The 121,896-nt window shown below is 42.5% G+C and overlaps 2 protein-coding genes across 3 annotated transcripts; both read left to right on the plus strand.

The window, feature by feature from the left end:
* Positions 1-51,510: 51,510 nt before the first annotated feature.
* NAMPT (nicotinamide phosphoribosyltransferase) lies at positions 51,511-82,069 on the plus strand. 2 transcript variants are annotated; one of them, XM_071423924.1, is made up of 12 exons: positions 51,511-51,705; positions 63,463-63,619; positions 64,910-65,013; positions 67,795-67,923; positions 68,384-68,542; positions 68,893-69,029; positions 70,854-71,079; positions 72,262-72,381; positions 74,897-74,914; positions 77,614-77,754; positions 77,901-78,035; positions 79,756-82,069. In XM_071423924.1, exons 1-12 carry the CDS (start codon positions 51,646-51,648, stop codon positions 79,867-79,869), a joined length of 1,500 nt encoding a protein of 499 aa, XP_071280025.1. In that variant the 5' UTR covers positions 51,511-51,645; the 3' UTR covers positions 79,870-82,069. The 2 variants fall into 2 exon arrangements, with proteins under 2 accessions (XP_071280025.1, XP_071280026.1); XM_071423925.1 differs by lacking the exon at positions 74,897-74,914 and having other exon boundaries at positions 51,514-51,705.
* Positions 82,070-110,368: 28,299 nt separating this feature from the next.
* Positions 110,369-115,666, plus strand: SYPL1 (synaptophysin like 1). The gene is made up of 5 exons (XM_071424330.1): positions 110,369-110,437; positions 111,124-111,242; positions 112,420-112,624; positions 113,459-113,647; positions 114,542-115,666. The coding sequence occupies exons 1-5, from the start codon at positions 110,369-110,371 to the stop codon at positions 114,656-114,658; spliced, it is 699 nt and encodes a 232-aa protein (XP_071280431.1). The 3' UTR covers positions 114,659-115,666.
* Positions 115,667-121,896: the final 6,230 nt, after the last annotated feature.

Genomic DNA, 121,896 nt, shown 5'->3' on the forward strand with positions numbered 1-121,896 from the left:
ATATGGTGACAACCTGTTATAAACATGAACAGCACAATGAGTAGTATGTCCTAGTTAGAGGGTCAGGAACAAAGCTCCTTAACTCACAGAGAGAAGTGCCTTTTTGAATTCATTTACACCATTTCAGTGCAATGACAATTCTCAAGGGGCCATTTCAGTTTTTTATTTTAGCATTATTATTATTATTTTCTTATTTCTTGCATTCTAGCAGCTGAAGTTGATAGCAAAGGTAGAACCATAGAACGTGATTATTACAGTTGCTGCTCTGATTTTGGTTTAAGATCCTTGAAGCCAAAGCTTTTATGTGCTGCAAATCAAGGGCACTCTGCTGAGTGCTTTCCTGGCTCCCAGAGACTGATCACCAGTGACAGCTAAAGATCTCATCTATTATTTATCAGCTTTATCATATTTTGAGTTTTGTAGGCAGTGGAGTAATAAAACACCTCTGCATGGAAATGATTCAACATCACAGGGATTGATCCAGCAATAACCTGGCCAGCATTTAGGTAGAGAACACGGACACTGGAAGCTTTATGGAAGAGGTGGTTTGCCAAATGCTGGAGTTTCTTTATTGATCACCTCTCATAACATCTTTCCCTTTTTAAAAACCTGGAACAGTCATCCATACTGAAAATCAGAAAAGGCACTTTCATTGCCCATTTCTGCAGAACATGGTGCTCAAGCATATGCCAGACACTACTGTTATTAACAGAAGTGCTACACCAGCTTGGAAAAATGACTGATGCTAGGTTAAATTTCCATGGAAAAGCCTGTCTGCTCCCCTGCCACTCCAGGAAACCCCATTTGTGGAAGCAGATGCCTCCCTACCAACCTGACACCCAGTGCCTGATGTCCTGCTCCAGGAGGGGCTGGTCCATGGCACACCCCATAAGAAGGGCATTCAGACTCTGTAAAGTATCATTCAAAATCCTGTTTATTAGAGTGTCTTGGTTTCAACTGCAATAGAGTTTTCCTCCTAGTTTATGGTACAGTGTTGTGTTTCAGATTTAGTATGAGAATGATGTTGATAACACTGATGTTTTATGTTGCTCAGTAGTGCCAGCCCTAAGGCATGGACTTTTTAGCATCTCATAGTCTGCCAATGAGCAGGTGCACAAGAGGCTGGGAGGGAGTGTGGCCAGGACAGGGGACCTGAACTGGCCAAAGGGATATTCCATATCATAGAACATCATTTCAAGTTAATAAACTGGTGGGAGCTGGTCAGGAGCCTCTGATGGCTTCTTGGGGTGGTGAACAATTATATTGGGCATCACTTCTTTTTCTGGGGTTTTATTCCTCTCTTTTCTTCTCTTTGTTCTCTCCCTTTTTATTACTATTATTATTATTATAATTATGTTTTATTTTAATTACTAAACTATTGTTATCTCATAGTTTTATGTTTTTCTGATTCTCCTGCCATTCCTCCAGAGTGAAGGGGGGATGAAGGGGGAAGTGGAGCAAGCAGCTGTGTTGTACCTTAGTTGCCATTTGGGGTTAAATCCTAACATGGAGAAAACACTATAAAAATCTTACATCTTTTCAGACAGCAGGAGCCCTGAGCTGTGCATCCACATGCAGCACATCATGCAAACCCCTCCACACAGAGGATTGCACTAGTTGGGTGACTTGAACTGTTACAGGATTTTCTTCCAAGATAGCAACTCTGCTCCTCATTTCTACTGTGTCAGACAGTGGGGGTGTTCACATCCCAACTTCGTGGTGCACTTTTGGACAAAGGCAAGGCCGTGCTGGTGATGTAATTGCTGGTGCCAAATGAGAGATGCCCTCAGACTCCTGCATTACACCTGATGGTGAAATTTGCCCTGAGGCTGCAGTCTACCCCAGTGCACACACAGGCTAAGTGCTTCACGGGCCACAAGGTCTTCTGAGCTCAGTGCTTCCCCAGTCAGGATCTCTGCAAGGATGTTTCCCTGCACCCTGACCACTTATAGAAGCTGTCCTGGCTGGCAGTGCTGCACATGGGTCAGCCATGCACATTTGGACTGCTTCTGCTTAAAGTAGAAACTCCTAGGGGCACCTGCAGCAGCTCCGTGGGCTGCAGTCCTGCTCCATGCCCTGAAGTTATGTGCCAGTTATCCTGCAGGCACACACCAGGCTGCCAGTGGTGGGAATTATGGCTCAGGCATATGGGCTAATCCACTGCCCCTTGTTGTGAGATCACACTTTTCTCAGCACATCTTTCTGCAAACATTGCTAGGGAGGTTTGAGACGCCTGTAAAAGCCCTTTAGCAGGCAAAAACTGAACCTCAATTCAGTGTTGTCAAACTCCTACACGTTGTCACTAGGCAGATGTTCTTTAAACAGTGTAGAGTTACACTTCATTGACACAAATGACCTGAGTGTCTTTGTGCACCAGCTGATTCATGCTGGCATTTTTATTATTCTGCAGCTATTGTAGGAAAATAGGGTCCAGATCCCCTGTCACACCACCCAACTCTGTCATTGCTCAGGCCTCTGCCGAGGAAGTGGAAGAGGCTACCAAACCAGAAGAGCAACCCCCATGCTCCTCAGCACTTGGGATGCACTGGTGCAATCAGGCACAGGGTGTGCACAGGCTGAGCCTTCCTGCTGATGACAAATATTTCAGCACTGACAACAGACCGTGGTACACATGGCAGGGCTAAGGCTGTGACCTCCCAGAGCACCTGATGGATGCTGCAGTTTTTCCTTTCCTTGCAGGGCAAGCTGGGTAGAAGATGGCAATGTGGAAGGAGACATTGAGAAGTTCATGGGGACAAACCCATAGTGGGGGTGGAGGGTGGTGGCTGGCAGGGGCCCCCAGGAGCACCCTGGGGCACTGTGTTTGATGGGCTGGCACTTGCAAAACACAGATGCCTCAGCTCAGTGCTCCACAATGTCTCTACTTGCAGAAAGCAGCATTGCCCCTCCTTGATCAGTGCTCTCATGTCTTTTTGACCAGGGCAATTTTACTTTTCTCGCTCTGAAAGAAATACCTTTGAACAAAGTTGCCTTAACCTCTACAGAGGGTTATTACAAGTTACTCAGGCGTGCCTGGAGTGTGCAGTGGGGCTGCTCAGGCTTCAAAAATCAGATTATAAATCTGGAGGAATGTGTTCTTGAGGCGTGAGTCACCTTAACTGTGACATATTCATTTGGACTGCTTCTGCTTAAAATAGAAACTCTGAGCATCATACAGCAGCAGGAGGTGACAAGGGACAAATGAAAGCCTCCAAGCACTTCATCCCAAAGGAAACACAGCAGAGGATGTGCCCAGCCCCAGCAGCAAGGAGCTGTGTCCATGTATCTTGCAGGTGCAGCTGGGTGGGCTCCTGCCCTAGGTACATGGCACAGCATAGAGTGCCTCAGGAGTCACAGAAACCTGTGCTGACATGACCTAAAAGAAAATACTGTTTTGAACTGTCCTTCATAGCTGCCAGGTGAAACCTTTAGCTGTGGTGCTTGCAGCCTGAGTGGGGCTCTGGTTTGGGAGCAGGGAGCTTCTCAAGTGCTCCCACTACTGTGCCCAGAGCTTCTGCCTCCAGCCCTGACATTTGCCCAGAGCATGTCTGGCATGGGCTGACCTGTCCCTGTGCCCTGCAGCAGGGCTCAGTGTCACAGCCCAGCCCTGGTGTGCAGGGAGGTGGTGAGGGTGCACTGGTGTGCAGGCTGTCCCCCAGATGGGATCCCAGAGCCTGACACAGCCAAGAGCAGGGAGCACTGCCTTGGGGGGCCTGAGGAGGAGCAGCCTCTCCTGGGGTTAGGCAAGCCTGACCTGACAGTGCCTCCAGGAAGAGTTTGTGGCAGTGGTGAAGGATTATGTTGGATGTGATTCAATGGCACTTCCTTGAGGAGCCATGGCTGCATGCTGCCCTGTCCCACACCCAGCCACTGCCCTCAGCAAACAGTGGAACAAAACAACCTGGAACCCTGTCCTTGTCTTTGTATCACAACTGAATCAGGGCCTGAGATGAGGGGAAGAGCAAAGCACCAGTTTGGCAACCCTTTTTGGTCAATGAGTAAGCAAGGTCTGACAACAACCTGTTGACCATCCCATCATTGCTAGTGGTGTCTCCTGATTTACAAGTCCCCAGCTTGACTTCAGCAGAGGATTGGGCACTTGTGTAATGCACCTCTGCTGTTATACAACTAACTCCAGCCACACATTTTCTGGTTTCACTTGTGATTCATATCATGCAGGAGCTGAAAGGTTCTCAGTGGCTCCTCCCAAACAAACTCACACTGCATTATTCAGGTAAAGATTCGCAGTACTCAGACCCTTAAGCAGCAACAGGCACATCAAAAAAATTGACAGCAGGTAATATTTACAGGACCAAAGCTCACAGAAAATTAGTAAAGTCTGTGAGATGATCTGAGCAACAAAACCAAAACCAGAAGTAAAACCTTCCAGATTAAAAGGACAGCAAAAGAATTGTCAGTGCCTGACAATGAAGTTTCTTTCTTCTTTCCCTTGTACATCCTCTTGCACAATGCTGCATGTACAGCTTAGACTGAAAGCTTCTGACCCTAAAATCAGGCTTTATATCACATGCCTCAATGAAAGGACTTGTAACAGGCTAATCCCAAAGGTATCTAGTTCATGGAATGCTTTCCTGGAATTTTTGCAACAACCAAATATTGCAGCCTGGTGCTTCCTAAGTGGGTCGATGGGCAATTTTTTTTTCAGATACAATTTCCACTTGCAGACTGATAACTTTGTGCAGTCCCAAATTTTTGTGGCATGCTATATAGGACTCTGAGAACTATACCACATAAGAAAAAGTTGCAGAAACAGGAACACAGAGAGAAGAACAGACAAACTCTATGGAGTCCCCTTAACCTGTAATATGTGTTTTTGACCTGCAGTCCAGGGAAGGTCTCCCCTGAAGCTGCTCCCATGCTGCACCCTGGTGTGAAAGCCCATGAGCTATCACTGGACATTCATGCTGCACCTCCTGCTTGGGAACCCCAGCATAAATCCAGCTGGTCCCACTTTTTGGGACAAGGATGCCACTTGCTTTAGCTCATTTCTGGAAACCATCCTCACATACAGGGCATGCCCCTGGACAGGCATCTAACCTGGTACTTGCCCTAAAGTTACAGCCAAGACCAAGAATCTACAAATCACGAGGGGTGGTATGGGGGAGTGGTGTTCAATACATCATATTTGTCATCCCAGATGATGTTTAACTGCAGGCTTGTTTGTGGAGCCACAGTTAAGCTGGGACTGGAGGCAGATTAGGCTGAGTCTCCTCACATTCTGACATGGGAAAAGTGCCAGAACAAGAGGCAGGGAGAGGGCAACTGAGGAGGACACACCACAGGAGAGGTGCAGAGGTGTCCAGTCATGGCCAGAATGATGCTGGTCTATAGGGAACATGGAAATTCTTCCTGTGGCCACTGAGCTCAGGTGTAATCCCTGGACAGAGGAAGGCTAATGCAGGGTGATTGTTGTGGGGCTGGGGCTACCTGGTGCAGTCCTTTATACTCTTGGGGTTTTGTGACCCTTCAGCCTTGCATCCCAGAAGGTCTGTGAAACAAGAAATCCTGCTAACAAGCCTCCCATAACCACACCATAACTACAAAAGTTAATCCTTCACTCCCCTCCTCCCTGCATCTGCAAGGGCTGAGCTCTTTCTCTCACAATATGACAAATCCTTCTGCAGAATTAATTTGATTGATATTTAAATCGGCAGCTTTCAACCTGCAGCCCATTAAGTCCCACTGGTACAAGGTAAGTAGCCAAAAAAGGTGAAGCCTATTATCAGAAGGCTTATGTTTGTCGCTTGGGGATCCCACATCTGTTGGGGAAAATATCTGGGCCCATAAATATAAAATAGTCCACAGCCTCCCAGATGTGTGTTTGCCTGTGAAACATCCAATATGTTGGTGAAACAGCCTTCCTAGGGAGTTAGAGTATAGCCATGAGATAAAAATAGCCATGGCTAACATTTGGAAAAATCATCTATGTTTGCAAATTTATAAAAAGCTATTATGCAAACCCAGTTGTGTCATGGCTGTGTCATTTAATATCACATTTAAAATGTGGCCAACCCAACTGGCTAGACCACTTCTTTTATAATTTTGAAGAAAAAAATGCAGTGAAATGTGGATTCTGTGTGGGGCTCTCTTTGGTTTCTTGCAGGTTTCTAGCTCTTTCTCCATTGCTTAACTGCTTGAATAATACATTACAATTATAATTCAAGGAGAAAAGCCTTTTGTGGCTGTCAGCAGTGATAGAAAATGTTTTACCAGTAAAGTCAGGCAGGTATTTTTGTTGGTGACTGAGGAAGAGCAGGAGGTGAAGCCATGTGAAGCTGTTTCTATGTTCCAACTTTCATTAACAAGACAAGGCAGGGACAGTATTTGCTCCCTAAGGGATTGGTGGTCGATACTGAACCACAGTTTCATGCTGCACAAGGAAAGCTCAGATTACTCCCTCGGAAGGTTGAGGGCGAGTTAAGCAGATGCTGCTGTTTCACCATTATATAGGGCCATTCAGCATATAAAAAATGTTTTTTGGCTGTGAGCTTATCTTGCCACATCCATAGATATTGAGGATAACACAGAATCAGACAACATTAATGATACGGAATTACTCTTAGCTGTTTGCAGTATGATGGCAAATGTCCAAGTTGAAGTAGGCAGATGCTGTTTGCCTTGGTTTGGAGATGTGGAAACTGAAGCACAGAGGTGAGCTGCTCAAAATTACAGGAAAGAACTGGCAGGACTGCAACTAGGACCCAGTCTTTTTCTAGAATGCCCTTGTGTGACATGTTGCCTGACTTTGTATTATGCTGCCTCCCCAGCTTGCCTCTGCACTGCTGAACTTCTGACGTGTCACGTGTTGCTGTGGGTCAGTGACTGGGGCATCCCTGGGGGCTGAAATGGTTGATCTCCCCTTCACCTTGGGCATGAGTTAGCCACACTCCTGATCCCTTTCTCCCTGCAACACTTTAAACACCTTGACCACACTGAGCTTCCTACAAAAGCACCTTCATCCCTGGAAGTTATTTAAGAAAATGTTCTGTAGCTTTTCCTCAGAAGTGCTGTAAGGGCAACTGGGCAGGAGGTTGGATCAGCTGATTTCCTGGCATCTGCTCCAGTCCAATCTGATTTTATCTGAATGAATAAAAAAATGCTGACATCCTATTTTCTGGCTGTGATTGTGCTGAGGAGCCTCAGCTGTTTGTCACCTGTCATCTCATGAGTTGTAGTGGCCCCAGTCCTTCTCTTCCAGAGCCATCACTGCTGGAACCCTCTGGAGGCAACCAGTGACTTGGGATACCAGGGTTGCTGTCTAACCAAGGGCTGATGGTTTGGCTCTTGTAGCTGCTGGACATGTCAGCAGCAGGAGCCTCTCAGATTAACTCACAGCTGTCCAGAGTACTCTTGGTTTTCATGGCACTAGCCTTCCCAGCAGCTTAGCCAAGGTGGAAACACCAAGGAGTGAGGATAGGCAGCTGCTCAGTGCCCAGAACTGCTCAGTGCCCAGGTGAGGAACACCTGACTCCTGCCTGTGCCTCACTGCAATTCTGGTGGGAGTTAGGTCAGAAAAGGCTTTTTGGGTTCTGCAGCTTAAGTGCTTGTCTGGACAAAGGAAGACTCTGCACAGAGGACAGCTATGAAGAATTGAACCTAGATTTCATACTAGCACCTTTTGCACCGGACCACCCCCTTCCTCCCTGCCCCCATTGAGGCAGAATGATAATGTTCACATGAGACAAAAAGTTGTTGTCCCTGGCAAGTACTGATATTCTTGACTGAATGGTTTCTCTGGTGTCATAATTTAATTGAAATCTAAATATGAATCCAATTATTCTCAGCATCTTAGGAATGTGATTTTACTACTACTGTGAGTTTTGAGTTGTCACTGCTTTGAAATTTTTCAAGTTAGAATTCTTAGACATTACACACATTTATGCCTGTCACATTGCATTCTCCTGCTTCCTTTTGAAAAGAAGGAATCATTAATGTGTTTGGGTTTTTTTTCTCATAGGAAAATAAATTTTCTCTTTCTACAATTACATTGAAATAGAGAATAAAAATTGAGCCTTCATGCTTTTTTTCAGTAAATTGAACTATTGTACACTGTTTTTCTCTCCTACTTTGCGCTGACTTATATTTAATGCATGCCATTGTCATTTCTTTTTGCAGGAAATTTAGATGGTCCTTTGAATGTAACACATCATATTTCCATAGACCTTGCTTTGCTTTCTCTGTTCTTTGGAAGTGTCCTTTCCTGTGCTTGAAAATATTTCTCATTACTCCATGGATCCCAGCATAAAAATATGTTCCTTTCCATTATGGAAAACAAAAGCAAAAGCAAGAAAACTTGTGGATTGAAATCAAGGCAATTTAATAAGTGAAGGAACAAGATAAAAACCCCCACAGGTAATGCAAAGTAAATCACTCACCATCTCCCACAAACAGGCCAATGTCAAGCCACTCACTGAGCAACAGCATCTTTAGAAATATCCCCTTCTTCCTCCCCCAGTTTTGTTGTTGGCATGATGTTACATAGTATGGAATATCCTTTTGACCAGTTCAGACCAGCTGTCCTAGCAGTGTTCCCTCCCAGCTCCTTGCCCACTGCCAGCCCACTCACTGGGGGAAAGCAGAGTGCAGAAATGAGAAAGCCTTGATGCTGTGCAAGCATTTTCAGCAACAGCTGAAACCCTGGTGTGCTGTCAACACTGGCTTAGCTGCAGATCAAAACACAGCACCATACAGGCTGCTCTGGGGAAAGCTGAGTCTATCCTGGCCAAATGCCTGCCCAGGGGGGAGAAGGGGGTTGAGACTTTCTCCCCATTCTTACTCCTTTATCCCAAGGCTTGGTGGGCTACCATGGAGGGACAGCCTGGGCAATTCAGAAAAGAAATTGGGACCCTTCTGCCTGGGAGCACAATGACTACCAGACCAGTGCCTGCTACTTGTGTTCTTATTTCTCTGACATCCTTGTGATGTCTGATACCCATTTTTATGCTATCAGACAGCTTCAGCACAAGGGTACATCCATGAGTTGCCAGCACATGGCTCCTGGAAGATATGCTTTCAAATCCTCTTTTAGGACATGAGGGAATTCAATTTACCATGTTTGCCTTAGGTAAAAGAGGTTGGTGTTCAGCATTTCTGCATTTAATGAGACACGATGCCTTTGGTACATGCTAGATGTGTTGTGTGAATACTGGATAGAGCAAGCCCAGGCTGGAGCCATGTCTGCATCTTTTCTGTGACATGGGCACTGAGAAGCTCCTTCTGACAGCCTGGGCCAGCCCCAGCCCTGCCTGAGGGTACAGCTAGAAGCCTCAAAAAATTTAAACCCCAATATTTGTGTGCCTCAGCCTAGTATTGAGCAGAGGTACTCCTCCAGCTGACTTGGTCTGTGATACCATTTCTCTACTCTCCCATCCATGCTTACAAGCACTTCCTCAGAAAATGTCTGAAAAAATAGTGATCCATGTCTTTCTGTTCTTTCTTTAAATATCCATCATGATCTCTAGGCTTTAAGCAGCCAGTGGCCTAAAACCATAACAGGTTCATTTGTGTGCTCTGTTGAAGACAATAAGCAAGACATAGGGAAGATTTCAACTTGCAATGTACATTCTTTTATGGATCTCTTAATGCTTCAGAATGAATCTGGGCATCTTATATCCACAAGGATAACAAAGGCAATTCAGAAGCATGTTAACTGTTGCCAAGAGTAGTATGATCTGCCTCTTGTGGAATCAAGATTAAAATAAAAATCCTAGTGTCAGGCAATAGCTCTGTTTATAATATTATCTACAAGACCTATAATGAGGGAGAGGAGTGAGGAGGGGGCCTGAAGCTGTAGGAATTTCATAGACTGTCAAATTTCAAGGTGGAGCAAGATCCATCCACATAAATATTTATATTAGAGAGACAAAGCTGCAGCAAATTCTCAGCTGATGGGAAGTGTCTTCAGCTGATGTGAATTTTCATGGCTTGTGCTTTCCAGCAGGGCTGTGACAATTCACATCAGCAGAGGAGCTGCTCCTCTATAATTAGCCAAATCCTTGCAACAGGGACTACAGTCACCTTCCCCTCAACCCTGCTTTCCAATACAGTTGCTGTTTAACCACTCACAAAAGTGCTGATATCAGAGATCTCAACAGCACACCAAACAGAATATCTGGAACTTGGGCTCCCTGTGAGACAACAGCAGCATTAATTCAGGATCTTTAGTTATATTAGATGATCAAAGATCAGCAGATCAAAGGAGACAGTCTCTTCCACAAAACTCTGGATGCAGGAGTTGGGCTGGGTTATGGCAGGGGAGGCAGCACAGGGGGGAGGCAGCTGAGCTCCCCCATGGGAAGAGGGGGGAGCACAACGGGCTCCTTCTGCTTGTGGCCCAGGTCACTCCCATGCATGGCAGGGTTGGGGGAATTGTGTTTTACCCTGAGCATTATATCCAGCAAAGCCACCTGTTAGTACAGACAAAACAGCAGAAGGGTTATTGGGGTGAGGAGGTCTTGGCCAAATGCCCTCCATCACATTTTCCTGGGGGCAGCAGAGTAAAGGACAAGCTTTCCCAGCCTGGCTGCAATGTGTAGGAGCTTGGGTTGATCTGTGTGGCACTGAGCAGGCAGTGGTGGAAGGATCCCTGGTGGGCTGGCAGCCCTGTCTCATCCACTGCAACCTGTTGGAAAAATTGGCCAGAAGGGGCTTTCCTGGGGCTGCACAGCCCCATCAAATGCCCAGGCAACATCAGAGCTTATCTGGAGAAAGATGCCTAGAGTATTAGAGAAAGGCACGGACAAGGCAAGTATCTAGAAACTGGGAACAAAAAAGAGCACAACATTTCATTATGTAAAGTGAACATAAAGCCCATTTTGGATGCACATGCAACCCTCACTGTTCTCACCATAGACCAAGGAGTGGCCTTCATTAGGAATGCCCCCGTAGCTCACCTCCAACATCACAAACCTTTCACAAGAGCTTCCCTGCTCCAGGGATGCCCATGCCAAGACCATGCCTGGCACTGTGGAGAGCCTCTACATGACATCCCTTAGCTTGACTTCTGGCATGAGCCAGCTGAGGCTCTGGTCTGTCATCACCAGTGGCCTGATTAGACCTTTCAGGCAAGGACCATGGCACCCTGTCCCAGCATTTCCATGATCATCTGCGCTGTGCAGGTGAAGGGTATAGCTGGTCACCTCATCCTCCTTGCCAGGCCCCAGGGAAGGCAGTTTCTTCAGGAAATGAGCTCTATTTCAAAGAGACATTACCCCAGAAAAATCACAAGCAAATTACTTTTCCTGAGACTTTTGCAACACCACTGCCTGCTTGGGCTCCCACACCAGCCTGCTCATTGGAACAGCCCAGGCTGATGATTTTTTTGGCAGCTTATACAGAATTTGACTGCTTTTGCTCTGGACTTGACTATATTTCTATTTCAGGTCTGGAGGAGTTGCAGGGTCAGAGAAGACCCAAGGACACACAGTCCTAAGGTAATAGAATTAGTGTTGTGCAACCTAGGTTTATTAAATAGATTACATTTTAATTTTACAAGTAACTTTAGATTAGTTTGATTTAGAGCAATACACCTAGATTTGTGTAAGGAAGCTTGCTTAATCTTAACTTGTATTCAGACTGATAAAAGATAAGACAAATTTAACACTTGATCTTTGTCTTTTCAGGAGAGATCCAGAAGAAAACAGTTATTCTTGACAATGTTGAGGGAATTGGTTAAAAGTACTGGCACAAGCAAATAATACGTATTCCAGTTTGGTAAAATACAGTACAACATATCTGGGAATGAAAAACCCCAAGTCATGTTTGCCTAATGAGGTGCTCTGTCTGGCAGAGCAGTAATTCTGGAAGAGATTAGGACTTACTGATAGATAATCAGTTGTAATGAAATTGTAATATGATGTTGAGGTCAATGCTGTTCTTGAATGCAGTCCCCTGCTCGTCACTGAGCAGGACCTCTGTAAGGTTTCCTGCCTCTGCATTTGGCATGGGTGCAGCTGGAATGTGCTGTCCAGTCCTGAACTTCACATTCCAAGAGAGGTATAAAAAAAATCAGAGAAATTTCTGCATAGACCAATACTGTCTGAAGGCCTGAACAACCTCTTACAGGATATCTTCTTCTCTAAATGGTCTACAAGACCCTCTGTAAGGGTTTTGATGTTACAGGTAAAGATACAACAACTTTCTGCATTTAGAGTTGATAGATAGGTTTAAGAAAGAAATACCATTTTCACCAATAAAGCTGATGATTGTCATACATTTGCCATCCCTGGAGAAGGTTCCAGTCAATGTTTATCTGGAGGATATCCTCAAATTCGACTGTAGATCCTGGAACTGAATCAAGGACTAATTTGAGGGAATTAGGTAAAAACTCAAGCAAATTACATTCATTGTTCTTCCTGGCCTGATGGTTAGAGGCAATCATACAGCTCAGACCTATGCAAATCTGAAATTCAGAGTTTGAATTCTGTATATTTTCATACTGCTCAATGCTCAACATGTTGGTGAATGTTCTGCAGGAGCACAGTTTGTGCTAGTGACTGTAGGCAGCCAATGGACTCCTGGTCCCCCAGGGGAGATCCAGAGCTTGTGGTGCTGCTGTGTCACAGCTGCTGGCTCTGTGGCTCTTGGTGTGTACCTGAGCAAGAAAACAGACCTTTATGGTGCATTTAAAGCACATCAGCTATAAACTATAGAATCCTATTCCTTATTTGTCTTTGTGAACACTATTGTAACCTCCAAGCCTGTGCAGGGGAATTGCAGAGGGATAGTGACTGTTAAATATGCAGGAAGCCACCTGTGCTGTGGAGCTGGGATGAAGGGTTGGTTGGAGCCTCACTGCTGAGGGCCATAAACTGGCATGAGGGTCATCTCCACTCACTGGGAGGAACTCTGCCAACGGTGATTTTTTGATGGGAATCTCACCAGAGACCAGATGTAGCAGGCAGTGACAGCACCCAGGGCTGGCTGGCAAATGTGGCTGTGTGTGCTGAGCTGCTGCCCCAGCACACAGCACCAGCCATCAGTGCAGCCCCCACTGCCAGTAGCCAAGGAACTCCCACTCCTTTGCTTCATCCCTTGGCAGTGTGGGTTGCATCATGCTCCCATCTCATTTAGCTGGAAACAATGTGATGCTCTAATCTTTGGAGCATCTCACACGTCAGGAGCTGCTGTAAGACAAAGCTGTGTCATTATCACCTGCTTCAACCCAAGGTTGCCAAATCACTGTCTGTTGGTACTTGCAGCCTTGTACATAATAATTTACTTGACAAATTGTAAACAAGCATTTCTTGAGAAGATTGTGTGCACAGCATACACAAGGTTCTGCACAGCATAAACAAGGTCTGGCTGCATTACTATGTCCTTCCTGTGAGACCATGGAAACTCCAGTATGACTGGAAAATGAAATAATGCTGTGCTTGTGTGTGTGTGTGTGTGTGTGTGTGTACAGACACTCATGCTCACAGGGAGAGCTGTAGATAAAAGGCATATACCCTGCAGACTACATGTACTATATATTACATGTAAACAATGTAATTATGAAGAAATGCAGTATATTTATACAAACATATGTATGCATACACATATATATGTATGTGTGAGTATGAGGAGAGAGTCTACAAGAATGAGGGAACAGCCTCTGCACTCATGGCCATCACATTTCACCTTCAGCCTTGTGTGAATGCAGAGCTGCTAAAGGACACCCAGCTGATAGCCCAGACATGAAAGCTTCTCATTCTGCCCAGTGCAAAGCTGTCAGCAGTCCTGTGAGCTGCCTGATCCTGTCCTTTCTATGCACAGCACCTTAACCTGGATGGACCCATTTCTGGAGTGATGAGACCCCAAGGCTTCCTGGGACTAAAAAACTAACCTTGGGACTAGATTTGCACAAGCAGTCTAGACATAGGACCTTTCTCCTCTGCAAGGACTATCTCTGCCAGCACTTCAACCTCACTTTTTAATTATTCCTTTGAGAAGACCAAGGCTTTGAAGAATTTTAGACTGAAGGGCAAAAAACTAAAAATCTGCCAGTCTGTGTGACTGTGTTTAACTCTATTTTGACTTAGAATGCTAATTTAAAAGCAAGCAGCCAAGAGCACAAGGAATTTCTGATTATTCTGTGATGTTACAGGCAAGATGGCTCAGGAATGAGAACAAACCAGATGTCATCAGTATTGCTTGAAACTCTTCTTTCAAAGGGCACAGACATTAAGAGTCTGGTTCAGTGAAGAATGCAAGCTGCTTCTACAGGCTTCTTGCTTCTTTATTCTTTCATTACGGCTCTGTGTTCAAATACAGCAGTATTTCCTTTCCCAGCTCAGACTATTAAATCTTCATAAATATATATATTAATCCCATTCCTTGTTTTGGATTTCTTTAGCAGGGTGCAAGAGTCACTTCTGCAATGCAATTCTATGAAATCCAGGAGTTATTCTTCAAAGGCTTTTGTACTGTGTTTGAAAAAATCCCAACATCTATTACATGTGAACTGCCTCAGGACCCTGTCTTGATTTATTGACTACATGATGGCAATCAAGTTGGTAAAGTTTTACCTCACAAAATAAAAAAATCTCTACTCTTTCATCAGGACCCACCCTAGAAGCAGAATTAAAAATCATGGGTTTGGGGGCCATCTGATGCTTTGCTTTGTATCTTATAGCCACACTACAAATTATGTCCTCCAATCACTTCTTGACTTGTTTAAAGACAGAAAAACAAGGCATACACAGCTGAATGTTTTTAAAAGGCACCTGAGATGGTTTTGTACGTCCTCCTTGACTTGTTTTAAGAGGTTTGTGTAGTACAAGCTATTTATAACTGTCTCTTGCTGTGTGAGGATGAACACTGCAAGCACAGAGTCTTCTCTGCTAGACCTGTGCCTGCTGCGTAGGTGCACCTGCTGGAGATGTCCTTTTGTCAGGCAGGCATGAGGAGGCAGAGGTATTTTTAGTATTTCTACATATGTATTTTTCTCTTCTAATCCATGAAGGACAGCATTTTAGGACAAGGACTGTGTCATCTAAGGAGTCACAACAGTTGCCTGTAGGACAGTTTGTTGTTTCCAGCCAGCACATGGCTTGCCATCAGTTCTCAGCAGCTCAGACTTCAGCACTTAGTGAAGCCTTTGCCCCAGTATTTCACCAGAAATGGTGCTTGCACACACATCCTCCCACTGTCATTTCACAAGACTCAGTTCTAGAGCCAGGGACTCAGCCTTCCTGTTAAAGGTATCACCAAAGTGATATTTCTGTTCTGCTTTCCCTCTGTTTCTTCCAGCTTGGGGCAGGAGTCACCCCACAGCTGCAGCAGGTGATCACCACAATCCCCCTTATTTTAGCCCTTCCCAGGATGCAGACCAGGTTTGCTTATTTGCACTTTGGTGCTGTTCTCAAGGCTCTGTTCCCAGGCCAGCTCAGGCTGTGGAGAAGGGCACATCCCTCACAGCTATGCCATCATCCTGCCCTCTGCAGCCAGGTTGATGCTGGCTGGGCTGACAGTGCACACAAGGTCCACAGGAGGTTTCCTCTCTGGCCCCATGCCCAGTAACTGCCTTACACCAGCTATCCCTTCAGCCACATGTCTCCTACAGCTATTATCCCTCCAGTCCCTGTCTCCTCCACACATTTTGACTCAGCCCACAAGATCCTTCCAGGGGATGCTAAATCTCCTTGGGTTTTTTGGGTTTGGTTTTCTTTGTTGTTTTGGGTTTTTTGTTTGTTGGGGGGTTTTGTGTGTTTTGTTTGTTTTGTTTTGATTTTGTTTTGGTTTTGGTTTTGTTTCTCTACTTCTCAGCCTATGTTATTGTGGGTTGAAAATGATCTTTATGATCTTTTACCTCACCTTCTGCTCTGCCTGGTTGGATTTCTTTCCATTTGCTCTTTTGGTGGCCAGGTTGTAATTTGGGGCTTATAAATTCCCTCTCCTCTCCTCTCCTCTCCTCTCCTCTCCTCTCCTCTCCTCTCCTCTCCTCTCCTCTCCTCTCCTCTCCTCTCCTCTCCTCTCCTCTCCTCTCCTGTACCTGTCTTCAAAAATTCTTCATCTGATTTAACCCATTCTTGCAGACAAGGATTTTGTCTGCCAACAGGATTCTGACTATGGCACAGCTTATATCAGAATGTGATTTTTTAAATGACTGCCTTTCCTTGGCACCAGGTGATGTTTTGTGGGACTGAGCTTTCGAATGCAGAGCTTGGAAGGATGAAATATAGCACTAACCTTTAAGGCTTCTCCAGAAACTCAAAACATGGCACTGATCAAATGTCAAGAGCACTGCTCTGAGGTGTTTTATCTCAGTTATATTAATTGAAAACCCAAGCACTTTGCTACATGTGCTACAATCGATGATGGATCACTGGATTAAATCATTATGTAATGATTGTTACTTATGCATTATTCTCCAGTTTTGCCATATGCATACTTTTGAATGACATTTATTTGAAAATATAATGAGGGATATGTGCATGCCTGTAGTATATGGCTTTGGACTCAGCCATTTCAGTGCATGAACAGAAAAATAGCAAAATCTGATTTAAAAGCACTCTGAAACATTTCTCTTCTGAGAATTAGAAATCAGGGGCCACATTCAGGCCCCTGCTTCAAGAAGCCCTCAAGACCAGGGTGAGAAGCCAGACTCCTTTGGTACTGAGCTATACTGAGCTTTTTAAGGTCAGGGAAGAGATTGTATGACACACTTCTACTCCAGGAAAAATGACCTTGATCAGAAGGTATCTGATTTCCTGAATGTTTATATCAAGTATGAATACAAAATCAAGTTACCAGCCCCTGTATGGCCCTAGACTAGCAGATCATGTGTGTATATGGTGATCCTAGGCCTGTGCAATTCTTTGGCTTTGAGAGGCTACTTAGGTGCATGAAGTAAAACAATCCTGTGTTTGTAATCTTCATGGGAGTTTGGCAGGGCCTTTGTTCCAAAACTGGCTTAATGCAAGTGAGTCCTTGAGCCCTCATGGAAATTGGATCTTGAACTGCTTCTGCATGTGCACACTTTCATACAACTTTTGCTATTGCTGTAGGTAAAAGCTCTGTTCATGCTGGGGGAGAGATTCCACCTGGGGCAGTGGCAGGGATTGAAGAAAGTGTTCATAACCATCTTCAAAGTAACATCAGTTGAAAATGAAGCATTTTCTGAATGGGTTTGCTGTTGAAAACTGTGCAAAACTGTATGTTGTACAACTACAGCATCCAGTGGTCAACCCAGACTGCCATGAGCTGTCATGATGTAATTGCCACCCTCCTCTTTTGGGCCCCAATTGGATTTTGCAGGCTGAAACAGCTACATCCAGCAGCTCAAACTACAAGTAGCACTGACTGCACCCTTTCTGCAGCATTGAAGGTCTGGGTGATCTCCTTAGGACAAAAAGGCTGGAAAGGCTTTATCAGGAGTCAGTTGGGTTTACATTAATCATAAAAGATTTCTCAAGAGAGCTTACAAAATCAACTGAATTTCAGTGCATCTCCTTTTATAGCATCCTGATGGTCCTTCAAAGCTCATCTGTTCAATACTAGCAATTGTGTATAAATAACTTGATGGTAAAATTGCTACAGCACAGCTTTCAAGGATGGTATCTGAGGAAGGTATTATGCTTGCAATAGCTATCCAGCTGACAGGTCAGCAGAGGAAAGGAAATTTGGAAAAAGTTCCCTACTGCCTTGAAATCAACAAAAAATTCATGTATTCAACCTGTAGCAACACCAGCTCCTCTCAGATGGGTGGCTTCTCCCAGGAGCACAGAGGCAAAGAAAGTAAATATCCTTATCCCATAGAAGAACCACAGCAGGCAGCAGTGTGTGTGTGTCTTTAAATACACACGTGTGCATGTGAATACGTTGCAAAGACACAAAAGTGTATAATCCATATGTAAATGTAACGGACTTGGAAACACTGGAATCCAGCAAACACTCTAGTAGAGCCTTACCTCCTGCCATTCCTGCATCTGGTAATCTTTATGTATCACCTAGGCTGTTAGAATAAGTTATCCAGCCTGTTTGCTCAGTTCCTCAGAGTAGGAATGAAATCCTTCTCTACTCCTTGAGAGCAAGAGGTGCCTATGACTCTGCAGTTCCTGAAGCACAGCTGGATTTGACAGTAGCAAAAAGCAGTGCTCCTAAAATATTCATGGAAACATTTTGCTTAAAACATTTGAGGCTGGTCAGACTTCTAAAAATAAAAACAAAACAAAATTCCAAAAGAAAGTGTGGTTTTCTGTTGCCCTTAATGACTGTGTTTTTTCTTCCCCTTCTAACTAGGCAAGAAATACTGGGAGATATCTGTAAATCCCAAGATTAAAACTCTCCTGTAGTCCCCAAGGTTCTGCTTCCATTTGTATGAATTGATCTGATCACAATGTGTTGTTTGAAAAACCATTCTTGAGATTCATCTTGATCAGTTATGGCTGCTTCTGTGTTTTATGTTGGTCAAATCCTGCTCAGAATGCCATGTATACACCCCTTTCAAATTAATTTTACAGTAGGTTTGGGGAAAGTTTACCTGAGACAATCTTGCCCACAACTTTCTCTTTGCCCCATGAGCAGGGCACGTTCCTGATGCAGGTTAAACCAGCTGGTGCAGATGAGTTTGTAACACACAAACTGCTGCTCCTGCTCCAGGACAGGAGCTCCACAGTGCCAGAGCAGTAACTCTGAATCACTCCAGAACAGGCACTCAAGAGTACCTCAGAGCACTCTCTGAATTTGGACTGAAGCAAGGAGAATAGCTTAACACATTGATAGAATGAAAAAAAAATAAATCTTTATCCTTTTAGCCAAGCTCTCTTTCAGCTATTGAGATAAGATGGACTAAATCCAGAGGAACTGTGAGTTTTCTTTTATTAGTGATAAAATCTAAGCTGTTGTTAGAAACATCAGGGGTATTTAATAGGCTTAACAGTGGCTCCTAAATTCCTCAGGAGGCCTGTGAATTTGGAGTTCAGATCTGTGAGCTAGGAAGCACTTGGCACCTTATCAGCAGTGAGCTCAGCAGCCTTTGGAGAATGAAAATCACCTTTTTGTTCAACTTCTCCTGGTAGCTTGCCAACCTTCTTGTTACTTGCTAAGTCAACAGTCTCTAGAAAATATTGTCTCTGGTCTAAGCCACAGGATTCAAAACACAGCTTAATAAGTAAGTAGCAAGGCAAGGGGAATTATGTCATATCATAACATCTGCTCAGCAGGCAGAGGCAGCTCAGCTCCTTGGCTGCACAATATCCTAACTGCTCCCTGGGGCTTGCTCAGTGGAGCCATTCCCTTGCAGGCACAGTGTCTTTCTTCCCTCACCATGAAGTTGTTTGACTTCTGGAAAGCACTGGGCAGGCAGGGCCACAAAGTGGTAGTACAGAGGAATGGACCGTGGAGAGAAAAATAACATGAATAGGCAGATGAGCTGCTGGCAAACAATTCCAGAGCTGTGAAATTTCCTTGGCAGGCCTCTCTGAATGGTTGAAGTATTCCCCCAAAGACAGCCTCATCATGACCCTGATGGTTCTGCTCACATGGCTGAAGTTTGCTTAAGCTGCTTTTCTGATAAGGTCATTTTAATAAACACGAATAGTCCATGTGTACAGGTACTACATGGTACCTGTATTAAATGGTATTACTACCATTTAAAGAGACACAAAATACAATGGTTTTGCACCAGTTACTAGGAACACTGAATTATAATCACAGCTATCATTAGTTTCCCTCCTTCCCTTCAAAAGAACCCCAAATTTATATATATTCTGCTGGCATTCAAGCCCATAAGTGGAGAAGCTGAACAATCAGAGCTGCCAAAGCCATGGTCAATGCCCAGACAGAGACTCCCATGACGTACACCACAAGGGATGGGAGAAAAAACAAATACAAGGGCAAAGGAAGGGATGTTCCCAAACACTTTGATTGCAATAGAACATTAAATATTTTGCAGTCACCTTGACCAATTGTGGAGTGCTCTCCATTAAACATTCATCATTTGCTATCCCATTGATCACATCAAGTGAATCAGTAAATCACTGTGATGAAGGTAACATTTATATCTGAAAGCACTGATAATTTTTTTCAAACAAAACTCTGTCTAACTTTTTGGCTGAAATGCAGTTCATGTTCCCTTCAGCATGACAAATAACACACTTCATCTCCCTCTGGAGCCTGGAAACTCTGAGATGAGACTGGCACTGCAATATAAAGAGAGATACTCTGAAAAGAGAGGCAAAATCATTTGAACCAAGTGGAAATAATCACTGGCACTCCTAGCTACAGACAGTCCTTGGATTTCAAGCTGTATTTCAATGTAAAACGGCTTTCCCTCATCATATCCATACAGCACCTCCCACAATGGCATCCTAAACTCCACTGTGGGTTTCTGGCACTGCAATAAAACAAACTTTGAGCTTATAAAAAAATACACAATCAGTCACATGTGCTCTTGCATGAGCTATCCCTGCCCTCAGCATAATTTAAATACAGGTGTGGGTCTGTGTATGACTTCAGCTTCAGTCATTAAAAAAATAACACTCTACCCAGAAGAAAACTTTTCTCAACTAATCCTGCATTTCAAAGCCAGACAAGTTGGGGGTGCTTTTTAAAAGATAAAACACACAGGTGGTCTGCCATTTGCTGTGGGTACATAAAAGGAGTATTACACAGATAGCAAAGGAGAAATGGATGGCTCTGGCAGATGGCATCATGCTCAGGGTTAGCCAAATCCCCTCTCAGACACTGGAGCCCAGATGGCCAAGCAGAAACAATTTCTGCCACAAACCCTTTGCGTGCCTTTGAGACATCTCTGTGCTGGGAGGGGAAGTATGTCAATTCACAACCTTGCTGTGATAAACCAAAACTTGATGTTTGGGAAATATGTTCATTCATAGGCTCCCCTTGGCCCCAAGGCTTTCCTTCCCTCATCTGAGCCTCTGCCTGGCTGCAGTGCTAATCACAGCTCCTGCACACTCTGAAAGGTGGTTACAAATAATTTTGAAACTGGGTTTGCAAAATGAGGCAAAAAAACCTTCTTGGTGGGCTTCTGTCCATGTACCTCTAAAATCAGTAAGGTCTTTCTGAGAAGCTGGGAGAGCAAGGACTGGGTGCATGCAGCTGCTAAAGGAACTCAGCGAGGGTGATGGCACTGGTGGAAGTGCTTTGCAAAATGCTCAACACTTCCCATTTGTTTTGACATTGCTCTTTAGCTTATGTCATTTCAAAAAATCTAAAAAATCTGCTTTGCTCAAACCCAGTGGAGGTCTGAAGCACATGGTTATACAAGGGATTCCCACCACTTCTCTTACAAATGACACCACAGCACATCCAAAGTGTCAAGACCTTGCAACTGACTCCTGCCTGCTCCTTTTCACACTGAGCACAAGTTGCCAAACACTTGTGTCTCTGGGGAATCCCAGCTGGGCCATTGCTCAGGCACAGTGACCTCCCAGCTCTGTGAATCCTCTTGCAGGGCCCTGCTGCCATCCATGGCACACACACTGACCAACAGTGAAATAAGGCTTGGGTGGGTCCTAGTGAAGGCTACAGACCCCACTCTTGGCAATGTATCCTCACACACATTCAGTAACTGCTCAACACATACAGAGGCAGTGCTCAGGGACTGGGTGAGGGGAGGAGGAAGATGAGGAAGAGTCAAAAATGGCAGACAGCAGTGGGGCAGGACAGGGAGGGGAGAACTAGGTCTTGACTCAGAGATAAGGAGCAGAAGCATCATGCAGCTTTGTTGGGGGATGAAACAGTAATTACCCTTGATCTACCCTCTTCTTTTGCCTTTCCTGAAACCTGACACTGCCTCATAGCATCCTGTCCTGCTCCAGACTCATTTACAGATACCTTCAGTACCTTGCACAATCCAGTGCTTTGCACAGGCTTTCTCTTTCTCCTTCCTCCCTCCCAGCCACTGGAGTCTGTGGCTGCTCCCTTGTGCCTGCTCTGCCCAGCTGAAGGAGCTGGGATACTGCCACCATCATGCCCACATGTTCTCCTATGATTCCATAAATTCCTGTAAAAGTCCAGAAGTCCAGTTCAGGGCAATTCTGCCTTTATTGAGAAAGCTCTCAGCTCCAGCACATCCTTCCTCCCTGGAAAACCATTCCTAACATAAATAATTTTCCCTGTGCAAACATTTCTGCCAGGAAACCTCTGCCTCCCTGCTGTGCTTTAGGAGCAGTGATGGTGCTCCAGAGGCAGCTTCCCCTGCCTGTCAGGCCAGCTGGGCAGCAGGTGCCATGCTGCAGCCAGCACAGCAGGGCACAGAGGGGGCAGCCTACCCCAGAGCATCCCAACCCTCACCACCTCCTTTCAAACCAGAGCAGCCTTCTCCATGCAACACCTGGGGCTTTAGTCTAAAGCCCAGAGCAAAATGGAGCCAGAACTGAGGCCTGAGTGCCAGCTCCTGATCAGCAACTAAATCATCAGGAAGATGCCTGCATGGGTGAGGCCTGGGCAGGCTGTAAAGCATGGGCTGGCAGGAGCCTGGGTCCTTGCAGGCTGTTTGGATGCTGCCTGTGATTTGGCAAGTGGAGAGTTTGGCTGTATGGACAAGCTGAACCATGCCAGGAGGGATCCAGGCCAGAGAACAGGGGTTTTTCTACTTGCATAAATGTAGCCTCAGCATCAGGAAAGTGTTAAGTATTGTCTACAAACTCTCAGAAACAAGAAACACACAAGAGTATCTTCAGTAAAGTGCAGTGGATATGGTATGACTTTATTCTTTTAAACTTTATTGTGGGATTGAGTCAAGGTAGTCTGAATGCTTTCCCAAAAACTCAACAAGTAATGTTCCATACCCAGGTTTTACATTCAGGATTGCTTTGGGTCAAGCACCTTCATTCCCATGGAAGAGAATCCTGCATAGCTGCAAGGCAGTGATTTTCCTCACATCATCTGTCAAACCACTGCTGCTGCTCCTCCTTCTGCCATCTCTGCCTCTGCACCTTTCCCATCCATCACACAGCCCAGATCTGACTGGCAGACTCTGGCAGATTGTGACAGATTCTGAGTGTCAGACATGTCAAGGTTATATGTAACTTTAGGGTTCAGATCACTGAAACAGTAAAATGCTGAATGAGAAGTTCATCTTAGAGAAGGTGTGCTTTGAAAGGGCATCTCTTGGGATATGAAGTAAAACCCAACTGGATCCCTGCTGATGTGCTGAGCTCAGTATGGAGGGATTTATTGAATATCAGGAGGCACTCAGAAACTCCATGCAGCTAAACCCAGTGCCTGTGCTTGAAACTGATCCCTGACAAGGAACTGGGATTATATTAAGGTTAAATCAACTTTTTTTTTCCCATATCACATGGAGACAAATATTCATTCTCACTTAAAAGCTGTCTGCCTACAGTGCAGGAAAAAAAATCTAAAATTGGACTACTGGTGGGAAAATCCCTCTTTGCATTATATTTATTCTGCAATAACAAGCATGTCATACCCTCTTTGAACACAGCTTGCTGTGTCTGAGCAGGGTTGCACATTAAAGAACACTCTTTTATTTCCAGATTCCTCCTCCCTTCCCAGCTGGAACATGCATCATCCTCACCATTTCATCTTGGCTTGGTGAAGGATACCAGGAATGACAATGTGGGAAAGGCTGTGCTGGCTGGGAGATCTGTGGGCACATGGTCCACGCAGCCAGAGCAGGCTCTAGCCAGCCAGAAGCACATCTGGAGATGGCAGCTCACATCCCTGTGTTTCCTAGCTGGTGCCAGGAGCAGTGTCAGCCTGCAGACAGATGCTGGGAGAGTCAGGAACAAGCCTTGAGCTTGCCTTTGTACAAGGACATGTACTAAGAAGAGACACCACATTTTATGTTCAAACTACCTCAGTGAGCAGGTGAAGCACAAACCTCAACAGGGTGTTGAGAAACCATGAGTTGTTGAAAAGGAAAAATATGAAGTATCTCTATCTTGATAAATTAAAACAATATTTAATTTATTCCTATCTTTGGGACTCAAGGCCCAAAAACTTGCATGTGACCCTTATGGACTCTTAACCCTGACTGTGATTTCCCAGGGCTCCAGGAGAGGACACAGCTCATGGTCAGCCTAAGCAGCAGCCACAAAAGAGCACTGAGCTCCTGTGGTGCCCAGCTGCCTCCATGGTCCATGCTGAGCTGGCTGCCCACTCCCACTGAGCACGAGTCTCACCACAGCACTGCCACCACACTTTCTGTGTCCTGCAGCACGGGCTGCCTCCAGCTCCTGGTTACCCGTAAGGGAGAGGCTGTTACTACAAAAATAAGAAATTAGTTTCTTCCATGCCATTTCATTGTTCCTGCTCCTGATTCAGTTCCACAGGCTTGTCACCCCTCAGCAGGCATGGCTGTGTCACAGAAACAAAGTCTCTTTGTTTGCTGTGGGTCCCTGGGCCCTTTGGGGACCCATCTCCCACTGGACTGTCTCTAATGCTTTTTCCTGCTGTAAGCTGTGAGGTGGCTCCATTTCATCCTGCTTCCTCAGGGAGTTATCCTGCATAAAAATGCTGTAGCTCTTTTCCTGACTGGTCCTTAAGACATGTTATAACTATTTTTCATATAGATGCAAAGAGGCTGACAGCATTATATTCAGATGGAGCCATTTGTCACCAGAGGTTAGCAAGGCCGAACATAATTTAATAGCATGGCAAAATTCTTGTTCTGTTTTTGCTGGAACACCAAAGCTGTGGGTGAGAACATTTCAGGCCTGAGATCCAGACCTTGTCACTTCTGAGTAATGATGGGCACAGCTCTGGGGCATTGCTAAAAGGGAAGACTGACATATGGTGCTAGCCTGACAATTCTGGGGGGAGCTGTTATTTTCTGAAAACTTTAGCATTTATTTTATTTTATGCTGATTGGGAAAGCTCCGAGCTGAGAGCAGATGGTATTGATTTGCTCAGGGTTATTGCTGGTCGAAACTAAACAATGCAGCACTCCATTCTCCCAGCCAGCTATTAAACTGGATATCATTTATCCATCAGAATTTCACAGGAGTTCAGCTGGGAGTGAAGCCACACTCAGCTGGGCACTATTCACTCACACACAGAGGGCGTTACGGTTCTTCGTTCCTAGAAACCCAAACCAGAAGTGAAAACCCCAGATGCCCTGACCCCAGGCTATTACCAAACACTTCTCTTACTGTTTCAAACCTCTTTTCTCAGTAATATTGTTTCCTCTTTCTCCCTCCCTAGCTTGAGGAGACCAGATGTGGTATTGCAGCAGCTGCTGACCCACTGGCTAGCAGGACACCCCTTCAAGGCAGGACACCACCTCTGAGCTGCTGCAGCTCTGCTCTTGGGGTTGCTGGGAGTGGCTGTGCTTCTCTTTTCTGCATTAAAACATGCCCTGTCATGTTATCATCCAATTCAGCACTCCTGCATCTATTTGAGAGCTGTTTATTTGGTAAAACATAGGCTAAACTTGCTGTGGACACCATCATGGAGATGCATCCCTTGGGCAGTCTTTTCCTCCTTATCTCGGGAAAGGGAGATTGCACAAGGTACTGTGATAACAGAAACATTTCCCTGGAGCAACTATTGACAAATCCATTGTCTTTCTCAAAGTCTGTATTAAAACTACTGATTCTGAATACTGGGGTCTAGCAGAGTTTGGAGGACCTCAGCTGCTCAGTGTCCCATGTGGCAGGTCTGGGGCAGGCCTGCACAATTCTTGGGGCTGGGGCAAGACAGCACTTTGGAAAGACAAAGTGTCTCTAGGAACATGGAGAGCAGAAGAAACAGAGCCACGAGGCAATATCCACTTACCTCTGCAAAAGAAATTAACTGATTGTGATATCCAGAGGCTTTGTAAGGCCACTTTGCTTTCCCTTTCAGCTTTGGCTGATTTTGCTCCAGTGAATAAAAACATACAAACAGTGAACTCTACTAATACTTAGATGAAGAAAAGCTTAAAGTTAATGTAATGGTTGCCATAATAATTCACACCTAATTACAACTCATTACAAGGCTGTCTAGCTACAAATGTGACAGAGGCCAGTGATTCCCTTAAAATAGTAGAACTGATTCATAGGTTTGGGTAAATAAAAGCTTAACACTGATTTTTTACTTGGGAAAATATTACAATTTTTCAGGGGAAGTTGTATGATTCAGAATGAATTGGAAGTGTGTTCAATTTGAATAAATTCTTTAGATTAGTAATTCAAGAACAGAGATTTCCAAATCCTACAACCAGGACAAGTGGTTGAAGTGGCAGGAGCTGTCAGAGTAAGTTCTCAGTGTGAAACTCAGGTCTGTCCCATAGCTATAAGGGTGGCAAGGTGGGTATCAGGGCTGTGCCCCTCTGCACACCCTGTGCACTGAATCACTGAATTCCCTGGGTGGTCCAGGAGCATCCCAGCTTGTCATCAGCACAGATGAGAGAGCAAAGCTGCTTTGAGACAGGAGATTGCCTTGAAAACGGGTCTGAACTCCTCAACACATCCATGATTAAGTAATCAACACTCAAGACTTCTCCTGGTGGGAATTTTTGACAGTTCAAAATATTCCCATATTCCCCCAGGTAGCTCCTGCTGCAGCTCATCTCCTTTGTATATCTAAATGTGTTGGGGTACTTGTTGCTGATTCCCCAACTTCTGGGACTTAGGGTGGGCTTTTTTAGGGGGCTCCCCTATCAGGGGAGACCCTCTTGGAGCAGTTTTGTGTTAGGAAAGAGAGAAGCATTGGAATTTTTTTGGTCTTAAGCTTTTTGTTTATTATTATTTTATTTAAAGTTTTGTACATTGTTCACACTAGGCTCAGCACACTGGAAAAGCACCTCAAAAATGGCTAACAATTTATTGTTACAAGGTCTTTTAAAGCTAAACTATCCAATTAAGAAGTGACACCTAGATTATTTCCCCTTTTAACTTAATAACTGATCTCCAAAAGCCCACAATGGGGATTTTTTCACTCAATTACAAAATGCCACCCAAACTCATGAAGAAGGAGGAAGAAAAAGCATGAAGAAGAAACTCAGGATGACACCCTGTGCCCTCTATCTTGCTTCCACCCACAACATACCAAAAATCTCAAAACCTAAATTTCTTACCTAAGTGATACACCTGCACTACAATCTACAATCTACTTCACACTTTAGTGGATTCCAGTCTATCTTGAAGTCTAGGAAACTTTTTCCATGAATGAGGGTCAAAGTCAGTGCTCCCCTGGAGGTCAGGGCACCCCAGAGCAGACAGAGAAATATTTCTGGTGCCCTGGGTTTCCACATAAATGTTTATGTGATGATTCACATAAACATTCAATTCAAATGATGATGTGATCCATCGTGGGTGCATTGTCCCTGGCATTCTCATGAGATTCTGCTGCTTTAGTAGTTGCAGAAGGGTTCAAGTTGTGCATAGATATGACATTTGCAAGTAGTCAGTACAAACTGTTCCTGCAGATGCAAAAAGTACTCATGTAGGACAGTGTTTTGTACACAGTTAAGATATTTAAACCAGTTTTGTATGTAGTTGTCACAGACAAAACAGTTCAGAATTGGGATATTTCACTTAATTTAGTCCCAGACCACACAAGCTTCTGAGACCTGATTTGGATATTAAGATAAAAAGGAGCACAAACAGCTAGACACTTAAAATGAAACTCCAGCCTTCCTCCTTCCCAGTTTCAACTTCTTTATTTTTTCTGCAGTCACAATTGTTCCATCAGAACCCCCTGGGAATGGGATGGGTGGAAGCAGAGCATGTGACATTTCTGCAGCTGTTCCTGCTGTGCTGCCCTCTGTGCCACCCTGAGCAATGGCCTCAGCACACTGCACACCATGGCCTGTGTGGCTCTCCCCTCTGTCCCTGCCCTGGCACAGCTCACTCACGGGTCTGTTTATTCACCAGATGGTTTCCACTTACTTCAGGGCAGGCTGGAACAATTTTTGGCAGGCAGCAAGGCATGGGCTCACCCCAGAGGCCAGCCCTGCAAACCAGTGACACATGAAGCCTGGTGACACCTGCCCAGTGCTGCAATATGGTGACAAGGATGGATGGTCACCAGGACAGTGCCACGGCTTGCAGCCAAGCACTTGTACAGCCACTTCAGTGGGGGGACTCCTGTTGGCACGGGACAGCAAAATTTACTTTAAACAAATATTCTCTCAATGAGTATCTCTGCAACATTGGCCTGTGTGAGGAAAGGTTACTAAAATGCCTCTCTAGCCCTCCATGTGAAAGATGCACAGCTCAGCAAGCCCAGCACATCCCCAAAAGCATGGACATGAGGGTTACCTGCCTAGAAGCAGCAGGCTCACTTCAATTAGAGGTAGAGCCAAATATTATCAGAGATAATTTATTTGTTTATGCTGACAGATGAAGGGGATCTGAAAAGAGGCTGTGTGTCTGTCCATCTCTCAGAGAGCACTGCAAGGAGGAAACCTGCCAGCCTGATGCCTGTGGTGGAGCATTCTTACTTCAGGATGAGTTTCAGGGCTGGTGCTGCCGTGTGTGCGTGTGTTTGTATAGGAGGGAATCTGCCAAAATTGCAGAATGGATATCAAAGCCCTGCTCAGTCAGACTGATGTAGCTGCCACCCTCTTTAAAGAGAAATCTGGGACCACTGAAGCTTACATAAAGTGTCTCAAGCAACTTCTCTGTGTAGCTACACTCTGAGCTGGGCAAACAGTCTCCTTGTCTAATGTAAGAGCTGCTGGGGCCTGCTCCAGCTGTGTCCATTTTGGGTAAGGATTAAGAGAGGTTTAAGTGAGTAGGGGCAGCCTGCAAAGCTGGGACGTTTGAGGGGATTCCATCCTTCTTCCTTCTGCTGGCTGACTTGGGAGTTCTCACACCTGATCCTTTTTCATACCAATGCTGTTGTATATGAAGGTACAATGATTGCTATAATTAAATCACTTCATTGATCTAAATAATCTCTTACAGCTTTTTTTTTGTATTTATCTAAATTTATAAAGAAAGATGTCAACTCTGGTAGCAGTTATAAAGCCCTCAAATACCCTCAGATATTGCTGTCCAGAATAAGTGCACTGTGAAATCTAAACATTTTTTCCAGAATATGCTTTTAAATGAAGAAAACCATGCAGCTTCTCAGGGAATACTGTTTGCAGTAGCCAGGCACTTAGTTTTAATGCTGATCCCTAATCCTACTTTGAGTAAATCAAAAGTGGAAATAAAATTGTAGCATTACACAATTGCTAAGGCAGTCAGTTCTGCTGTCAGCAGATGTGATGGCCAAAGATCCCCTTAATCACACACACAGGATGTCTGAGTGATGCATCCCTGGACAAAAGAATAAATATCAATGTGAAAGTGAAACATTGGAAATGTTACATGTAAACTGAAGTTATGTACTGTTCCAGAGGGTTTGAGTCATAGATACATTTCACTGTAATATTAGATGCTGCAGACTGTGAAAATGTCATCATTAGCACAAGTTGTGCCCCCTCATCAGGCAGAAATAAAATACAGAGGTCAGTTAACCTGCCACATACTGCACTCTTTTTTACTATTATGGCAATAGTAGCTCCACTGAATTCCTATGTGTAAATTATTTCAGGTACAGATAGGTGAATCAATATATATTTATTTTTAAATGTCTGTATTTAAAATATATTTTATACATATGGTATATGGATCTCATTAGTCCAGATAGTTACAAACTTCTACAATCACACCACAAAGATTTCTCAGAGGGACTCACAGATTACTGATGTTTACCCCAGGGTAACTACTGTCACACCATGTGTGCCTTTTGTCTGTCAGATACATTAAATTGAGATACACTCTGCCAAGTGATGAGTGTCTGTTTTCCCAAATTCCTTTAAAGATGCTCAACTTTTAACTGTCCCTCTCAGACACCAGATGAAAGCAGCACTCAGACATTTAACAGCTAAGTTTTGCTGCACAACTTGTCCCAAGGCCAGGGTAATGGAGATTCCTTGAGAATGTATGAAGGTGATCTCTGAGAACACGTTCTTGGCTGGCAGGAATTTCAGCACATAATAAATACCTGGAATATATCCAACTATTTTGGGAGTAGTTGTATAAAATCTAATCTGATTCAGCATTCCTGTGCAAATGTTGATAGATAAAATGGCTCAAGATAATTTAAAATAGAGACTGTCTTCTTCCTTCCCTGTGCGCTCCCTTTTTTTCTTATTTTCCTTAAACCTTCTTTTGGCTTTAAAGTCCCTAATCACATTTTCATTGCACATCATTATTTGTGTAAAACCTGGAAACTGAAGGGTTGTTTGATTTCCGTGTATGCCTACAGATTAGGCTAAAGTCCATGTGAATTACTATATTCCTCTGGAAAGCCTTGGAAGCAGCAAAGGGCAATGTGTGAGTGCAACTTGTGAGGGGCTGCAGCTGTCTGTTCAATTAGTCTGAGACTGCATTTTTCCAGAGTGAGTCAAGAAGCTGTGAGCTGTGGGCTGCTAGCTGACAAGGCTGAGGTACCACAGCTTCAAGGGATCTGAACCCCTGCATTCACAGAGGAAACAAAGCATTTTCATGGCTGCATGCAAGAAATATCCTGCTATGGAAGAATAATTAACACTAGTGCAGATGGAGCCCTTATCTCCATCATCTCCAACAAATCTGTAAGAGATTGAGTGTCCAACTTTATGTCAATACTTCTCTGTTTAGTACCTGAGGAGTACAAGGAGTCCAGAATGATTGTGCTCCTGTTACAAGGCAGGTGCTGAAAAAGGGTCTGGTGCAGATTTTACTTTTTGTCTACTGAGGAGGAGGTTCAGGAGGATCAAGGAGCTGCTGCACATGGTCCATTTAGAGAGGCTGGGATTCTGTACCCTGGAGAAGAGAAGGGTCTAAATGATCCATGGCAGAAGAGCAAAAGATTATCAGCTCAAATTGAAATTTAAAAAGGTGTACCAGGTCTGGACATTGATAAAAGTTTCTTCACCACGAAGAAATTCCCAACAATCAAGCATTAGAACAGATTGTCCAGATAGTTCTGGAGCCTCCATCCTCCAAGGATTTCAAGACCCAACTGGATACAGCCCTGAGGGACACAGTCTGATCCCTTAGATGACTCTGAGGCCTCCTGAGCTCCCTTCTAACCTGAATTATTCTAAAATGATCAAAATTTTGTGGAGTTCTCATTGCTGTTGCAGTTTGTCTCTGTGCCCCATTCCCAGTGGGCCTGGTGCCACAGCACGGATTCTGTGTTTAGGTAGGGACAGGGAGGGTAAGTTCTAATGGCTTTTAGTGGAAGTTCTCTCCAGCATACACTGTTCTCATGCTGACTCACAATGTCTGTGCATGCCATAACTCATGCATGTGGAGAATTAAGAGGCTCCTGTCTTGCTTTGTTTTACCCATTTCTTCAGCCTTTCTCCCTTCTTTCAGCATAGCATTAGAAAGGTGCTGCTGCTGATTGCTTGGACTCTTGAGAACGCCAGTGTGGCCTGGCAAGGTTAGTGGAAGACAGAGAAGGGACACTAAATCCCAGAAGGTTCTGGAAAAGGAAAAAGAGGGCATGTGGAAGACAATGCCGTACTGTTTTTTCCCATGTACAGAGAATAAATGCAGTGGCAATAACACTGACAGTAACAACATGGTGCCAAGCACACCAGGGACAGGAAATGAAAGTGGATGCTGTTCAGAGCAAGCTCTTTTCACAATGTACACAATCAACACAATTATTGCAGCGTGGTCTTAACCAGAATGACTGATGTGATGTAGCTGGTTACTGTGAAGGGGTCTTCTCCAGCTGATATCAAACAAGGGAAACACCTCTTTAACAAATCTAGCCCACTCCACTGCCTGTAATTGCTCTACAGCAGGAGCAGTTGCTGGGACAGCTTTGGAAAATGCTTGCCTTCACAGTGTCTTGCACTCATGCCCCTTCTCCCTTCTCGTAGGCCTGAAGCAGCTATACAAGGCAAAATAGCCACCACTGTTAACTTCTGGGTAGCCAAGGAGCACAGCATGAGGACAGGGTGCTGGTGGCAGGAAGAAATATGTTCCCTGATTCCATTGGATGGACTTCACCTAGAGCACTGTTCTTGACCTTGGATGGGAGCACCAAGCCCAAGCCCAAGGTTCCCTCTACCATGACAGGCCTTACATGAAGGTCAAACTACCTGTGGCACTATGATGAACTCGGGATCAAGGCTTGTCACCATGATATTTTCTGAAAAAGCCTCTTTGCCCCGGGAGGGAAGAAGAGAAGCTCTGGGGAAGAAGAGAAGCTCTGCTCCTGGGAAGCTGAGAAGCCTCAGAGAGGAATGAAAACATGAATTATCTGATTGCTGCTCCTGTGTTTGCTGCTTTGGAATGTGGCTTGGACATTGCTTACCAACAGGTGAATGTTTGATTGTTTCCATGTGAATTGTTTTAAATTAATGACCAATCACCATCACCTGTGTCAGACTCTGAGGAGTCAGTCACGAGCTTTCTTTATCATTCTAAAGCCTTCTGATGTATCCTTTCTCTTTCTTCAGTATAGTTCTAGTATGGTATTATTTTAATATAATATCATAAAACAATAAATCAGCCTTCTGAGAACATGGAGTCAAATTCTCATCTCTCACCTCATCCTGGGAATCTCATAAGCACCACAAAAGCTTTTATCTAGATTATTTTAAGTGGGATAATTTTTTGACAAGTCCTTAGCCATAGACTTAGTATCCTAAATCTTGAACAAACATGCTGCTAACAAGCACCCCCTTTGAGCACTACTGCAGCAAAACCTGATCTCCCTCTTTCAGCACAGCCTCACACAAACCATGTCAATTCTAAATCCCACATTGTCCTTCTCTAGGAGGATGAAGTCTGGGATATCCGTCTTTGAGAATAAGGAAGAACAAAAACTAATCCCCTAAACTTAAAGTGGATAAAGAACAGGAATAAGGATAGCAAATAGAATGGCAAAAACACCCTGAAAGAATAATAGAAAATAGCAGCAAAATGCAGTGCCCATGTCAATGGGCCCTGGCAGCAAAGTGCTGAGTGGGGGCCTTGTCTGAGCTATGGCACAGGTCAGGGAGGAGGAACACCAATGGAGGGGTCACAGAATGAGGAACACACAGTGACAAAGGCTCCACAAAAATGGTAACTCTCCAGGATGACTACATGGACTTGCAGATTCAAGGGCTAAACAAAATTAAAGGCTTTAAACTGTTCTGAATTCAGAGCCTTGGACAAAGCTGTTGACTAAAAAAAAAAAACCCAGAGGACATTTTAAAAATGGTTACAAATTTGTATGCCTTGACTTCCCAATTTATTAAATGAAAATAATGTTACCTACTCAATATATTTTATAAGCTTCATTCCTTCAATGTTGAAAGGGCTCTAAGGAGGGTAGGCAGATACAGAAGTACAAAAGATATTCTTTTTGATTACCATCTTATTGATCAAAATTTCTCATATGCTTGGAAATTCTGCCTGAGCTGAAGTGACTTTTCAAAACCATTCAGTAGTGTTTGACTACATGTGGAAAATAATATGAAGACCTTTGTTCCAATTAAGATGAAGAGATGGGAAATTTATTCAGAATGCTGGATTAATATTCTTACTTAAAGAAAAACACAACAAAACTGTAAGGCTCTGTAAGATAGCAAAAACAATAAAAAACCTTACAGAGTAGAAATTCTTCTCATCTCAAATCTCTCTGGAATTCTGATCTGGCTACAATAGGAGATATTAAAATGTAAAATCTCAGTTCTAGGAATAATAGCCTATTTAAAAATCTGTGTGAAGTACACAAAAAGACATTTACCAAGGACTCTATGTAATCAACCTTCATTAAAGAGAAGTATGTTTTGAAAACCTAACTACACTGATGGCTTTAGCAAAATCTTGCAACAATTTTGTGATGTCCCACCCTTAGGAGGAAGGGAACACCCAAGATCCATAAATGCTTATGACTGACAGGAACAACAAAAGTAAAAGGGTCTGCAAAAACTCAAAAAGTTTTATTAGTAAATTACACATTTTGCATGGAAATTGCTATGTTAGCCCCTGGCCTCTTACATCAGTGGGTTTTGTATAAAGGGGTAAGATGAAAGGGAAGAAAGAGATGAATTAAAGAGGAAGACACAGAAAGAAAGAAAAGGAAGGAGGGAAGAAGAGAAAGGAAGGGAGGGAGGGAAGAGAGGAAGGGAGGGGAAGGAAGGAAGGAAGGAAGGAAGGAAGGAAGGAAGGAAGGAAGGAAGGAAGGAAGGAAGGAAGGAAGGAAGGAAGGAAGGAAGGAAGGAAGGAAGGAAGGAAGGAAGGAAGGAAGGAAGGAGAAAGAAGAAAGAAGGAAAAAAGGAAAGGAAGAAAGGGATCACTGCTCCTGGATCCAGTGCTGATGCAGCTGAGGGGTGTCAAGGGTCCTGGGAGAATTTCAGGCTTGGGGGGTACTTTTATAGATAATTTTCCCCACCCTGAAGACAGATTCTTGCTCTCTATGCAAATCAGTTGTTATGTACAGCCCGTTCTTTCAGACCCTTCTGGAAATGGGTCAGAGGATTTGGGGGTCTTGGGTGCTCTTGTTCCCCCCCACCAGTCCATGCCCACTGCTTGATCTTATTCCTGTGCTTGCACTGGACTGAGTTGTGCTTATCCCCAGGAATCAGAACAAGGATATTTGTCCCTCCAAAGTGCTGCCCTATCTTCTCATGGCTCCCTTCTCCAGCCACACTCTGTCCTTTCTCACAGCATGTTCTCATTACCAACAAGCCTTGGTAACCCACCTGCAACCCTGGGCTGGCTCCACAGCCATCCAGCTGTCAGTGTTTGAGATACCACATTAGTCCCTTATCTTCTGGCCTTCTACACATCTGTACATGACAATATAGTGATTTTCACACTCTTCATTTTGTAATGCAAGACCTTCTGATAATGGCATAAATAATCAGTGATTGATACTTGTAAAGTAAAAATACAGTCAACTGAATAACAGAATATACATTTCATCTTGTCCACTGTCTAGTCCATAGAAGATAAGATTATACTGCTCCTCCTGATAATGTTTTTAATACTGAGAGACCCAGTCCTGGTGAGCTTAATCAGATTAAACACGACAGGCTTGATATTGATTTGATATTCAGTCACAATAACATAACATACAGCAGTTTTATTCACTATTTGAAAATCTGATTTTATCCAATGTTTTAAAGTAATTTTATTAATGACACAGGTCTTTATTGATCTTTGAAGGATTTAATTGTTATGATTTAACTAAACTGGACACGGATCAGAAAAAAAAGGCATTTTGAAGTTGTGCTAATAAAGTCTCTTGCTTCTGTTGAATCAGAGTTCACACCCGATTATCTATTTTACTTAAAGCAGAAGAGAAGAAAATTTCAGCTTAAATTTACCTATTTCTGTAATCATTACACCTGTTTTACATTGATTTTGGTATGTTTATGTCCATTTGATATCAACATAACAGGGAATGAAACAAGGCCCACGTGATTTGATTCTTTTTAATTCACACAGCCAAGTTGTAAATAATCAACATGTATGAGGTGGGTAAAAGCTTATACTCTTGCATAAAAACTAGGGCATCTTTACTTACATCATTGCCACTGACTGCCAGCAGAGTCATGCAGACTGGAGCAGCAGAAGATTAAAGCACTTCAGTTGTGCTGCTTCTGTGTTAACTGATAGGTGTTGCTCAGAAAATGCTAAATGTAGTCCAGGTTTCCCCTAGGCACTCATAATTAAGCATATTAAATCTAAGCAGGAATTCACTGTGTTTTTCTAAATAACTCAGCTGAAGACCAGAAATTTCACCAAAGTCTTCTATACATTAATAAATCACAGCAGCATTTGCAGAAATATTCACAGGAGTATTGGTACCTCTTGCCTCCTTATGACAAACGTACAGACTCAAAAAGTACACAGGAATGTCTGTGTAGAGAGGGGGTTCAGCATGTGTTGCTTGTACAGATTTGTCCCACCATCAGGAGCTCACCTCCTGAGCCAGAACTGCTCTGAATTCCTTTCATCTGAACTCAACAATTAGAGGAAATAGTGACTGCAGAAATTGCTGAAAGGAATTTACATGGCCTGCAGTGCCCTTCAAGGGGGACACCTGCAGTTGCAATCTACATTTGCTCTTCTGATGGATCTTTCAATCAGCTCACTTGGAGAGTCATAAATAAGAGCCATGAAGAGGTTCTGCCTGTGCAGTGTAAAAGGGGAACAAGGGATTCATGTACCACACTCTAGATACCTTTCTTCACTGTTGGCATAGCCTGCAGGATCTTCCATAATCTCATTTGTGGTGGCAGGAACCACTGGTGCCTGGCTTCCCAACACCTGCATTATCTGAGCAAAAATGCTGCATCATCTGAGCAGGTGTTTGGGGAATTTTCTGACTTAACAAGTAGGAAAGAGTGAGTATCTAAAAATAACACATCTCATGAATACATAGAATACATATAGACTTTAAAGAGTTTCTTATTGGAAAGAGAAGCTAAAATAAAATCTCAACTTGTTTGTTTCCAACTCTTTTTTTTTTTTTTTTTTGGCTAGAGTATGCTCGGGATTCCAGATAACCCCAAAGGTATGGATGACCCAGCTTTATTTAGTGCTCTGGCACTAAAGCCCTAAAGCCCTGCAACCACTGTCTCCAAAGATTCCAGATTCCACCAGAATCAGGCATGATTTGCCCTGACTGAAGCCATGCTGGCTGTCTCAGATCACCTCCTTGTCTTGTGTGTGCCTGAACATTGCTTCCATGAGGATCTGGTCCAGGACCTTCCCAGGCACAAAGATGAGCTCACTGTAGCTCCTGGGTCTTGTTTTCTTCCCTTTTTAAAAATCAAGAGCAATGTTCCCCTTTTTGCAGTCACCAGGGAGTTTGCCTGACCACCATGGCTTTTCAAACACACTTCCTTGGCCTCATTCTTTACCAGCAAGGTGTCCTGGGCTGTTCTGCCTCAAGAGGAGCAAAGGAGAACTGTCTTCTCCTTGGAAGAGGATTGAGGCAAGTGCCTCCTGACAAACCTAGACTCATCCAGTATGATCAGATCACACATGCCCTACGTACCTGAAGAGTGTAGGGAGCACCTCATAGCTGCCTTCCAGTGCCTGAGAAGGCTGCAGCTGAATATAAGGGTGGGGAGCAATCACTAGGAGGATAATTAAGCACAGGAAAAAATTCTCTAGAGACACTGGAGAACCTGTGTTCTTGGAAATTTTCAAGACCTGACACAACAAAGTCCTGAAAAATACTGTCTGAAATCTTCACTGACCTGCTTTGAGCAGCAGGCCAGACTCAAGCTACAGCTCTTTCAAGGGCTGTTCCAACCTGGGCAGCTCTGTGAATTATCACATGGTTTAAGTAGCTTGAGATTCAACAGGAAATGGTTGAAAAAGAAATCAAATCAGGATTTGCCAAGACTTCAGCTCACCTTTTTCCCTTGGTGCATCTCTTCTCTTACCAGCTAAAAATAACATTATGTTTTTAGAGACTACGACTCTATTAAGGAATATCCTCTGACTCCCAGGTCTGAATCTGGAGCCATAGCACCTCCAGACTGAATCTGGAACTCTCAGAGTGATGTGGATATATGGAACTTCATAGCTGCCCTCCTTGCCCTAACCGTGCCTTGCATGTCACATTAAATAACCCCAGCTCTAGGGAAGCTGATGTGACAGAAGAGATGCTGAATGGGGTAACACAGCCAGAACACCACTGTGCTGTGGTGTGACTCAACACAAGAATTAGGACACAATTCCACTGTGGATTTCCTGATCTGGTGGAACCCCATAAAACCTGTCTGTAGCCATAACTCAGGAAGGGCACAGAAGATGACTCCAGCACCATTTGCACAAACAGAGATGATTCTGACTATTTCTTCTATATGTACATTCTCTGCTGTTGTCTTCAGCCTTTAATTTCACTCCCACTCTTCTCCATTGCTTCATGCTAGTTTGTGGTCACCAATTGTTGTGGTGTTGTGAGGATCCCCAGGACGAGGTGAGAGATGAGAATTGACTCCAAGTTCTCAGAAGGCTGATTTATTATTACATTACATTATATTATGTTATGTTATGTTATGTCATGGTTTAACACTGGCACAATGCCAGTGCCCCCATGAAGATACCTTCTCCCTGGTTTCTGCTGTGAGATGTGACCAGGAATAAGCAAAGCAGGCTCCTACTTAGGGAAAAAAAAAAAAGAACCAGAACTTTATTAACTACTCTACAACTACAGATAAAAAGGAACACACACACAGGGAAAATGAAAACCTCACAAATGCATTTCCTCCTCCCCCCACCAAATTTCCAACACAATACATTTGTTTCTCAAATCACCAACTCTCGGTCCAGCACCACCCTTCAAACAATCAATCCTCAGTTCATCAAGAGGAGAGGAGTCCTTCTTGTGCCATGGGCTTCCCCTGGAAACACAATCAAAGCCTCGTGTGTTTCCTGTCACTCGTGGCACTGCCCGGAGTACATCTGCCATCGTGACCTCTTCCTTTCATGTCCAGTGCTCTCACCACTGAACACGGACCAGAACTGCTTCTAGGGTTGTCTTTTAAGGATGCTCTGTCCCGATCCAAAAAGGCACAGTCTCTCCTTTGGGACACCTGTCCCCACAATCTCTCCTTTGGGACACCTGTCCCCCCCATATTTTTTCACCCCCTGGGGCCGAGGGGCATCAACACTGAACCCTCTTGGTTCTGAGGCCATTGCCTCCCCCTAGAATGCAGTCTCTGTATCACAAGGAACATGGCTCTGTCCATGGCTATACAAAAAGAGTCCAGCAAAAGCCACTCCATCATCTCTTCCCACTAGGATTCTTCTCTATTCTTCTACTATCTCTCACTTGCCCAGACCTCTCTCACACTTGCACATTCCTTCCTCATCTTCCACTCTATCTTCTAGGAAAGGTCAATGTTCTGTAAAGTTCTCATTTTCCAAAAAGGGGTTAAAAGCTCCTACAAGCGGCCGGCTGAACCCCCCCCCCTTCTCCGTCCCAGCCGTGCTGCCGGCACAGGCCCATGTTTATCAAGCTTCAAGGTTACAGTCCCAGGCAGCGGCTCTTTCTCTCTCTCTCTGTGTCTCTCAGGGGGGGCTGCCCGATGGCTCCCAGTCTCTCTCTCTTTCTCTCTTCCACCCTTCCACCCCCGGGCTCAGGCCTACCTCTCCCGGCCTCATGGCTTTTCCCCTCCCCCTGCCCAGCCAGCAACTGGGCCAGGGGAGAGACCCGAACTCTTTCCCGCCGGAAACCCAAGAGGCCCTCCCAGGGGAGAGCTCTGCTTTTAACCCCGTGTTCTCAGAGGCGTGTCCATGTCCCAATGGCCAGGTTAAATGCCAATATTAAAGCCTGAATATCCATTGGCCAAAAACACAGCATCCCAAAAAACACATTTCCTGTCAAACCACCACAGATATACTAAAATTATACTAAAGAAAGAGAAAGAATACATCAGGAGGTTAGACAAGAATGATAATAAAAAACCCGTGACAGATTCAGAGAGTCTGACACAGCTGGACTGGGATTGGTCATTAAGTAAAAACAATTCACATGGAACCAATCAAAGATGCACCTCTTGGTAAGCAACCTCCAAAGCACATTCCAAGCAATCAGATAATTATGGTTTACATTTCTTTTCTGAGGCTTCTCAGCTTCTCAGAAGGGATTTTTCATAAAATATAACAGTGACACTAGTTAGTTGACCCTCACTGTCCTCTGAATATTTCCCTTTGTGAGGAAAAGTTTTGGCTTTTTAGTATTTCAGCATCAAATAGAACACTGTTGCTTTAACTACACAATCAGATATTTCCCCCTCAAATTTCCAGTGTTGGATTTCCATTCTCTCTGTAAAAAAGACCTTTGGGATTAGTAAATATTGCACAACATTTATCAGTTAGTTGTTCTTTAAATCTCAAAACTCTTCTAAAGTTAAATCTTTTGATTGGAATAAAATAGCAGATCTTTGTCACAATATAGGTTAGGTGACTGGATAATACACAGACACTAATAAAGGGACACAGAAATAAATCCTCTTAACAGAAATATGCATTAATTTTCACTACTATGATCAGTTTATAGAGAGAGGGCACATTACTATGTAAAACATTGGAGGAGGTATCTGTACAGGAAAAATAAATCAGATAACTTCTGATTCCCTAGCAAGAAGAAACTCCTGCCAGCAGCAGTAAAATAGATGCATTAAACAGAAAGACAAAGTGAATGGAAAATGAAAACATAAGGAAGGCACTGGTTCAATATTGTAAAATTAACAAGGGCTATGGAAAAGTTCACATTTTATCTGACACCAAGGATTTGACACAACCTATTTATCTCAGTGAGTTCACTGGCCCACATATTTCCCCAAATATTTGTGGAATGATTATTAATTGCTATGTGATAAGATAAATGCCAGCTTTTTTTTTTTCCTTGAAGATTATCTCATAGTCCTGTTTAAGAAGTAATACTTAGATATGACTATTGTTTTATCCCAATTTCAGTACTGTTTTGACACAAAAATCATACCTCTAAAAATAAGCCATCTAAAATCTCACTTCTGTTTCCACTATCTTTGAGATCTCGGGATCAAATTTCAGAGAGAGAAATATAAAAAATACCTTGCTAAGATATCTTAGCAAGGTATGCTAAGTCTTAGTTACTAGGCTAAGCCCAGAGAAAGGACAAGCTAAAAACAACTGTGAATTTCAGGGGTGTGATCCAACACTTGGTTCATTTCTTGAGAAAACGGAGGAAGAAATTAGATTACAGTCAGGAACTGAAGTCAGAGAGCTTGGGAAATCTTGGGGGGAAAGAGGAAATGCTGTGTGCAGGGGCCATGCTGTAATTCAGTTCATTGCAACTTATCACATTGGCAAACACTCCAAATGTCACCACAGGGAAAGGGCAAAGCCAGAACCTACAGGTATCTGTTAGGTAGGTGCAATCCAAATCAAATAGTTCAAACTGGAGCCCATGTTGATTCCTGATGCAGCACAAGCTGTCACACAGAATGCCTGCCCTCTCCCTCCCCAATAGGCACACAGGCAGCTCTTCCTTCTACTCCTCAGCCTCATAATTTAAGATAATATGGGAGGTTTTTTAAAATTTATGCATCAGTCTGATCTGTACTGAAATTGAGGTATAAAGTTCATTCCTGTCTCGTCCTGCCACAGTAGGCTCCAATCTACAGTTTCCATTTCATGTTTAATTACAAAGCCCTAAATAAAAATTAGGACAACTGTGAGTAAAGTTGTAGAGTTTTTCATGGGCCTTGGGTCTTCAAAGAGACAAGAGCAGCTGTTGGTTGTAGTAAAGTAATTTATTGCATGAATACATCAGTCTTGAAGGCAAGGAGTTCAGTGTATTAAAGTCCATGCTAAAAGATTTCTGGCACAAAGTCCTGAGCAGAAGCAGCAGCAGCAGCTCCCACACTTTTTTCTTCTTCCTTTCTCTTCTTCTTTTCCCAAGATCTCTGTGGACTGATTTACAGGAATTGCAGTCTCTGGAGCACTGGACACTCTCCTAGAGCACTGCCCTAGAAAAAATACAGGGATTTTATTCATAAATCATCCAATCAGCTAAAAGCAAGATTCTAAAACATTCTTCCTAAACCTATCCTGGCTTGATTCTAATGTGTGAAAGTAATGTCAATTCTTACACAAAATCTTCACATATAATTTTATCTATTTACACAAATGGTTCTAGCTGCTCCATCTAGAAATGCAAACAATGTTCTGCTACGTTTTCATAATGCCTAATGAACTAATTTTGTGAAAGGTAACACTACTGTGAAAAACACGTTCACTTTCCTGTGAAAATGTAAAAAGTTTAATAAATGACAGTAGGAGACAAAGGAGCATAGAGCAAAGGTTATTACAGCTGGGTGCATCTGGGCACTCAGCCAAAAGCACACTGTTATCTTTGGGGATACCCCTGAAACACCTTTTCATTACATCAGCCTCTTGCATATTCATAGACCCTTATGCACAGTAAACTTCCTTCCCAAACGAGTTTACATGTTCCAAGAATTGTTTAGCATGGCTCCTCCTTGGATCCACCTTTTAGAGCATGTGTATTCCTTGGCTGTGGTTTTAGTCCATTCTTATCACCTCCAATTTTTGGGCCTTGGTCCACACTGTGTTCAGACAGTGAATGCTGATAGTTGACATATCAGCAAGTATCTTCATATGTTCATTGGATGTTATCCCATCCAAGCAGGCATTATCCCACACAAGCATACTTATATCAGCTATTTCACTACTATGTCTAAGCTTAATTAACAAGAGAAATAAAAACTATACCTTTACAATCAAGTTACTTTAACATTACACATATAAAATGCATTTTAATATTTGCAAAAAGCCAGTATTATAATCTGTATCTATAACACTACTGACCTTTAAACTAGGCTCTAGGGGACTTTTACTAGCTAACACAGTCTCTTAAGGCATTTAAGATATATTTCTACTAACTTAAAACTAAAACTTACACTTCTATTTCATATCTGTGTGGCTTAACAGATTTCAGCTTCTCTAGAGGTTCTAATTCAAACCCTGCACTCCTTTCTCTCTCTGAGGGACTTCTATTTCATGCATTCCAACATAGAGTAGAATTCAATAGAAAGAAAAAGAGCTAAATCCAAATGTACCACTCACAGAAAACTCTGTGCAGCATAGCAGGTGCCTTGTTTAGCCCAGGGAGCCCTTGATGCCTGTCGGTGCCTCTGTGCATGCTCGACTGCTCCAGCGCCTGCCTCTCCTCAGCCCCTTGCTCTGCTTACATCCACAGCACATTTCTAGGCCCTTCTCCTTGCACACTAATGGGATTGAGCTCTTCACAAAATGCTGATGAAATCTTTTCCCCTGCGGACAGCGGGAGCAGAAACTTGCCCAGGTGTTTAAGCAGCGGCCCCAGAGCAGAGGGCGGCGCAGGGGCTCCCGCTCTGTGCCCAGCCCCGGTGCCTGAGGCTGCTGCCAGCCAGGCTGTGCTCTGTGGGCAGCACTGAGGGTGCACTGGCTCTGCAAAAAGGCCAAGAAGGAACCTACACCTCATTTACATTGTAAGGATTGCAGGGCAGTGCTCTAGGAGAGTGTCCACTGCTCCAGTGACTCTGCATTTCCTGTAAATCGGTCCACTGAGAGCTTGGGAACCACAGTGACCTGTGCAGTGCAAATATTGTGTAAGACCACTTTACAAAAGTCCAGCAACTTTTTTTCAGAGATTATTTATGTTTGAGACATCAAAGAGAAAGACCTTCAGCTCTGAAAATTAGTTTACTTAGACACAACTTCATCATTTTTGCACTTACTCACCAAACACACCAATTTTAATCCTGCTCAATTCAACAGACTGCTAACATCTTAAATTTAAGCACCCAAGGCAGTTTTTGCCTGTTATCATCTTAGGCTGATATTCTAAAGACAAATCTTTTCCCTTCATTTTTACCTTAAGAAGCAACAAAATACAAACCTATAAATTTCCGTGAGGATGTCCCTGTTTTTAAAGGTATTTTCCTAGACATTGTATTTCAAGCTCTGCACAGAAGGAGCCCAAGGATTGGCTCAGTCCAGCAGCAATTTACATGCAGCAGCTCTGAAGGAGCAGAAGTGCTCCTGCATCTGTGTGCTGGGATTGCTCACCTGCAGCTGGGATGACTTAGCAGAACAGCACTGCATCCTTATGCAGCATCACAGCCCCAGCCACGTTACAAACACCCTTGCTGACTGAAATGGTCTTGATTTGCCTCCCAGTCAAACTGCAATCTGTGGTGCACTGTTATGAGAATGGACAATGCTTGGGGCTCTGTCCAATCCCTATCAATTTATATTCACTCTCCCCAGGAACAACAGGAGCAAGGTATTTCCCTGATAAACCTCACAGTTCCTTTTCAAAAAGGACACCAGGGGGGGAAAAAAATCACATTTCTTTAAAATTATAGTGCAAAAACTTTTATAACCTTGTGATATTTTTTGTTCAGAACACTGTCTGTATAGTAGAGCTTGCCCTCTGTACAGTTCTTTTAGCGAGCATAAAGAAATTATTCAATTCCTTTTTCCCCTTCTCTTTAAAGACACAGTGCACAAGATCCTGAGTGTACTAAAGTCAGTGGCAGCTCACTAGAATGCCACTGCATTTTACAGGATCAGGCTGAACCAGAAAGTGTTTGAGCAGAGAAAAACACAGTTCAAGGCTGAAGTTCATGTGAGGACAGTGGCTGATGTCACAAACTGTGAAACCGTAACTCCTCTAACTGATGGGTTGTAGCAAAATGCCCACTGTCTGTCCCTCTACTGCTTTTTACAAATGTGCTGGTTTACCTTAAGTTTGCTTCAGGTGTTCTCCTACAAAGCCAGCATGAATATTACAGAAACTGGGCAATCAGTAAATATGTATAATCTTCCATGCTGTCTACTCCTCAAAAAAAGAAACTCTGGATGATTGGTATTTCTAGGGAGTTCCGTTTTTGGTTTTGGTTTTGTTTTTTTTTTTCTTCACAGAAGGCACAAATCAAATGAAGAAAATAGAACTTTCAGCTTGCTAGAATGAAAATGGAGACCTGAATCATTAGAAAGTCATCTTCTGTATTTATAAACTGGACAGGTGGGATTTGATCCTCAGACATAACTGTGGCAGCTCGGTTGAACTTCACATGTGCTGCAGAAGTGTTGAAACCTTGTATTTTCACCTGGACACACAACTGTGTGTCTGTCCCACTGTCCAATACACACTGTGTATTGTGAAATACAAAACAAAAGTCAATCAGTTTAGCTCCAGGTCTCTGATCCCTCCATCACATAAAGCTCAATTTTGCCCTGCAGACACGGTGGTTGCTGTTGTAGCTGTGTTAGTGCAAGGGCTCTCACACATCAGGTCATAAACAAATACACAACTAGAAATGGTCTCAGCTCCAGAGGATTCAGCATTTACTCCAGAGCAGTAAACATTGATTAAATTATAAACTTAACTCTAGACAAACAGCAGTAAAATCTTCACACTGTGACAAAATATCACAAATTCTGCATCGGCCAAACACTGCTGAAGAAACAATTTAGAAGTATATCTGAATTCAGAAATAAATGTATTGGAAATATTTCATTATTTTTCCTATAAAAGACAGAGGCATTCATTATAATGAACTCTACTTTATTTGACCAAGCTGATACTCACCACTGTAATGAAGTGGAGGATAGCTGGTTTGGGAGGCAGAGAAAATACTTTGTGCTGATTCTCTTCAGAAGGAAAAGAAACTCAGCTCTTTGGATGTTTGGGAATCTCAGTGTGTGGACAAAGTACAGGTGATTGAGCCTAATATTCCTGTCAGCTCCCTTCCTGCACTGCATCCCACACTCCACAGCCATCACTTGACCAGCTGCAGAGGCTTATTTTAGTTGCACATTGTGTCAGGGACACTCAGTGCAGCTCAGAGGTTACAATTGCAAAGTTTATTGGCTCAGGTACAGCGTTGCACAAACCACTTTACACAGTGCTTGGTGTCAGTTCAGGAAGTGGTTTTGCCACTTTTATATGACCTGGGATAATAAGAACTAGCTTTATTAACCCAAGCCAGTTCCATGCAACTGCATATCTGAGCCACAGAACAAAACCAAGAAAATCCAGAAATGCAAGACTTGCACTGTTAACTTCATAAAGCCACACTGGATTCAGCAAGCTGCTGCTCAGGAGGGTGCTTCTTGATCCAAGCTGATGCTGGACAGATGCACTCAAACACCCATGAGCAACATTCACTTGTCACCCAGCTCCTGAGGAGACCCCAGCATGGACAAAAGAGACAGCAGGTCCACCTGTGCTGGATCCCCAGTGCCAATTCAGAACCAGTAAGGCATGTTTGTAACAGCAGTTTTCAGCATGTCCTGTGGCATTTCATCCATCTGTGTGACAGCAATTTCAAGCTATCTCAGCTTTACAACACTCTGAGCAATGAAGGGACTGAATTTCTGTTACTCTTTGAAGAAGATGCAAACACCTCAGTACTGGTTATGCAATGCATACCAAGAAATAACAATTTATGTGGTTTGATACAAAGCCATCCCCATAATCTAAAATTTGCCTCTTCCAAAAGTCAAGGCAAGAAGTCTCACAGCATGTCTGGATGTCTACTAATCCAAGTGCCAGCAGAAACATAGGCATGGCCTTCCAGAGAACTGACCTAGGGGCCAGATGTAGTTCTTAAGAAGTTATAAAGAAAAGAGAAAAGCTGACTTGCAGTGAGTCACACTCAGAAGCAAAAAAAATGGACAAATATGTGAAGGCCAGAAATATTTATTCACTTCTATGGAAAATAAAATACTTCTCTGTGATTCCTTGTGATTGGGATACTATTTACCAGGACTATTAATGGACATGGTTTAGCAAAGAGAATTAAATTCTCGAGCACATTGAAATCTGTTTCGGTGATTTTAACCAATTATGCACTGATTTATTCTGGAGTCCCAGTCAGGTATCCAAGGTGAAAGAACACTATGAGAACACAACTAGATGTTGCAGAATGGTGTAGGATGGGAAGCTTTAGAAAGGATAAAAGGAGTTTAGCCTTGAAGGAAGAAAGGATCCACAGGTTCCACTCTGTTTTCCTCACAGCTTCACAGCAAAGAACTGTATGCAGCAAGGTGGCAAGTGACAGATATCTGATAAATTCCAGCTGCACCAGCCTGGCCATCAGGCACCAAGGGACCTGCTGCAAAAATTGTAAGTTTAAACACTACCACAAGTAACTAAAGCACAAAGAAGCACATTTAAAATTCTGCCCTTTTGCAGCATATCTGAAAAGAAAAACAACAGCATCAAGAAACAATGTTGACATTCAATCTGTCAATGTGCCTTGGAATTATCACCCAAATAAAGGGAGCACAGGGGATTTGTTCAGGCTCAGAAGTGACAACCAAAACAACCAGAAACACTAGAGAGGAAAATTCATGCCCTGTATATAATGATGGTGTGTGCAGAAATTCCAGTCACAGCAATCCTCTATGCAGTGGTGACAGGACTCTCACTGATAGATTAAATAAATATCAAGTTTTGCAGTAGTGATTGAAGAAAGGATATAGTGTAATATCCATCTTAATTTGACTGTCCTTGCATACTCCCTAAGACATCAGCCTGAGGACATATTTACAGGATAGCTCTCCTCCTGATACAGCACCACATTATGGACTTTATATACATAAAATGCTGAGTGCACAATTCTGCTACACAGAGCATCATTTATTATCAGAAATCCCTGGGGAACAAAATACATCCCTGGATTAATATGAATTTATTACAGCAACCATTAGAGCTTTGTTCATTAAAAATATCTAAACAAGTACCTCTAAAAATCTCTCACATGCTAAAGGAAAATGTTGGAAGATAACTGTTGGAGAACCTCACTTCTCTCTGTAGGCAACTGGTATCAGAAACAATTTAACTGAGCTCACATTTAAATTGAAGAACATTATTTCTTGGTGTGGCTCCTTCTGGAGGGAGAAGTTAATTATTTGTAATAATATATATTACAAATCCTGATTTCAACAAGCCAGTTGAACACTTCAAAGCCAGTTTTACAGAAAATAGAGGACAGATACAGCACAGAAATCAAGTATTTAAGTTTCCCAGGATTATTTCTCTTTCAACATTGTGACAGTACTCCCACCACCTACAGCTGCAAGAGTTGTATTTAATTTTTTCCAAACTTAAAATATGTTCTCCTTACTAGTCAATAGTGATTTAGCATAGTTCTGTTTAGCATAGTACCATTTTCTATTAATACTCTGAAATGCCCTAAATTTACAATATTTCATTATAGATACAGCTTAAGATATGTTCATAGGAGCTAAATTAAACCATTATTCAAGATCTGGCACAACGTAAGGTGCCAGAAAGAGCCAGCAGGAGGGGGAACAAGATGCTGACAAAAATTCTGTCTGAGCAAATTATCATTAATTATTCCATTGAAGGCTTGAAGATATATCAGCAGAATTCTGTAGTGAGAAATGCCATTTAAAAACAAAACAAAAAAAACCTGTAGTATTTTTCTGACTTTTCCAGTTTCTTGCTAAGGTTTAGATAAAAGACTGATTTGATAAAAATAAGTTTTGCTTTTTACTAATCAGGTTTATATTAAAGCAGAATTTAAAAAAATAAATTAGGCTTTGTCCCTTGCAGCAGAGAGATTTCACCATGAAGAAGATAAGGACAGATAACACAGATAAAGGATGTGTTAAGGGGCAAAGTCCTGACGTGGCACCATACAAGAAAATTTTGTGACAAAACATGGGAGATTTGCATATAAAGATAATTTCAAATTATCACATGACCGTGTTGTCACATTGATAGAACACTCCACAAAAGGAATCCTCAGAAGGAACTAAGGAAGGTTTAAGTCCAGACAATTTCAGAAAAATATTTTTTTATTTAAGGGGGATGTGAAAAAGGTAGAGCAGCTTTCTAAATTACCAAGCACTTTTAGATCAGTCTTGCCAGTGGAAGACAGCAGACTGAGTTGTCTATGCAGCAACAAACAAGCAGAGATAAAAGGGGAAGAGCTGCAGAGAAGCCTCAGAAAGAAAATGGAAATTAAATTTTTTTTTGCTCTAATGGGGAAGTTATGGTAAGAAGATAACTTTGTGTCCATGAGACTGAACAAAAGCAAGCAGAACATCTAAGACAAGAATTAGTTGCAAGTTCATGATGCCAATAGCAATACAGCAATTACCATTGCTAATTTTATATTTTGGTGAAAAACAGCACTCAAACAAGATGGCAGAGGGAAGTGCACATCAAACTCCTGATATATGGAGTCTCTTAACTCTTAACGTCTCTTAAGACGTTTCCAACATCTTCACAGACCTTTCCCTGGTCTAGGGATACCCTTTCCCTCCTGAGAAAGCAAATGAAAGTACTTTTTCAGAATCACAGAATGGGTAGAGCTGGAAGGAACCACAGTGGGTGTCTGGTCCAACCTCCTTGCTCAGGCAGGGTCAGCCTAGAGCTGGCCCATGGCGCAGGGTTGTGACTGGATGGTTCCTGAATATCTCCAGCAAGGGAAACTCCACAGCCTCTCTGGGCAAGGTATATATATTTTTATATATTTATATATATAAAACTGGTGTTTTTCTCTCATGGAATGGCATAAAACAAGAGCATGCTGAGGTCAACAGGGACTCACAAGGGTAATCAAATTAATGTGGCTCTCAGGGATGTTATGGATACACCAGGATCTATAAAGAATGATGTCAGAAATAACCAAGATCTCATTCCTAACCTTATTCATTGCAATTTTTTGAGACATCCTTATTTCTACCAAAATCTGACTGGTGAAACTCCATGTGTCTGAATCATATTAATAAACAGTAGTTATACAATTTTTGGATTTTGTTTATGATCAAACAACGTAAGTTTTAATTCACCAGTGGTTTTACAAAAAAGGCTAACCATGCAGCTTTCTTTTTTTTTTTTTTTTTTTAATGCAGTAGGGTAGCATTGTTAGCGGTTATTTTTCCATATGCCTGATTAGCAGAGTGAGACAACAATCTTCCAGTTGTGGACGAGCCATGGCTGTGACAGGAACTGGATTTGCTGCTTTGGAGCAGCAAATAGAGAGTGTTATACACTACCAAGTATTATATAGTGTTATACACTACTACAAGTGTAATGTACTGCCAAGTGTTATATAGTGTTATATACTACCAAGTATTATATAGTGTTATACACTATTACAAGAGTAATGTACTGCCAAGTGTTATATAGTGTTATATACTACCAAGTATTATATAGTGTTATACACTACTACAAGTGCAATATACTGCCAAGTGTTACATAGTGTTATATACTACCAAGTGTTATAGAGTGTTATAGATTACTACAAGTGTAATATACTACCAAGTGCTCTATACAACCAAGTACTAATACTACTAAGAGTGTTCTCTCATCTCAGAACAATCCAAGGACTCACAGAATCCATTAGGTTGGAAAAGACCTCGGAGATATCAAGCCCACCCTCTGACTGAACACCACTGTGCCAACCAGACTGTGAAAAACGCCAATCACTTGTTTTATAAAATTTTAAAAGTTTAATGATAATAAAATGGTTATAAAAATAGTAATACAATTAGAGTAATAATAATTTGGACAATTTGGATTAGGACAATATGAGATAATAGAAACAAAGACTTACTGACATTCAGGTACCTTTTTCTGGGCAGCATAAGCCCAAAAAAGGACACCTATTAACAAAGGATTAACCCTTAAAAACAATAACCTGTTGCATATTCATACATCACATACATGATGCATCAATTCCATTCAAACAAAGGATTCTGTCAGGTCAGTGTCAGCTTCTTCTTCTTCTTAATCCTAATGGCGTCGTCCTGTCTGAGCGAGGTGGGTAAAAGTTCGTTTCTTCTGATAAGACAGCAATAAATTCTCTTTCTCTGAAAGATTTCGGTGTGGCTGCTATCTCGCTGCGACTCCTTTCTTTAAAAAAAAAGTATCTTACATAGCATAGTTTCTATTTCAACATTTTGTTACAACCTAAAACTAACACACTCCTTAAGAAAATCAATACAGCATAACTTTCTAGCATAACACATATAATATTCATTTTAATATTTGCAAAAAGTCAATCATAAAATACACATTTTCCACAGAGACCATGGCACTGAGTGCCACATCCAGCCTTTCCTCGAGCTCCTCCAAGGATGGTGACTCCAGCACCTCCTGGGCAGCCCGTTCCGATGTCTGATCCCCTTTCTGTGAATAAATTCTCCCCAGTGCCCGAGCTGAGCCTGCCCAGGGCAGACTGAGGCCATTCCCTGGGGGAAGGACCCGAGCCCCAGCGGGCTACAAGGCCCTGTCGGGGCCGGGGGGGAGATGAAGCCACCCGAGACTCCTCTTCCTCCTCTATGCGAATGCCAGATAAATACGGTTCGAAAACCTCAAGTATTTCCTCCAATGAGAATACCAGTTAAAGTTATAATGAGTATAAAAGAAAGCTTTTGGAAAGCAGGTGTAACTTTATATGTTATCCCCGACCAACAGCAACTGTAAAGAATGCTCGGAAGTATTTCTGTCAGAAGTGTCATGCTTTTCCACCGAGGCAGCCGGTGCCGAACGTGGGCAGTGGGGGTGGACGGAGATCGGGCTGCTGGGGAAGGCCGGCAGGTCCTTCCCCACACGGGCATCACCCCAGGCGCTGGTAAAAGGGACCGCAGGGCGCAGCGGCTGCCCCGGAGCTCGGCCCGGCCGGGAGCGGGTGCTGGTGCGGGTGCGGGCGGGAGTTCCCCCCGGGCCCGGGTTGGTGCCGGTGCCGGTGCCACCTCCCCTTTCCCGGAACCGCGGCTGCCGAGAACCGAAACCGGGGCCGCTCCGCGCATGCGCGCCGCCCCCGCCCGCCTCGGCCCCGCCGCCCGTTCAGCCGAGCGCGCGCCGCTTGCTACAGGCAGAGGGCGCTCGCGGCCGTGTGGTGACGTCACCGGGCGGGCCCCGCCCAAACCAAATGAAAGAGAACGTGCGGCGCGGGACGCTTCTCGCCCGCCCCTCCCCCTGCACCGGCCAGCGGCGGGACCAATCGGAGCCCCCGCGGCGCCCGGGCCCCGCCCCCTTTGCCGTGACGTCAGGGAACCGCCCTCGGTGGCAGAGCGGTCCAACCAATCAGCGTCCCCGCGCGCGCCCGCCCAGGCCGCGATCCCGTGTTTCCGCCCCGCCCCCTCTCTCCGTGCTCCCCCCGCTCAAAACGCCAGCGGTGGCGGCGGAGCCCGGTTCTGTCCGTGCGGGCGGCGGCACCTCCCGGAGCTCGGCGACATGGAGTGCGCTGCGGCGGGAGCCGAGTTCAACATCCTCCTCGCCACCGACTCCTACAAGGTGGGCACGGACAGCCGGGCGGGAGAGAGGGGGTCACCTCTGCGGACACCGGACCTGCCGGTGCGCGCCGTCCGCGGGACGCCGAGCCAGGCCGGTCCCGCCGCCACCGGCCCCCTGCCCTCCTGGCCGGGGCTGGGAAATCCCGCGGGGCGCCAATGAGGGTGCCCGGCCTCACTCGGGCGGTGCGGGGGGAACGGCGCAGGCCTGGCCGGGGCTGCCCCTCTCGCCCCCGGCAGCCCCGAGCCGCTGCCCGCGGGGTGCCGGGGGCCGCGCAGCCGGGGGGGCAGCGGCGGCGCCAGAAAAGAAAGTGAAAGCGGGCGGGGTGGGCGCCGCCATCCCCCCGCCTCTGGGCGCGGGGGGCGGCCATGGCGGGCACGCGGGAGGCGGGGGCCGCCCGGCCCCGAGCATCGTCCGGCCCCGCCGGGCTGCCCGCCCCCCGCCCTGGCCGGGGTCGCGGAGGGCGCGCACGGCGCTGCCGCGGGGCAGCCGCTCCTTCCCTCTCCCGCGCCGCGTCCCTCCCGCCGTGCTCCGCTCCGCCGCTCCTGCCCGCGGTCGTGCGCCTGGCGGCGATGCAGCGCGCCCCGGGAACCGGCTGGCGCAAAATCCGTGTTCGCTAGCCCTGTGCTCAGCTCCCGGGCACTGCGGTGTCACATTCGCTCGGCGAGGTAGAGGTTAGAGCGGAGAGGCGCACGCACGGCCCTCCCTTCGTTTCCTGGAAATAGCGGGGCTGACAGCGGTGACGAAGTGCAGGCGCCCCGGGCCGGAGCTCTCTGCCCCGGCAGCGCCTGCCGTGCCTCGCCGCCCGTGTGCCCGGGCCGGAGCCGCCCCTGCTCCTGCCCCTGTGCCGCGCTCATGGGAGCGCTCAGCATCCAGGTGCTGAGCGCAGCCCCCGTGGGACTCCCCCGCCGGGCTGGACACGGGTGCCCGGCCCCTCCGGGGCTGCAGGGATCACTTATTTCCTTCAGGAACTGCGTTGCAATGTCCACGAGGTTGTTGTAAACAAAACTACAGTAACAGTCCTGGTTGTCGCTGTAAAGCATTTGTTGTGTTTTAGCTCTTTGAGCGTTGGGATGCTGGGATGAGTTTTCAGGGATGAGGGTACTTCTGGATAGAGGAATTGAAAAAGCAAAAGCTATGTTGTGACTAGCTCTTGTTACTGAGTAACTACCAAAGTACGAACCTCAGCAGTTGCTGACTTGTGGTGATATTATTATTACTATTACTACTATTTTCATTTTTGTTGTTATTACTTTAAGTTACATCAAGACATAAAGAAAGTTAACAGCTATTGTTGCTGTTTGTGGGAACGAGTTTTGGGAGATGCTGATAAATCTTGGAGGACCTCAATCAGGGCATCCTGAGTCTGCAACTGAGGGCTTGCAAAGCTGCTTCCATTCTGAGTGTAATCTGACTACAGTGCTCTTTATGAACCAGGTTTAAGTGTTTGTTATCTAACTTATTCAAATATGGAAGATGCACTTTTTTCCATGTCTGAAACTAATCGCATTAAATACTGCAGGCCTGGATTAGAGCAGTATCTACTTCAAATCTAATTTGCACACTACTTTTTCTAAATGCTCTGGGTGTGCTCTAGGATTGCTGGCAGTTCAGCACACTGGAGTGACATAAAACCAGTTTGCTTCTGTTTTGTTTGCTGTTTCATAGTATAGATGACTTGGTTACATTCCAGGAGTGGTAGAAATCTTAAAGAGGTCAAATAAAGGCCTGAGGTGTTTTTTGGGTTTTTTTCCCAGTTTTGGATCCAAACCAAATTTGGATGAGGTTTTCTGTGGCAGCTTAGGAGCATTTTGTATTATATTTAGAACAGTTGCCCCCCTCAGTTGCTTTGTTAGGACTATTCAAATTGTCTGTCTTTCCATATGCTTTTTTCCAAATCTTAGGAATTGCAGTGTCTCTGAACAATACTTAAACAAGTAGCTGCTCTTATCTTGTTAGGTAATATGAGCAAACATCACTTATCTTCTCCCTGGATGATACTGTCGTTTCCCAATCAATGAAACTCACTTAGTGAGAGCACTTTCAGTAAAACTGCACTAAAATATCTGGTAGTTTGCAATGTCAAGCTTTTTACAGGAGTTACCAAACACTCCTATTAGCAATTAAAACAACTGAGAGTTGATTGGGGAATTTTTTCTTTTCATTTTGTTTAGATAGTTCTGCTGTATCCACAACTGTAGCATCTGTTTGTGTATGCAGAACTGTCTGTACATAACATTTAGACTGAGAAAAAACATGGATCAGCTCAGAAGTTTACATGGTGATCTAATTGCAGTAGATGCCAGTCCATACGAGCTAATGCTGGTGACAAAAATCACGTAGAAATAAACACCTGTATGGTATATAAACCATACAGGTTTAAATACCATAAACACCATATGGTATGCAGACCACAGTGAGTGGTACCACCCCAGCTTAGGCAGTTGTCCGTCCATAAAAAAGTTGTGGCATCTCAGGGTCATGTCTGTCACAACTTGTTAGTTTGAGTACTAGCTCCAGTGTCTGAGTTCTCTGTTGCTGCAGTTGGAAATTTGGGGTGAAAGCACAACTCATTACTGTTATAGTGCCTGTACAATTTCAGAAACAAAGTAATTCAATAGGCAAAGATTTGTCTGTTGAGAGCCTATACAGCCTCCCCTCCTTCTACACTATTTTCCTGTCTGCATGTGCATCATAGGACATTTCCTCTTAAACAGTAGAGATTATTAAGTACTCAGTTTCAAAATCTTTTAAGTGCTTTTGAAAAACTGCTGAGTATCATGCTGATTGCTAGTAAAGTGAATATTCCTAGACAGGAGTAGTTCCCAGTAGGTGAGAATGCACTGGTTCCAGTACCGAGCTTCTGTTATACACTGGAGCTTACTCGATTGTACAAGTGCTCCAGGATTTTGAGCCTGGGCTTCAAATTATACAGTTTATCTCTAAACACAATAACAAGATAAATGTTTTTACATCACTTAGATTCTTCTTCCTGTGTACTTTGTTCTGTATTCTTAAGCTTTTACAAATCCCCCAAAAGTATAATTGCTCCTGTATGCTGGGAATTATATGCCATCCCCTCAGAGTCTGGGCATGGGCATTTGGTATAGTGTGTGTGCAACATGCTGATAAGTAACAGCAGTCCTTTTAATTCTCCTAATCATGAGACTCTCAAGAGATTCATCAATGCAGTGTTATCTGGGGAACCTCAATGTCTTAATGTGCACTAGAGCAATGGCATTTCTATTAGTGAAGTTTTCTACTGGTGATTTGGTATTACTGAAAAGGGGAAGTATTTGAAGTTAAAATCCTTGTTGATAGAAAACTGCAAGTGAGGGGGTATCAGCTGGCTCCTTGAAAATCACTGTGTGTTGTGTGATGTCTTAGTCTTGTGTCTGCAGCAAGACACAATTTATATAGCTCCATCTATACAGCTAGCTATACAATCACATTATACAACCACATTATACAATATTCTATAGCAGTCTTGCCCCTCTGAGACAGTGGGGTTCTGTTCACTGTCTGCCCTTCCCCGTGAAAGGATCCATGCCCTCAGTGCCTCATTTGTCTGACATTGCTGACACACCTCCTCTGCATTTTCTTTCTCTCTGATTCCCAGTGCTCTGTTTAGCCTATATTTGTTTATTTCTGTACAGGCCAGAAATATTCCAGAGTATAGGTAGTCTGGAACGGTGTTGAGAGGATCAGCTTGGCAGAGCTGTGCTGTTCAGTGGGAAGACAGCCATGACTGGCACGGACCAGGCCTGGGTTGGATGGACCAGGAGCTGCAAGTGGGCAAAGGCTATTGACTGAACCTTGTTTGCTGCAGTAATAATAGCTTATTTTGCTTTTGCCAATGAGATCTGTTACTGTTGCTTGGCATGTTTTGTAATTAAGCTGATAGTTATAATAAGCTGCCGTGCAGTTACTTCTTAGGAGGAGCTGACTTGCTATCTAGACTGTAAATTAGATCTATTTCAGAATTAATTTCTTTCTGGATGCTTCAAGGAAACCCAAAATGTATGTTTAAATTCTGTATCCCTTACATGTTGAATTTTAAGTATTTGTCACTTCAGATGACTTTTTACTCTGTGTGGATGTAGGAGAGCACTGAGTTCTGAAGCCCTTCACGTGAGTGTGTGTTTATTCTAGGCTCTGACAGCCTGTATATTCTTTATTTAGAAGACTAGAGGTATGTGAGGAAGAAACATGAGTACTCTTTAGCCTGCTGGATTTGACTAGTACTTAATGACTGCAAAATATTCTTTACAACAGCCCATATATTTTTTTTCTTAATTACAATCTTGTGGTGGGAGTGTGAGTGTTATCTCCTGTAATTCTGCCAGTGGAAAGCATCGGAAGCGTCTGGCTCGACACTCCTTGTAAGACACAATCTTCACACTCTCTAGATTCCTTACTTTCCAAGTTTTGATTTGCAGTCACACAGCCCTGCTACAAACCCCAAGACACCATTGCTCAAAAGGAGCACTGCAACTGTACAGTATTCAGATAATTTTTAAATTAATGGGAAGCAGCCCTTCTAGAACCAGTGCAGCTTTCATTGTTGAAAGGTAAATGTTTTTCCTTTTTCATTAAGGAGCAGGAAACTTACCACAGTGTGTGTGGTAGTACAGCAGACTATTGACAAATGTGTAGACAGTAAACATAAGGCATTTTGTCATCTCTTTTGTGATAGTCTTGGATGTAAAACTGCTGGCTTGACTGAGGTAGAGTTAATTTTCTTCCTAGTAGCTGGTATGAGGCTATGTTTTGGATTTGTGCTGAAAACAATGCTTATAATTCAGGGATATTTTTGATTTTGCTGAGTAGTGCCTGCACAGAGTCAAGGCCTTTTCTGCTTCATACACCATCCCACCAGCAAGAAGCTGGGAGGGGACACCGGGACAGCTGACCCCAGCTGACCCAAGGGATATTCCATACCACATGACATCATGCTTAGTGAATAAAGCTGGGCAAAGAAGGAGTAAAGGGGGGAATATTTGGAGTAGTGGCATTTGTTTTCCCCAGTAAATGCTACACAGGCTGGAGCCCTGCTTTTCTGGGAATGCCTGAACACCTGCCTGCCCGTGGGAAGTGATGAATGAGTTCTGCTTTGCTTACATGCAGAGTTTTGCTTTCCCTGTTAAACTGTCTTTATCCCAACCCATGAGTTTTCCACTTTTACCCTTTGGATTCTCTCCCCTGTCCCACTGGCAGGAATGAGTGAGTGGCATTTGAGGCTTGGTTGCCAGTTAGGGTTAAACCACAGCAAAAGCCATGAAAATCTTTAGTGGTAAAGCAATCAACTGCAAAATGTAGCTGTTTTTAAGCACTGTGTTTTGTCTGAGAAATTTAGAACACTTTTAGTTCTAGTGCTTACACTTGACCTTGTGTTTTAAATAAATGTGGACCTGGTCATGTACAGCATCTCTGCTATAATGTGCAGCTTCCATAGGAATTCAGTTGCTTGCATGTGCTTTCCTTATTTTTCATAGTACTGACTGGTCTCTTAACTTCTTTTTTCTCACCTCTGGTCATCTTATTTTTCAATACACATATAAGAAATGATGGATGAACTCAAATATGGAGGCATTAGAAGTGGTACAAGGTCATCATTCAGTCATAACCTCCATTAGCTTATCTCTCTCATCTCATAAGAGCTGATCTCTCCCAATAGTCTCACTTTGGTTCTTGAACATTGTCTCAATCCTGTGCATTCTAATAAGGGGTCTGGAGCCTCTCTAAGGCTTTTTTTTTCCCCTATGGTAATCTGAAGCTCATGTAATCAAAATAGTAAGATTCTACTTGACTCTTAGATTACTTATTTTAACTCACTTAAGAATGTCTTGCACTTTACCTGCTGTTGTTGGATGCCCTTTCTCTTGAATTATTAAAGCTTGATTCTTCTGGCATTTCCTCTCTTGTTCAAATAAATTTATCATTTAACCATACTGGCTTTTGGTTTGGTTTTCATTTCCACTGTCGTGGTGCGCATTCCTTCTGTGATTGCTTGAATGCTACCAAAGCATCCCTGTGGAATGTAACTGTTAGGCACAGTTGTGTTGGGTTTTTTCCTGAAGAGGCTCACAATGCCTTATCACTGCTGTAAATTACCTCATCTCAGTGAGGTACATCTGATAGAGCAGTCCCTTTGCTCCTAAGTCCTGGTTCATCTCCTTATTGTTGCTAATAATGCTGTTTTCCATGTAGATTGTTGGCAAACTTTGCTTTTAGTTGCTCTGTTGGCTAAATCTCCTAAAGGTTTAGGTAAAGCAGTATTGCATCCATGGCCTCTTTCCATAATGTTTGTAAATAATATGTAATACCACAATTCATGGAGGTCTTGGGGTGCTTTGCAGAAGTCTTCCTGGTGTAAATACCAGCAGTACCACTGCACTAAAATTGTCTGACTCAGCAAGGCATACTGGGGGTGAGGATCCCCAAATGTCTCTTGCAGATCCAGGCTTGCAGTGCAGTGACCAGCCTGTGCTTTGGCCCCTGTGCTGCAGACCTGCAGTGTCCTGGCCAAGTGGCCCCGGGTCCAGGCCATGCTCCCTCTGCCTTACCTGCCACCTGTCCCTCTGATCTTTGTGGTTGTGGCTGTGTGGCACCATGGGTGCAGTGGCCAGGTTGTTCTGTACCCATTTAGCACTAAGGATTTTTCAAAATGGCTGCAGAAAGTTCAAATATTGTCTTACCTGAACTGGTGGTATCATCTTATCACGTGAGAGTTACAGTGCAGGCAAGATCCTGCTGGGTAAATGTTTGGGGGTTTGCTTTCTGCACTGTAGACAGGGCTTGGAAGCATCTTTCTGATGGTTCATGTTGGCATCTGACCTTGGGGGGCATCAGGAATTACCACCAGTGGAGATTTTGGCCACACCTGACTTCTCATGTCCTATCTGTTTTTCCCATGTTTTCAAATGGTTGAATTACATTAGGCTTAAATAATGTTTTAAAGTAAGTTTGTCATGATATCCTGTACAACAAAACTTGTAGATTGTAAGAATATTTATATTTTTATGTCAAATATCTTATCTAGCATAGAAAAATGCAGCATTTACCTCAGTCATCCCTATTTTATGATGAATACCCATTAATTCCTTTTTCTTAAAATGTAACTCTTAATGTTTGGGGTGGTTTTTTGATGATCTAAATGCAATTTGTGGTTCATGTTTTTTCCCTCAAAAAACTTGATTTAATTAAATAGATGTAGTCCTTGTTGAAAGTATTCTTTGTGCAGAATATACCTTTATTTGCATTAAATTAAACAAGGAGCTATCACAACTGGAATAAAAGTGCTCTATTTCAGTCATAGTACATAATCTTGTAGGTAGTAGTGCCAAAGCTGTTTGTCATATGTTTTATAGACAAAACCTAAACCACAGCCTTTGAACTAAACATCAAAAGGCCTTTGAAGATACTTGGGAGAGTTGTTTTCTTGTAAGGGTCTCTTAATCCCAGCAGAGGCTTTTGTTTGCTTTTCTGTTTGTTGGTTAGGGTTTTTTTTTCTTCCTGAAGAAGAGGGATTTCCTACTGACTTTATAGTCACCCCTGCTTATCAAGAGCTCGTCTGTGCAAGTCCTGCTTCTGTCATCCCCTAACTGAAAGCACAGAGTTCTCAATACTGCCTTAATCTCTTAAGTCACATAAAATTTAATATCAAATATTGTACATTGCTTTTGGTTGTTCTTTCTACTCTCCTTTAGGATACAGAAAGATGCAAGTCTTCATCAGACAACAAGGATCAGGCATTTTTGAAGCATAGTTTTCATTGTCCAAGTGCCTTATAGTGTTGTGTCAGGTTTTTTCTTGTTGGTTGGTTTTTGTTTTCAATTGCATTCTTTGTGTCTTCTGTGAACTGTTCCCACTCCTAGACCTTGATCTTTTTTTCCACACTTTTTTTTTTACCCCAGGCATTTCACTACATGCCAAGCCTCCTGACCACCACTGTGGCAGATGGGTATTATTTCCCCATGTAGAAACCCAGAAATGGTACAATCAGCTGCTGTGACATTTTGTGGGCAGATATTCCTGATAAGTATGGTGCCCTGTCTGAGGGCTTGGGAGCACAAAGATGGCCAGATAACTCAGCAGGGGTTGGAGGTCTTGTGCTTAACTTCTCACACACCTATACAACATGGAATCAGAGAATAGTTTGGGTTGAAAGGGACCTTCAAAGGCCATTTACTCCAGCCCCTTTGCAGTGAGCAGGGACATCTTCAACTAGACCAGTTTGCTCAAAGCCTCATCCAACTTGACCTTGAGAGTTTCTAGGGATGGGTCATCTGTCAACTCTCTGGGCAACCTGCTCCAGTGTTTCACTAACTTCATCACAAAAAAAAGTATTTTATCTAGTCTGAATCTGCCCTCCTTGAGTTTAAAACCATCACTCCTTGTCCTGTTGCTACAGGCCCTGCTAAAGTGTGTCTACATCTTTTTTATAAGCCCCCTTCAAGTAGCCAGTGGTTGGGAAGTGTGGTACTTTTAAGATTGTGATTGTGCCTTTAAATATTGAGTAGTATTTAAAAGGGTGTCTCAGCTTTGTAGGTAAAACTAACAACTTTGTGGAATGTCAAATGAAGTATAATTAAAATTACAGCTGTAAGGTTTGCTCAGATGTAAATATTTTAATTTCTATGGACGTGTATTTTCACCGTTTAAATAGATTTTAATGTGTGAAGAATATAATGGAATACCATACATGTGACTTGCAAAGTTAGTTCCTTATCTCTTTCAAGTACTTACAGCAACTTAATTGATAAAATTATATTTCTGTCAAACACGAAACTTTCATAAATGTTTTAATCCCTAGAAGTAACTATCTTCTGGGCACTAGCTAGTATGTATTTTCAGGTTAAGATCTAATCTTACATCAGAAAAGATAGCAAAACCTGTGATGCAGTGTTTGAAAAACCTGAGTGGGGTTGAAACTGTCAGCAAGGTAGTCAGGAGGAGCTGTGTCCCCAGGTATGCAATATAAAGGATAAATCTGTTAGCATTTCAGCCTGATTTCAACTCTGAAGTTTTGCTTTGCAGCCAGAGCACTGTTTTGTGATCATTCTTCAAAGCAGAGCTAGAATAAGTCCCTAAAAGAATGTACTTAAATGCAATAAGGAAAGGTGGCACCAGCTCAGTGGGTGCACTGTGCACCCTAAGTTAATTTGGGCCTGTAACCATTTTGACAGAGAGAAACATATAGCAGGAGGAGATGCCTTTGAACTGTCAAAGTTGAATGTATTTTCAAGATGTGAGCAGAAGATCACACAGATTTTCATTACAATGTAGGTGTTGGCTTCAGTAATTTGCCCATAGTTGGTAAGTTGTATAAACTTATTAAAAGAAATCTGAGTGTCCTGTCTTGTGCAGGTATGGTTTTCATTGTTTGAACTATTGTGATGAGAACAGCAGCATTGCTTTGCTTTGCTCTCGAGCTTGCCACAAGGAATTGAGATATTCATGTGGAAAATTGGTCCTGGGACATGTGCTGTGTACACTTGCAGCTGCTGAGCTGTGTCAAGCCTTTACTCTCAAGTCACAAACTCAAAAGTCCAGTACCAGTTGTAAAAAATGAGCAAAATTTTTCATGAGGTTGCTGTAACTTATCTTGGTGGCACCAGTGCAAGGGGAGGAGTTCCCACTCTGTGTCTTTACAGTGCATGGGCATTCTAAGGATTTGTTACAGGATCTTTTTCTCAGAGTGCCTTTAATACAATTTAATACACAATATGTATGTGTTCATATACCCACTAATTAGAAAGACATGGAGCCTATTTTTGTCTGCTCCATAGTAAAGAAGAGAAGATGGTGTGTGTGTGTGTTTTCTTTTGTGCAGGGATTTCGTTTTCCTTTAAATGTGGTGATATCATGCAGAGAGTTTTCTTTGAGCTGGCAGTGTGATGTACTTCTTGGAAGTTCTGCACAGAACTAGAAAAGGGCATGTTATAATTTGTGAAGCGAGACATTTATGAATAGCTAGAACTAAATCTAAAAGCCAGGTTTTGTCTTTGGGTCTAACATTGCTACTCTTAGGCATTCTGCTTTTGAGTGGCTGTGGAATTGTAACAGAATAGGTTTGTGCTCCATTAAATGCCTGTAGTGCCATGCTTTGTTTGAAGGCAGGGCAGAAAACGTGCAATGACAAGCTTGGGTTTTATTTGATTGGCCTTGTAAACCTCATACAAGCAAAGACAATGGAATGATCTTTAAATTGACCTTTCTTGAATGTTTCCTTGCAGCATTGGAAACACAACCATAACAGCCTTGTGCTGGTATAGGAGAACCAGAAATTCAGTTGAGTAGCTCATTGTCCAGTCTGAGTCAAATACTCAATTTAAATGACATTTGAGAGGAGAAGGGAAACTGTCCTTTTAAAATCCTTTAACATACAGTTTTAGGAATACAGGTAAAGCAACCTTCAAATATTTTTCTTTGAGGCTGTCGGAGATGTGTTTAAAAAAATCAGGACAAGAAGGGAGAAACAGTAAAACTATCCCTTTTCCAATTCCTTGTGGCATTAGAAACAGAAAATTTTAAGGTTATTTTGAGTAAGTAACAGCAGGAAACATATAATGAATTAATACTCTAACCTGTAAATATGGGAGTTTGAAAAATATTCAGACAGGAGTTTCCAACCATTTGAATTTTGTTCTGATGCACAGTGGTGCTTTCTCAGTTGTAGGAACAGTTTTTCCTTATTGAATGTATAGACTTGTTCACAGACTTCCCATCATAATTTAAGAAAACTCTTGATACCTTCAACTTTGGGGATACTTTACCTTGATTTGTTTGTTCTGTAATTTAAACATTGATAGTGCCAAGTTTCTGTCATTGTGTATTCTTTTTGTTCAGTATGGAATTAAGGATTTTGCATGGAGTTTGCTTTTTACACATTAGGAGATGAAATTGTACAGGTTTAAGGTTTTAAGTGTTTATTAGAGCGTACTTGTTTCAAATGCTGTTATTACTCAAAGTAAATTTCTGGCTAAATTTATTATCAGGAGCTCTGAAAAGCTGTAATAGTTGAATTCAGCTCAGCATTATGTGTTTTATGACCAGTTTCCATGTAATATAGGCAGCAACTTCTCATGTTTCCTTTATGTGAACTTTTTCAAATTTTGAAAAAAAAGCCCATTTAGCAAACTTTGTAGGGAGGCACAAACCTCAGGTAGATTTTAGCAGCTTTACTGACAGTAACAGGTTTGTGAACTGGCTTTGGTGTAACCAGAGTTTGAGAGACCCACTCTGCTCACTGGGAATGGGACACATGGCTAAAGGCCATTGCCACTGCCTTCTTCAGTCAGGGTGGCTTTATCTGAGCTATGGGATGGGGGGGCTGCAAAACTGAACTCAAATACAAGTAGGTGTTTGGTAGTGGCATGGAATTTTGTGCTTCCTGCAGCTATTAGGCTTGGTGTGCTAGAGCAAAAACTGACCTGGCACATTGGCACTCAGGGCTGCTCCTGAATCCTAGCCAGAGTCTTTCCCAGTTCATCAAAGCCAGGTCACCAGGGGAGGGGAAGAGGAAAGAAGACTTGATAAAGAAGCAAGGAGTAACAGAGGGAAGACAGTCCTTGGAACTGAAAATTGAAAAAGGTTAAAAGCCTGGAAATTCTGTAAATACTTGTGTAGAATGTGAATGGATAATAATCACAGTTCAGGAGAGCTGGGAGTTATATTTAAGCTTTAATGTACAAATATGATTTCTCTTGTGCTTTGTAGTGATGTTTTGAGTTCTTACTGAATTTTTTCTTGATGTAGGTTACACACTACAAGCAATATCCACCGAACACAAGCAAAGTATATTCCTACTTTGAATGTCGTGAAAAGAAGACTGAAAATTCCAAATTAAAGAAAGTGAAATATGAAGAAACAGTTTTTTATGGCTTGCAGTACATTCTGAATAAATATTTAAAAGGTAATTGTCTTAAATTCCAGCAAAACCTTTTCTCTAGTTAAATGTCTAACTTTTTTTCAAGCTTGTAGTCTTACAGTTGAAACAATTTCAGGTTATCCTGATACACCACAAGTAGTGACATGCATAATATCTTATTTATGTGATTGTGAAAAAAGCTATCCACCCTCATAAATTGGTATTAACTTCTTAATCCAGACACCTCTCTATTATCTTTATTTATGCCAGTGGTGTATTAAAACTGAAAAGGTGTTCCTGTTCCAACTTCAGGGGGCAAAATTGAAATGAATGGAAAGAGACCAAAGCTGTGCATAGAGTCACAAGCAGAGAGAAGATTTGATGGAAAATACACTTTGCATTTTGAACATTAACTTCAGTTCTGTATTTGCTGGTTTGTTTACTGTGTAAACCAATAATGGTTTTAAATTTCCTTAAATTAAATTTTAATTTTCCTTAAATTTTGGATGTCGCTCACCTTAGATCATTGAGTATGGCAGCTACATGTGAAAATGGTTTCTATACTGATAATTTTAAGAGTAACATCTGAAAATTCTTTGGTGAACTTTAAAATCTTTTTTGCTTTTTTGCCTTATGTACAAATATCACCTGTTCTGACCTGAGTGCATGTTGCCTTCTGCCAAGTTTTAAAGGAAAACTTTAGTTAAATGTCTTATATGTTTTTGTCTTGATCCAATCAACATCTCTGCCAATTCCACCAAAGACTGAAATTCCATTCTAATCAAAACACTTGATAATTTTGTTTTTACCTTTAGCAATCTGAGGGTTGTTCTCTAAGGCAGATGACTGCCCTACAGCAGCAGCATGCTAATTCAAATAATGTGGGGAGTGTGCTGGTTCCTAGCACAAGTGGTCAGTCAAAGGTTGGTTGCAAAGTCTCTCCATGGGGATTCCCCCTGGAATGGCACAGCCTAACCCTTGTGCTAGATATGTCCTTGCTGCATGTACCAGCTTGCACAATCAACACATTCCTCTGTGAAAAGCACTGCTGTTCAACCTCTTGACTGGTTTTTGACTGTCATAAAAGAGGAACAATCTCAAAATTTTCCTGAGTCATCTGCAAACCACAAAGTGTATTTTACCCTCATGGTTTCTTGAGCATTCTAATCTGTATAATAAGTTAAAGTTTGATTTAAACATTCTGCATTTGACGTTTCCTTCATATCTCTGTTGAAGGCAAAGTAACTTTGCTGTGCCTGAACCTTTTTGTTATTTATTTTATCAGTTGATGAATATTGCAAGTTTCTAAGCTTTAATCTGTTTCTGAAACTCCAGGTAAGGTGGTGACCAAAGAGAAAATCAAGGAAGCCAAAGAAGTATATAGGGAGCATTTTCAAGATGATGTCTTCAATGAAAAGGGATGGAACTATATTCTAGAGGTAAAAAAATTTGCTAAAATAGTTGGAGATCATTGTGAAGGATTTCTGAATCAACAGTAGAATAAATATGGCAGTCCCTCCTTTTAATCTTGATAGTAAAGACTGGATAAATTTAGCTTTTCATGTTTAGAGTAGAGGGAGTAGCAGCTGTCAAAGAATAATCATATAATTGTAATTCCTTAGAGAAAAGTAATTTCCATCCTTTCCGATGCCAGACGCGGCTTTGCAGGTAATGAGGATTTCTGGCTGCCGTCAGCCAGCTCCTGAGTGAGTGGGGGCTCATTGGCAGCTCTCCATGTGTGATGCAGCACTCAGTGCTTGCCTGCATCATTTACATTTCTCTCTCTAACTAGTCATTACAGTGTTTAATGCAGAAAGCATTGCAACTTCTTGGCTGTATAAATAGTTGGAGAAAATACACATTTGTTCGGTTGTTTTATAAATTTTTCAGAGATATGAGTGTGGATTTTATTATAAAATACAAGGCTTGAGCACTTCTGACACAAAACCTTTCAACTTTAGTCTTTTCACAATTATCCTTTTCCCCTTTTGTTTAAAAAGTGTTAGGCTTCAAGTAATTGCAGATATCTCTTCTCTGTAAAAGCAGCAGATTCAGACTAATAGCATTTATCAGAGATGTACTAATCTCTGCAGAGTAATTAAATGCTTAGTTACATTGTGGGTTTTGGTGAGTGAATATTTTTGGCATTTGAAAGCCCCTTTTTTAGTCCTCTGCATTTATATTTCCCTGGATACCCTAATTCTATGTACTTTTATGGTGGCATCTCTTTGTTAATGTATCTGGGTGTTACCCTGCCACTGGGGTGGACCATAGGTGGGCAAGAGAAGAGTGATTTTCAACTAAGTGTTGCAAATGGCAACAAGGTAAATAAACCCACAGTTTTCTAAGAGGGAGTTATGGAGAGGTTTGTGGAGGACTTGCATCCAGTTCAACTAACTACAAATGTGAATTCAATCCATATTTGTGTTTAAGCTACATTATACATTGTGAACTGCTTTCATCTGTGTTAAAGTAAGCTTGATCCCTCTTTGGATAAACAGAATTAATACACTTTTAATTTTGCATGTCTGTCCTCACTGAGTTGTAATGTGGCTTGACTAAGTCCATTCAATTTTTGTTCTAGTCAAAATAAACATTCCTGGATACCTTCTGTGTATGTTTATTCCTTTGTCAAATTTTCTTATTAAAATTGGGTGTGTGTGTGTATTTATATATATAAGAACCCAAATATGGTTTTCATGTCTTGATCTCATATGCTGGTGGCTCTCAAACTGGAAGTGTATGTACTCTTTGAGTCTGTGTGTGCCCTTTATGCACAGAATCCCTGCTCCCTGAATTCTAGTGTTTGTTCACACACCTGCCACTGTTCCTCCCTAGCTCAGTTCCTCAGGTGAGGTAGGGAGAGTGGAGGGTGCAGTGGCTGTGGGAGGGAAGTGCCAGGATGGATTTGAAATGTACACCCATCAGTTTGGACTTGAGAGTAAGTGAATGGGTAAATACTGAGAGGGTGAAGGGCTGGAAGGAAGAAAGGGATTTCCTGGAGAACAGTGGGCTGGTGTAAAGGCTGGAAGTTGGCAGGAATCAGTGATGAGTGATAGAGACAGAAGTCCTAAATTGTACAAGTCAAGTCTATCCAAAATTTTTGCAAAGGGCAATAATACAGAGCCATGGCATGATACCATTTTTTCCATGGGCAAAATCAACACCTACAGCAACTTTGAAATCTTTTTATTCTTTTTTTCACTTAACTATATTTTTGCCTTTATTGAATTGTGAATAAACTATTTTGAGCCTTTTTGAAGGCTTTGTTGTCTTTTGTTAATCCATTATCTTCAAATCTGACAACTAGACCCTGTGTGGTATATAAACACAGTGTGCTTCAGGTTATTACATTTTTGAATAAACTTTTAAACTGTAAGGTAGAAGAGATTTCTGATGTCTGTTGAGTGCTGGAGAATGTTTTGGTGCTACTTATGAATCTGTAATTTCTCTGAATTGATGCAATTTTTGTTGCCTTTAACAGGATATCTCATGGGAAGCTTTCTGTCAAAATATATTACCATCCAAAACATTTTCAGTATTGCCAGTACAGCTTGCAGAGCTCTTTCAGAAAGTTATAATTAGTCCTTTAGAGTTGCTATTTGCAACTCTACTCTTTTTCAAAGGGTATATTTTACACAATGTTTAGTCCTTTGGGGATAAAAGACTGACAAAGGAATGACATTCCAATGGAAGACTTCATGTTTAAGAAGTTTCAGTAATTAAGATGAAAATATTCTCTAAAATAGTTATTAAATGGATCCTGCTGTAATAAATGAACAAAGCACACATTCATACTAAGCAAAACTAGTGGATTTTAAAAAAATATGAATAGCAGCTAAACTTTTTTTAGCTTACTACATGTCAAAGCATTGAAGGAAATGAGTAGTGAGTATTTCTCATTCTGTGGGTAAAACTTAGGTATTTTTATAAATGCTTAAGTTCTCTACCCTTGGGCTCTATTTGCCCAAGGAATACAACTGATAACCATATTTTGTTTTGATAAAGAGACTGGGGTTTAAGTTACATGATTTTTGTCCTTTTTTAAAAAATATGGATTTTTAAAATTTATTTGGACTGGTGGGTTTATTTTTAGAGTTGAAAGAAATTAAGAAGAAAGCTCTTATTTACTCCTAGCCTTCTGTTCATTGTGGTTAAATCAAAGAGCTGTAGGTCCTAATCTTTCCTGTTGTCTAACAACATTTCTGTCCCTTACACAGAAATATGATGGCCATCTTCCCATAGAAATAAAGGCTGTTCCTGAGGGCTCTGTAATTCCCAGAGGAAATGTTCTTTTCACAGTAGAAAACACAGATCCAGAGTGCTACTGGCTCACAAATTGGATTGAGGTAAGTTGGAAATTTAACACCATTTTTCTAAGTAAATATTAGTGCACTTAAAGCTTGAATCCTGTATTGTTTTACGGGAAATCTCTGGCAACTTTCATTTTCTATTTTAGTTCTTCTCTGTAGTCATCTTACACAGACCTTTTTCCCCCACCTGACAAAGGATCATGATTACAAAAATATTGTACAGGAAATTCACAGCAGTACTTTTATCCATAAAAAAGGACCATGGGGGGAACTGTGTGTCAGTAGTTAGCTAGTGATAACTCCTGGGAAGGGCAATACCTTGCCTACCTTATAAAGGCTAATTACTTAAGCCCTAAAGCAAACTGTTGGAGGCATCAGTACTTTCTGAACAGGGAATGAAAATAAATAGACCTTTTTGTGCCTGAATGAATGCCAGCTGGACATTGTCAAGCTCTAAACAAATATGCAACTAATATTATGATGGATTTTGTTTTAGACAATTCTTGTGCAGTCATGGTACCCAATCACAGTGGCTACAAACTCTAGAGAGCAGAAAAAGATTTTGGCCAAATATTTGCTGGAGACTTCTGGCAGCTTGGAAGGACTGGAATATAAACTGCATGACTTTGGCTACAGAGGAGTTTCTTCACAAGAGGTAAAACTGCTTGTCTAACAATTGGAAAAGTCTGATTGTTCCTAGTTATGAGGATTTGTAGATGTGTCTGTTAACCCCTGTGGCCCTGCTCTGCCCTGAAATGGTGAATGCACAGAGCCCTGTGTTTGGGCTAAGTGTGGAGGGGGAGGTCTGGCACAGGGGTGGATGCAATGTCTGAGCTCTGAGCACTGGACTGGGAGAGGTTTTCTCTGTGTTCCCAGTGTAAGTGAATGAAGGGAATATTGGTGAAGTGGGAATTGAGTCAAAGTCTTGCTGTTACAAACTGGTGCTGGGTGGTGACTGGAGGCTTCTGTATCTGGTATGGAAACTGAGAGTTGCATCTTCTTCAGACTGCAGGAATAGGAGCTTCAGCTCACTTGGTGAACTTCAAAGGAACAGACACTGTAGCAGGAATTGCACTAATTAAAAAGTACTATGGTACAAAAGATCCAGTTCCAGGATATTCTGTTCCAGCTGCTGAACACAGGTAAGATACTAGTCTAAGCTTTTGTAAGAATAGCTTAACAAAATGTAATTCTTTTCTTACCCCTCTTTGTATCCAGAAATATATCATACAGTATTAGCCATGACTGATCCAACTGTTGAAGCTGCAGTTCTGTACTGATGTCTCTGTATGTTCTAGGGGCACATAAGTAGCTTGCTTGTTCTTAGCTATAAGTGTATTTTAAATGTTTTTAACTTTAACCTTCTTATCAGTTCTTTTTAGAGTAAGCTTGAAGTCTATAGACATTGAGAATTCACACTATGAAGTTCAAATTTTGTTTTAAATATTATTTAAATATTATATTGTCAAGATAAATTGACAAACTCTGTGAGTTGCAGTTCTGGACTCTTCACTGTTCATGTTCTCCCTCCAGAAGAGGCAGTTGCTCTCAAGCTTCTCATCAGTGTAACTTGTAATGGTAAATCCTTGCTATATCACTAAGAATGGTGAATGAGTTTTTAAGAGTAAGGAAATTGGTCTCCAACATTTGAGAGAGAGAGTTCTTACTTTTTTTCAAGTCCTGTCCTGTACAAGGTTGGGAGTGAATGCAAATCCTTGAATTTCAGTTGCATGTCTATGCACTGAAATGAGAATATAAAACAAGGTTGGTTGTGTGTTTCACAGTGAGCACAAATCCCAGTTAAATATTTACTATTGATTTGAAATAGTTGTTATTCACTTAGGATTGCCAGAAAGGCTTACATGAATAGCCCTTCTAGGGTAGTGATCATCTTTAAAGCAGCACTGCTTCATAGAACTTCTGTACCATTGCTGTAGTGCCACTCTAGAACTCCTGCCTGACCAATAGATGTGACAGTTTTTGTCTGAAATATCTGATGATCAAAACTACTATAAATTTTTTTGTAATGAAAGCAAAAACAAATACATGGAGTCAAGATCAAGTGTCTTTTGCCCAGGGTATTAAAGTGGTGGCATTAGAGCAGAGACTAAACTGCCCTACCTAAAGTTTGCACCACCAAATGCAGACTGCAGTCACCCTCTCCCAGTTAATACACAGAAAGAGTCTCATACAAGAGACCCAAATTTTTACAGAATTGTTTTACTGTTCCACAAGCTCCAATACAAGGTGGTGTTGTGAGCATGGTGCTTGCCCTGGCATGTCAGTAGGGCTCTTCTGAGACTGCACCAACCTCTGTGAAATAAAGCTTGTTTGTCTCCCTCCTACCATGATCTGGGGCTTGGCCACAGAGCAGATAATGCTAGAATTTTAAGGTAAAAATTCAATGCCCACTGACTCTTTATGTTGTGCATAAGAGCATTTTTAGGTCTTTGCACACAAGTTACCAAAGCCATTAATGTCAGCTGGTCTGAGCAGCTACTGCAGATCAACTGCATTCAGTAATTTACTACTGCTCTCAGCAGCTCTGTTTTATGTGCTCTCCTGTGGCCTTGTACCAAGGGTAATGCTCTGAGGTTCTTCTAGAGGACTGTTTGTATAAGTGAGAATATTTGTTTTATATCACTATTAAAAAAGAGAATAAATTCTGTTTTCTTCTTTAGATTTTTCTAACATATGATGAGGTGCTTCATTCTTGATTTTGCATTTTGTAGCATGAAGTTGTCAGAGCAGATGTTCTGTTCTTGCATCTGTAGTTCCCTAACTGTCTGAATTAAGCCTGTTTATTTAGCATATAGTGTCTTTATAATCCATGCAACACAGACCTGATAAGCACATAGTTTCTGCTGTCATGTAATCATACTGCTTATCATTGCCTTGAACAGTTACTGGTAGGAAATGCCGAATGACATGTAATTCTAATATGAATTTTTCAATTGCCTTTGCAGTACCATAACAGCTTGGGGGAAAGATCATGAAAAAGATGCTTTTGAGCACATAGTAACACAGTTTTCTTCAGTGCCTGTATCTGTGGTTAGTGACAGCTATGACATTTACAATGCTTGTGAAAAAATATGGGGTGATGACCTAAGGCATATAATTGAAGCCCGAAGTCCAGAGGCACCACTTATTATTAGACCAGATTCTGGGAATCCCCTTGACACTGTTCTAAAGGTAATCCTTTCTTGAAGCCATTTCTATACAAGATGGGGAGGGCAATTGTTTGGTTTTTTGTAATGACTGGCAAGCAAACATATAGGGCTCTAACTTGGTATGCATTGTATTTATTTGATGCTGGCTAATTTGGACCTATGAAATACGTAAATGTTTACTTCACCTCAGTGTTTATATATATGGAAACTCTTTTGCAGTCCAAATAGTTTCATATTTTTCATCAATCCCATTCTTTCATATGGTTCTTGAAGCTTTTTGCAAGTTATCAGTTTTGCTGATGTAGTGATACTGGAATGCTTTTATAAAGAGAAACTTTTATCACTTAACAAATGCAATGGGAAATCACTTCAGTGCTAGTAAATGCCAGGCCAATAACAATTCTTACTACTAAGTTTAGGGATCTTGGCATCCCATGTTAATGTAATTCATGATTTTGTGCTATAAATACATGTGTAGCCCTCTTCTCTCTTTAATAAGATGTGCATTTAAGTCAGTTGTACTGAGTCCACATTGAAAAATGCTTCTTGCCTTATTGCTCTTTAGAAAGCATAATGATTGTTTCAGTTTCATAATAAAAACTGTTGATACCTCTGAATTTGAGTAACTGTCAGCACTGGCAAATGAAGAAGGTTGGGGCAATGTTAGTTACATTAGTACTCTATCAAATTAGATCTACACAGATTTAACACTTTTTTTTTCTTCTGGGATAAGTGGCATATCACAAATAGGAGCTCTGAATGATCTTTATCAGAGCTGATAAGAAAACCTCCGAGCTGAAGTGTTTAATTTTAAATATCCGTGCCTTACAAAATCATAAAAAACTGAAAGGCTCATCCACCATCTTAAGGGAGGGCAAAAGAAGGGCAGGATCTTCAGCTGACCCATTTAATAACAAAATCACATCAAGCAAAGGGAGAAAGGGTGGAAGCATGGTTCTGATTAGCTCTTGGGTGCAACTTCTTAAAGACCATATTGTCTGTGACTGCTTTAAGGGCTTCCACCACAATGGCTGGCATGCTTTTTTTGTGTGTGGGTAGATTTAGAGCATGTTTATGTGGGTATATTTATGGACTTATTTTAATTTTTTAGAAAAAGCATGACTCAAATGTGGAAATTGTTTTTCTATTGGAATGGCAGGTTTTTATTTTAATTTTGAACTATCTTCTTTCCACTTTTCAATAGGTCTTGGAGATCTTGGGGAAGAGGTTTCCCATTACAGAGAATTCAAAAGGCTATAAGTTGTTGCCACCGTATCTCAGAGTTATTCAAGGGGATGGTGTGGATATCAACACATTGCAAGAGGTAGGAGATCCTGTTCATGTGTCAGGGTGACACTGATGAGGTTGATATTTAATCTGGACTCTGTTACAACTAGTCAGATGTTGCAGCACAGACTGCTGACCCCACCCCTGCCCTTCATTCCAGACACTGGCAGTGATATCATAATGCATAAAACAAATTCATTAATACTCCACAGGAAATTAAGATGCATAAAAAACCCTAAAAGGCATTTTCTAATCCCCCTGTTGTAAGCCTTCTCTTTCCACTGTCTCTCCTTTTGTTTGCTTTCATCATGCTTGTCAAGTCTCATTGAGATCAAAATGTGGCAGTGTTTGGTCATTTCATTGATGTCTCAGGCACACTGCATGATCACTGTGCTGCAGCAGTAGTAATTAACTGCTTTGGCTCATTAGTTATGTATCTGAAGTCTGCTTGTCCTCACATATTGAAGGTGTAGTTTTGAAGGAAACTTTTTAAAACCTAGGGTAAGGAAAGCAAGTTCCTTGATTGAGCAAGTAGTGGACTAAGGATTAGTTGAGAAGCCTGGAAATATGTGTAAAAGGTTAGGCTATAGTCTGAGTCAAAACTGCAATTTTACCAAAACATAAATTATTTAGTAAATTCTGTATGCTTGAAGTAAGTCATAAATTCACCACTATTGACTAGAGGTAGATATGGAGTAATACAATATGGTTATAAAGGTACAAACTGCAGTAACTACAGATGACAAAGGGCATGGAAGAGAAAGAGGATTTGACTTTGTCTGGTTTGTCCTGAGTCTTCATCTCCAGCTGTATTAGAGTTCAAACCCAGAAATAAGTTGAATTAAGATTAATTTTACTTGAATTTATTGACACTTGTGTTAGCTTTCTAGACTGACACATCTTTAGGTTCTTCTCAACAAAGCTGACTTTTGCTGTTTCTAAAAATGATGAGCAAGGGAGGTATCAGTTTTGGGTTTTAGTTAGTCTGAAGCCATCTGCATGTCTAATGTGGGCACATAATGTGAACCTCAATGACAGAACTGAGATTTGTCACTCAGATCCCTAGGGAGCAGTTAATGCTGAGATTGTAATCTGATAGACCAAATGGGGTGCAGTCATGCTCTGCAGGTTTTTCCCCCTCCAATGGCCTTTAAAGTAAATTCTATTCTATTTTTTTGTCCCATGTGGCTTTTTGAGAATGTACAACTATGCTAATATGCTTAACATAACACAAGCATGAGAAGTTAATAGTTGGAAACAGAGTGTAATCATTAGATAGCAGGGGAAGACACTCTGTTAAAGAGAGCAAAATCCACACAGAAGAAAAATATTTCTGCTTGTTCTGACCAATGATCTAACAGGGCTCATGGCTGTGTTAGGCAAGTGTGTTATGGCTGAGATTTTCATGAGTTGTGAGAGGACAGAAACTGGACTATTCTTTCTTGTAAGGAACCCTGGTTGCTTTTTCTAAGTTATACTGGACAAAATACAAGGATGTCATATAGCATCAATTCTAATTAAATATTAAAGCAAGTAGTTTAAAATCTTTGCACTAGAGGGAAAAATGCTCTGCTCTCCAAGTTCTAAATAGAGCAGTAAAACAATTGCAACAGCTAATGGGAGGCAGAATAAGCAATCCTTTGTTCAGGTGATCTGCCTGTTTATTTGCTTTATGAGGCTGTAATTGATTATGAAACAGCTGCCTGTAACATGTAATAAAAGAGAGCAGAAGATCCAGTTCCCCAAGACATACAGAAGAAACAGATCACTGCTGCCCAGTGGCATCTTCTCATTTCTTCCTGACTCAAATCTTGCTGTGCCTCATGTCATGGAACCACTAGTCATTAAAACAATTTAGTAGCAGCAAATTAACTCAGCCAAAAGGAGATCACTTTTGTGGTTTAGTGAATTAAATTGTACCCCAGTAAGGGGCTAATACTTGCCAGCACTATACAGAAGAAAACAAACTTGTTTTGAGCTGGGAGAAATGGGCAGGAAGGAAAGTGGCTTTTTTCATTTGACAGCAGCAAATTAGGTTGGAGCAAAATGACCATGATTTTGCAACCTAATTTTAGTTTTATTTAAATATTGTGAATATCTTCATCCTTTTATGTCAGCAAACCCCAGATTTTACCATGCTGACTTTTAGAAGATTGTGTAATAGCATAACATTTTTAAAAATCCCTAAAACAACAACCAAAACCCAAAATAAAACAACCCACCAAAACCAAACCAACACTGAAGTATAATTGATTCTTTTCCAAAAGGAGTTCACATGAACAAATACAAATGTATCACTGTGGCCATCGTTTTTCACCCTCTTTTTTCTCTTGTAGCCTGTGCAAGATTTTTATTCCAAGTATTCTGTATCAGCTTTCAATTCTAGGCATGATTTATTGTTACAGATCAGATTGAAAGGTAATGAGTACAGTAGGAAAGTCTAAAATGGGTAATGACCAATAATCTAATTTAGCTCTCCAAAGTAGCTGAAACAACAATATAGAAAACAACTCAGAGTATAAACTGGATTTTAAAATTCTTTGTTTTAATAGGGGATGCTGGTAGAACAGGTAAGGAAACTTTTTTGACTTACTTTGCATTTTCACTTTTAAAAATCATTCCAATCTGCTAACTCCACACTTTCAAAGGATTTTCTTTGAACATTCAATTTCCAGATGTCTTTAAATTTTTATACAAAATTAATCCTCTAATCTGGAGTCACAGTTCATGTATTAATTATGCTCATAATGCTCAGAGGAAGCTGGTGAAAACCTTGACACCTGAATTGTTCTCCCTGTATAGGTTTGAAAGTATGAAGCAAAAAATTCTTCTGTATTGTTTTCCTGTGGGGGAGGCTTCAGTTGTTTCAGATCTCTCCCTTTTCTTCCCTACTACCACTGCTGTTTGCCATCTCTTCTCCATTCCTAAGGAAGAAATAATAATATCTGGGCCTTGGCTGTGGGTCACTGGTACAGTCAGAGCTGCCTTTCAGCTTAGATTGATCTTTGTCTGGTGAGGAGGGGAAGGGAAATCCAGCCTGAGTAAGGAAGTCCCTTGAGAGAATGGGAATAGAAGCAAGTTTTTCACCCAGAGTAAGTGAGGAGTTGTGCCTGTAGCACGAGGTGAACAAACCATGTGTAACTGAGAGCAGGAACAGGAGCTGCAAGGGGGCTCACGTTTCCTCTCACCCAGGCACGAGGGTTAAGCAGCCATGGCCAGCTCTGCTGTTCTTGCACTAACATCTGTTAACCTGCAGGTATCAATTAACAGGAAGCCTCAGCACCACGTGCCTTGGTGTAGGATGTTGTTTGTACAGGTAATTGTTACCTTGCAGCTGTGTTCAAGTGAGTGCAGTGTCACTCCTGCCCTCTGCAGCTGCACATTGAGGTGGGCAGAGCACCCTGGCTCAGGCTTGGCCAGCAGCTCACATGGCTTCAGGCTTGCTCAGGGTCAGGACAGAACCATGGGGAGCTTACCTGTATTCACTCTTTAAAAGACAGCACTGATAAGTAGAGTCCATATCCAGGCCCAGTTAAATCTCATTTCTTATGGCACCACTGGGCATTGTTCTCAAGTAAAAGGTGTACAAAATACCATTTCTTAGCCTTCCTTTGTCAGCTGTAGTTACTTCTGAGGTACTTAAAGGAGAATTTAATTAATTTCAATTGTTTATCTTCCTGAGTGCCTCTTTTAACTGCTTCCAGGAGAGACTAATTACCTGAAAACAAACATAACTTTTGCTCTTGTTCACTGAGAGTGTATGATGTCTACTGCTAAAATCCACAGGACTGTCATGTATTTAAGAGGGCACTTATTCAGGATATAAAGCTTACAGAGGGTTCTCTTAAGTAGAAGTCATGGTGGTAGAGCTTGACATTAATTTTGCTTGACTTGGCAAGTGAGGCTGAGTAAGTTGGTACCATTGGAATGATGGAAACTCACTGATAAGATTTCTCCTGGGGAAATCTGTGACAGGAGTGTAGTGGGAGGGTGTTCCCAGCATGTCCTGGGAAGGTGATGGCCCTGCTGTCCACGTGTCCTGTGGAGTGGCCCTGTCAGGCATTCAGACTGAGAGTACCTGTGAAGATAGTCTGCATGTGACTAAGTGCATAAGCAAAATACTAGTGTGCTCTTTTGTTTGCACTACCAGTTTGTTACAGTCTGAAATTGAAATAGTGTTTTCCATTTTTTTTCTCCCCTTCTATGAGCCTTAGCTGTCCCTTAAAAAAGCAGCTTGACATCAGCAGCTCCTGAAACAGTCCTGTTCAGTGTTATGCTGGCATTTCTTCTTGATGCAGGACACTAAGATTGCCCAAAATATTACCAGATTTCTGACTATGCTGATTTTTGAAACTCTGCATTTTTCCCCATAGATTATGTTCTTCCATTCTGCTTCTCATCTTCCTCTTTTTCTGGATGGATGGTACTTTGCTGTCTCACCCACTCTGGTTTTCTCACCTGCTTTTGATAGTAAAATGTTAGAAGAAGAGAGTTTGAACTCCTGTTTTGGGGCTATAGGCATCATTTCAGGCTGTCATAAGAGTAACGGGTCAGGGAAACAAATCTTGGCCCTTTATGAGCATGACTAAATGAGCACCCATTACTCCAGGCTAGAGGATGTCACATTTGTCAGGGTAGAATCAGGGTGGAGGGAAGTGGTACAGTAACTTTTACCTCCACTCTTGATAGAGTGCAGTTCACATTCATCTGTACCTGCTGGAGAAGGTGGCAAAGCAAACTCTGTGAGCAGTTTTATGTAGTCTCATTTCCCATCTTTGTCTAGAGTAACATCAGCAAGTTCAATGAGATTTTCAAGAGAATTGCTCTGTTCAAGTCATTGCTCAGAGAGGGTAATAACTTTCTGGAGTAGAGCAGGATGGCTGCATTCTCTCAGGATACAGGCTCTGCTTCCATAATTCTGAGAAGTTGGAAGGCTCTGAAATACTCCCAAGAAGTGTTTTATTTTTTGTAGAGCTCTGTTTCTCTGGGCATTGCATCACTGTGCCACCTTAGTTTGGGAAGTGTATGTGCTGGCCTGGTAATTGTGCTACAGCAAAAGCTTTCCAGTTCCACACTGGAGCTGTAAATAAAAATGCAAACAGTGTCCCAGGTATTGACCAAATTATTACATACATCTCCTGGAAACTGAATGTTAGTTGGCTTAATTGTCTGTAAAAGCATCTTGCTTAAGTAGTATAATTTTATGGGAAAATGGCACGGCCTAAAAGTATGCTCCATCATAATTTTCTTTTTTTTTTTTTTTTATTAGATTGTGGAGGGAATGAAGAAGAATAAATGGAGTATTGAGAATATTGCCTTTGGATCTGGTGGAGCTTTGTTGCAGAAACTAACCAGAGACCTCTTAAACTGTTCCTTCAAATGTAGTTACGTGGTGACCAACGGCCTTGGGGTATGTCTGTGTACAGCTTCTACCCCTCTGCTTTCTGGAGAGGCCTCCCCATTTGAAAACCTGTTTGACATTTCCTGTTCTGTTACCACCATCTGCATTAGGTCCCACAAAGCCCTTTCCTCCTAAAAAAATCCTCTTCATTTTAGATAAATGTCTTCAAAGATCCTGTAGCCGATCCCAACAAAAGGTCAAAGAAAGGCCGGCTGTCGTTGCATAGGACACCTGCTGGGGAGTATGTGACACTGGAGGAAGGCAAGGGAGATCTTGAAGAGTATGGACAGGTATGAATTTTCAAAATCTACACCATCATTCTTCATGCAAAAATACACTGAGATAAAGCAGGTTATAACTTAATTTCAGAATTTATTTCTGCTCTGTCATTTTGTTCAATTCCCATCTTATTACCTCAAAAATGATCTCAGTACCAAATTTGATGACAGCAGAATGTTAGAATGACAGTAGAACGTTCAGGCTTTACAATTACAGATCTTTGTCTTTTTTTTGTTTTCAGAAACATGAGACCATTACCACTTCTCCTCAAAACTAAAGTCTCATTGTTGCCTAATATATACTGGCCAGGTAGTTTTGTTTGGCCAATATTGCACAATTTGAGTAGTGACTCTTGGTGGAGGTGGAACAGCTGTAACTGCTTTAGCAAGAGTGTAACTTTAGTTACACCTGGAACTAAAACGTGTTTTACTTCCCCACTGAGATTTTTTTTAAAATGGTTCCTTCAGGAATTAATGCTCTGTACACAGAGTAATTCCACAGTTTTTAAAGATTCAGGAATTCAGTTTCCCTGTGAATTCTTTACAATTGTAAAATGGAATGCTATTTCCATGAAATAAGCACAAACTTTATGCCAATCTCAGGCTTTCAGTTTGATATGTCTTGTGTTTCAGCATCCAACAGTGAATCCTTAAACTGCATGTTGAGTCTCTTCCCAAGTTAAGAGGACTGAAAATAAGTTGTCAAATTGCACTTCTGCTCTTAGAAGTTGAAAGTTTTCTGGTATACAGAAGCTGGTTTTGTACCACTAGGCAGAGGGTACTTACCAGGCACACTGCTTTACATAACTATAAGCCTAAAACTTACATCTCTGAGAAATTTCAAGATTAAAAAAACCTGATTTGCACACACTGAAGATACTATGCTCTGGACACAAAGATATTATATACATTTGTAACTTTTCTATGCACATATTCCTGTACATATGTTAATTATGAACATTCATATATATGTAGAGAGGGAAGAACCTAATGGTGAGAAATCTCTTCAACACAAACTGCAAGACTTGGGCTCTGAAATTAGGCAATATGTTGTCCCTTCATTTTTGACAGGTCAAATTATTCATTAAAATGTTTTGGTCCCAGGAAATCAGAGAGGGTCATTGGTGTGGTACCAGTTCTGGGGCTCCCTGGAAATGCCAGGGAAATGTCCCCTTTTGTGGGCCCATTTCTCTAAAGGTCCTTGCAGTAGGTCACCAAATGCAGGGACTGCTCAGTGTTACTGCTGTGCTGACTTTTGTTGCCAGCTGTGCTTGTTGCCCTTGCAGTGTGCAGTGTGCCAGCCTGTCCTGATATGCTGTTTTACAAAATATATGAATAAAAGGCACAGTGAAGAAATACTTTTTTTTCTAGAGGTAGAAAATACTTCATATAAACATCTGTAATTGAATTGTATTTGACTGGTTGGTTGCATGTTACCTTTCTTACAAACTGCCCTAGCAAGGTGTATTTGGTGTGTATTTTGCTTTGGCCAGGTGTAGATACCACACTCAAGGGACTAGGGAGCACAAAGCTGCTGTCTGTGCACAGGATGACCCAAGCCCTTTCTTCTGTGTAACCATTAGTGAAAGGTGTCAGAAAAGGCTGTAAAGATTCAGTATCTTGACAGTCTAAAGTTCCAGCCTTATCAGGCTGGGTTTGTGTGCTTGCTTTGGAGTTTGTGTAACCTGTGTTTGCCAAATCACTCTTGCTAAAACAGTGGTATTTCTTGCAGGACCTGCTTCACACTGTATTTAAGAATGGAAAGGTAACGAAGTCATATTCATTTGATGAAGTCAGACAGAATGCCAGGCTGAAGAACAGTGAATTACAGTCAGCATCTCACTGAGTTCCATTCCATGTCTGTGTACGTGTGTGTAACTAGTTCGTACTGCATAGCTACTGGTTTATTGTACAGATTTGTGTGTTTGTGTTTTATGACATTGTAGCCAAATTATTTGTTGGTTTATGGACATACTGCCCTATCTTTTGCCAGTCTTTAGAAGATGAAATCAGGAAATGGTACTTACCTTGTAAAACATATTTAATGCTGAAGTGTGCTTTTTAGGGCCCTTTGCCAGTAGTGATTCAATCTGGTATTGATCTTTTCACAAATGAGACAGAGCTGCGAAACTTTTTTATATGTAACAGAATATCACAAAATGGATTTACATAAAATTATCATGATTGCTTTATGTTTATATTTAACTTGTATTTTTGTACAAACAAGATTGTGTAAAATATATTTAAAGTTTCAATAATTAAGTCTTTCCAACTTTTCATAATTTTTATGAGCACAGACTTTCAAGAAAATACTCAGTGGGGGGGGGAATCCATTGCCTTTTGTCCATTAATCAGCAAATAAAACATGGCCTTAAAAGTTTGTTGTGACATTGTTCCATTTGACAACTAAATCAGGACTCGTATCTCCTTAAGATCCCATAGAGTTGCTGACCTCACCATTTCTTGTAGTTGTCTGTATTAGTAAATCTGCATTAAACAAAATTACTGTTCTTTCTAGAAGGTTTAGGTATTACTGACCTTGCTGGCACAGTAAGGTATGTAAGTGAAATGCCAAATTTGAAAGGATTCTCTACTGCAACTTAACTTGCCAAGTCTATCCCACTTGGTATATGCACCTCAATATTTTAAGAGTAAAGTTTTTAAGAGATCTCCTCTTCCACTATAGAATATATGTGTAAAATACTGAAATACGGAAGCGGTGTATTTTAAAGTAATTACACTTCTGGGTTTATTTTTCATATACTGTAAGTGACATGAATTTAAAGCAAAATACTGGACTGGGTAGTGCACTTTTTTACTTTTTTGTATTTTTTTCATTGATTTGCCTTTTGTCAGACTGGATGTTAAATTGTAAAAATGTTTAACTATTTTTGTTAACAACTTTAATAAAACTATGCTAGCCAAACTCCTACATGAATGGCAGACCTGTTTCCCCTTCTCACCCCATCTGTTTGGGGTGAGGAGGGGCTTTTATTTTGCAGAGGGTAACTGTAAAACAATGTGTTTGAGAGATACTTTTGAACTGTCTGCACTTGATTGTATTTGCTCTCTGCATATGCTTGGTATAAGTATCTGCTGGAAAATGAAACTGTTGAGGATTTTATTTGAGAAGCTATGTAGTAACCTCTGAAATATTTGATAGTACTGTAGGATGGCTCTCACTAGAAAAGTACCTCCCTTAAAGACAAAAAAAACAACAGCAAAAACAAACAGTTCCTGTTCTGCTGGTGATCAGCTATCAGCCAATTGCTTAATATACTGATGTAATTAATGCTTCTAATTAGTAGATGATGTTACTGGAAAATGTTAAGGCCTAAGATAATTTAAGCCTACAAAATTTTATAAAACATGCTTTTAAAGGAAGATTGAAAAGCCATACTTCATTGTTCTTACTCTCTCACCAAAAAGGGCCACATCAAGGCATCCATACTATTTCCAGGGTTTGTGGTTAAGATGTTTATGCCCAGTCTCAATAGTTCTTGTTAATAAAAACCTGTTTTTCACTTGTAGTGTATGTAATTATACATTTAAGTGATGTATTGTTTCAAGAATAGTGTTTTAGTAAAACTAATGCTGACCTTTCACACTGAGGAACTGCCTTCCCTTAGCTATTAATTACATTGTTTGGTTTTGGCCCGGAAAGATTTTGAATCTGGCCTTAGGATCAGTAGCAGGTAAATAGTACAGAGCCTATTTCACTCCTCCACATGTGTACTAGGGAATTTTATGATGTATGGTTTAAAAAACAATAAAGTAAATGCTGCTTTCATTCTGTACCAATAAAAATTTTGATAACTATTGACTACCCATAACTGATATTTTTGTACCTGAGAACTGAGGATATACTGTGGAAGCACTGTTTTCATGTGTACCATGAAATACATTATAATTGTTGAGTATTGTCTAAAACTTTTCCAGCTTATTAGTTGGAAACTCAAAGCAAATTCTCTACTTGTGCACGTCACTTTCAGAAAGTTGTAATGTCACTCATTTTATTAAATGTTAATAACTTTAAAAGGGGGAGGGGGGGGAAGAAAAACACCTGGTGCTATTCAGACCTGAACACTTGTCTCTTTGTGTTTGGCAGTTTGACATTCTGGGCATCAAGGAGTTGACAGAAATTACTGCAGTGCTTGAACCATACAATATCCTAATTCTTCCACATGAAAGCAAACAGCATGTTTGTTTGCTTTAAATTACTAGATTTGTAGTCATTGATATATTTTAATTATCCCCATTTCATAATATAATACAGTATTTGTATTTAAAAATAGGAATTGGGATTTTTGTGTTTAATACTCTGATTTGTAACCATATTTAGCGTAAGAAATGGATTTTGTAAGACTATTTTTTTTCTTCAGCTGCATGATTATAAAAAAAAAAATTTACTTTTTTGGTACTTTGAAAGATCTGAGGAGAGAACAGAAGAGTACTTAACTGTTTGGTTTGCCAAAATCAAAACAAAGCTTAAACAGTTCTTTTCTTATAGGTTTTTACATTCCTTCTTGTTTAGTGAAGAATAAGTATTCCTCACTTAAATCCTCTGTTAAAGTAATTTTAATGTACTTGGCATCAAATACCAGTATGTAATACACATGGAAATAAAGTTTAGTTCTGGCAGTGAAAATCATAGCCATGTGACTGTGTCTTCAAGTTCTGATGTTGGGCATCAGAGATGGCATCCTGTGCTCTCTGTTGCCAAGCCCAGGCCAGAGCAGGGCTGTGCTGCTCTGCATTCCTTTAGGGAGAGCTGCTCAGCTGCCTCAGTCGGGCTTACATTGACAGCCAGCTCAGCTCCAGAGAAGAGAAAGCAAACTGAGCTCTTTTTTTCTTGTTTGGGGGGTGTGTGTGTGGTTTTGGGGATTTGGTTTGGTTTCTGGGGTTTTTTCCTCCCTTTTTTTTGTGTGTGTGCGTGTGTGAGTACATCCATGCTTCATTTTGTCTGTGTTGAAAAGTAAAGCACTTGGCTTTGAATTTGATAGAAGAGATTATCCTCTATATTTGACATAATCCTTTCTCAAATAAAGTTTCATTATTTCAACTTTAAAGTCACTAGAAAGCTTGTCTAAAGGCAAATCAACCATCAGTGTTGCATCCTTCAGTTTGCTGCAGCACTGTCAAAAATAATGTTAGCTCTGTAGCAGAGAGAGTCCTTTGGACAGGATTTCTGTAACTGGAGGAAGTTACACTTTAACTCATGCAGGACTTTAAGTTGCAGGTATGGTACCAGCAGGAATGTGTCAGTAATGGTGGATAAAGCACCTCCTGTGATGCTGTCACCATTTGTTGCTGCTCCCTGCAGCTCTTGCTGTAGCAAGGGGCTCTTATAGCCCACAATAAAGCTTGAATTTAAAGGTTCTGTTCCATGATTTACAGAGAGCACCCACAGCCCAAGTGCCAGGGCTCCCCTGCCTCCTTTGCATGGAGTTAAAACCCAGGAGCTCCAGCACTGCTGATTTCCTCACTCCTGTCAGCCTTTGTGCAAGTCAGGTCACTCACCAGCCCTGAATGGGTGGTGATGGCTCCCAGGTCAGCTGCAGGGAGATTCCAGGCCTTGGCCTGTGCAGAAGGCAAGGGATTCACAGGAAGAGACCTATTTATGTCCTCCAATCCCACTGACAATTAAAATTATAACTGCTGAGCTGCTTGAGGCAGGGGCTGTGAGGGTGCATTGGTGTGATGGTAATTGCATTTCTGCATGAGAGTCCCATCAGGGTCCTGTAGGTGCACATCTCCATCAGATTTGTAAACATCTGAGTGAGAGATCATCCTCTTAAACCTGATGAATGTGGCCTTATGTGGAGAACCACATGCCTTCTAAATTACCAGGTGATAAGGAAATAATGAGATTAAAGATGCTTTGTAAAGTCATGCCTACTAAATCCCAGTTGCTAACCATGGATATTATGTTCTTGGGGGGATCTTCCTGTTTTACTAGCAGCAGAGCTGATCTTGGTAATGATTTTAAAACACCCTTCACAGAAAGGCATTTGGTTTCAATTAATCCAAAAAGCACTTAGCAGTAGATAATTTCCAAAAAGTATTTGACTGTGGCACCATATTTTGTTGAAAGGTACCCTGATGTCTGGTGTCATCCAATCCAGAGCAATCCAGACGATACGGGAGAGAATCACCAGGATTCTTCTCAAGTAACATATTTTGTTCCATATAATTTCCTTACTAATCTTTGCATGAGTACTCCTAATTGCTTTTTGAACAGAATTTCTAGAATTTTCAAGTTACAGTGAGGTTTCCTGACACCAGAATGGCAGTTTTCTGCTTCTGGCTGGAGCAGAGGTCTTCTAAGGACAGATGAGGAGCCATTGTGCCCCTAGCAAAGTTTTTAGTTCCTCTTACACAACTCCTCTCAGTTCAAGGGCAAATTTATTGGTTTTTTACCATTGAGAAAAAAAAATCAGTAAATTTGGGTTGTATAATTCCTTTTTCCTTCCAGCAGTTTAGTTTATGTGGAAATCAACCCAAGATATTTCACAGGATCATTAGATAAATTTACATGAGCATACTCTAATTTTTAGTATATGTATTTATGCTTCATTGATAACTTGTTAGATCTGAGGATCTGATTCTTGGTAGTTGATCCAATGCTCATGTCAAGTAATCATACTGCATATAGCCAGGTAATTATAAATTGCTGAAAATAGCTTCAGAATCTTCATATAATTACAGTGCTTAAGAAATTCAAGTGGGTAGATAATGGATGCATGGAAGGTTCTGAGGGCTGGACATTTTTACTTCTTTGTCATTAATTTTTGTTATTAATGTAGCTATTTAAAGCTTCTACATCATCTCTGCTAGGAAACTTGCTTTATAATGTCTGAGTACTCTTACCATCAAAATATTTCTATAAGTAGTACACATGTCAAACAAGCTGCATGGACTCTGAACCTTATAAAACAAGGGGAGAACTTCAGCCTCAAGCTTAATTCCCTTTCCTGCAAACAGGAGAAGAAAGGAGCTGTTTTCTTCAGCCTTTGGGACATGCTTTCCTCAGTTTCCTGGTAAAGAACAAGGCTGGTGTGCTCTTCCCTTTCAAGGAAGTTTTCCCTATTCCAAAAGATGCCGCCCTATTTTAAGCATAAGGAATTGCAGCTCGTTGTTGGATGTGTCAGAAGGATGACATAGCCCAGCAATTTAAGAGGATAATCTCTGGGTGAGGTGGCTTTGGGTAGAGATATGTCTGTAAGTCACAGGAAGGTCAGTCAGAGCATGACAACTAATCTCCCTCTGGTGGAGGTGCCTCCCTGCCATTTCTGTCTCAGCTGAGCAGGTTCAAGTCTATCCTGTAATCTGCTGTGAAAACATTTGAGTCTGTTCAACCAAAACAGTGCTGCCAGGCCCCTGTGATTACAAAGCAGTGGTCTGTTAATGTGCCCCAGTCTAACCTTAATCCATTTTTCAAGCCTTGTATCTTGTATCTACTTAGACCAAATGCCAGTGACAAACTTCATAAAGCTCCTGTTCCTCACCCACACTGTGGATTTTGCAGCCTCACCTCCAGCACTGCTGCTTAAAGACCATTATTTGTTTTTATTGCTACTGTAAATCTCCAGAAGATAACAAGCATTATTTCACCTCTGTACAAGGTTTTGCAATCATTACACCTTCAAATCAAAGCAAATAGATTCACACATTAAGATCAGAGAGAGGTGACCCTTTGTTACCTTTTGTGTCCAAGTTGTGACCATGAAAATGTTAACAGACATGAATCTGGCAAAAATAAGGATATATTCTCCTGAAAACTGGTTTCCATGTAAAAGCCCTATACTTTTACATGGAAACATACATTTAGAACTTTTATAGTCATTAATGAATCACTGCTGGATACTCAAGCACTGTAGCTTGGTTTCTGCAGGTGCTTGACCAAATGCCAGTCCCACGTGGGTTGCCCACAGGTAATCCCATCAGACAGGGGCTGCACTGGCACATGGAGTAGCAAGATAAAGTTCTTGAGTTCATGGAGACCACAATCCTGGGCCTTGTGTCTGCTGGGAAAGTCCAACACTCATGAAATAACCTGTCCCACTGCCATCCCAACCACTAAAGGTGGGTTTGCTGAGCCTAATTCAGCTCCAGCTCTGGTTGTAGCTGTGCAGACTTCCCATGGCTCTTTTCTTTGGAGAGAGCACACATGGTTAATCCCTGGTCTGCCTTTCACAGCCCATTGTGGATTAGGCAGGACCTGGGAAGAGTTTCAGTCCTTTCTTCTCTGTTACAACAGAGTCCTGCCCAAAGGCATTTTGAGACAAGAACCCATATGGTTATTGAATATGTGGTGTGCTGTAACCCAGCATGAGAGGAGGGAGTGACTTTGGGGCTCGTGGTATGATTGTAAATAATAATTACTTCCCAAGTCAATTGATTAGACACAAGTGCTGTCACTGGGATGGTTGCTATAAAATCACAGCAAAGACAAGGCAATTGTGGCAAGTTAGCTAAGGCCTCTGGTTCTTTCCCAAATGACTTTCTCTATCCACTACTCTCTTAAAACACATGGAATTTAGGAATCCATGTGTAATTTTTACCCATGTGTAATTTTCCTACAATGGCATAAATCTCTGTGTCACACTCTGTTCTTGCCTGGCCTTGGAATTGCCAGGGTTTGGTTTGGCTTGGCTTTAGTGCTTCTGCACTTTGTACTGACATTTTTATTAAGCTATTTTTATAACACCAGGACTTTCTATTTAAGAGGTAGTAGATGAATCATAGTATGTCACTTTATGCAAGGTTAGGATTATTTTCTTCTGTGCACATTGGTTTATGCCAAACTTCATGTCCTATTATAATTTACATTCACAGAGTTTCATAAAGTCCTTTTGCAATTCCTCCCAATCAGCTCCCACCTTTATTGCTGTGCATGACTCAGCACCTCCAGCAAGCTGTCACCTCCTTACCCACCCTTCTCTACATTGTTTAACATGATAAGCAGCAGGAGCTCCAGCAGCACAGATCACCAAGTGGAGTTTCACTCTCTGAGAAAGCTGAGTAACTTCCTATTATTTTCTTTGATCAATGTTGTGTTCATGTAAGGACTGCTCCTCCTGTCTCAAAACTTCTTAGCTTCCTTGAAAACTTTATTATAAATCTTGTTGAATGCTTTTTTTAAATTAAAGTAGGTTATATCCACACACCTATTGACTCCTTCAAAGGACTTCAAAGAAGGTAACTTTCTCTTGCATTTATCAATCAGAATCTCCCTCAGGAGCTTAAATTCATTCTTTCTACTGTAATTTCTCCCTTAGTCTTACTGTGCCTTTGTCCACAAGATCAAAAGTCTTTTGAAAATTTGGAAAATCCAACTCCAGGCAGCTCAGGGAATTTTGTGAAATGGATTCTTGTTCTCATACTGTCTTTGTCCTTTTGCAGTACAGTGCTTGATGGTGAATGGCACAAGATTCTGCAGTGGGGGACCTTGGGATAAGAAAAACAGTGAACCATTGGGACAAATCTGTTCTTCAGGTTTGGATGAAAGAGGGACAATTATCAAGGGACAGACCAATTTATGGGAGGCTTCAGCTGGTGATGCCTCTCAGGGACTTGCATGAGCAGGAAAGCTGGGCATAGTAAGAGACAGCCCCTCCAAGCACTGTGGGCTAGAGGCAGAGATAACCTAGTTTGCACAGTGCTCATCCTTGGACTCCAAAAAAAATTCTGTTCAGCAAGGGACTCAGGATTAAACCAGATTCCAGAATATTTTGAGTGAAGAGCCATTTGTTTTAAAACCACAGGCATCATCTTCATGTCCCAAAAAGATACATATATAAACCTGGTCACCTCTATACTTGAAACAAGGATGTATTGGAAGCAGTAGTTCCAGTGTGGGTGCCTCTGTCATGTTTGTGGAGCATCAAGTGAGCCCTGGCATTGGTATTTTATATAATACTCATTGTATAGGGATCACATACACATCTGTACATCTGTACAGTTTCTGCACACAAAGATGCAAATCTTTCTATATATGAATAGACAGATGTTTACAGATGTGTATATATTCCAACTATAGAAGGAAATATCCATAAATACTAAGGACATTCTATTAGTGATTGTTCATGGACTATGATCTTTCATAAACTGTTTACCTGGATCATACTTGCTCTGCTTCTTTCTGATAATTTCATTTTATACATCAGAGGGTTGTGTAAGCAGCCTTCTCAGGCACCAGCTGACTGGCAGCTCGAGCTGAAATGATAATCTATGGTTACTCCCAACTCTGGCTCTGAATTGCTTCTTGCCAAGACACTGCATATCTGTCTCTGGAGTTGTGTAAGTTGGTATTTGGCTACCTGCCAGTGGATGTCATGGGACTGTGATCAGGCAAGTCAGGTTTAAATTGCAACAACCTGTCTTTGCTCCTCTTTATTACCCCTGATTTTATCAATGGAAGGTTTATGTCATTGTCTAGGTCACCACTGAGCAAAAGAATTGTGGCAAAGAGATCCCAGTCCTGTGGCATCACTGCTAAATGTCGTCTTGCTCATTGGTGACCTGCAATGATCAATATTTTGAGATCAATGAAACAACTGGTTTTTAATCCACATAGTTAATTACCTGGCAGTTATATATTATTTGAGCTTTCAAAATCAAATGCAGTGTTGTACTAATGCCTTGGAGGAATTAACATTGCATTAAGATTTTTTTTCTTTATTCAACAGACCTGGAAAAATAAAATAACAAAAGAAAAAACACCAGCCCAGTTTCATTCCCTTTTTACTACCAGCTAGCAAAATGCTGTGAATTGCAACGTTAGGGAGAATTTTCTTTCTCCACTTGGGATCTCCTCCTTTTAGCTTTAAACAGGACCTGCTGCTGGCCAAATCCTTGTTTCTACTGCAATACCTAACGATGAAAAATAATGTCTTTAGGTAAAAAATGCGTTGGGAATATTTGGCCGCAGAAAACACAGCCCCAGAGAAGTGGGATCTGTTCATTGGCTGGGTAAAGTCACAGGAGGAGCAGGGTGACCTGGGGACAGCCCAGGCCTGTTTTGTCAACCATCCCTGGAGCCTGAACTGCTCCAGCCAGGACCTGACAACCCACGGGGGCTCAACAAACCTCTCTGGGAGAGGAGCCTGTGCAGCTTCAGAGCAGCTCAAATGCAAGTGTGTGCTGGATTTAGGGATTACCTATGGTGCATCAGAACAATGCACCATAATACACCTCCAGGGCCTGCCCTGGGTACCTGCCTGGTTCCTCCAGCCCTGCTTGCTTGCTCAGAGTCAGGAGTGTTCATTTTCTGCAGAAATACTCAGATACCCACTGCAGCCTCCATGAGCAGCTTCCTGGGGCCTATGAGATCCATAGGGTAACAGAGAGCTCTGCCTGGGGTGGTGTCCACCTGTGCAGGACAGACACAAAGCAAAGCAAGGTTGTGCAGAGCAAAGGAGCCTACAGGGAGCCAGCTCTGGGAATGCCAGATCCCTCTGTCTGCATCTAAGAAAAGCCAGAGGGATGAGCACTGCTTTGTGTATCCTGTATAGCTTTCCTGTATAGCTTTCACTGGAGACTTAGCAACTTCTCAAATCTTGGTTATAACTTACTGAAATACACTTTGCCTTTACTATCACACCTGTGCAAGGGAGGGAGGGAGGGAGGGAGGGAGGAAGGAAGGAAGGAAGGAAGGAAGGAAGGAAGGAAGGAAGGAAGGAAGGAAGGAAGGAAGGAAGGAAGGAAGGAAGGAAGGAAGGAAGGAAGGAAGGAAGGAAGGAAGGAAGGAAGGAAGGAAGGAAGGAAGGAAGGAAGGAAGGAAGGAAGGAAGGAAGGAAGGAAGGAAGGAATCAGCTGAGCACACTTGGAGCATGCTGTTGCTGCCCTGGAGATGCCAAGCTGCATCAGCAGCATGGCCAGGCTGTCCTGGGCCCTGCAGCAAGTGCTTTCCATCAGCTGTTACCACCCAGATGCTGCTCTCAGGAGGGGCCTCTGAACCAGCAGCCCCTGGGCTGATTTTACTCCCAGATCAGCACAGTCCAAAGGCTGGTTCAGGCTCCAAAAGGAGAGCACACCCCTGGCTGATGGGCAGGTGTGGCACAGCCCATGGGTGTACTGTGTACTCCTGCCTCATTCATTGGCACTTCCTTCCAGATAAGATCCTCTCCCTGTCAGCTTGGTGCTGGTCAGAAATGGGCAGCAGCAACACCTGGAAGGGAAAATAATTTCAAAAGTGGAAGAATCCGGGATTCCCTGATGTCTTTCTCTGCTGCATGAATAACACACCACACAGCCACAGTGTTTGTAAGTAGACTCTCTGTATTTTTAGCAACTGATCTATGAGATCATTTTGCTATTTTCAGTTGTTTGTGACTTGGGATTTTTCTGCTGGGAACATAGTGAGTGGGAGGAGCACATACCCTCAGCTTCCAGTGAGGGCCTGAGCAGACCCTGTGTACCCAGTAAATAATACTCATTTTCTGAACAGCTCACCTCCTGGAGCATCATCAGTGCAGGGCATCTGCTGCAGTCTAGAGATGCCCTGAGAAATGCCACCAAGCTGCAGGAGAATGAGCACACAGCCAGGAAAAGTCCAGACAGTCTCCAGTGAGTTGACCAATAGCTTCCATAGGAGCAGGCAGTCTGCCTGAGGGCCTGGCTGGGCTCTCCCATGCCCCATTCGCAAGCAAACAGCCTCTTGCTTAAAGCCAGAAATACAATTCCTGCATGTGCCCTTTGGTGCCTCAGTGGATTCAGTGCAAGGGGTCTCACAGCACATTTCCATATCCTGCACCATTCCCAGTGTCCACACAGTGCTGGCTACAGCACCCATGTCTGCCAGCTGGGCACCATGAGCAGGCCTGGCCTTCCAGAGGGGCAGCTTGAGCATCTCCTGCCCCTCTGCTGCTGCTCTGGGGCCCTGCAGTGTGCCTTTACTGCATCTCTTATCTCAAAGCACACAGACTGTGACCCTGAGTGCTGCTGTTCATTCATCGAATAGGGATGCAATAATTAATTGACTGAGAGATAAACCACAGATTTAATTGTATGTTAAGCCTGCAGGATTCCCTCAACACCACCCACACTGTGCTAAAACTGTTGATTTTGCACTGATGGCAGAATTTTAACATACATTAGACAGAGACATCCTTTTGCCCCCAGAGCCAGGCTCAGAAGAGGTGATTTACTGGGGCTGCCTGTGCATGGCACAGCCCTGGCAGGGCAGGGGCTGGAATGCAGGGCTGCCAGCCACAGCTCCAGGCCCTCCTGCCTGGCACCTTAGACTCTGTCTTAGCCCCTTGCTCCACCCAACAAACTTGTTTCACATTGTAGATGTGGTTTCCTGGTAGCAGCCTGAGTTCTCCCTTTCCTCCCCCATTGGCAAGGTATGGACATCACCCACCTCTCTCATGGCATAAATAATCTCCCACTGCAACAGGCCCTATAAAAAGCAGCTTATTCTCCTTCCCCAGCAAACCTGCACCACATCAGCCACCCTGCACCAGTCCCTGCAGCCATGGCCACCAGCACTACCATCCTCTCTGCCCAGTGCTCCCCCAGCCAGGCCTGGGGGGGACACTCACAGTGTCTGTCTGTCCTCACAGGGGCTGTCTCACAGCAGGACATGTGGGCTTGGCTCACACCCCAGTCCTGATGACCTTCAGACCTTGGCAGAGCAGCAGGGTTTCCAGCCAGCATGAAATTCTGGCTATGGACACCCAAGGGCAAGCCTGGGGCCAGAAAAGCTAAATTTCACCTGTGCACACCCCCAAGTTCCAGCTCATTTTTGCAGGTTGAGAGCTTTGGCAGGACTTCCATGAGTGATGTCTGAACAATGACCCAAAAACCCCACTGGAGCCCCAGGGCAGTGGAGGAGCTCCCAAGCAGCCTCATGGCCTCCTCTGGCTTTCAGTGAGAAACAGCTGAGCCTTGGCACTTTGGTGCTTCCACAGCTTCACATTCACCAGCTCAGCCACAGAAGTTTTAAGCTACTTTACTGTATTTTTTATAGAGATTATAAGAGTACAAAATGGCACTTTTAGTACCAAAAGGAGGCTGTTTATCTATTTTTGTTTCCTTTGGGTTAGAAAATGAGAATGAACGAAAACATGAACTTGCTTTCTCCAAGAAAACAAACTGACCTTTGAGTGTTATAAAAGCCTTTATACAAGGATTTGGCTGAAGGGGACTGGAATTTCTTCTGTGAAACATATTTTTCCTTAAAAAATGCCAGTTTGCTAAACCAGAACAGTTTGCAGAAAGGCTTGGTTTAAGTGAATCTGCCCATTTGATGGCTACTTAGAAAATTTTTGAACTGCTGAAAGGCTGAATTTGTCAGTGTAAGTCTTCAAATATGAAATTAATCTACAGGTAGAATTTTAAAAAGTAGAACTTAAAAAAGTAGAAAAAATAAATACGATTTAAATTAAAATTAAGTATTCTTGCATTATTTAAATCCAAAATGCTTAAACTGACCTGTTCCAAAACACATTGTGATCATCACAACAGCTTTGAAATGTGCCTTTCTGGGGAGTGGGAAGTTCACTCCCTCCCAGGTAAAGCTGCCCTGGAAAGCTTCAGGCAAGTGTAGACCAGGCTGTGGGTGGAAGTTGTGCTCAAGAGAAAACTGGGAACCTTGCTCAATGAAACAGGTGATTCAAGGGTCATAAAACATTCATTCCATAAAAAATAAAAATGCCTGGAGCTTTTGGAGTAAATCAAGTACAAGCTCAAAGATCATCAGTCAGGGATGCCTTTAATAGATATTTAACTAATCACTCATTGGATCATGCAATTCCTAGTTCCCTTCTAGTAGACATTTTACCTGTTAATAGTTTATCTGTGCACTGATCTCACACCACAGCCCAGCGTCTCCTCCTCCTATTCCTGTCCATCTTTCCAAACTCCTCTGTTGTTAGATGGAACTTGTTTCTTTCAAGGACCATCTTTACTTTAACCATTTATTTAGTAGATTTATTTTGACAATCAAACTAGCATTAAAAATGCTGGTTTTAATCCAGCCCCAGGGTAACAGCTTTGGGCTGAGCTGCTTTAGATTTCAGACACAAGAAGCCAGTGCTGGGCTGGCTGAGGGTGCTCAGTGGCAGGATGTATCACACCCAGCTTTGCCTCTTGCATCTTTTCTCTCAACAGGACTACAAGGTCTTGTACAGGGAAATTATTTATAACCTCTACTATCATAAAAGAAATTAGGTAGAAGCCCACATAAGAACACTCTAGTTAGGATCTAGAACTGCATTTTGCCAAAAGAGAGAGCTGGCATCTCCTGGAGTGAAAGATTGCATTTGTTCCTCCTCAAAGAACAAGAAGATACAATGATGCCCCCACCCCTGTGGACAGATGGACAGGTATGTCCATCCTGCACCTCTTCAAAGGTGCAAAGCCTTCGTGCCCAGTGGGGGGTTCACTCTCTCTGTGCTGCTTCCTGGAGGCTGGGATCTGCTGGAGCAATCCCATGGGCACAAGAGCACGTTCATGTGTTTTGGCTCAAGGGTGACGCCAGAATGCCTTCACAGCAATGTGTTGGAGCGAGGCTGCTGCTCAAACTTGCCACTGTGTGCTGGGACTGTGAGCTTTGGGAGAAGCCAGTATCTATCAATCTCAGCACCTTCAGCACCAGCCTCTGTTACAGGAAGAGCCATCTGATTCTGTGAGCACTTTGCCCACATCCCACTATGGTGCAAGGAAATTTCTTAGCTGCCTCCTCACTCCTGTGCTGGGGCACTGTAGTAAACCCCATAGATTTAGGAAAAGCACCATGGAGAATATGAACAATAGGAATGCTGAAACAGCAAAAGAAAATTCCTGTTTCCCTGTCCTCTGCCCTTAACCTATCTCTGTAACCCTATAAGGCAATGTCATGTTAACCCCTTACCATTGGTCAAGCTTGGATCCTTTCCAACCCTATAAAAGCAGCATACTGTACCCCATTAGGGGAGAAAGAAGAAGAGCAGAGACCCTTCACGGACCTCCCCAAATAAAGCCATCTCTGTGGAACAGCCTGCGCCTTCTCCTTCTCCTCTCTCTCCGTCTGCTGCAGCCTCCAGCCCAGGGCACCACCACCTAGCAAGCAGAGCTGAAATCCTGAGAGCTTGCAATCACTATAGAGCTGATAATCACCATGCTTGCTAGATGGCAGCCCCGCGGCGTTGGCATGAGCGAGCCAGCCTTGGGCACCCGGTCCTTACCCAGGGACTGAGCCCCTGAGCCCTATTGCTCTGCTTTATGATAACGCCAATGAGAGGCTATTAGGGCACTTCTTGTTGGGAGGGTTGTTGGGGATAATGTCTCTCTCCCTCTGTGCTCCCAGGCTGAGTAGCTGCTCCCCAGCTGGCAGGGACACTGCCACCCCCATCCCCACCATGGAGCTCCCTGAAGAGAATGTGGCAGCACCAGTGGCTGCACAGCAAGTGTGTCACACACGTCACCATGTCACCTGTCACCCTGCTGCAGAGGGACTGCTGATCTCTCACTGATTGTAATTCTTTTTAATGAGAGTAGATGGACTTCAAAGTTCCAAAGGAGTGATTTCAGGCAGGGGAAGGTCAATGCATGGCTCAGTCTTGCTGAGCAACTTTGTGTGCTAAGGCTAAGATGAATTAACTGGTGGTGGGTGAGAAATGTGTGGATGTGCCTCTGCTCCAGGAGATTCACATCCTGCAACCCAGGCAGCCCCTGCCTGCTGTGACCTCCCCTGGCTCTATGGGGATACAAACACATTTTCTATGACTTGCCTTAGTGGCAGGATGCACATCTGTGTTGGGCACAGTCACAGGGAGGGATTCCATGAGGCTCCCATGGAATGGGAGGGAACAGCTGGCAGGGAAATACTGGCAGGGAGCTACCAGAACCACTGGAAAACAAGCCAGCACAGCTTGGCCACTGACCATCAACCTGGTGAGGCCACTGCAGCATGTGTGGGCTTAATGTGTGGGTGCAGGTATGGCTGGGAGGGGTTCAAGCAAAGCAGAAGGAGATATCATGCAGATAAAAAGGAACAAATGTGATTTTTTTTCCCAAGGAAAAACTACTTTTAAAACAAAACCCCCTGGAGGAGCTGGGGTGCTGCTGCTCTGCCATCCTTGCTGTGAGCAAGGGATCTGGAAAGCAGCTGCCAAACAAACCCAGGGAGTGGGAGTCCAAGGCACGTGGCAACCACAGCTGGCACCATCTCAGCCCCCAGGCTTTGTTCTCCTGGGACTGAAAACCCATAGGGTGGCTGTCCCTGACTCTGCTCTCATATAAATCACTACAAATCAGGCACAGAGTGACATTGGTGCCATCTGTACCTCATTCTCAGACTCTCATATGCCATTTCACAAGGATTCCCTAACTTCTTGGTGCAAATCTCCTTTTCCACACATTTTAAAGTAAGTTAATTAACCTGAACCTGTTAATGTGTAAATCAAGTTGAAATATTTGCTGGTAGAACACAGAGCTTGGGTTAACACTGACAGCTATAAATGGAGCTAGAGCAAAATGTAGCATTTGGAAACAGAACACCTGGGTATGCACATGAGGCTGAGCTGGTTTGATGGGAGCCCTGATTTTCCCCTACAGTCAATTGCTGCCATGACTTCTCAAATACTCCCTGTCCCCACTTTGTTCCAAAGCCAAGAACCACCTGCAGCACTGGAGAAAGGATGGATGAAACAATTGCTCTTTTCTGTTCTTGGCAACACAGGAAGAGCAAATTGTGAGGGGGAAAAAAAAAGAAACAAGTACATCCCTGCCAAGATGAGATTTGTCCTTTTGGCCAGTGGGCTGAGCAGAGCTCATAGCATCTTTTTCAGAGGAATCATGACTGCAGTGAAAATTACAACACAGGTGTCAGGAAATTCAAAGCTTTCCCACATGAAATGACCAGAGGAGATTTTTTGTCACTGAAGACTATTAGCCTCTTCCCCAAAGACATCACAGGATTTAAAAGTGCAAGCAGATTTTCCCAAGTGACAGGATATAAATCTCTGTCTCAAGGGCAATAGAAATGGAAGTACCTCAAGTACAATTGGAAAATCTTTCATTGTTTCTTACTGGGTACAACCAAACAAAATTAAATGTCTGTTTTTTTCCTTACTCAGGGCTATGCATCGTGTAGATAAAGGAAGATAAATGTACAACCATCCACCTCTGGCAGCTTGTGTGGTTGATACTCTGTGCACAGGGGCTGTAGAAAACCAACTTGCAGAGTGAGGCATTGACTCATCTCTACTGAAATCAGGCCCTATTTTTCCTTTCAGCTAGGGAAGATCCAATATCAACATTGCTGTCATAGCAGTTGCACAGGGAAATAAGTGATTTCCTGTCTGAGTGTGTTCCATCACTCAGCATTTTATTTTTGTGCTGAACCAAAGCCAGGCATGCCACCCCACCCTGAGCTGGGGCACTCGTCCCCATCCCCTGCCACTGGAAAGACACTGGGAAAACATCACAGGGGTAAAACCTGACACAAGAAGCCCCCTCAGTACCTGTGCCAAAGCCTTCTCCAGAAGTGTGTAGCCAAGACAGAATTTTTTTTTTTTTTTTTTTTTTTTTTTTTTTTTACTTCTGGAATAACCAAAGACTATTCTCTCAGCATATACCCCTTTCTCCCAGAGCTATCAATCTTGTGCTGGTTTTGGCTGGGATAGAGTTCATTTTTTTTACTTAGTAGCTAGTACAGTGCTGTGTTTGGGATTTAGTATGGGAATCATGTTGGTATCACGCTGATGGTTCAGCTGCTGCTCAGTTGTGCTGACCCCTAAGTCAAGGACCTTCAGTGTCCCGTGCTCTGTCAGGGAGCAGGTGCACCAGAAACCAGGAGGAGCATGGCCAGGACAGCTGACCCAGACTGACAGAGGGATATTCCATACCATGGGATGCCATGCCCTGTCTATAAATGGGGGGACTTGGCTGGGAGGAGCCAATCACTGCTCAGGGATGGGAGAGACATTGGTCAACAGGAGGTGAGAATTGTATTGGGCATCCCATGTATTTTCCCTTGGATTTTGTTCCTTTCCCTCTACCTCTCTTTTCCTTTAAACTGGTTCTGCTAATATATTTATTATAATTTACTTTATTTCAGTTATTAAAGTGTTCTTAACTCACAGGCTCTACTTTTTTCAGATTCTGTTCTTCATCCTAATGAAAGAGTGGGAGGTGAGCAAGTGGCCATGTGAGGCTGGATTGCTGCCTGAGGTTAAACCATGACACCTTGGCACATCTTCCAGTCCAAACTTGCTGCAGAACCCAGGAGATAATGAAACCTTCTGTCTGGCTGTGTAAATAATGGAGGAAAAAAAACCCCCAGATATTGTCCGCTCTTATTTTATTGTTTTTTTTCCTTTCAGTAGTAATAATTCTTATAATAAGACAGAAGGGTTAGCCAGCATCCTAAAATCCTCCTGCTTGGGTGCAGTGCCTCTGATGTCCGTAAGAGGGCTATGGGCAAGCGCATGGGTGTTTCACACTAATACGGAAAAATACAGAAAAATACAGAAAAACGCTCTGCCAGCTGCTTGCAAAATCCACGGGCAGCCCCTGCTGTTGCACAATGCCTGCTCTCAGCGAGGTGCCCTTGGGGCAGAGGCAGCTGCTGGGTGCAGTGTCACCTCCTCTGCCCAAAGCAGCCCTGGCAGCAGCAGCAAATCCATTAAATGACTCCATGTGTCCAGGGGTTCTGCTCCCACTCCGGCTCCCCACAAGCTTCTGGGCGATTTTTAGCATTGCCAGAGTGTCTGAGACAAGTGCCAAGGATTGATTTTCTTAATATGGCAGTTGAAATAAACCTCATTTTTATCACACGCAGCTGAAAGATTCTGTCAGATCCAAAATTATATGTTTTGTGTCTGATCAGGTAAGAATTTATTCTCCTTATTAAATAAAGAACATTTCAGAATAAAAAGTGCTTCCACGGTGGAAAAACTAGAGCATTTGAACAGAAAACATGTAAAAGTGGAATCTTGTCTCTAAATAAAAATATTTCATGCCTTTTTCTTCTCTGTATATATCATACCATTACCTTAATCCAAAAGATGCTTCCTAAATTAGATAGAATTTTTGGACAACATCTGAGAGGTTTTGGGTAAGTGATCTATAAGAAGGAAAAGAAAAAAAAAAATAAAAAAGGAAAACACAAACCCCAAAACCTTTTCTAGATCAGAGACTTTGTTTCCATTCACTTTTGCAGGCCCCAAGAGAGCTGTTGGCTCTTTTGAGTGCACCTTGAAGGAAATTCAATCCAGTCCTGAGGTCAACATGAATGTCAGCATTACCTAGATGGACAGGTCCTGCTTGAGAGGGCCATGATCTATGGACTTTGCTGCTTGATTGCAAAGGGCTGAATGTGCCCTTTAGATTGCTCCTTCATCTCATCTGAGACTTTGTACATTATTTTTGGGAATTAAGCGCAGCAGGATGAGTCCTCCAGGGAAACTGTGCCAGCATTCTGATGGCTGGTCCCCTGGAACTCGGTGTACTGCTGTCTCCGGCTTCAGGAGTCATATGATTATGTGAGGATCTCAGCTTTCACAACAATGAAAAGCAGGGTTTTAGTCATTGAGACTGTGGAGAAAAGCTGGCAAATGTGACCTCCAAAAGGTCATGGATCAAAAAACAAATCAAAGGGATCTCAGCTATATCAAGCGCCTGAATTTTAAATGCATAGCTTAAAAACAGCATCATTTTGAAGACTACTGTTAAATTTTGAATAGTTGGAATTTTTATGAAGAGGGAAAAATTGCTTCTTGCTTTTTTTCTTCTTCCCTCCTTGCACTCCTTCCTTCCTTTCTAAGGCTCCATCCTGTTGCTTATGCTCCTTGGCTGCTCTCAGTCTGGAGCTGCCAGTGGACACCAGTCAGACAGAGTGTGAGTACTGGGAATTTTCCAGGTTTACAAAATGTTTTCCTTGCAGCTGCCAAAGCAGACGGCAGCCGTCGCTGAACACGTGCCGCTGGAAAATCACAAGCGGGCCGGCTGCCAGGGATGCAGGGCTCTTCGGACCGAGGCACGCCGGGTGCTGCGGGCGAGGAGGACGCGGGGCAGGGCCCGAGCAGCGCTGCCGGCCCCGGGCGCGGCTCCCCCGGCAGCGCCTCCCGGGAGCACCGGGAGCTCCGCCTGCCCTCGGCAGGGAGCCTTCACTTGTATTCAAACAGCTTAACTGGGAGTAAAGGTTCCGCAGGGAATAAACAATCTCAGCAAATGGCTTGCTCTCGGGGTCTCTAGCTGCTCAGAGTGACCCCGAGACAAGTTCGAAAGTCTCGTTCCCAGCCCGGCACTCGAAGAAGGAGCCAGAGCTCTTCACTTCTCGGTCTCAAGGTTGTTTATTGTTCCTTATCCATAAAATTCTTTCTCCTGTCCTGCCGAGGTCCGCTCAGCAGGACAGTCAGAGGCACTCTGCCTGCCTCTGGGGTGGTGTTAACTTTTTATACTAAAAACTACATGTACAATATTTACAGTGACTTACCAATCCCTATCACCTGTGTTAGACAGTGAGCTTCTACTCTAAACCAACCTAAAAGTGCCAACATCACAGCAGAAGATGGAGGCCAAGAAGGAGAAAGGCAGGACACGCCCAGATTCCTCCATCTTGCCCCCTGAACCCCCATTCTAAAAACCCCAAAAATCTATTTTACACCCCGTGATAAATTCACTATCATTCTACTTAAACTTTTGTGGCTTGTAATCCTTCATACAAGGTTTGTACAATTACAAGGTTGGTAATTGTTTTTTCCAAGGGCTAAATCAAAGGCACAGGGGTCTTGGGCTCTGTGCCAAGGTTTCTGAGCCCCCTGGGCAGGGGCTCGAGTCCTCCAGGGCAGCCAGAGGAATTTCCTGGGTTCCACAGCTTGCTGACATTCTATCACAGTTCAACAAGGACATTCCCAGCACCCCTTGGATCTTGTGCCAAGCCATTAAACCCTCTCACTTGGCGATGGGCGTTTGCAAAAGGAGGCTAAAAAGGAGGCTGCAGAATAATTATGTGTCAGAACCCAGGAAATTCCTCTGACTGCTCTGGAGGACTCGAGACCCTGGCAAGAGGCTCAGAGACCTTGGCACAGAGTCAAAAACACCTGTGCCTTGGATTTTAACCCATGGAAACAATTACTAACTTTATGCAAAGTGTTACAAGCCACAAGAGTTTGAATAGAATGATAGTGAATTTATCACAGGGTGAAAATGTAGAAGTTTGGGGTTTTAGAATGGGGGTTCAAGAGGCCAGATGGAGGAATTTGGGTGTGTCCTGTCCTTCCTCCTGCTTCCTCTTAGTCTCCATCTTCTTCTGTGATGGTGGCACTTCTGGATTGGTTTAGAGTAGAGACAGACTGTATAACATAGGTGATAGGTATTGGAAAGTTATTGTAAATAATGTACACGTAGTTTTTAGTATAAAAAGATAACACCACTCTGAGGGGAGGTCAGTGTGCCACAAACCAACCTGCCAGACAGACCTCAGTGGGTCAGAAAGATAATGTATTAGATAAGAGAAAATAAACAACATTGAGAACCAGGGCCAAGGAATCCTGTCTTCTTCTTCAGTCTCAGGGCTGGGAAAAAGAGACTTTCTTACACCTTGGGGTCATCTCAACACCTCGTCAGTTATGTACCATGAGTGCAAGAAGAGGTGTGGTATGGGAAATTTAAAATTTATATTGCCTGTGTATGCCCACACCATCTGGCAGTGCTCAAAACTGGGGGAAAGGTATCTAAAAGTATGGAAGTTTTTGTCCCAGCCTTAAATGAGATGTGACACACATGATTTGGTGAGGCAGTCCATTTGCTATTTCATTTGTTATTTTTATAGCAACTTAATGAATTTATAGCAACTTAATAAAAGAAAATCAAATCTATCTTACAGAAGGTTTCATCAAAACTTTTAGGGCCTAAATTCTGCCTTCTATTAACAATTTTCATTTTAAATAGGTGCTTGAAGTTCATATCTTAATGTAGATTATGTGCACATATATTTCATGCTAAGCCTATATATATATATATATATATATATATATATATATACCTGTTTGAAGGAGATCCTAAAAAACCCACACCGTCTGTTTTGGATGTTAACAGGAGAGCATGGAGAAGGTAGAAATTTTAGGCACTATGAACAGCCAAGAATTTGGTGCATGCTCAGTGCAGAAGGGATGAAGGGAGGAAGTACAAGTGGATTTATGGCTCTGCACCACCAGCCTAACTGGGACAGCCTCGCAGTTTGCTGCCTGTGCTCCTCAGAGGCTGTTGCAGCTTTATGCCCCAAAACGCTGCCTGGGGTGACAGACTTCCAGCAGGACCGATTAAACCAGCTACTGGAAAAATCCCCGGGAACCTTGTCAAAACACAGCATTTCAGCCCTGAAACACGAACTGTGTTAGTGCCTGGAACCACCTCCCGGGTTCGGCTGTTTGAGTTTCCCGATCACACAGGGAGGTGGCAGCGCTCGGGTGCCACCCCCAGCACAGCTGGGCACTACTGACAGGCTGAAAGACACATTGCAGTGGCACCAGCAGGTGTGTATGACCCCAGAGTAACCACATAATTCAGAAACACAGATCTTCCTTCTCAGCTTTCTGTCCTTCAAAATTTTCTCTGTGCAAAGGGCTCGTTGGTGAGCATGATGAATGGCTCGTGAAATGGCTTGTACAGCAGGATGCTGACAATAAAATGGATTTGGAGCATAAAAGGCAGTGTTGTTATTATTCCTGTGCCTGGATGGCTTCTTGCCAGCCTCCTGCTGCCTTCTATCTCCCATCCCGGGAGGATCCCCCAGGATCGATTAGCATGAGAGAGACCTGTGAGAAACAGAGGCGGTGTGAAGGAGGGAGGTGATGGCTGGAAGGAGAAACCAGGCTTGCAAGCACTGACACAAGCACCACAAGAGGTGGGAGAGTGATGAGAGTCTCTGCGAGAGGGAATGAGAAGAAAATCCCAGGCAACTCCTCCCCCTATGGGTGCTCCAGCCCTCCCAGAAAAATGCTGCTCTGATATGAGGAAAAGTCAAGAGTGGCAAGGGGAGCCACCTGCCCTGGAGTGCTGGCAGTCAGCAAATTGGTGAGGCACCCCAGGGCAGGAACTGGCCATGCAGACATGCTGCCAAATAATTGCCAGGCACATTTCAGGAGTGACAGTGGTCCAGGCATGGTTACAATCAGCACACAGAGCCACCATGGGTTGGAGGCTGAGGCTTTATGAGCAGAAAGTCACAGAACACCATGGCAGCTGGCTCAGAGTTCAGGGAGGCCCCTGGCCACATTTCAGTTACTGCAGCTGAAACATCTTAGGAAATGAAGGTTTTCTGCTGCATTTTCTATTACATTTTACTCTGCATTCGTACTGGCACATGCTGCATTAATAAGGTCTAGAAAGTTAAAAAAACTTTTTTGAAAATTGAAAAGTCTTAAAGAAACTCTTACACATGACTTCTAAATTCTTTCTATAAGGCCCAGCTTTTTACAGCCCAAATACTTGAAAATCTGGACTTCTCAGGTCACATAAAGGAGATTTTTTTTCTTTTGTTTTCCCTGTGATATTGCTTTCCTAGGATAATTTGCCAACATTGCAATTTCTCTTTGCTCAATTTTCCTGCCAGAGGTCATGCTCCTGTCGAACCCTGCAGTGTGACAGGCAGGTAGCAGTCGTGGCCCAATTTATTCCCTGACTCAAAGAAGCAAGAAAAGACCAGGATCACTGTGTGCCTGCTTGATTTGCTTCTGCTAAATGTCAGGTGGTGAAGCAGTCTTGAGGAAAGATGTTAAACATGCAGCTGCCAAATTGCAGTGCCAAAAGTGCAGTTTGCTTTTTCTACCTGAAGATGATCTTGGCCAAATTCTTGGCTTGCACCAAAAGACAGCTCACCCTTGCATTTGAAGGACTATGAACTTTTAGACTAAGGATTTATGAACTGAGTAGTATTTGCATTTAATGACATTAAGAAAGGCCTTTTCATTTACATGGGCTGCTTGAGACTTATTTAGTTTCTGTTTCAATTTCTAGAGAATTTAGTCCAATCAGATAATAACTGAATTAACTACAAAGTGACATTTTAATTTTCTTGCATCCACTATTTCGGTTTTCACTTTACTTCTCATAGCTGTTTGCATTTTATTTAACCTTTATGTATTTTTTCAATTTATGATCTAAAATATATTATCTACTCAGTGCATTTCATTGCTTTCAATTTCTAAACAGACTCTGTAACAATATCTATTGTGTCTCATTTGGCAGACAAATACTACCTATTTGACCATCTGTATTCCTGTATAATTATTCCACCCAACTCCACAGACTTCCTTTCTCACCATTTAGAATAAGAAATATTTGTACTGTTAAACAGATTAATTTTTATTTTGTGGCCCGATGTCCATGACCTGGATTTGAGTTATAAACCTGTCATTTGCCAGGGCTCATTATCCACTGATTGCATAAGCTATTGTTACCAGGATAAATTTCAAATTCATCTGAAAATCACAGTTAACCAGTTGACCAGCTCTACAAATAAGGTCAGCCAACATCTCCTGTCCCTAAGTTCAGTAAGCTCAGAAGCCAGACTGACTTCTGAGTTTTAGCTGCCTTGATTTGTGTTATAATGAGAAATATCTCATTTCAGATTCAAATTACAACATTAGCTCAAGTGTGTTGGCAAGTCTTTTAAAGACTCTCATATTCTAAATATGTGCATAGATGATAAAGTAGCAAGATCTGAAATAATTGTTATTTATATCCTTCCGTTGTTTCCTCCAAAAACAACACTTTAGACTTAGATATTGTTTTCAAAATGATTAAGCTGACTCCTAGAATGTTTTTCCTAAAATGTTTTTGTTTTTTCAAGTCCAATAATGCTTCACAACTATTTCCATCTGGTAGTAATAGTCTTGTTTATTCTGGAACATCTTGGTTTATATTATGCCTCTGTGTAACAAAATCTATTGAAATCATGCAAAACACCAATTTCTCTGCCAAAGTCAATAAAATTACTACTTGTTGAAGAAAACAGTAAACAACAGAACTTCATAATGATGTCATTAGCACATACTTTGTCAACACTTGGAAAATCTGGAAACTTCAAGAACAATAAAGAAGGAAAAAAAAGTAATGCTTTCAGCTCAGCTGTATAATTAATTATACATAAAGTTTTAATGAGGTTTGGTTAAAAATGCAAACAATTTTATAGCAGCATTTGCTTCACAGCAGCATGGCAGCAGTAGTTCAGCAAGCAGAGTGGATGCTGTGTTTTACCCATCCATCAAATAAGTGGGCACATTTTAAATCTTCTGTAGTGCTGAGGGTCAGTGTGCTGCAGCAGGCCCTGAGCTGGTCCTGAATCCAGTTCAGGAGTCCAGTTTGATACCTTTGGGAGCTCCAAAGGCATTTTGTCCTGCCCTGGACTTTCTGCTGGGAGCAGAATTCTACTCTCAGCGTTCAGATGCTCCTGGGACGTTCCCTCAAAACACCTTCTGCTTTGTGCATGCACAAGATTTTTTTGCATCCATTTGGTACGAAAAAATACTATTTATGGGTTTATTTTTTTGTCCTGATCAGTTCAAATGCATGACAGAATAACCTTGTGCAGAAAAGAGTGCAGCCATGGGTGGAGCATGTTTATTTAGCTGTCAGTGCCAACCAAGTAAACCATAAAACACCACAAAACCCAGAGGATGGCTGAAGCATTAGGGGCAGATATTGCCTAAAGTGGCATGATATGGTCAAAACTTAATTTACTAGATTAGTTCTCAGAGATTACTCTCAAGAAATGAAGAGAAGGAAAAGGGGAAGGGTTTTTCTGATTTCTAGATTGATCAAAAAGTAAATTAATAGTAGCCTACAGAGTTGTGCTTTGCTGTGAGGTACAGATCACACGTAGTACTAAATACGGTGAGACCAGTGCATATTCAGAGATGCTGCTGGTGATGCACACTGAATTTAATAAAGATTTCTCCTGAGAATGAGCCCTTTGCACCGTGTGCGCTGTCTCAAGGCGCCACTAGATGGTAGAACAGGACTCCGCACGGTGCCGCCCCGACAAACCAGAGAAACCAGAGAAACCCTTAAAACCAGAGAAACCCTTCCAAACCAGAGAAACCCTTAAAACCAGAGAAACCCTTCCAAACCAGAGAAACCCTTAAAAACAGAGAAACCCTTCCAAACCAGAGAAACCCTTAAAAACAGAGAAACCCTTCCAAATGCCCAGACAAACCCTTCCAAAAAGCAGCCGAGTCAATTCTGCCTGAAGATTGACAGCTCTACAGTACAACGTAGCATTTTTATTCCAGCTGCATACATCATATTCTTTGTCCTTTACAGCTAATTCATGTCTTCTAGAACTCTCTCTTCAGGGACAGTTTTCCCAGGAGTGCTTGGAGAGCAAGGCACACCCCAGCACACTGCCCAGGGGAGTCCCATGGCACCCAACCAACACCTATGCTGTGATAAATGATGGAAATTAAGCCACAGGACTGTAAACTGTGATCCCCTGTGTAAATCACATTGCCTGGGAGGCAAGGGCAGGTGTAAGAAACTTCTGCTCAGAATCACCTTCCAGACAAGCCACTGCCTCTCTGGGCAGGGCTGTGTGCCCTCCTGCCCTTTGGAAATGGGCACAGAAATGTGGGGGTAGGGGACAGGACCACCTGCTCTTCTACAGGTATCCAGGAGAATAATGAGAATTTTTCCAGTAGTAGAACATTTAAATTCAAGGCAGCAAGGATACCAGTAATAGTTCAGAAATAACTAAGCTGATATGAGTAAATGAAAAAGAGGCAGTGGAAATTTATTAGTTTTTTTTTAATGGTACAATATCTTGTGAAATCTAACTTGTATTAGCCACAGAACTTAAAACCTGCTTGGATGTGAAAGATGACTGGCACATGTGGTGAAATATGTCTCAAGGACTTTCAGCAAAGATCAAACACATTAACAGTGATTTCCAACGTTTTGGAGTAAAGGCAGAGGTGTGCTACAGAAGTCAGGGAAAAGGAAAAATCTAACTTAATGTTGCTGTTAGAGAGCCAGTGAGAAATAAACTGAATAATAAATGTACCTACAGGTCTGAAGAGGAAAGATTTAAAGCATCAGAGTGAACAAGCAAATAGAATTATGCAGGTACTTGAAACATACAGGAAACTAAGAAAATGCAGATTATTACATGACAAGGAACTATCTGCAGACAGTTATGTGGCAAGTTTTAGTCCTTTTCTTTCTCCCATAGTAAATTTCTTCACCTGGTGCTTCCAGCCCTGCTGAATAGAGAGTGCTGGGGACAGAGCAGTCCTGGGCAATGGTTCCTCCCCTGACAGATAAGTATTAATTTAATCACCCACTTTGCTTTATCTGCAAACACAGAGCTCAGGACTTCCCTGAATTAATCCTTGTTTGGACTGTATAGGGGATTGGATGGGCAAAGAACACAGTGAACCATCAAGGGTTTTTTCCACTGCTATCACAAACAACAATATTGCAAATATTCTGAATTCCCTATAAAACAACCTTCAGTGTTTGTCTTCTGTTGGAAGATATTCTCAGAATCTCACACTTTATGTTCAATATAAATTATATTCTTTGATTACATGCAGGATCCTTTTGATAAACCTGTCTCTTTGTAGAAATCTCTGCCTTCCCTGTGTGTTCTCCCTTGAAGGCCAGCAGTAATACCTGTCAGTTACCCTTCATTTTGCTAAGCCACTCAAGTTCTTTCAGTCTTAGAAAATGAGCTCTCTGTGACTCCTCATCATCCAGGTAGTTTGAATTAATCTTCTTCAGGCATTAGTAATGAGACTGTTGCACAATGCTTCAGGGGAAGCCCCTCTCTCCTCACTTTGCTGTCTCTGTTGCACACACATTGGGACAGCCAGGAATCCCCTTGGTCTCTCCCACAACTTTGTCAGACACCATGAGGCCAGATATATAGAAGCCACAGGTTTTGTCCTTTTTTTAACCCCCAAGGGATGGGACTCAGTATTCTGAGAAATTTTTTCAAATTTTTTTTCACTAATTATATTGATTTTCAGTGAAAGTGCATTTAGATACCTGTTTTCTAATTAAATCAGTGATTACATGAGTTTTATATCCTTCTAGAGTCACCCAATAACAGGCCAAATACCCCACAGAACCTGAAACTACGTTACAGTGTCAAACACTATCTGTCAGCCCAGCCTTTTGATCAGCTTAAGCACTGGCTAAACCTGACTCCCAAATGACCCTGCAGCCTGACATCACCTGCATTGTTCTAATTTAATTCTCTGTCAAGAGGGTTCTGCATCAGTCCCCCTCCCTCTTTTCCTAGGAACAGAGATAAATGGCTAGGCCAGTGCTGCCATGGCAGGCAGACATGTGGATCTCAGGGTTTCAGAGATGACCTCAGTCATTGTCCATATTAAGAGAGCTCCTTTATCAGCCCTGTCCAAACTGGGGGTGCTGGGTATTGACAGCTGATATAGAAGCTTTAGCAGATGTGACTCAGCACTCCCCTGAGCCCTGCTGGAGTGGAAAGGATTTATTACATGATTAGCATATTAATACTGTCCTGCTTTTTCCCAAATACAGAGTGCAATACTGGCTGTTCCTGCTTAATCTTTTTTTCCTCCTTTTTCTTTTTTTTTTTCCCTGTAGTTTTTTGTACTTTGATCGCTTTTTTCTCTAAGCCAAGCAGATTTTACAACCAAAAGAACTATTCTTTTGTAATTTTTTTAAGTGAACTTTTTCAGTGCTCCTTACAAGTATGGAGTCTTTCTGCCTAACCCTTTCCTTGCAGAGACTTGATCCAGAGCTGCTTTCAGGTTATGAAATAAGGTATTTGGAAGAACCACCTACATTTAAAATGTTTGGTATCACCCTTGTGGAATAAAACCCTCAAGCAGAAATGTTCCAAAATACTTTTAAACTCAGGGAAAAAATAAGTTATATGGAGTGAGAAATTAAGAACCTTTCCAATTTTGAATTAACGAGCCCAAGCTAGAACATTGTATAGAGTTCAGAGTACATCCATACTGGACATCTGACATCTGAGAAGGCTTGAGGAAGAAAAAAACATCAGGACTGAGAAGCCTTTCTGAAAAATGCTTTAAATAATAAATGATTTTAATTAACTGACAAGTGGAAAAGCAGAGTAATCAAACCAATGTCTATATATATTTTAGGGAGATACATTGCTTGTAGGGTTTAAGTAAAATATGCAGAAGAAGGAAGACAGAAAAAATTACAGAGGCACATTGGATGAGAGGACAGAGAGTTACTTGGTTCATTTAGGCTGAACTAAGATTGTATATGCCACATATATGGAACAGATTTTATTTGGCATGGAGGATGCCAAGAAGATGAGCAAATAGGCATTCCACCTTTGTCTATCCCTGGTTTTATACTCCTGTTTTACTCCTTAAAGGCACTGGCTATCCAGGCAGAGAAGCTAACCAAGGTGGCTTGAACCCTCAGCACTGCTTGTCTGGATCATGGTGGATTTTCTGAGAGATTCATGTGCTAATTAACAAAGCAGCTAAAGAAAGGAAAGAGCCATCCTTTCCACAGCTTTAGCTTGTACTCCCTCAGGATGTGCAGCAGCAGGCAGATGTCAGCACCTCTCTGGTCATTGCACAGAAAAATTCTCCTTGACTCGTGTGAGGATGGCAGAGCCTGCAGCCACTCAGGCAGTTTGCAGCAGTGCAGCCCAGGCCAGCTGAGCACTGGCTTTGTTTCCATTCTCACAGGCAGGCCCCAGCCTGGAAACTTCCTCCTGTATCCCACCCTTGGCTGGCCTCCCATGGCTTATCCACAGCAAGAGCATCTGTTACACAGCAAACTCAGCCAAGCCCCCATCCTCCACAGCCTGAGCAGTCCTTCCTCACCTGCTGGTTCCAGCTCCATAGAGCACCTTGTGCTGGTGTTCACAGGGGTCCCAAGAACAGGGAAGGGACGAGAATCTTGACTCCATGTATCAGAAGGCTTGATTTTATGATATATATTATATTAAAACTATACTAAAAGTATAGAAGAAAGGATTTCATCAGAAGGCTAGCAAGAAAGAAGAAGAAGAATGGAATGATAACAAAATCCTGTGACTGACAGAGACAGTCTGGACAGCTGGACTGTTATTGGCCATTAATTAGAAACAACCACATGAGACCAATCACAGATGCACCTGTTGCATTCCACAGCAGCAGATAATCATTGTTTACATTGTGTTCCTAAGGCCTCTCAGCTTCTCAGGAGAAAAAATCCTAAGGAAAGGATTTTTCATAAAACATATTTGTGACAGTACCTCAGCTTGTCAGCCCCAGGACTGGAGAGCTGCAACCCCTCAGCAGCTCCATCTGAACCAAGGGAGAGCTGATCCTGGCAGTGCTGGGACTGAGACCCTCAGCACACCTCCACCACCACCATCACCACCACCATCACCACCATCATCATCATCACCACCACCACCACCCTCACAGCTGAGCACGCCTCTGCTGCTCTGTGGAGGCTGCAGGCCCCCTTTGGCACAAGTTGCTGCAGCCTCTAACTACAGCCAGGAGCTGGACCCAAAGCCAGCTCTTCCACTGGCATCTCCTCAGCACCTTCTGCAAGGCTGCCTGGCAGCAACAGTGGCACTCAGCTGGGACCCAGGGCCTTTGGCCAGGATCTGCTTCAGATCTTGCTATAAACTGCCAGGTCAGCTGGATCCTGCTAGAAGTGTCTACAGCCTCCTGTAGCCACCCCTTCCCAAGAGCAGCACCTGACATTCTGGTGCTCCTCAAAGGCCCCCAGCAATCCCAGAAGAAATTCCTACAGGATCTTGAATCACAGCCAGGAAACTGGCAGTGAGTGCTGTGCCCATGGCCACCTTGGCTATCCATGGTCTCTGGCCAGGGAAGAGGGCAGCCCCTCTGACATCCTCAAACCTTCTTCACCATGAGCTTTAGCTCTTCACTTTTACTGATGATTAACATATCAGCAACAAAGTGCAGTCACAGAAAACAATTAAAGCTTAAATAGTCAAAGGCAGTCAATGAGATTCTGGCAAGCACATAGACAATTAAAGCTTAAATAGCCAAAGGCAGTCAATGAGATTTTGGCAAGCACACAGACTGTCAGGTGCTTGTGCCTCATTTGCCATCAAATCATCAAGCTCAAGGTACAGCACATACAACTGTCCAAAGCGTGCTGGGTGGGAGAGAGGGAGAGGAAGGAGCTGAGGAAGAAGTCACTGCTGCCTCACTGCACAAATGGCCAGTGCTGTTCCCCTGGTGACAGCCCCAGCACCATTTCCCCAGGCTGAAGAGCCCCAGCTGGGTATCTGTGGGTGGGTCCATGCCCACCTCCAGGTGAGGGGTGTGGCAAGGGCTGCCCTTATAGGGACGTGCCAGGGATGCTGCAGCAGTTGGTTGGTGTAGGTGCTGGTTCCCTTGGTCCCTCCCAGGATGGTGGGCTTGAGGATGGACATCAGCATGCTCCTGGAGCCTCTGGGCTTTGTTAAGGTCCTTGAATGGGTGAGTGGAGCTGGGGGGGCTGGTTCCTCTGCTGTCCCTGGGCTGGGTATCCCTGGGGAGGTGTGAGCCCCTGGGCTGACAGACCCTGCCCCAGGTTGCTGCTGCTAGGTGTCCAGCACTGGGCTGCTCTCAGCCTCACCCTTGGACTGCAGATCCATAAACTTGATGTGGTAGTTGCAAGTGTGTTACAGCAACACAAGCTGCTGTGTGTTATGTGTTCTGATGACTGGGGATTTAAGGTCTGGATAGTGAGAAAAGAGTGTGGTAAAAAGTGATAAAAGCTATTTAGAGAGTAAAGTTGATATGTGATACTCTGAGCATGTACTTTCTGTTTGAATTCATAGTTGTGGATATGCAAGACTTGCAAGAATACTTCCTGTATTACCTGCAAGAAATACTATGCTGGCTGTTGGCATACAAAAAAGCCAACAAAATACAACCCCCAAAAATTTTTCTATGCAACTAAAAATAAAATATACAGAAAGCACTTTTAGATGGGCTTTGGTTAGCAGTGTTGCTTATGCTTTTGGATTTTAGAAACTTGACATTTTCTTCTTGACATCATACTTCAGCTTTGCTAACTTTGTTGCTATTTCTTGTCTTTAGCTATTTCAGCTAAACGTTGAGTTTGCTCCCTTTGAGCTCTAGTGGTGTGCACTAATGTGTCTGTGTATCAATTCGTACAGGTTCTTGCCATCTTTGTTTTTGCCACATGCGGAGGCTTTCGAGGTGAAACTGCTCTTCTAGTTTCCTGTGAAGGTGTGGTAAACAAAACAGTTACAGCTGCTTTTGCTTATCCATTCAGGTGAGCATTAGCTCTTCAGTTATTACTTGATAACTACTTTTTATTCCCCTTTTCCCTATCTGCCTCCTTATGAACATGTGCTTACTGTATAAGTGAAGATGTGAAACTTCTGGCTTGCTCTGTAGCAGCAATAAAATATTTAGTTGAAGTCATTCAAAGCACTGAATTTGTTAGTACCTTATAGAAAGAGGTAGTTAGAAATGGCAGTAGGCTGTTATGCTCTGTATTACTCTATCTTAAGCTCCAGTCTAGCAGTGCATGAATGTAATTAGTAAGACAAAAACCACAATCCATTTTAACAGCCTAATTCTTCATCAATTTGTAGCTGCTTTGGCGGTCCAGATAAGATTATTTTGAATGTGCCATTATCCTATTTTTGTTCAGAGACTGAATGGAAGATTCTTTTCTGTTTATTCCAGTATTATCTTGGTGAGGCTGTTGGGCACAAAAAAACCTAAATACTTCAGTGTCATTGCAGTGCTCCTGTAGAGAAAAGCTCCTTTCCTGGAGCAGAAGGAAAAAGGCTTCCTCTTAGCTTTTGCAGCAGTGCAAAAGTGCTGCAAAACTGCACAACTGCAGAGTGCAGGGTTGGTGTTCCATATGTGTTCAATAAATGTAATAACATAAATAAATATAGAGATTGATTCAATGGACAGTCAGTAAAGAGCACTACAACTGTTTAGAATTTTGTCACAAACCCCAGCATTTGGAGGGGAGAGTGAGGATCTGAAATAATTCTGTGCTGGTCACAGAGTGGTCAATGGTAGTCATACAGCTTTATTTATTCAGCTTCAGTGTTTGTGGGTTTTGTAGCCATAATGCCTTTTAAGTCCTGATCACCTTGTTTAACTGCAAGTCTCTCAAGCAATGTTGCGAAGTCTACTTCCAAATTGGGAATTTTTTGTTCAACTGCTCTAAAAATGCAATTAGGGTTCTTCTCCTGAAGGTACTGTTGTATATCTTAGTGCAGGATTGGATACAATCTTCAGAGAACTTGACAAATCTTTGTGTTGCATAACTGATTATTTATATATCTATAGTGTATCTTTCAGAATAAACTTATACAATCAGAATGCTGAAGCTCTGTTGCTGAAGCATGGAGTATAATTAATGAAGTATAAAAAATGAAGCTCCCACTGCATAGCAAACTCTGACTACATGGATATAATCTTCACAGGCTGAATACTGCTGTATTTAGTGCACCAGACCCAAAAGGCTGTGGTGGCACTTGGACTGATGTCTGCCTCACGGGTGACTTCTCCTCTTCTGCACGCTTCTTTGTTGCACTGGCAGCATTGGTGTTCCTCTACTGCGTTACTGCCCTCGTGGTATATATTGGATATAACCATGTGTATCAGCAAAATAACAAGTTGCCACTAACTGTAAGTAATACTGAGATATTTTAACGCTTTGACTTTGAAGCTGCAAAGGGATGAGAACTTTTGCTAATGCAAGAATAATTAGTGAATATCCAGTAGTTACAAAAGTTAAATGAAGTGTGAGCACAAGTATCTCAGAGTGGTCCCTACAGGGCTTGAGCAGAAAAGAGGACCCAAAGCCCTTGGCCTTCCATGGCATCACACCTTATGCAGTTATTGAAGCAGTGGAATGAACTTTCACTTTTTCAGGTGAACAGTATCTTCACCACAACTTTTCTTTTGTATCATGGAATTGAGTATATTGTTCCATAAGTGGGATGTCCTCTGTTAATCTGACATTTTTCTCTGTATAGAGGACCTGCTGCAATTGGCAGAGGAAAATAGTTAAACAGTTACATTGTGAATTTTAGTCACCTTCAATATTGAAGCTCTGAATGAGAAAATTCATAACATGCTTGAAAATGGACTTAATGACTTTTCAAACCAAACTTTAGCCCATCAGCCACCCAGATTTAAATCCTCTGCCCTTTTCCCATCACCCTTGCTTTACTTAACTTTTGTTTAAATTCTCATAAAATAGGTGCTAGGCATCTGCTTTTAGAAACAGATTTCTTAGGTTAAGATTGTCTTTTGCATCTATCAAGCACAAGCATATAGTTTTGTAGCTGGTTATCAACACTGAGTTGTAACTATAACATTGTTAATTACTAAATTGGCTTGTGATTGTTAGCATTGATGCAGTTATCTTGGTGATATAGCTCATACTGTCCCTGCCTCGCTCTCATGTATATGCCTGAATTTTTTTTTAACCTGTTAATGAGTATTTCTCTTGTGTAGGACTTGGCAATCAGTGTCTTGATAGCCTTTCTGTGGCTGGTCAGTACTTTTGTTTGGGCAAAGGCTCTTGCTGACATCAAGGTGTCCACAGGAGCCAGCATTGTTCCAGGAATTGAATCTTGCAAAGCACCAGGAACAACTTGCCATTTTCTTTCTGTGACCAGCATGGGAATTCTGAATGTGTCAGTGGTATGTATGCCTTCCTCCATATGGGTACAATAAATGTGTTGGGAAACAAGAAATGGCACCTGAGAGCCCTGTTCTACTGATTGCATGTGTTGCTCTGTGTTAAGATTTCTTTATGGGTTATTTGTCATTCAGGTCCATTAATACTGTGGTAAAACACTGGGCAAATAATTTCTTGGAGGAAGCAAGTTTTTTTCTAAAGGAAATTAAGAGAAACATCTTGCAGGATCTGCCTCTAGAGCTGTTACATGCAGCATTTCTAGACACATTTGAGTGTCTATTTATGCTTTTAGCCCAGAGCAACTTAAAATATCTTACTGAGCCACCCACGTGGTTTGATGACTGATATAAGTAAAGAGGAAATGCTGTGCTGGTGCTGAACCTAGCTTTTTACTCAACTGTGAGCATTTTTACACATCAGATTGAGGTTCCTTGAAACATAATGGTATGAAGCTCATGTTCATACAAAGAACACTTCATATCAGAGCAGATTGGGCTTATTGTGTGATCTTCCTAGTGAATCCTACCTTTCAAAACTCAGGCTGTTTATTCATTGGCCTAATAATCAGTCATTTGGTATGAGAGTGCATATGTGGGGGTGCTCAGTGACTGAAAAGAATTTGTCTAATTCTGTGAAAAGTATGGAGTAAGTTTGACTATCTGGCCTACAAAGAGCTCTGTTAAGAAGCTAAAATAGCTTATATTACTCTGAAGAGTTATATTACTCTGAAGAGTTTGGAAATGTCTTGTCCAAATGAAAGGGGTGCCAAAAATAGTGCTTGTTACTGGTTTGTCTTGAAGAGACTTTCTGGCTTGTTTTTAAAAAAGAAAAACAAAACCCAATCAAACACAACAAACTTAATATTACATTTCCCCCCCCTTTTGCTTTCTCTACAGGTATTTGGCTTGCTTAATATGATTTTATGGGCAGGAAATGTTTGGCTTGTATACAAGGACACCAACCTGCACAGCCAATGGAACAGAATTTCTGAAAGTACAACTGAAAGAGTATAAAAACAAGTTGATATTTTGAAGTGCTTCTACTTTCACATCACACTACCAAGAGCATGAGGCCATTAGGATTCATTTCAGTAATGACTGATAATTCATACAAACTTCTATTTTGTACTATAGTTTGATGGAAGGTCTTGGGTACTCCAACTGAAGTGTTTAATTATCATGAAATATATTGTGTCTTTCAAGGCTGTGCAGCATTGTATTGCAGTTTTTGAAGAGCAAAATGAAGAGGTTATCTGGATGCTGACCCTTTCTGGTTCTTAAATTAACCTTATAGGAGGCATGGCTGAGAAGCAACTCTATCTGGGTTATTACTGCATCATGTTTAGTTCTGCCAAGTCTTCTCTGAAAAATGGAAAATAAATTCACCCAGGGCAGGTGAAAATGCAGTTTCATTTCTTCCTGCCACTGATACCTAGCAAAAGTCTCCTGAGTAGAATTCATAGCTCTGTCAAAGTTGCAGCCAAGATGTGTAGGTTTCCAGATAGTCCTATCAGATCTGCTGCTGAGCCTGTCAGGAAGGACATTACTCCTATGTTTAATATGTAGTAACTGTTTAATGGTTTGTGACAATCTCTGAAAAAGGCAATTTGTTGAATGAGTTCATAGCTTCTAGTCTCACTAATACGAGAGTTTGTATATGGGTGCAATAGATGACTTCAACCCTTGAAGGAGGTGGGGGAGGGAGTAAAAAGAAAGTATGGCCCAAAACACAAATACTGTAGAAATCAAAGTTGATATAGTCTGCTACTTCTTGGGCTTCTCTCTGTTACTTTTGAGGTGCATGAGCAGAGTTTGTACATGAAAGGGTGTAAGGGGAGATGTCTGAATATAACAAACTCTTCATTGATGTTCAGCTCATTCATTAGGAATGGTATTTGGGTCTTCTCATGTGGACTTCTTTATTAAGGTGCCTGACTCCCTGTGAATTGCCCAGAGAGAATGCTTCAACAAAGTTAATACAAAGGGTGTTCAGTTCTTTTTGTTTTGTTTAAACTGTTTGTGATAAACATAGACATAGTAGTGTGTATATAATGCAAGTTGTAATTGTTTGGTGTGCCAGAGCTATTGACCTTCTGATAGCAAACTGTAGTGTCAAAGAGTGTAATAAAGTCATGAGTGCTGGTGAAGGAACGTGCCTTGGCTCCTTGCTGCTGCAGCAGTGCATGCAGATGCATTCATTGGCTTTGCAGTTTCTGGGGCAGGGCTTTAGCTGTGGCTGGAGGAGTTACCTGTGCTGCAGGAGGGGCTCTTACATTGGGGCCCTGCAGGTTTTTTGGTAAAGAGGGCTATGTATCACTCCTGCAGGCTTCTGCTGCTCAGCACTTTTCTGTCTGTTCAGAGCAGGGGCTTTTGTAACTTCAGAATTTCATTTGAATTGCCTTTTGTAAGAGGTAATAAGGGCAATTTTCATTTGTTTGCATCATTGTGCAGGTTTATTTATTTAAAAATACATATTTCATCCTAAAATCTGAAACTCCTATTTTCATGTTGTCTAAGAAAAAAGATGGTAATTATACATTAAGCTTTTCAATCTTTGGGATTTAAGGTTATAGATGATGTGGCTAAACTTTTTTTACTAACCTTTAATATTTTCAACAGAACTATGTTCCTGTCTATTTCTTAGGTGCTTATCTATTTTATCACAAACAGATCTGTTAGTCAATGGTGTGGCCTAGTTGTAAAATGGTAATAGTGAGTATTTTTGCACACATGAGAGGTGTAATGGATTAGATCAGTATATGCCTTATTGATGGCTGAGTTCTAGCCAACAAGTGAAACAGAGCTGGAAAGCTTAGCACACTGATTGTTCCAACAAAAACTTAAATTTCATACTCACTCAAAAAGACATCCCTTGTTTCCTTAGGCTGAAATCTACCTTTATGCTTTTTGTAGAAGAAACAACTGTGTCACATCCCCAGAGTGCTGCCCTTCAAAAGATGAGGTGATGGAAGAGGCAGGGCTATAGTTTGTAAAATAGAGATTCAGAAATAAGGGGTTGTGTTTTGTACAAATTCAGGCTGCACGTGTTGTGTCTGTTCCATAGAGCTAAATGCAGAGCCAGGTTGCTGTTAGCAGGCCAAGGTAAGTGTGATGTGTAGACCACAACAAGCAAGATTTTAAGAAAGGAGAAGTAACCCCGTGTGCACTTGTGGCTCGTTAGGATAAAACTGGTTTCCCTCTGCAGGGGGAGGGACTGATCAGAATCCTGCAGGCTTTGATGGCTGCTGGGTCCTGCAGCTGGGATGGCATGGGAAGCATCCTGCAGCAGGGGAAAGCAGCTGCTCTCATTTACCCTGGACACCCACAAAGGGCTGAGCAGTCCCTGCCTTTGAACTAACATCATGTTTGTGCAGGCAGCACCAAAACACTCAGTGTCTTATTTACTCATGCTGGGGGAGGGGATGGCTGTCTGATTTCCCAGCTTTATCTGGAGTGCACAAGAGTCACCACTGCTATCAGGGGATGCAGTGTGCTTGATCCCTCTGTACTGAGGCAACAAAGGGCCTGGATCTCTGCCAGCTCTCTACAGGTTTGTAATCCTCAGCTGGCAGCAATTTTACTTGCAGCCATCAGTGGAGCAAGCTCATCAAAACCCTCTCATACTGCAGGAATTATCCTGGTAGCAGGCTATAGTTCTGCAGCCCTAGCAAGTCAAGTGCTGTGTGATCCCTGGTGTGATGCTGGAGAGGGGATTTTGATCAGAACCCCATGGTGGGGAGGAGGGCTGTAAGGTGATGGTGAAGGAAAATAAAGCTGAGGGGTCAGCATGGGGTTACAGCAGAGAATTCCTTAGTGAAGAATAGAATCCATTAGCATTAGGAGGTGTTTAAGGAAGCAAATATATCGATTTAGGCTGCTGTGACCAGTGCTCTGGGATCAGGCCTCTGTGACAATGCTGTATATTGTGCATATTCTGCATATGCTGACTCCTGGGAGTGTCCCTGCTGTGGGAGGTGGCACGGTGACAGTGCTGGCTGAGAGCTTTGCCACCAGCCTGCAGGAGAAGCAGTAGGAAATTAAATCCAAGAGAGGCCTGGCAATGCCAAATCCCCAAGAGCCAGTGCCAATAGTGCAGGATGGAGTCACTCTGAGGTCTGTACCTCTTTGGCCCTGTCACCTCAGCAGCAAACCCATCTGCAGCACAGGCTGGGACACTGGAACACAAGCTGACAGGCCAGCACCATTGCTAGAATGGATTGTACTGGAGCCCAACAGTGATGGCTGGTGAATTCTTCAAGGCTCTGGCTCTGCTGCTCACTTGGCTAGCAGTGGAAGGCATGGGGGTGGAGCTGCCACTGAAGAAGAGAAAGCAAACAGATGCCACCTTGATGTGAAGGGCTGTGGGACTCCGGGTTCATCACCTCCTCATAGACACAGGGTACCTGCAGCCTGTTTATTTTCCCCCATTGCCCAGAACTGAGCACCACATAAAGCTGGGGCCATGCTATGCTGGTTTGGCTGCAGGCCCTACTGCAAACTCCTGGGGAGCTGTAGGGTACCTCACTCCTGGAAACTGCCTGAAGACAGTCCCTCATGCTTCCAAAAAGGCCCCACTCCTGAGCAAGTCATGACAGCACATCAAATATTCTGGATCATCATGGATCATCTACTTCTATTCTTGTGGGAGGACTTAGTGTGTGTTCATTCCTAACAGATTTGCTGTATTGCCTAAAGCAAAACTGTTGTCACAGAGACCAGAGTCAGAAGCAAGACTTTGCTGCTTAATCACCTTGAAATACTAAGCTGAATAATTAGTCAAAAGAATGGTACAGGATAGGAGTGCATCCCCATCCCTTAACTATTAGGGAATGAGGGCATTTTCTTCAAGCTTAAGATGTAGTCCCTGTGTATTAGCAACACTCCAGAGTTGCATTTTAGAGGCTGACTCAAATGTGGAATTTGCTTCTGTCATGTCAAGTGAATCCAGGTGTACCCTTATAAACACTGCTTTCCTACAGACACTGTGTAGTTAGAGCAGGTAGAAGAAATTAAAAATTTTAGCCTTGTGTTTTTAAAAATTTTCCTTTTACTATTTAGTTGTAACTTCCAAAACTTTACCTGTACTCAGTAGCTCTCTTCCTGCCTGGATCTTTCATTCTTCATCCTGAGTTAGGAAGTCGGCAAGATAGAGCTGACTGATGTTGTGCCATCCTTAAAATTTGTGGCCACATGGACACAGTCAAAGGTTTTGCCCGTTGTTTCAGGACAAGCACTCTAGGGGCCAGGGAAATATGTGCCAACCCTTTTCTTTCATTCTTTCTTTGAGGAAATCTTATTCTCTGTTATCCATGTTTTCAGTTAATGTTTCACTGTGGGTTCTGCTTGGCTGACACAGGAATGCTTCCTCAGGCTTCCCCCCCCCACCTCCTGGACAAAACCCATAATACTCAGAGTATTCTTCTATAAGAGCCTTCTTCTAGCTCTCTAAGTAGGTTCCCTGTCATTCTGCTACATCAGTGATTGTTGCAAACAGTAGGGGTGTATTTGGACAGCTGGCTCTCATAATCCATCAGGCCCATGGAATCTGATTGATTGCTGCTGCTGCCAGGAGACTGTACCTGCTGCTTGCAGGTACCCGTGCCCTATCAGCAAAGGGTGGTTTGTGCTTGCTATTACATCCTGTCAACAATTGAGCAACTCCTCATTTATTCATAAATCTTGCTCTGTCTTTTCTTGGCCTGTGACTTCACATTATCACTGCCAGCTGTGTTTCCTCCTTACCTGTCTGTGCAGCCTTTTGACATAATGCAGTCATGGAGGAGGCTCTATGCTGATATTTAACTCACAATCTGAGTAAAAACTGGTATTAGCACAAGCTTTAATCAATTCACCTGTTTGGTGTCAATTTAATTTGAAGTTTGAAGTAGCCTGCACTCAGAGCCAGAGATGTTGCTTTCTGTGGCTTAAGATCAGCAGCTGAATCCCCTGGGTTATTTCTTGTCATGTAAAGCAGTAGTCATTTCATATGCTGCACCTGCCCTGCCTTGGGATGGTATTCTATCTGTTGTTATACATGTTGATCTTCCTAGCTCCTTTTTATTTTCTCATTTATATACAACATCCCCTAAATCATCTTCCTCTGGTGACTTCAAATCTAATTCTCCACTACTTTCTGCAGATACAGTAGCTATTTTTAATTTTTGCATCCCAATCTGCTTTTGCAAGCAACTAATTTTAGCTTAACGTTTAATATGATCAGGTTCCCTTGGAGCTCTCCTTTGCTCTGGGGTGAATGGCTGCACTGTGCATGCTAATCCTTCTGCTGGACTCTCCTGCTTTATGCTTCTGTGGCTTTTCTTTCCCTTTTTCTGAATTGAAAATACTATATTTCACTATTACCTTTATGAGCCACTAGACTCTACTCCTTTTCAAGCTTTGTAGTATTTTCTTTTTAAACAGCTTTCAGATCCAAGAAATTATTTTCTGCTTTTACACCGGCTCTAGCAGAACAAAATGTTTTAGCTGCTCCCTCAACAGTCACATTAATACAGGAATTGTATCCTCAGGTTTCATTTCATAATCACTCTAAAATGGCTAGAGAACACTTATTTCTATATTGTGCCTGATCCTATGAACTGGAATGGCACACCTCTTCTTCCACAGAGAGGTGGCTGCAGCATGGAAGATCTCAGGGGTGGTTTTTTTGTAGATCCTCTTATATTGCTCAGATTTTCAGTTGGCATTTGGGTGGCATTAGTGGCTTGTTGAGGTCTCTGCCTGCAGTTACATAAAGATTGCTGTCCAGCAAAGAAACAAAAGACTGGGAAAACTGTAAAGGACAGATGTTGGTTATCTAATAAAAAATATTTTTCTGGTACCTAGCCTAGTCTGCACAGAGCAAAAGGAAGCTGTGATGCCTTGAGACTGAATTTGGCCTACTCTTACACAAGGACTTTTGCACTGGGAGTTTTCCCTCTTTGCAGAAGGGCCACTGTTGGCTCTGGGTCCTTTACTGACATGATGTGCTTCTACTGCCCTGGAACAGGTCCTGTTTACACCATGGAAACAGCCTGAAATTCAACTGGACATTTCACTGTGAGCTGACCAGCAAAGACCCCGATCAGCAGCAGAAGAGGACAGGACACATTATTCTCATAATTGTGCAAAGGAGAAAAATGGGGATAGAGTCCTTCAAGATGCAGCAGCTCAGAGCTGAATTTGGAGTTTTCAGAGGTTCCCAGTAGTGACTGTGGATGCAAGGCATCTTTATGACAGCGTGCAGGCAATGATCCCAGGCACAACACCAGCAGTACCCCTGGAGAGGGCTCATACAAAAATTGGCATGATACTGGGAAGGTGTCTTCCTAGAAGATCATGAGTGCAGGTAGATGAAGCAATCATGGTTAGAGAATAAAATAGTATGTGCTAGTAGAGGAGACAAGGATGATTATTTTTAGCTTTAGTTTCCACAGAGACTGTGCATCAAAAGTAATGAGAAAGGACTGGCAGGCACAGGAGGCTTTTTGCATTCAGTTCCTTGAAGAGCATCTCGAGAATGAAGATAGACCAAGAAATGAATTTGAGAAATGCTTTGCTAAAGTAAAAAGCCAAAGGGCCTGTATTTCCTTTTTGTCCTGAGGCCCTGAAAACTCTTAATTAAGGAAGTAATTTTATTTTGAATTTTACTGACTGTCTGGTTTAACATGTGGCCAATGTGGGCACTCAGAGCTTTCAACATTTTCTTGCTGGAAGTTGAGCAGGAGTGCTGCAAACTTGGAAGATCTACTTTCTTCTTCAAGAGACCATGAACTTGTTTTTCCATGAGCTGGGCAGTTACTTGTATGGATTTACAGCAAGTGCAATAGGCCTCCAGGCTGGAGAGATGGAGTTTTACTGGCCATGCATATGTGCTGGTGCCCCAAAATGGGCAGAAGGATCAGTCCCTTCTGGATTAATCTCTTGAGCTACCATTCAGTTGCAACCACCTGTCATGACCTACAGCTATCAAAGCTGAAAGGACAGTGATTCTTTCATGCAAGAAGAGCCAGCAGAGTGATTACAGCCAAGTTCTGGCTGGAGGCACCCTGGGGCTGGCTGCTGCTTTATTTTGTTAAGAGAGGGTAAGTTCATGCCCTTTTAACTCTGTGGAAAAAGCTTCTGGTTCAGTGATGGGGCAGGATCTCTTCAGGAGCATGTAAGAGCATGATAGTGATTCAGCACTGGCTGTGCATGAGGAAATCCCTGTCCTGACTTACAGAGCAACGCTAAAATGCTGTCCTGAAATGTCTGTT

This window comes from Agelaius tricolor, unplaced genomic scaffold, assembly GCF_023055355.1.
Source record: "Agelaius tricolor isolate 1412-34295 unplaced genomic scaffold, bAgeTri1.0.p SCAF_3, whole genome shotgun sequence".
Classification (NCBI taxonomy): Eukaryota; Metazoa; Chordata; class Aves; order Passeriformes; family Icteridae; genus Agelaius; species Agelaius tricolor.

Coding starts and splice junctions, on each gene's coding strand:
- NAMPT (XM_071423924.1), top strand. CDS start 51,646: ATGGAGTGCGCTGCGGCGGGAGCCGAGTTCAACATCCTCCTCGCCACC. Junction 51,706..63,462: donor TCGCCACCGACTCCTACAAG/GTGGGCACGGAC, acceptor TTCTTGATGTAG/GTTACACACTACAAGCAATA. Junction 63,620..64,909: donor TCTGAATAAATATTTAAAAG/GTAATTGTCTTA, acceptor CTGAAACTCCAG/GTAAGGTGGTGACCAAAGAG.
- SYPL1 (XM_071424330.1), top strand. CDS start 110,369: ATGGTGGGCTTGAGGATGGACATCAGCATGCTCCTGGAGCCTCTGGGC. Junction 110,438..111,123: donor TTGTTAAGGTCCTTGAATGG/GTGAGTGGAGCT, acceptor CAATTCGTACAG/GTTCTTGCCATCTTTGTTTT. Junction 113,648..114,541: donor GAATTCTGAATGTGTCAGTG/GTATGTATGCCT, acceptor CTTTCTCTACAG/GTATTTGGCTTGCTTAATAT.